Source organism: Trichomycterus rosablanca, chromosome 5 (assembly GCF_030014385.1).
Source record: "Trichomycterus rosablanca isolate fTriRos1 chromosome 5, fTriRos1.hap1, whole genome shotgun sequence".
Lineage (NCBI taxonomy): Eukaryota > Metazoa > Chordata > Actinopteri > Siluriformes > Trichomycteridae > Trichomycterus > Trichomycterus rosablanca.
This window is the reverse complement of record NC_085992.1, coordinates 37,831,615-37,951,703: the sequence shown is the minus strand read 5'-3', so window position 1 is coordinate 37,951,703 and position 120,089 is coordinate 37,831,615. Positions and strand designations below refer to the sequence as shown.

Sequence of the window (120,089 nt, the reverse complement as noted above, 5' to 3'; positions counted from 1 at the left end):
TAAACTTGAAATCTGGTGCAGCCCTTTAAACCATGCACTGTACATATGCAAATTCAGGCTAAAATCAGCTATGAAATCAAATAAAATACTTTTATACAAAGTAGTACAATATACAATTTACAAAAAAAACCAACACAAAATAAACAGGCTAATCTACACACCAGGACCTTATGATGTTTTTATAAACCCCATTTCCAAAAAAATTGTTAATCATCTTGAATCTTTATTTAACTGACAAAAGTGTTTTCACTGATCAACCCCACTGTATTTTGCAAATATAAACACATTTACAGTTTACAATTTACAATACAGGCAACATACTCCAAAAAATTGGGACAAAGGCAAAAAAAAAGTTACATTGTGTAAAAAGTTACATTGTTTTGAAACATTCCATAATCAGCAGGTGAACTGGTAACAAGTGAAGGAATCATGTTTGACTCTTAGACAACATGGCATGAGAAACCATTATATTATGCTACTGTGCTATATATATATATATATATATATATATATATATATATATATATATATACACACATGGGCTTGGGAGTATTTCTGAAAACCTTTGTCACTTAACACAATCCACCGCTGCATCAATGAATGCAACCTGAAACTCTGTTCACGAAAAGAAAGCAATACATCAGTTCTATGTAGAAACACTGCCAAGTTTGAAAGACAGTGGAAACATGCTGTAGTATGATGAGTCCACACTTTAGCTTGTTTTCTGAAACAACAGACGTCTCAGTGCCAAAGACAAAAAGGACTATCCAGTCAAAATTATCAGCAAAAGATCCAACTATCTGTTGGGCCCATGGCATGAGTGACTTGCAGTTTCTGAACCATTAAAAAATTAAAAATGTTTATATTCACAAAATACAATGAAGTTGATCAGCGAAAACATTGGAAATCTTTTCTTTGTACTATTGTCAGTTAAATAAAGATTCATATATATATATATATATATATATATATATATATATATATATATATATATATATATATATATATATATACAGTATATACACACACACACACACACACACAACTGGTTCATTTTGCAGTTTGTGAATACAAGATTACACGTTACATAAAGAGTACACTACACTACAAGGACAAGCTCAAGACACAAGTTGTCTACTTAGGGAAATTTAAGGTTAAAAAATAAATGAAACAGTACAGACTTGTACAGTTCAATCTATAACACACCCCTTTGAATGTGCAAAATAAACAGACAAAAATAGTTCAATAAACTGCAGGCATAAAATAGAAAAAAAACATTTTTGCATGCTTAAGTGAATTTAGACTGTTTATTAAACCTGTTTAATATAAATAGTATATAATATTTTCATAATGATGACAATCCATTTGTTGCATAAAATGGTTAAACCAGGACAAACATACACAAATATATGTGGATTTTTCAGTTCCGCAAATCTATTTAGGTCATAAGGTATTTTAGAAGCAGTGTTGTAGCCTAGTGGTTAGGATACTGGACTAGTAATCAGAAGATCGCTGGTTCAAGCCCCACCACTGCCAGGTTGCTGCTGTTGGGCCCTTGAGCAAGGCCCTTAACCCTCAATTGCTCAGATTGTATACTGTAACTGTACTGTAAGTCGCTTTGGATAAAGGCGTCTGCTAAATGCTGAAAATGTAAATGTGTTGTAATGTAGAGTGCTATTTATATGCTTAATTTGCAAAATATATTTTTTAGATTTAGATATTTACATTGCATTTGTTTAATGACCTGGCTTTAATATTGTGTATTAGGAAACCATTCAAAGACTTATTTTGTCTCACAAATCAAAATGTGTCTTTAACAAATTGGATTGTGCTTTTGTATTATAAACAGCATATAATAAAATAAATGGAGCATTTAGAATATGCTAAAAACTAATGTTTAAAAACAAATGCTTAATAAAGTATTGCGTTGACTGAAAACGGCCATTGAACTACAGTATATCAGGAATGCTTATCTGCATTAATCTATCCACATAAACAGAAGTGTTAATAAAACACATCATCAGCTTCAAGCAATTAAGCATGAAACCAGATCACAGTGTTAGGTAAAAAAAAACACACCCTTCTTTATGACCAGTGGGCTAAAATAGACTCTTTAAAATTATTATTTAGAAGACAATCAACAATATTTAGCTGCCCATCAAATTCCACTCCATTTAGAACAGCTTTTAATAATGGCATGATTTACATTTAATGCCCATTTTAACTTTAGTCATCATTTAAAGTATTTGGAAATTAAACATTTGTAATAAATTTTACTTGCAACAAGTGTTATTAAGCAGACATATATGTACAAATGTTAATAGTAAATGCTTGATAGTGAAATAAATACTTATAAATACTTAAAACACATAAGTTAGATGAATAAAGCTGTCTATCTGGGAGTGAATTATGGCTCTGTACACTTCCTGCAACTCTCAGACTGACAAAAGGCAGTGAAAGATTAAAATCAGGAATCATTAAAGGATTTTTGCTTGTTAATCTGGAATCACATGAACAGCAAGATGACATGTTCAGTGAGCTGCGCTGAGTTCTAAAATCACAGTTACTAGTGTTCAATAATTACAAGAAAAACTAGTTACAATACTATGAAATACCTTTTCACATAGTGAACAAGATAAAAGAAAGAAAAGTGTATGAAATCTAGAGATATAATACACTGTTTTTGTTACACTGTTTGCTGTTTTCCTGCGAAACCCTCTGCAGAAAAATGGCAATGAAGATTCCTCATGTAGTCCTATCAAAGTGATGGGCGCTTACACATGCCACAGTGTGGAGCCTCCAAGTAACACCATCATCAGGACCATTCCGTGAAACAGCCAGCACAGCACAGCACAGCACTAAACTTAAAGATCTTTCTTCTCTTCAAGTTTCTTTGCATAGTTCAGATTCAAACCACCATGTAAAGGTGCGCCTCTATGAGATTTTACTTCTTAGCCAGCTGGAAAGGATTCTGACCCTTTTAATAAAATAAAGAAAAGTCATTCCAGTGCTGCTGACTTCAGAAGTGTTATGAAAATAGTACAACAGCATGCCAACTGTGCAAAGTTAAAACACTTCACTCACCAGGTAGCAGTTAGAATGACACAAACACAACAACAGTGAGTTCAAGAACACAAGGCACTCAAGGATCAGACTGTCTGGTAAAATCAATGTCTCACATCTAAGCAGTGCAATGTAGTTTAACTAGCTAACTAAATATTACAGTTGAAAAAAACTGGACGTGCTTAGATGTATTTATTTTTTATTTATTTTAATTCCATTATTATGTTGCTATTAATATTAAATATGTGAATTTGCCACTGTCCCAATCCAGCCTGGAAAACATATTTAACTACTGTGTTTAATTACAGTTCAGCAATTAAAGTTTTAAAGAAGCACACATGCTGGAATGTGAATGACTTCACATTGTGTTTAACATACCTACAATTGTAAAGTACATTTGTTTTGTATGTTATTAGTCTAGCAAAAGAATTGGTGGGATATTTTAGGCACCAAGTGAACATTTTATCCTCAAAGTTGATGTGTTAAAAGCATAAAAAATGGGCAATTGAGCATTTGAGCGAGTTTGACAAGGACCAAATTGTGATGGCTAGATGACTGGGTCAGAGCATCTCCAAAACTGAAGCTCTTGTGGCATGTTCCCAGTCTGCAGTGGTCAGTATCTATTAAAAGTTGTCCAAGGAAGGAACAGTGGTAAACCGGCAACAGGGTCATTGGCGGCCAAGGTTCATTGATGCACATGGGGATCGAAGGCTGACCTGTGTGGTCCGATCTAACAAACGAGCTACTGTAGCTCAAATTGCTGAAGAAGTTGCTGGTTCTGATAGAAAGGTGTCAGAATACACAGTGCATCGCAGTTTGTTGTGTATGGGGCTGCATAACCCCAGACCAGTCAGTTAGGAAGGTGGTCATAATGTTATGCCTCATCAGTGTATATACAGTAATTGTGACATTGACAGTTTATCAATACAGTTCTAATTAAGTAATTCCAATCCTGCAACTAGAAGTAACTGCTGGGTTGTTTAAATAATACTTGCATAAGACTGTAAGGTTTTACTACAATTTATTAGCATTTGTTGTTCACCAATAACATTTTTACATTATTCTTGATGATCATCATGTTGCTCCCACTATAAGAGCGTGACAGCACAGTATGAGGTATTAAGGCCTGAAGAGTTAGTTTACTGAAGCTGATGTTATCAAAGCTGTAATTAATCTCAATTACAATAACAAGCAAAATAAAAACCTAGACAGTTTTCATGGCAAGCAGCAGCATTCATAAACAATACACTCATTTATTCAAAAAATATTCCTTCAACACACAAATGGAACTACAAAAATAAAATAATAAAAAAAAACATTAGCTTGGACCCCTCAAATGACTGAATACTACTAAATGGCTAATTCAATTGTAATAGTTGTATATTGCTAGGTACATAATTTCTGAGGTACTATAGGGCATCAAAATGTAATAGCAATTGCAGCAATATACATGTTTTTACAAAAAAGTATTAATCAGGTGTAAAACATGGCTTTGGCACTATCCTAACACATGGGAAGAGCATATGACAAATATTAGCACATGATCTGAATAGTTATTGCTATATTGTGCATTATTACCATGTGGCATATTAAAGCCACACAATAAGAATGTTGCATAGTAAAGGTAAAAATCTCTTATAAAGCTATGAAACAGCTGCCCCATTTCATTATTTACATAACTTCTTTGGACTTGTTGCAGAAAACCCTTTTAAAGAGATTAACAATTTATACACTGATAGCTACAAATAAATTGTAATACCAATCTGGTGAAAATAGCTTTCATTTTCAGTAAACATTAGCAACTGCAAAGTTGGTCCGTGCTATAGCTTTTGGTATTAGTTTCGAGTTATCTCAGAAACGAGGGGTTTCTCATGAAAGGCACTTCATAATTCTAGCTTCACTGATTTGTGCAGCATGGTCTGTAACAGCTCATTAAAACAGCATTATACAATAAGTTAATAGGCACATATCAGTTAACATAATGCACAAATATCATGCATATGCTGCCACAGTATACTTCCTCTTATCAAAACATTCTGACACGATGCATAAGGCACAGTATAAAATCCATTACAAAAAATATTACCATTATATAAAAAATAATAAAATAATAATAAAAATAAATCTGTACAGAAGTCCTTCCAGTATTTTTATGATTTTCTATATTTTTCCCAACATATTAAAGAGCAAAACAGTACAAAAATAAATATTCTATGTACAATCACACAAGACATTCCGGGATTAATGTCACTGCAACACAAGAAGCACAAAAGGCTGTTATTTCATGCATGAAGTAAAAAAGTTTTATGTTTTATTTATATAAAATTGCTTAACATATAATGTAAGCTACACCAATATAAAATTTAGTATATAAAAAGTAATGAATTATAAACATTGTGTCTCATTAATTTAACTTTTACGCATATTTTCTGGATAGGTCATTAGAAAATACTGCCAGTTAAGCCAAATACTGCACAACAAAACATTAAGATTTTACATCCAAATGTACTTACTTTATTCCAGCACCCTGGTACTGGTAGACCATCATCACCCTGAGAAACAGAGGGACAATTATAAGAAAAATAAACCTTCTAAAAATCTAAAAACAAAGCAAAATATGATTTACTACATGCAGCAGCAATAATCCACAACATACAGTGGTGTGAAAAAGTATTTGCCCCTCCTCAATTGCTTTTATTTGTGCATATGTTTCAGATAGTAAACTAAACACACATTTTTTCAAATGATGATTTTATTTATTAAAGGAAAAATGTCATAAAAGTAATTGCCCCCATAGCTACTAAATCAACAATTGACAATTTGGTTCAATTTCACTAGTCACACCCTGACATGATTACTGCTAGACCTGTTAAGGTCATTAAAAATCTGTCTGTCTGAAAAGAGGTACAAAGTTATTGCTAAGGCTCTGGGACTTCAGCAAACAACAGTAAGAGCCATTCTCCACAAATGGAAGGTTGAAAACCAGTGGTGGAAAAAAAAACAGTGGTGAACCTTTCCAGGACTTACCAGTCTACTAAAATTTCATCAAAAAAGGCATTAACGGCTCATCCAGGGAGTCACAAAAAACCCTGGCTAAATCTAAAGAACTGCATACCACATTTGCCTTAGTTACAGTAAATTTACACAATTCCACAATAAGAACAACACTGGGCATGAGTGTTTTTAGGTGCAAATAAGCAAAAAGGCTTATTTCATATTAGCTTAAACTCTAGAAGACCCCCAAGACTCTTTGGATAAATATTCTTTGAACTGTTATGTCAAAAGTGGACCTTTTTGAAAAATCATAGGACCCATTATATCTGACATGAAGGTAACACCATTCCACCATGAGACCATCATATGAAGAGAAGCTATGGCAAGTTCATGGTTAAACACCTCCAATGTAGTCAAGTTAACAATAATGCAAAGAAGAGTGGGCCAAAATTCCACTCCACCATTGCAAGCTATCACAAGCATTTTAATTAGGTGGCACAACCAGTTATAACTTAAGTTTTAGAGGGGCAATTGCATTTTCTCAGTGATACCTTGGCTTTGAATAAATCTTTATTTATTTAAATCAATAAATGGAATGATCATTTAAAAGCTGCATTTTGTTCACTTGTGTTGTCTTTATCTTGTATTAAAATTAGTTTAAAAACATTTAAATGTAATAAATGAGTAAATATAAAAGAAATTGGGTGTGGCAAATACTTTTCACAGCACTTTAAGCACAGAAATATTCAACTTGCAGTATTTATTAAAACATTTCATGTACTATGGTTGCTAGCAATCACTGGGTGTCAATGTTTAAACTATTGTGACTGTTGACAGGGTTCATTTAAAAACCAATTTTATCAACAAAGCATGCCATATAATATTCCTGTTATATGTTTAGACTTGGTGCCAGGATTGTTTTTTGCCCCATGTGGTTGTTGTAAGACTGAATGTTACTGAATCTATATCGTGTAAGAAATTGGTGGTTTATGTATGTTTTCATAATTCCCCCTGTTTAAAGGTGATCACATTTATCAGTTACCAGATCAGGAGTGTAAATGCGTCTATGAAACAGTATTGTTCTAATCATAGAATATAACTGCCAAAGGATGTGAGTAGTTTACAAAAACAACATCCAGAATTGATAACCGGATGTCAAAATATGACAGGCTGCTTTTGTCATTCACAAAAAGCCCATCTCTCGAGAAAAAGGAAAGACAGGGAACTGTGCGAACCTGCCCATCCCAACAACAAAAGGGACGTCAATGCAAATACTTTGTCAAAAGGCTTTTTTCCCCTTAACAGATAATGTTTCTAAGTTATCTGTAGATTAGTCAATTCTCAACACTATGTGTGTGTGTGATCACTAATCACTATAGCATAACAAAATAAAATTTTATTTTTAATATTTTTATTTATATGCATATGTTTACCATTGAAAATACTTATTTTTAAATAAAACTGTGTACATGGGCAAAAATAATGGTAATAATAATTTTGGGTTTTGATTACCATTGAATTTGATTACCTGGTGAAAAGTGAGCCAACATCAGCTGTTTAGCTTGTCTTTATCAACCAACCTTAAAGCCATGCAAAGCCTAAGTAATGTCTAGTGCATACTATGTGCTTTTAACCCTTTGATGCACAAGCTAAGCAAACCCCTTCTAATGCACAACATGGGTAAAAAATGACCCATATTCATCCATTCAAGAATATTTTCATATGCACATTTGTCAGTTTTTCATGTATTTGCTGTCTTAGCTAATAAAAGCTATCTATACTAGAATATGTAAACAGCTAGCAAGCAAATAGTATTGGACATATTCAAGATTCAAGAGCCTAATCTTTGGTTGTCTTTCAAAAGATCAGTAAATATGTTTTTGACTACAAACACTTACAAATGTCAGTAGTTTCTGTCAAATTCCATAGTAAATACATAAGGGTCATTTTTGACCCATGTTGTGCATTAGAAGGGTAGTGATACAAAAATATAAAACTGAAATAAGGATTTGTGATGATCAAAAACAAGTTAATTGAAAAATTCATGGAAGCTTGAATGACGAAATTAATTTATTGCAAAGATATAGAAAATAAAAACTCAGTTGGGTCACTTTTGACAAAGATTGTGCATCAAAGGGTTAAATCTGATTTCCAGTTGCTGACTAATTTTGAGGAGGTACCTGAGCAGTTTTCTGAACAGCAACTATCCTTGCATATGTGTGCCCCATATGTACCCCACAAGCTCAATCAATTGATCAGTCACTCTACATTCTGCACTTATTTTAGGTTTTTTAAAGCTGTTTTATTTATTTAATTCTAGTAAGTTATAGTGTGTTTAAACTTAAGGCTCTCTGTGTTCTAATCTGGGCCCTAACAGCCAGGGAGCAGTTTTGCATTGCACAGACTGACCATGTCAAGCTCACATACATGCAAAAGCACAAGATATCAGAGTAGTAACCCAAGTTACATTAATATGCACTTTTAAGTTTTGTTATTACTTCTGTAACACAGATAACTGGACCACCTGCCAAACCACTGACTTACTAACATGATTACATACTACTTTTCTTCTCATCAAAACTCTGAAGTAAAAAATCAATAGCTGTTTAAAGATTTATAAAGTATTATTTGTATGTCAGTGGATGATAACAGACAAACTATTTTTGGTGATTTATCCAGTAAAATCTGCACATTTTTAGCTGTCATTGGTGTTCTTGGTGAGTTAGCTAAACAAGTGTGCATGCAAGAACAAATAGGAACAGACAGAGTGAGCACCATACCACAGCACAAGGGGCATCCAGACCGTCCAGGCCTGGCAAGCCTGGTTCACCTTTCTCCCCTTTAAAGCCTCGGAAACCCTGTTCACGAAATCAACCACATCAAAATCCTTGTGTACCACTGTGGCCACTCCAGGCCACTCTGAAACATGCAGACCAATCCTGATACTTTCAGGAATGGACCCTAAAGGATTTTGGCCCTGAGCTATTGGGTTCTGCTTTGTGAAGTAAGGAGCACCTTTTCTTTTCTGTCAATGAAAACCCTGAAATTGAAAAAGTCCCAAAGATGTTCTGGTCATTATTTAAGGGTTTCATTTACTGAGCCAACACTGATGCACATTGATGCCAGTCACAAGGTTACCCATATTAAATATGCTTTCAATATGGAGATCAAACACTTGGACCAGAACCACTTTGGGCAAACGTTAATAATTTTACACCAAGACATAAGGTGATGTTAGTGGCTACTGAAATGCTGTTTAGCCTAAATGCCACTGCCACCTTTAGCCTTGATGTTACACACTAAACAAAGGACATACCAAAGGACAAGGGGCATCTAATCCTGGGGCTCCTTGGTCTCCCTTATCCCCTTTGGCCCCCCTGTTGCCTCTCTTGCCCCTCTCCCCCTGCAAACAACAGTGCATTTAAAAAGACAGATTTTAGTCCTGCCTTTGAATTAAAGCAGTTTTGTAAGATGTTTCCAAGAATACAGTCACTAAGAATAGCTTTAGACATGTCTAAACATAATAGACTTTTGTACTATTATCTATGATATAAGATAATAATGAAGGGATTTGGGAATAAGTAAAAGGTTAAGGAGGAGGAATGTCAGCCAAAGCCAGAGGTGTGCAAACTTGTGCCAACAGAAAGGTCTGAGACCTTCTTTGGTACATCTAATTAAATGCTTAATGACCAATAAATTACTTATTTATTTATTTTATCTGTTTTTGCTAACATTGTCATAAAAATCTGGGTTTGAATATCAGTGGTGCTCTCAGTCGATCGGGCGTCTATTTAGAATGGCTAAATTGGGCCTGCCAAATTCCTGACCAGAATAAGGCAGAATAAAGACTTGTTTAGGGGACCTTGGATTCCCCTTAAATCATAACTAACATAAAATCTGGCTTAAAATAATTAATTAGTGCTTTTTTTGCTTCTTCAGTGGTTTGGGTAAAGCCTTAAAATGTGAGTGCAATTTAAATGTATGTACAATTCTTTCCTTTACTTTCAGCAACTTGGCAGAGCTGGAATTCCAACTCTTAAACTACTTGCAGCTAGCACAGCTCTTTAACCAAGAAGGAATAACTTGCCCTCTTAGTCAATGATGACTATTTATTTATCATGCTAGCATTCACCCATGCATGACTCTCGGCATGAAATAAGACTAACTGAATGTGTGGTCCAGAATGGTACAAGTGCTATGACCCATCCCAAAATTCAAAAATTTTTAAGGTTTTACACTTTGGATTGTCATTCTTATCAACATTCATCTTGGCTCTGTTTGTACAAGATTACTTTTTTCTGCTAAAGGAAGAGTAAGCACACTTTATTTAGACGTGTCAGTACAAAGTTTGCACACCAGTGTTTGTCAATGATTTTCATAGTGTCTAGGAATTTGGGATTCAAGAGTCTAGAGTGCACAGTTCTCTTGGAAATAAAAACACTATTATACGATAAAAGCATGTGAAATGGAAGTCCAGCTAGTTGCCGCTAGTGGCCCCCTGAGCAAGACCCTTAACATTCAGTTGCTCAAATTGTTCTCATTGTAAGTCAGTTGGGGAAAGAATGTCACAAATGTACAAGCTATTTGAAGCAAAAAAAAGTTGCATTGTAATATCCAAATTGTTTTAAAATACTAGCAGTTTCATTTATTTATTTATGTATTAACTTTTTAGCATCTTTTATTAAAGTATTACTTTTTAGCAAAACTTTGCATTTGCATTTTTACAAGCAGATGTTACAGTTAGTCTGGTGGTATAACATCTGCTAAAAAAAAAAGGTAGATTACTATTTTTATAACAGAGTTTATCTGGAGGTAAATGAAAAGCAGTCATGGACTGGTGAAGGCATAACTAGCAGATGCACAAGGACCATCTACAGGCCATCATTCCAGTTTTTTTTTTAAACAATACTTATAATTAATGTTGTATTCTGTGTGATATTTAAAATTGACTGTTTGTGTTTAGCGATTTAACATTTTCCATCTGCTTACCGTTGAAGTGCCTCACGTTTACTGATTAATTTGCACTATAAGGCAGTCCTAGCAATCCTACGGCGATTCATTTAGCTATCGGTTAGTTAAAATGTCCAAGATGTCGAAGTCTAAAGCAGCTAAAACACGACTCGGTTAACTGAGTTTGGAAAACTCCCAAGCAATTCTGTGGACGCAGAGAAAGGGGGGAGTGTCAAAACACGGACGAGTATTTTCGTCTTTGAGACCATAGCTGGATGTTCTAGGTTTACATTCAACTGTTAGGGTAGCTGTGCTGTGCTTCTACCATTCAGTTTATGAGTGTTATTTAATGACTGTGTGAAATGTGGCACTTTTCTTGTGAAGATCCGTGAAATCTGTGATTTTTTAAATTTGAAATTAAACAAATTCTCCCATGGATTTTGTAGGGCCCTACTTATAATGTATTTAAATTTTTTGTTCACTCTTTTATTTTTGCTTGCTCTATTATCATACACTCCCTCAATCTTTAATGAAACCTCAGCATCAAAACCATAATTTTTACTCTAAACCCCTTTGTTGTGGTTTTAAGGTCTTCTGATGCTTAAGTAAAGACCTCTCTCTTCAGAGGTAACCGCTCTCTTGTTAAGGTAACAGTAGATTATTGAGAACTGTGCACACTAGCTGAGGCAGGAGACATGAAAGGCTAGTTGGCAGGGAAGTAAGTTAAGGAGGAAAGGAGTAAGAAGGAGTAGTAACCCAGGCTAAAATATTAGAGGAGCAGGAGGAGGAGGCCAGGAGGAGAGATAAGGAAAGAGAGGACAACCAGGCCCGACTCAGCAAAAAGTGCCACGGGTCACAGGCCAAGGTGCAGGGGAGAAAAAGGGGAGAGGAAGACCTGTGGAAAAAAGAGAGGAGGACAGAGTAGGAAAACAATAGCAACAGTACAGAGTCCTGTGGATTCTACTCAGCACCTTCAAATACATTGCCAATCAATACATAGATATAGTTTTATTTACTTTTATAAATCAAATAAATGTTCATTATAGAATTTTGCAAGTTTTGAGTAGAGGAGGGTGCTGAGATGAACAATGACATGGGTTTTTAAGGTGGGAGGTAGTCAGGGAATAACATGGGAAAATTAGTGTTAATAGGAAGGTGATATTCGGATGAAAAAAGCACATGTAAAGAGATAAATGCATTAATATACATATGTGTATATACTTACCAAGCACTTTATTAGGTACACCTATCTGATTATTTAGTTATCTACACCTAACATACATATCAACTCTGAGGGAACACAGTTACAGACTGTAGACCATATGTTGCTTTGTACAAGTTTGGTTCTTTTCCATTGAATGGTACCCTTTGGTACTGTACATTTTTTATCTAATGATTCGACATATAGTGGTTGCTTCTTTTACCAAGTAACCTACACTGTAACTTGGTTACAATGTTTGGCTGTGTGGGTGGATCGAGAAACTGTGCAGACCAATGACTGGTCAAATGCAAGCATCACAAAATACTTACAATATTTAAAACCCAACTGCAATGTAAAAAAAAAAAGAAGTAAAAAAAAAAAAAAAAACAGGGCAAAAGAATATTAAAGACAACAACAAAAGAAAATGCCTTATATTTTTGATAAGAGCATTATGTTTCTTTCAGTACAGTGAAGTCTTTAAAAATGCCAAAAAAAGGCTGCACTTGTACAACACACTACCATGTCATTACTGTGTTAATGCCAATACAGTACTAAGAATGGTCCAGCACCCAAATGTCATTTGGTGAGTAGGAGTCCCTTAGGGGTGCCTTTTGATTGACAAATTGGATACAGGGGGTGACAAAGTGTACAGAGCAACAGATGAACTACAGTTGATAACTGTATACCCATAAAGTTAATCCGTATGGTAGGTGTAAATTACAAAATAACTAATAAATGTACATACCAGATAGGCATATACCTATAATGTGCTTGGTGAGTGTGTGAATATATATAGTTATAGCCATGACAACAAGTTTATTTTGCAGGGTCTTCTGACATGTTAAAAATGTCTGTGTGATTTATTTAGATAATTCCTTCAATTTTATGAATTTATAAAATCTATCGAAAGGTTATACACACTCGAACATTAATTTACACCTGAGGTTGAGGTGAATTCATCTGAACCACAGGCTCAAGTCATCACAGACAGTGACCTCCTCATGACACAATGTGTTACTGTTCAGCACATGTTCTACCAGCTGTCCCATCATGCTTGCTAATAATATGTCTATAATTATCAAAAGCTATGATTATCAAAAACTGTGATAATCTAGATATCAAAATAATCAAAAGCTAGCCATTACCATTTTCTGCATATAAAGTGCAGTAAAGAATACTAATTAATTGGCTGACCAGTGAAAACAGTAATTATATCATATTATATATTTATTATATGTGAATTATAAAACGCATGTGCTTTGATTTGTGCTTTGAGTTGTTTTGTGTACTGTTTATTTTTGGTCATCAAGTCCTTGAATTTTAAAGGTGCATATATCAGCATATATTTGCGTGTATGTAAAGAAAACCCTGCAAAATAAATTTACTAACAAAAAAACATGTAATTTTAACTTTTAAAAAAATCTAACTGAGAAACATGTCTAATCTAGTCAATGGCTTGATTTTTAAACATTACTGTCACAAGAACAGACCAGACATTCTAATATCAGCATGTTCCTATGCTTTTAATAATAACTACAATATAAATTATGAATTCCATAAACAAACAAGCAAAATAAATTGAATTCAAATACTAATCAAATGTTATTCAAAACTTACCCGATTTCCTTTTATTCCTGGTGGTCCTACTAACCCCTTTAAAGTGAGAGATAAAATGTAAATGGAAAATGTGACTTTTGTTTAATTACAGTTTTTTAAATATATTTTATTTATGCATTTTCTTCCAATTTCTCCCAATTTAGTGTAGTCAATTTGTCTTCCGCTGCTGGGGGATCCCTGATTGCGTGCAGCCCTTTGCGGAACCCTTTTTCACCCATGCATTCTGCACAGGCACCTTTCTATCTGCCAGTCAGGGTCCTTACACAGCGTTTGAAGACCCCACCCACATAGTCCGGTCATCCCGCCCTAGCAGAAACCTGTCTGCTGCAGGCACTGCCAATTATGCCCGCTAGATGGTGCCCAACCAACCGGTGGCAACAGCGAGTTTCGAACCAAGGAGTTCAGAATATCGGCGCTGGTGTGCTAGTGGAATATCCTGCTGCGCCACCTGAGCTAATTACAGTTTTTAAAAACATTAGCAATCCCTGTAAAATTACTAGAAATTCTGTATTAATTCATTTCAAGCCATAATATTAAACAAACTAATTCCACTCAATTGTACTTAACCAGATACATTGCTTACAAGCCAATCTCTGTGTTAAACATCTTTAATATCTTTAATATAGAAATATCTAAAGCCAAGGATACATGTGTTTTTTTTAATCATTCTGTAAATTTCACAAATGAGACATCAATTTATCACAACTGGGAAGAATGGTAAGGGAAGCATTGTGTATTTGCAACTGCTTTACTTCAGCATTAATTAAATGCTTCATTTTAAAAATGATGCAACAATGACCCAAAACACACAATCTGGTGGTTTGGAATTGTCGAGTTAGAGACCAAAGCTTGCTGCAGTTTAGACACTGCTGCATGTATCTGATGCATTTGCAATAATTCAAATAAATACCTTTCTCTAGCTACATTAGATTTGGTGGCTTGGTGCTAAAAGATGATTTATACAATAGTAGATTTGAGACAGACTCGTAAATGTACTTACAGGGTTGCCATGAGGCCCTGTTGGTCCTGCTATGCCCATATCTCCTTTCTCCCCCTACAAGTTTAAAATATCACAAACATTTTAGGAATCGATTTCCTATACAGTGGTATCTTGTAACTCAACGTCCCCTAAACTCAAAATCTTTTAAACTTAACGCACTTTGTGGAGAAATTTGTACCCTTAAACTCAACGTTTCCCTTAAACTCAACGTGTTCAGTTTGTTTTTTATTAATTAAAAAGCTCGGCTTGAGCTGTAAACCGTCATCAGAGTGCGCATATGAGATGAAACTGCATTTGTGTGGAATAACCGTCAAATTCACTCTGAAAGTGTCCACGTGTATCTGTGTTTAGCTGGATTTTTCTCACTGTTTCACTTTTAAACTTGTGTTACAACTCGGGGTTCTGAGGAATTGTAAGAATCAGCTTTTTATTTCAGTGTTTTTTTATATTATGTTTGTGTTATTTTTAGTGTATAAGTGTCAAAAACAACCCCATTATTTTACAATAGCCTAAAATATATGTAAGTCCACGGGACCATGGAACGCATTAACAGGATTCCCATACATCCTTATGGGAAAAAAGACCTTAAAACTCAACGCCAGTCCCAGAATCAATTGACGGTGAGTATCAAGGTACCACTGCATTTTGATCTAAATTGATGTATATATTTTCTATGATGTACAGTATATCTATGATAATACAGTATAGACATAGCATTTTTCAGAAGAAGTTTAACAAATAATTATTAACATGTCAAACATAAGATGACAAACTCTTCTTACCCTTTCTCCTTTTGGTCCTGCTGGTCCAGGTATACCAGGTGGCCCTATGAGACCCTTTAAAGGTAAAGACAAACTATTACATGCTTCCGACTTTAAGAAAGGTCAAGACTCAAGGTGTTATGGGCATAAAGAAGAAAAAGTTCCAGCAGATCAACAAGCTTTTCAGACTTTGAGTTTCTTTTTAATTCTGGTTTCATGAATTTTAAAAACAAAACAAGATGTACTAATTGTTAAACAGGGTGTTGGAATTGTACAGCTAAAAAACTGTAAAGATTATTGATCTACTGGAAAATAGCGATGAATCCGTCTTCATCTCTGATTCCTTGGTGGAGTTTAACAAAGTCATTTTAGCTTCTTTGAAGTCGTCTCAGCCATACGCTAGATATGCCATACTGTACTACATGCAACCACATTCAGTCATGCTTTCCTGGTATGAATATGACATTACAAGGTCAAAGTTTGTACATTTAAAAGAATACAGGTCTTTGAAATGTGGTTATCAGAGGTCAGGCATGTTGAAAGACTGGATAGCAGACTGGAAGGGCATTTAAATTCAGTGAGGTCCCCATTTACCTTGCAGCAAAGCTGTCCATGTGTTCTGCCCATGCACCCAATCAGTCAGCTGCATGCTGACAAGTAATAAACTGTGTGGCCAGCAAAAGCCTCCAAAGCCACCCTAATGCCAATCCAGCCTTACTGAGAGTCTAAACAAGGGCCTTAACCAAGGAACAATACAGGAAATATAGAAACAAGCAAAGTAGGACAGGCAAGCAGACTGATATGTCCGCAACGAGACAGCCAGTGGCAGGCAGGCTGTGGAGGCAGAAAGACAGGGGAAAAGATGAAAGGAAGATGAGAGGAGAGATGAGGTGAGGAAAACGGGTCTTCGGCCACTCACCACTTGACCAGGCTTTCCGTCTAAACCATGTGCCCCCTGGACAGTGTGTCAACAGTTAGAGAGTGGAGAGGAAAGATGGAGATGGTGAGGGTATGGGAATATGTGTGGGGAGGGAAGTAAGGGGTGAGTGAAGCAGTGACTCTTGTGGCATAAAAACAGTTTAATAAAGGGGTGACAGTGTTGGTAAATTGAAAGGTACACCGTAACTCCCTTTAACTTTTTACTTTAGTGTTTATCCTTTATCTCGACAGCTGTATCATCACCATGTGTTCAGGTGCATTATTTTTCTGAGAACACTGGTGTTCAAAGTAATCGTTTGGAATATATCTTAGCTGCCCACAATAAAGTAGGGCATATTTTGTATGTCAACACTTTAACTAACTAAAGAATAAATTATTACAATTCAGGTCAAAATTATTGTTACACATGATTTTTTTTGTTTTGTTTATGCATTTTCTCCACTTTTTCTCCCGACGTTTTAACACGTGCAGTTGCCCGATTGCGTCATGCTTCCTCTTCACTAATGTGACCCCCGCTCTGATTTGAGGAGAACAAAGCTAACCCACGCCCCTTCCGACACGTGGGCAGCAGCCATATGCATTTTGTCACCCACACAAATGCGAGTGCGTATATGTGAATCAGCCTTGTGTACGGAGAGACACACCCTAATCAACAAACTCTTTCCCCGCCTCTGTGCAGGCGGCATCAATCAGCCAGCAAGGGTTGTAGTTGCATCAGCCACTAGAGAAGTCCCTATCCGGTTTAATACCCCACCCCTATATGAACAACAGGCCATCGTTGTTCATGTGGCCGCTCAGCCCAGCCGGATGGCATAGCTGAGATTCGATACGATGTATCCGAGATCCCAATTTTGGTGTGCTAGCGTGTGTTTTTTTTACAGCTTGGTCACCTGAGCAGCCATAAATCAAGGGATGTGTAAAACATTTGTTTAATGCTAATGCAAACACAACACTTTTTGAACTTAATGCGGAATCATATGGTTTCAACTTAAGAGTCAACTGGACTGCATTAACATGTCAAAGCTAGCTTAGACTGGCAAGTAAAAGCTAAATTCCATTGACAGAATGAACCAACATTCATAGCTAACTGACATAGGTTTGTATTTTTTAAGTAATTTATTTTTAACAATCATTAAGTTTCTCCTACTTTTTTGTTGGGGGTCAGATATAAGGTTTAAGTGTAAAAGGAGTTACTGTGCCACTGATTGTAACTGCAAGATTTGAATGACTTATATCATACAGATACACCAGAAGTTAGCAAAAGACCCCTAAGACTCACAAATGACATTTTACATCTCGGAGAACAATGACAACAAGAACACTTAAACAATATTAATTGTTATCATTAATGCAAAATAAAATAAAGGGCTTTTACATGCCCACTATTTCAGTAACATAACATAACAGAGCATGTCTGTCTGTCTAATCTGTCTAATTTCATCTAATCTATCTAATCTTGTTCCTACACCACATATTTAATCATTCCATTAGATAACCATTCTTAAAAAAAAAGTTACATTTATGGTATTACCTGAACATTATCCAAAGAATTAGTCAGTAGTTTGGTTGTGTGCTAGTACTACTTAAATCATAATAACTGTATTACTTAAGTACTTAGTTAGCATATTAAAGACTACAATTGCTAAACACATTGTAAAAGCACAGCACTATACTTACAGGGAGTCCAAGATGACCCCTATCTCCTTTATCTCCTTTCTGTCCAAATGATCCCTTTTCTCCTCTTACACCCACACCTGGCTCCCCCTGAGAGAGAACAGCAATATATATGTATTACTATACAGACATATTTATGTGAGTGTGTTTGTACTAAGGTGCACTAAGTATATACTACAGAGATGTAGTGATATACTTACCTTTGGCCCTAACAATCCTGGAGGTCCCTGAAAAGTAAAGAAAATGAATCTTGAACTTACTGTTAACCAATTTATTAATTGCAAAATGTTCTTTAATATTTAAGTCTTTCTTTTTGAATGACAACAATGACATGAAGTTAGACACCCACTGTTGTTTTTTTGCATTTTCTCACCGTTTTCCTCCCGATTTAGTGCACACAATTTTTGTCTTCCGCTGCTGAGGGATACCTGATTGCATCCGAGGAGAGCACGTCGCTGTACACGCCTTTGGCGACACGTGTACAGCCCTTCACTTCTCGCCCCTGCATTCTGCACAGGCGTCTCTTCCGCCAATCAGGGTCCTTACACAGCGTATGAAGAACCACCCACCCACACATAGTCCGGCCCCCACCCTGCAGATACGGTGGCCAATTAGTATCTGCTGCAGGCACTGCCAATTATGCCCGCTAGATGGTGCCCAGCCGACCGGTGGCAACACAGAGTTTCGAACCAAGGAGTTCAGGAACTCGGTGCTGGTGTGCAAGCGGAATATCCCGCTGTGCCACCTGGGCGCCCTAACACCCACTATTTTTAGGTGCATATTATGAAATGTCATTAGTCAAATCAACAGACCAGAAGGGTGCAAACTACATCCTTCTGTACACCTGAGATCCCCAAGCTTGTCTAGTGTGACCCAACTAGTAAGCAGGGCCATTTATGCTCTAATGGACAATAATAAAGCCTTTTTGGATTACATTGTGAAACTGCAAAATGGCAAAAGAATAACTAGTAAGTATATACTGTTCTCACCGCTGGCCCAACTGGCCCTGCTGGCCCTGGAGGTCCTGAAGGCCCATTTACCTGTAATACATGAAATGAAACATTTGTAAGATACTGTATTTTATACAATCACCAGAAGTTTACACTAATCAGATACAGGACATGAATTATTTATAAACTTCTAAATGTTTCATCAATTCAAAGAGGAAAACTTACCAGCTCTGCTTTTTCACCATTTTCTCCAGGTTCACCTTTCTGACCCTGAGAAATGAAGCAGAACTTGTTTAACTGTATTATTAATATTTATTATGGCATAATGGCCAAACACAACAAAAAATGCCAAACATTTCACTTTGGGGATATTTGATGCCTTTGTCATCAAATATGTCATCAGTGACATGTATCCATTGGGGCACCATTGCGTACCATAGCACCTGGTAATCCAATCGGGCCAGGAGGCCCTGCAACCCCTTTTTCACCAGTAGGGCCATCTAAACCCTACAGAATGGAAAGGAATTAGAAATAAAAGTTAAGGTCTGCCAGAAGAGACATTTTTGAATAAATAGTTGACAGTTAACATGAACATTGCAGTTATGGCAGCTTAAACAGAGAACCATCTCAAATTAAACAGTTCAGACATAGCTTTGACAGTCTGCTATTGGTTTACTGGACGCAATGTTGCCCACATGCTACAACTTTAATAACTCTGTATGTGATAGTAGGACGAATGTAATTAGTTATAAAACAGGGTCATCATGTGCTAAGTTGTAATGTATGTTTTAACTAGTGTATGTTTCATGATGGATTTCATGATAGATGTTTAATACTTATAAATAATATCATTTGCACATAATTTCTGATACAATTTATCAACTATGCCAGGGCATGTTATGACATCACATGCTATAAATGCAATATAATTCATTGCTGAGTGTGCTTTATTAATGCTAGATATCTTTTAAGGGCGGCATGGTGGCACCTCACAGCAAGAAGGTCCTGGATTCGATCCCCAGGTGGGGTGGTCTGGGTCTTTTCTGTGTGGAGTTTGCATGTTCTTCCCGTGTCTGTGTGGGTTTACTCTGGGTGCTCTGGTTTCCTCCCACAGTCCAAAGACATGCCAGTGAGGTAAACTAGACATACTAAATTGTTCATGACTGTGTTTGATATAACCTTGTGAACTGATGAACCTTGTGTAATGAGTAACTACCTGTTCCTGTCATGAATGTAACCAAAGTGTAAAACATGACATTAAAATCCTAATAAACAAACAAACAAGCTATCTTTTAAACACTTACAGGTGATCCTGAGGGACCCATGGCTCCTCTATCTCCTTTAGGACCAGGGTGGCCCATTACTCCTCCCTCTCCTCGTGGCCCTTCAGGTCCAGGAAGGCCCACAGCTCCAGGTTCTCCTGCTTTTCCTCTAGGGCCCTGAACATGTAATTTACCAATATCAATTATCTACTAAAAGTATAACCATAACAAAAGAGGCCTGAAATCCTTGCCTACTTTTCTTATGTATTGTAAAAAAAGGGTATAGAATGTATTTTTACCTTTTCACCATCAAGACTAGGAGGGCCAGGCAGTCCAACCCCTCCCTAAAAATAAAATAGTTTTATTTAGTATTAATAATAATATAATAGTAATAATAATACTAATGATTTAAACAGTTTACCACCTTAGTGCCAGGTATTCCAGCAGGCCCTGGTGGACCAGGTAGACCAGGTGGACCCTGCAGTCAAACATGAAGAATTGATTAAATTCCTGAACTCCATATAAAGCAATTTTCTTTTAACATAGTATGGACTTACCATTAGATGCACATTACGAATATCCTAAAAAATAAAACATTTCATTAAAATATATGATTAGATACTCATACATGTCAGAGCAAAAACTCTAAATCACTTTTATTCTGCAGTTTGTGGTGGTATAAAATGCTGATAAAAATTTAACTTGGCATTAATTTACAGCAATGTAAAATACTGATTTACACTTCCGAGAAATGTTTAATTACAGTTGTTGTCACAAAAGTTAGCACAACCAGTTATGTTTAGAGATCAGTTCTTTTTTTGACATGTGATATAATTTGTTTTCCTAAACTAAATTAAAAGATCATGTAAAAAAGCCTTTCTATCTCCGTACCTTATATTGCATTTGAAAAAATACAAATGCTCTGTTTAACTAATCAATCCAGTACTATTAATATGTATACATGTTAAGATTTAACATAAATAAGAGATCTAAAAAGATAACATACATTTTCATTGTCGCTGGTTAACATTTTTCCTGGTTCTCCTGTTGGACCTGGAGGACCCTGATGGGCAGAAATAGCAGCCATACATAAAAAGGCACATAATAAACCCAAATTACCAGACTTTGTCAGTAGTTCTCAGTTTTTACTCACTCTTGGTCCAAGGGTGCCCTCAGGTCCTGCTTCACCCTACATAGACACAAAAGTGTTTTAGCAAATTTGCCTAGAAAATGAACACAGTATAAAAATTTTGTCCAACACAAAAGTTTTTCTGTGTAAGAAGCTGCCTACCTTAATGCCTTGGTCACCTTTTTCACCCTGTAAATTTTAATTTAAATGTATTAAAATTAAAATTTCAATGTAATTTAAAATTACACTGGTTAACAAGCTGAGAAAAATGGTAATACAAAAGACTGCCTGTACATGCTTTATGTGCGATACCTTGGATCCCGGCAGTCCTGGTGTTCCTGGTTCTCCTTTCATGGATAATCCTAAGGAGCTTGGTTCACCCTGTTAAAAGAAAAGAGAAACTAAAGTTGATCACTCTAGTAACAATCAGACTTGATATAGTTTGTGAAATTGCTAGACGTAATCACTAACATTTAAAGCATTACAAAGTATAATGCTTAGAAAAACATCATTTTGTTATTTTTACTGCTTAGCAAATGCTTTGCTTTGCAAATCTTAGCATTTAGGTTGTATAGCTGTTTAAATATTATGTCCAGTTATAGTTCCAATTTGCAGCTGCATAGATCTATTTTCTGGTCTGTACATTCAGACTATGGAAAGTAGCTGCATGCATGCAGTTTGCATGTTTTTTATGCCATGCCTTTGTACTTACCTTTAAGTCCAAAATAAATCGGGTGATAAAATAATATGAACTGATTTAGCAGGTCGTATTTAATGGGTGAAACACACTGGACCTTCAGTTTTAGTGTGCACTATTATACTATAAAATACTCTCACTTTTTATTTGCAGCAATGAAGTTTAATGGTTATGGATCTCTACATGCAATGTGGTAGATGTTTCACAAGCAAAAATGCTGGTTTAAGTAGATGAAACATGATTTTAAAAATTGCATTACAGAACATTATATCAGACACGTCTAAGATAAAAAAACACCCCACAGCACAACTGAATTAAGTTCACATAGACAGTATTTGGTTAATTAAGCTCTGTTTCAAACCAGCTTTGCCAGTATAAGCTTTTCTTTTTAATATAAGCAGATGGTTTATTGGGATCATCACTTGATAATGGGTAAACATTAGACATCAAGGGAATCCTATTAGCTAAAAGTACAGATTGATAAAGAAAAACAACAAATTACTAAAAATAATACTGTCCTAGGGCTAGACGGTATAACCAAAATATGTATCACAGTATTTTTTTAAGATTCTGATGGTTTCACAGTATATCACGGTCAATGTTCCCTCAAATTTTTCATGTGTCTGAGCAAACACACAAACTCCCTGAGCGGTCCCTTGGACCACTGTGAGCAACATCAGATGTGTGCACTGTGGTCACGCCAGCATTGCATCTATCCAAGTTACATGGTTTATTAAAAGAATCAAATTTCATCATTTACATTTCTGTTAGAATACTTTTCATTAAGTGCTTTAGCCCACTTACAATAAAAATTACAAAAATCTTGTTCATGACCTGTGTAGTATGTTAACGCTGTTGGAAGTATAAATATTTAATTTTAAATATGGCAAAACATGAACTGCCGACCAAACCAAGCCAACTATAAACTCCAATTTTGAAAACACACTGAATATTTTTATTATAAGGCACTGACTTCCAGTATGTGAAGCTGAAACATAAAACCATCACACGTTCCATACATTAACACATGTTGTTAGGGGAAACAGTTGAATATGGTGTGTTCATTTGTTACACACAGGAGGGAGACTGCATATTACATCAAGGCTCCAAAACAATCTACGGCAAACAACATGTGTTAATGTATGGAACGTGTGATGGTTTTATGTTTCAGTACGGAACTGTGAGCGACGCACACACAGATGTATGCGGGTTGTCATAGTAATGTTTAACACACACGTTAATGTTCGCTACTGTTGTAGATGTAATAAATATAAAGTAAGCAAGTACAATGCTTTAATCGTCCATTCTGTTTATTGACACGATAGTCAAGAAAGTAAACAGAGTAAACAATATTCAACTGTTTCAAACTTTTTAAGTCGTGGCCACGATCTCATTCCATTCCCGCTCTAAGTTGTGGCCACGCGTTATTAAGGCGTGGGAACGCGTTAATAAGTCGTGGCCACGCGTTATTTTTTTTTAGGGGATGTCACCTTAGGGGCTCCGTACAGAACGAATTGTTATGTGTTTATTTTATTTTCAATTCAGGTTGGATTTTTTTTATGCGCGGTTGGATTTTTTTGTGCGCGGAGACAGCAGACAATTGTGTCAGCAGTGAGCAATTGCGCACGCGCGCAGCTTAGAGGGAACATTGATCACGGTTTTTTTGTACGACTGGAACTTTTTATATGTCTGTGGCTTATTCTACTGTCATAAGTATATAGAATATAAAACGTTTTCATTTCACCATGTATACAATGAAGGTTTTGAGTGCTATGAGGTTTGCTTGGCCCACAAAATGACACAATATATGATGGAATCAGTATGCGTGCCGTGAGGAATCGAAGACAGTATACCGAATGTAGAGTCATACCGCTCAGCACTATACTGTCCCAATCTGACAAGCTATATTTCTTTTTACAGAATAAAAGAATAAAATGACTAACAGAATTGTCTCTTCTTCTTCCTCGGCCTTTGTCCCGTTCGGTTACGGGGTCGGCTCTCGGTGGATCATGATCCGCATTGATTTGGCAAAATGTTTACGCCAGATACCCTTCCTGACACAACCCTCCCTATTTTATCCGGGCTTGGGACCGGCACTACAATGCACTGGTTTATGCATCTAGCAGCTAGGTACCTATAGGACAATTCATTGTTTCCAATTAGCCTGGAGGCATGTTTTTGGACTGTGGGAGGAAACCGGAACACCCGGAGGAAACCCACGCGGACACAGGGAGAACATGCAAACTCCGCACAGAAAGGACCCGAACCGCCCCACCTGGGGCTCAAACCCAGGACCTTCTTGCGCTAACAGAATTGTCTCTATATTCTACATATCCTGTATAAAATGATACCCTTAGACCTTACTCATGTCAGTACACTGTTTATATTTATTAGCAGTAAAACACAAGGACCAAAAATGTGCAAATCTCAAAATTAAACAAAGAATTAAAATAAAGATTCATGAACAATGTGATGAACTGTGCAAATTCTGGTTGCTGTTTTTACCCAGTGCATGCTCATGCACAGGCATATCAAACACGGAGCAAGAACCACAGTTAGAAAATAGCACAGAAATTAAAAATAAATAATAATTAAAAATAAACCTCATGCTAGCTTCATGCTTACTTTATGCCTACCTTATACCCTCTCTTCCCAGAAATACCAGGAAGACCAATCTGGCCCTTCATAGTGATAAAAAAAATTGTTGAAAAGCATAAAATTTAGGGTAATTTTTTACTGTCACTACCTAAACTTGGCAGACATTTACCTTTCCTCCAGGAGCTCCTGGAAAACCAGCATCTCCCTGAAGTGAAAGATCAGTAGCATCAAAGGCAGAAAAGAAGAAGACAGTAAAGTTAAGAAAGAGAAGAAAAGACCTGAGTGGTTGTGATTTATTTCTGACCTCTAAACTGTTCATGTAACATTGTGGTTTAGCCAGAATGCAGTCCTTGCCACATCATAAACAGACACTGGAAATGACTATACATACAATGTCAACACAAATCAGTGTGGACAGACTTCAACATCATACACATTAACTGTAAACTCCTGCCGTCTGTGAGACGCCCTTATTTTTATCGAAGCAATTAGACACCCAGATCTCAGGCCAATATTTAGATCAGCTTGTCACGCTTTTCATCTTTCAGGCGTGCAAAGCAGATCACTGGCAGTGCCACAATGAGCTGCCCAACATTGCTTTGTTATACATAGTAAAGAACACATGACAGCTATTTATTTTTAGGTCTGACTCACACTAATAAGTAAAAACCCAGGGAGTGATGTACAGACACAGATGGTTCTACAAACAAGACTCGCAGCTAGGTGACGCTATTGCCCATAATCTATCAATCCTCAAGCCTACAACGATAGACACGGGGTAAAGGCCTAATATACAGTAGCTATAAAACACCTTGGGATTTCTGTTTTATTTCTTTAATTACTAAATTACAGTGTAAATGATCTTCATGATAATAAAAAAAAGTCATAGCAATAGAAAATCTATTCCGCCTTATAACTATAAGGACACTTTATAAAACACATTGATAATTAATTTGCAGTTAAGTCTATATACATATACACTGATCAGCCATAACGTTAAAACCACCTTCTTGTTTCTACACTCACTGTCCATTTTATCAGCTCCACTTACCATATAGAAGCACTTTGTAGTTCTACAATTACTGACTGTAGTCCATCTGTTTCTCTACATACTTTTTTAGCATGCTTTCACCCTGTTCTTCAATGGTCAGGAGCCCCACAGGACCACCACAGAGCAGGTATTATTTAGATGGTGGATCATTCTCAGCACTGCAGTGACACTGACATGGTGGTGGTGTGTTAGTGTGTGTTGTGCTGGTATGAGTGGATCAGACACAGCAGTGCTGCTAGAGTTTTTAAATACCGAGTCCACTCACTGTCCACTCTATTAGACACTCCTACCTAGTTGGTCCACCTTGTAGATGTAAAGTCAGAGATGATCGTTTATCTATTGCTGCTGTTTGAGTTGGTAATCTAGACCTTCATCCGTGGTCACAGGACGCTGCCCACGGAGCGCTGTTGGCTGGATGTTTTTTTCTCAGTCCAACAGTGACAGTGAGGTGTTCAAAAACTCCATCAGCATTTCTGTGTCTTATCCACTTATACCAGCACAACACACACTAACACACAACCACCATGTCAGTGTCACTGCAGTGATGAGAATAATCCACCACCCAAATAATACCTGCTCTGTGGTGGTCCTGGGAGAGTTCTGACCATTGAAGAATAGCATGAAAGGGGGCTAACAAAGCATGCAGAGTAACAGATGGACTACAGTCAGACATTGTAGAACTACAAAGTGCTTCTACAGTGCCTTGCAAAAGTATTCAGCCCCCTTGAACTTTTCAACCTTTTGCCACATTTCAGGCTTTAAACATAACGATATGAAATTGTAATTTTTTGTGAAGAATCAACAACAAGCGGGACACAATCGTGAAGTGGAACGAAATTTATTGGATATTTTAACCTTTTTTTAGAAAAAAAAAACTGAAAAGTGGGGCGTGCAATATTATTCAGCCCCCTTGCGTTAATACTTTCTAGCGCCACCTTTTGCTGCGATTACAGCTGCAAGTCGCTTGGGGTATGTCTCTATTAGTTTTGCACATCGAGAGACAGAAATTTTTGCCCATTTTTCCTTGCAAAACAGTTCGAGCTCAGTGAGTTTGGATGGAGAGCGTTTGTGAACAGCAGTTTTCAGCTCTTTCCACAGATTCTCGATGGGATTCAGGTCTGGACTTTGACTTGGCCATTTTAACACCTGGATAAGTTTATTTGTGAACCATTCCATTGTAGATTTTGCTTTATGTTTTGGATCATTGTCTTGTTGGAAGATAAATCTCCGTCCCAGTCTCAGGTCTTTTGCAGACTGCAACAGGTTTTCTTCCAGAATGGTCCTGTATTTGGCTCCATCCATCTTCCCATCAATTTTAACCATCTTCCCTGTCCCTGCTGAAGAAAAGCAGGCCCAAACCATGATGCTGCCACCACCATGTTTGACAGTGGGGATGGTGTGTTCAGGGTGATGAGCTGTGTTGCTTTTATGCCAAACATAACGTTTTGCGTTGTGGCCAAAAAGTTCGATTTTGGTTTCATCTGACCAGAGCACCTTCTTCCACATGCTTGGTGTGTCTCCCAGGTGACTTTTTATAGATATCTTTGAGAAATGGCTTTCTTCTTGCCACTCTTCCATAAAGGCCAGATTTGTGCAGTGTACGACTGATTGTTGTCCTATGGACAGAGTCTCCCACCTCAGCTGTAGATCTCTGCAGTTCATTCAGAGTGATCATGGGCCTCTTGGCTGCATCTCTGATCAGTCTTCTCCTTGTTTGAGCTGAAAGTTTAGAGGGACGGCCGGGTCTTGGTAGATTTGCAGTGGTCTGATACTCCCTTCATTTCAATATGATCGCTTGCACAGTGCTCCTTGAGATGTTTAAAGCTTGGGAAATCTTTTTGTATCCAAATCCGGCTTTAAACTTCTCCACAACGGTATCTCGGACCTGCCTGGTGTGTTTCTTGGTCTTCATGATGCTCTCTGCGCTTTAAACAGAACTCTGAGACTATCACAGAGCAGGTGCATTTATACGGAGACTTGATTACACACAGGTGGATTCTATTTATCACCATCAGTCATTTAGGTCAACATTGGATCATTCAGAGATCCTCACTGAACTTCTGGAGTGAGTTTGCTGCACTGAAAGTAAAGGGGCTGAATAATATTGCACGCCCCACTTTTCAGGTTTTTATTTCTAAAAAAAGTTTAAAATATCCAATAAATTTCGTTCCACTTCACAACTGTGTCACACTTGTTATTGATTCTTCACAAAAAATTAAAATTTCATATCTTTATGTTTAAAGCCTGAAATGTGGCAAAAGGTTGAAAAGTTCAAGGGGGCTGAATACTTTTGCAAGGCACTGTATATGGTAAATAGAGCTGATAAAATGGACAGTGAGTGTAGAAACAAGGAGGTGGTTTAATTGTTATGGCTGATCAGTGTACATATTTAATAATATTTATACATATTTAACGGACCTCCATTTAACAGATTTCAGATTTACCGTACAAAATCTGGAAAACCAAAAGTATGGTCCGATTGTTTAAAATTCCTGCGAGAAGCATACCAAGACCAGTAGTTTAGACATCTCTCTGTTTACATGAGTGATAGGCTTTATTTTGTCGGGAGGCTTGCTTTGTTCTCACCTTTTTTCTGTGTTTTATGCTTAATGTTCCAGGTGTAGTGCTTAGTTATGCACCATCACTGCTCCAATAGCCACCACTATACGATCATGGCAAAAAAAAACATCTCCTCCACCACACAAGGTAAATGAAATTTCTCCCCAGTAGTACAGTCCACCAATTTTAATATTAATTAACAGGTTTAACATGACATATTTACATATCTTTGTAAGCTGTTCATTTTACTGTTTATCATGTGCATGTTTAGCACTTATGTGGACCTTGGTGCTGTGTTTATGTATATTTTTTATTTTTGCACTCCCTGGAAAAAAACCTTGCTGTTTCGGACAATCGCATTTTACATACTGGTGTTCCCCCCTTTTAGTCCGTTTATATATATTACAGATATATACAGACTTTAACGCAAAATTAATTATCAATGTGTTATCAATATTTACCTATGACGAGTGGAGCTAGGAATATACACGTAATACAAAAAAGTTAAGACTTCGTTCTAGACACACTACCTTCGCTCCTTGTTTTCCAGGCATTCCAGGCATCCCTAGCTCACCCTGAAAAACCAGCATCAATTGTCCATGTATTTAAATTTCTGCTCTAAAACATTCAACATACCATGCTACTAGGCCATTTCACAGATTTGTAGATGGCATGCTAAACACACTATTCAGAACACACACCAAAATACCAGCCCTATTACTTGATCATCGTCTGTCACAAGCATGCGCTAGGAATTAAAACGCCTCCACAGCAAGCATATCAAAGGCATGCAGACAGCAGGCACCCTATGCACAGTTAACAGGACAGAGATGGCATAAAGACTCCAGCAGGTCTGAGTAGAGGGCAGGTGGTAGAGCCCAGCTTGGCACAGTCCTCTCCTCTTTCTGCACAAACTCAAATTATGTGAGACCCCAACAGGTGCCGTGGTCAGACCCTTCGGAGGGTCATGCATTGTCAAGTGATATGTGGCTAGAGAGTGCGGTAATTATCCCAGGCACTTCAGATGAGCTTTGAATGGGAGACATGACAGCACCATGTTTAGCTGGCTTAATAACTACCAACCTGTTATGGGTACGAGTAAGCTGGTAAGGGGGTTGGAATGAGAAAAGCGGTGGAGATGAACAGCTTTGAGCGGTTGGTATAAGGGTTCCAAACATTTCCTAGAAGATGAAAGGCAAGGATACAGTAGGAAGTGGCGAAGGCTTCAGCCTTTAATAGTTCCAGTGAGACCAGCTTATAATCTTAGCATCCCCAGAATGTTTGGCAGGGAAAAGAAAGTCTCTTTGATCTTATCCTTTTTCAATCAACTAACACCATTCTTGTTCAACTTCATCCCGAGTCATCATTCCTTGTACCCTTGTGTGCTGCTATTTTAGTGCTGGATCAGTTGAGCTTGCAGTGTTAACAGTGGGGCTGCACATGATTTATTACACTGTCATTCTTTGAATTTATGTGTGGAGGACGGTGATTACATCACACATACACCCTTATATTCTCATCTCTTTGCATACTGCATTGAAGCTACAGTTTAAATATGATTGCAATTTGTCAGGAGACATTTAATGAGTTAAATGCAGAGATCTTTATCAATTTGTATTAAGTAACCAAACAATGACTTTTTAGGAAATGGAACTGTCCCCTACTTGCTTTTTATAGAGCTCTGGGGTGGGAGTGTGGTAGTGTGTGGGGCTTATGAAGTCCTAAACAAATGCTAAGAGACAATGATGGCCTAGAGGAAAATAATACTGTCTCGGTTGCTGCTTTTTTAAAATGTATGCTTTTTCTGCTTACTATTTTTCAACTTGCAGCGATAGCACTTTATGATATTTGTTTTTAATTCACGACTATCAGCAGACAACTCAAACAGCTTTTCTGCATTTAGAGCATTTAGAAGATGCTGTTATTAAAAGCAGCTTATAATTCTGATAGATACAATGCAAGCAATTGAGGTTTAATTGTCCCAACTGTGCCAACTTGCCAGTGATGGGGCTTGAACCAGTAATCTTACCATCAATTGACCAATATGCCAAACCAAGGTTTGTTTTAACTTTTTTTCAAGCAACCCACATTTTGTTGTCCATGATTCTTACCACAACACAGGCAACTCAAACAATGCATCAAAGTGAAACACAAAACAAAATATATTCAATTAATACAAATCTGGTACCACTGTGGTTTACAAGATGTAACGTAAAGCCTCCACATGAGGACGTACATGGAACAAATTTTTTTTTCTTTTCTCCGGCCCATTTTTTTGGCTCGCAACACCCAGGGTTTGAAAAACCCTGTGCTAAACTACCACTAAACTACCACTGCTACCACAGCAGTGTTTTTTTGGGGGGGGGGCTGCGATGTGTCCAATGGCACTCAGAAACACAAGCAGTCTCACACACCATTACACACAATTTACTCATTCATGTACACATGCTGCAATTTTACACAATTTTGTTAAATGCCTGTTCACTCTATTTAGGACCAGTGCAACAAAGCCCACATCATGCAATACTAATCACACAAGCTTCTTAGACATTGTACCTTCTCTCCTTTCTCTCCTGAAAGCCCCATCCTCCCTTCCTCTCCCTACACAATCAAGCAAATTATGAAATTTTTAAGCAAAATAGTGAACACACACACAGGCACACACACACACACACACGTTCATATCCATGCAGAAATTTTATCAGCTGAGGAAGTGCAGAACAAATGGAGACTTGTGACCTAAGAGCACAATGTCTCATGGTATGTTCCGTAAAAAGAACCCATGTGCTATAAATCAAAGACCAAACATGTCAACGAGAACACTTGGTCTTGATCTAAGCATCAGGTCCTTAGGGGGGTGGTCCTGAAGGTCTTGGACAAGGCGGAAAGCAGTGCATGTAAGACAGGAAGAGTCTGAGAAGAAAGGATCTCTGGAGGCACTACCATCTGCACTAATGTTTGCTGTTTCATATTAGTCCATGTGTCCCCCCACGCAGCGATACAGGTGATATAAGCCAGTCAGTTGCTGGCAACCTACCCATTTTTTTAAGATATACTAGCACTAAAGGCTAAAGAAGACAATACTTAGCACAATGATAAACAGGCAGGAGAGTGTTTGACACATGAAGGCTATTTGTGTGCAGCAGGTGTAAACCTGATATGCCATGCTTACATATTTACAGACTAAAAGTATTTATTTATGACTGCAGGTGTACTAGCCTACCTACTCTATAAAATACTGTATATACAAGTCATGGAATACTCAGGATAACTAAAATGGTTCCAACTGTGCACACTTATCCACCCTTTATGCTTGGCTTACAGGATCAATACTGAAGATCCATCCTGATAATCCATAAATATTCCCAAAATAAAATACGTGCAGCAATCAAATATAGAAATACACACTGGTCCTTACCTGATGTCCTTGTTCACCTTTAGATCCCTAAAAATAGAGATAATCAAAAGTAGAAATGTGTTAGCCATACGCCATGACAAATTATTATTTTTTATAAAATAATTTACAACCTACGAAGGTTGAAGGATCGTAACCCAATAACACAACTGATTGAAAAAACGAGTGCATACACATTTAAAATCAACAATTAAAATGATTAACTGCTTAATGGTGGTCAGAGGGATGGTGTCACCCAGAAGCACTATGCTCAAGGCTTAATTAAAGTAAATAAATGAATTAGATGCTATAGCATGATGTATTATTGTTATGATCTGTTTGGATACATGGTAAACATATATAAAAACAATTTAGACTGCTTTTCAGACATGAAGGTAAACATTTTGTGTACCTTTAGTTAATAAATCAGAAGGTAATGCTAGTTATTTGCTTCTATAATGTGCTGGGTACTTCTAAAATAAGTGAATACATTTATTAGTAGTTCATATTCAGATTCATATTAATTATTCAATTAAATAAATTGCAGGTGTTTTTGTTTACAGGTCTCAGTTTATTTTTTAAAAAGGTGTCATATATTATAATTTGATGACCCGCTTTAATGAAACTTAAATTTGAATACAAACGTACTTTAGTGTTCAGTTTTTTTAAAGGCTAAATATTTTCCTGAACTCTCGGTGCCACACATGAGCTAATTATTTATAATCTGGCTTGAGATGTTATCTGGATGGGTGCATGGGAAAATATCCCTTCTGCCTGTGGATTAAATCTGATGTTTACAGGGCCAGATAGTGAGGGAATGGAGAAACAGGTTGTTCCAGAGTTCAAACACATAAAAACGTGATGCAGACTCAAGGTTATATTGTAGAAAGCATGCCATGATAACGTTCACTAAAATATGAATCGAAGAAACATGCAGGTTGAGCTATGGAAAGCGTTCCTCACAAAAGTGTCAATCACGCTTAGGCAGGTTGAGCATGTATGTGAGTGTGTAAAGAAAATAACTAGAGGGGTGAAGTAAATGTAAGGAGAAATATTATGGAATCCCCATGGCTTTATACCGTACAGACAATATAAATGTGGTCGTTTGGAAAAATGTCTGATGCTGGGTCTTTTTATGACCTGTTTCTTATAAAGAAAACATTGCTATTACAGATGAACAAAAGTTGTCACAATAAACTGTGATCAGTTGTTTTTATTCAATAATTTAATATGAATAATTTTGGATGGCTATATGTTATACAACTCAAGCAAGTAAAGATGAAAGATGCTTACCTTGGGCCCTCCAGGTCCTGTTAGGCCTGTTTCACCCTGAATGAGAAGAATGAATACATATTAGAGTCATATTTAGTCAAAATAAGAGAGTAAGAGGACAGAATGGAAAAAGAGAATGGCTATTTAACAGTTTTTATTACGATTTCTCACTACATATGTTTATTTCATCAAAGCACCAATAAAACTATAAGTGACCTGGAACTAACGGGTTGCTTAAGAAATATAGAACCAAATATGGTTCTTCCAAAACATTGTTGGCATCTTTTTTTAAGCGTGTATAAAATTTAACATTTGCTCAGATTGCAACCATTAACATCTCTCCTATTAACACAACAGTTGATTTTTGTTTAGTTTAGTATTAAAACATAGGGGAGGTAGCTCAGTGGTTAAGGGAATGGACCAGTAATCAAAAGTTCTCTGATTCAAGTCCTACTACTGCCAGGTTGTCTCTGTTGGACTCTTGAGCAAGGCTGCTAAATGCCATAAATGTAAATGTATGATTTAAACTGATAATTACTGGTTTTATTACTAAATGTATAAAATGTGTCAAATGTGTCATTTATATATTTTAATTAACTAAGTAAAAATAGATGTTCTATTTTAAGTAGAAAACTACATTCAACTATTGCATTTATATATGCAATGGAAAGGAATTTATATGCATTATATCTATATATTTATATAAACATACTGTATGTAAATATGTTTAGCCATGTATGTATCATATATAAATAATAATAATAATAAATGTAAATATATAAAATAAATAAGTACAGTATATTATCACCAGTTATATTTTTGCTGCATCAAAATCTTCCCTAATATTAACTTACTTTGTAGTTTGACCAGTATGCTGGAATACAGGACATGTAACATGAGTTCTAATGATCAATTTATATTAATATCTACAGTATGTAACTCTTCGGATGAAAAGAAAAAAACTGACGATTTAGGAAATCATTACTACTCTTTCTTTTAAATCAAGCTTCAGAACATGTCACTTTTGCACTCTTCAGCTTGATTTGTGTCTGAAACTTAGAACTGATTGAAAGAAACTAATAATACAGATCCATGAAAACTAAAAACAGCAGTATAGTTTTAGAAAACACTTTAATAAATGCCTTGTTTTTGACAAACCCACCTTTTGTCCAGGTACACCTGGTTCCCCCTGTAATAATAATAAAAAGGTATAATTTAATGCAGTAATAACAATTCAGTATCACATATCTTTTTGCCTGAGTGAACAAAAAAATAAACAATTACATATAATTACACAATACATGCTTTTGTAGAGAAGTGGTTTTGGTTGGATTGGAGAGTTTGCAGGCTATGGACAATTTTCTGGGAAGTATTTTTAATAGTCATCTCGATATCAGCTCCTGTGTTGTCTTTAAAGTGAACCAGGGTGCTGTTTTATGGCCGCTGCATGTATAAATGTGCAACAGTTCAAATTCCCCAGTATAAATAATTCATAGCAATTAATACATTAGGGAAAATAAAGAATTATCCAAGAGTAACAAAAACCGGTAAAATCCAGCATTTCAAGCCCCCTATACTGGCAGTAGGAGCCCAAAGTCAGTCTCTAAGTGGCTAAACCTTTGCTGAACTTTATGCCTGTTTACAACATGTCTGTAGGAAATGCTGTTGATACAGCTGGACTGTAACTCAAAAGACTAAAGCCAGACTCTGCAATAATGACAGTGCAACAAGTTGAAACACACAATTAAACGCTTGGACAAATGACAGGATTGTGAAGTGATTATTGTGTGCCGTGAGCAGCTAAACCAGATCTTCTCATGTAGGGTTCTGTGTGAAGTCTGACAAATCCAAACAAATGTTTATATACTAAGTAAAGACTTTACACTTTTATCTTCAACTACATCAAGGTGTTTATTATGTAGCAGTAAATATTACCTACAATGCTCAACATTTACTGTATTTGCATTTAATGTATCTTTGCTAGCCTAACTTTTCAGTGCAGGAAGTATAGAGTTGAGAGTTATACTTTAATGATAAATGATCCAAAATGTTTTAAACAAAATTAAAAATAGAGATAGAAATGTAGTTTGTAAATTAAGAGATTTAGTATGATAGGTGTCACTGATGTTGTTATGTTCTGTTTGATCACAGTGATCAAATAGTTAATTGGTTAAAATTTAGCAGGTCACATTTAATGTTTTCTTAACATTTAAATTTTTATAAATGTTTTGTATTTTTTTTTTTACATTAAAACCAGTTGTACTTAACAAAGTGCCCTTTTAAAGCAGTTTTTAAAACAAAGGTTTCTTTTATTTCTTTGTTAATCAAAATGTGTGCATGATTTTAGATCATTTATTAACAAAGCCACTACCAAGGAACTTCAAAGCTCAGTCTTTAAAATATTATGTCTTGTATAATTTGCACTTGGGACAAAGATAATACTTATCTAATGAAAACATATGGTCATTTGGCACCAACATGTGGATAAAAACCAGTGGGTGAAGTGACCAAACATCACAGAGGTGCAGCTGGAACGCGTGTGCCGCAAATGGTTACTGACTGAGAAGTTTGCATATTATTTCAATGTCCTATTAAATGAACTATGTCTCTAGATCTTAGGCACTCTTACCTTAATTCCTGGCAACATCTGCAAATGCAAAAACAATAGAAGTTACAAATAAAGGCAAGCATGTAGATCAACAAATAGTTTCATTAATATTGCCAACATTATTAAAATAAGATTGATAAGTTAATATTTGTTTATACTGCTTTTACACACTTACCCTTATATCTTTACCAGGTTTCCCAGGTTCTCCAGGTTTTCCCTTAATCACAGAACAAAAGTTATTATGTACCAGTTACTGACTACTTTATCAGGAACATCTGTAAACCTGTGTACTCACGTAATCAAACTAACTAGTTATGTGGCAGCAGCACAATACAAACACAGGTCAAGGGCCTTCGTGAATATTCACACTAAACATTAGAATGGGGACAAAATGTGATCTGAGTGACTATGATCTTGGCATGGTTGTTGGTGCCAGACATGCTGGTTTAAGTCTGTCATAACATAAATTATTGATTTATCTAGAGTTTACACAGAAAGGTGCACAAGAAGAAAAAAACCCTTTTGGGCAACAACTCTGCAGGCAGAAATGCCTTCTTGATGAGGGTGGTCAGAGAAGAACAGCCAAACTGTTTTAAGCCGACAGAAAGACTGTGGTAACTCAAATAACCATCCATCCTCTGACCCAGCCTGCCTCGTGTTAACAGTTCAAGCTAGTGGTGGTATAATGATTTATAGAATGTTTAGAATGATTCTTGCACACAGTATTAATCATGTGCCATTTAAATGCCACCGTTTATTTGAGAACATTCTACTTATCCGTTTATGGACAAAAATGACCTATTTAATAATAAATAGTATAAAAAGTACTTTTAGCATGGTAGTAGGACATGTCACAAAGCATCTCAAACTATGACAGTGAGTTTAGTTTACTTCACTTGCATCCCTAGTCAGCAGATTTGAATAGATCCTTTTAAACACCTTTATTTTTTGCAGCATTTAATGTAAAAGACCAGTCAGCATGGACCAAAATCCTTAAGAATTTAACTTAATTAATACATTTTAAAATACGTTCTAATTTATTTAGATTTTTCCAACTGAAGGTAGTAACAGCCTGGAAGGGGCATCAATCCATTGCAGGGGCTTGTACATCCCCCAATACGAAGCCATCCACTATTAGTAATTAATGTCTCTTGATTTGCTAATAGAAACATAAAACTGGCTGACTGATGTAAACAACAGATGCCTTTCAAAAACATTTTTAAAAAGGTGTATTATCAAAATTACCAATGCCTTGATCAAAAACACACCACTGACTCACTTAATGCTTGTTAGACTAACTTACCGGTGGCCCACTAGCACCGGTCAGGCCAGGAGACCCTGGGGGGCCAGGCGGGCCCGGTGGTCCTTGTGCTCCAGCCTCACCCTGCTGAAAGACAGTAAATGAACATCTGAATCAGGGAGTCCATTACATATAAACAGTACATAACATTCAGCCTCAGAAATAGGGTCTAATTTCTTTCAGTTTCCACCAATCACTATAATATTATAAAACTTTAAACAGTTAAAACGGGGGGTATCCAGAGATGTCAGAAACTTGAGTGGAAAAAAGAATAGATAGACTAATAGTTATGCAAATGTCCAGCTACATCAGTGCATTTTGGATAGTGCATGTAGATTATTGTAATCATGTTTATTACTTTTTCCTGTGTAAAGTGCTTTATTAAAAAACATACTGATGATACCAAATTATAAAGCAAAAAGTAATATATACAAATATAATATACATTATATATTTTTGTAATGCCATATTTCCAAGAATACTTTGTTTTCAAAAATGGTAAATACCTTTTACCAAACTAATCCTTTTTGGGTGACTACACAGTCCAGGGGTGTCAAACTCATTTTTACCGAGAGCCACATCTGCATTATGGTGACGCTCAAAGGGTCGATTGTAACGTATCCTGCTGTGATTGCAGTCTGCCTTTTAGGTCATGGACAATTTGTTGTTTTTCTTGGAGGCTAAATTCTGTGTTTGGTGTCAAAATGCCAAATTTATACTGTATATTTATAATGTATATCTACAGTTATATTGTACTCCTTTACCACAGACACGGCCTCATAACACAAGAGACTTCCTGGTTTTTCTTCTTGAAGCACAAACTTGTATTCACTTTCCTATCTTTCATTAAATTACATTCCTTCTGCTTCAATTTTCTCTTCTTGTACATTTTGGGATTATTTGTAAATATTTCTCAACATCACTTGTTGGAAAACCGCCTCAGCTAAACGCTGATGTGGTAACACTGCCGTCTAGTGTCGGTATGCGGTCACTTTGCGGGTCACAAAACTGGAATGCATTGTGGGAGATGCAGTTTATGTACTATTTTACAGTGTATTTTAGGACAATCATACGTCTTTTAAGCTCTCGCAGGCCACATAAAATGACGTGGCGGGCCTTGAGTTTGACACATGTGGTCTTATCTTTTTTGTGTGTTATGCAATATCCAACCTGTCTTTATGTTTGTTTTGTTTATTGCATTTAATGTCTTCTTAAATTCTATCATTCTAATGGATGCTTAGACAAAGACTAGCATCTCTGCTGTAAATGACAATATACTTAATTTCTGTATTAATTCCTTACTACTGGTGTTAAATTACACTCTGGATACCACCCATGATTAATCACTGAGACTGAATAGAAAAAGTAAACCCGTATATCTGAGTTGAAAATGAAGATAAAACATTTTAGTTAGATTTCAACACAGGAAATGAGGGTAATATAAATTGTTATTTTACCCATGGTTATTGAACTTTACTGAGTGAGAACCATGTTTGGAAAACAAACTTAGCCCTTGTATTTTGCCTAAATATGTCCTAAAATCTGACCAGCTTTTGGATACCTAAAACTTTGGTGTTCTGACCACTGACCACCAAATCTTTTACTAGACAAAGCCTACACTATAACCACACTTTGTCCCTCTCCACAAGAGAAACTTAATATGGATAGTGTTCTCTGTTACAACCTTAGCTGATAGTTTCAACAGTCAGAGTAAAAACAAAACATAAGACTAAACAAAATCATAAGGAACCAGAAACCACGACTTGGCTAAAAGAACAGATTATTATTTGAAATAATGTAGATGTTTTTCCTGTTTTCCTTGTTAAATAATTAAATGTGAGCTGTGTTTCCTGGCCAAGACTTCAGCAAGAGATCAAAACATGATAAAAAGCTGATCATTTCATTGGTATTTTCTTTGTGCAGTAGCAAAATCTGAAGTTTGGTTAGCTCTGGAACGCATCCATGAGCCCAGGAGCCATCTTTTCTCTATTAGATTCATGACAGGACTTGTCTAGACATGATTTATTATCCCAGAACAAGGTCCATTAAACTAATTCATTCCACTATACATATCCAGAACAGATACAGGAACTAGCTTGGAAAGACCTTCCAGTTGATCAGATTTTTCCCCTTAGTCAGTGGTCCATATGGGAACTGTTGTCTCCAAACATGGTACCCTGATCTGGCACACACACATAACTCTAGGAAGAAGAAGGAAAGAGATGCCAGTCGAAGTCTACCTATGCCAGGGCCATCTATAAGTAGATCAGTTTGACTACACAGAGAGGCTTTCAGAGTGAGTGAAGAAAGCCTGCTGTGACTTTGACAGTCTTAGTTTTGCTGCCAAGTAGCCTCTTTATCCCATTCTTTTATCAATAGACATAATGTGGATTGCAGAATAGGACTGTTACTACAGTTTGCACTATAAAGATACATAAAGTTTAAATAAAAAGTCAGAGGTGGATAGTAACATACTACTTTTTACTAAATTGTACTTGTAACCATTGTACTAATTCAGAATAACAGGAATGAGTATTATATTTTTATACATACATGAAAAATGAAGCCATTTGGAATTTTTCATGTGTGCTTAAAAATGATCAAAGCTAATCATTACATTAAAACAATACATTTATTTAAAAACATGCTACAATTGCCATTGTACACTGATCAGCCATAACATTAAAACCACCTTCTTGTTTCTACACTCACTGTCCATTTTATCAGCTCCACTTACCATATAGAAGCACTTTGAAGTTCTACAACTACTGATTGTAGTCCACCTATTTCTCCACATAATTTTTTTAACCTACTTTCACCCATTCAATGGTCAGGACCACCACAGAGCAGGTATTATTTAGGTAGTGGATGATCTCAGCACTGCAGTGACAGTGACATGGTGGTGGTGTGTTAGTGTGTGTTGGGCTGGTATGAGTGGATCAGACACAGCAGCGCTGCTGGAGTTTTTAAATATCGTATCCACTCACTGTCCACTCTATTAGACACTCCTACCTAGTTGGTCCACCTTGTAGATGTAAAGTCAGAGACGATCGCTCATCTATTGCTGCTGTCTGAGTTGGTCATATTCTAGACTTTCATCAGTGGTCACAGGATGCTGCCTACAGGGCGCTGTTGGCTGGATATTTTTGGTTGGTGCACTATTCTCAGTCCAGCAGGGACAGTGAGCTGTTTAAAAACTCCATCAGCGTTGCTGTGCCTGATACCAGCACGACACACACTAACACACCACCACCATGTCAGTGTCACTGCAGTGCTGAGAATGACCCACCACCCTAATAATACCTACTCTGTAGTGGTCCTGGGAGAGTCCTGACCATTAAAGAACAGCATGAAAGGGGGCTAACAAAGCATGCAGAGAAACAGATGGACTACAGTCAGTAATTGTAGAATTACCAAGTGCTCCTATATGGTAAGTGGAGCTGATAAAATGCGCGTAGAAACAAGGAGGTGGTTTTAATGTTATGGCTGATCGGTGTATATGGTTTGAATTTAGGTCAATACAAATAACTGTACAGTTAAATGCTGTTAACACAATAAATAATTTATTTAATTACATTAAATATTGTAATAATTTGATTCAGTACAATGAGTAACATTACTGGAGTATTTTTTTTTTTACTAGATATTACTACCAGACTAGTTATATGGGGTACAATGTATTTCTCAGGGTTGTTACAGTTTTTGCTACCCACCTCTATCTAATTTAAAGTATTTATAAGAAACAGATCCTAAGATAAAATTATTTGCCTAAATCAGCAGTGTCAAACCATCCTTGGCCACTGTGTTTTAGCCTTCCAGCAATTAGGTTTTGCAAGATTTCTCTTTACTTGTATAATACCATGGAGATATTTGTAGAAGAATAGATCAGTCGTAATGTCTTTTTTAGACGTGGGTTAAGCATTTAGTTGTAAATCAATATGGCTTTAGGAAATGGCTTTTTAGCATTTAACATTTCCCATTTGAGCCTACAAACCTCAAACTGAAACCCTGTAAATCTTCTATAAATCAGATATATCTGACTGCATTCAGATAAAGTGTCTTAACAGTTCCGATGCTATTCTCTAACTGAAAAGGTTAGCAAACACAGTTGTGCCAAGGAGGGTTTTTACTGGTGTGCTGGCAGTCAGTTGATGGCGATTGGCATCCTTGATAGTAGTAAGGAAGTTGGCAGAGAGAGATGTACCTTTAGGCGCTTTAGAATTAGAGGGCTTATTGAGGGCATGTTGCGTACGGTGATGGGTAACATCTGCTCAGGTCACAAAGCACAGGTGGGCCGCAGTGCAAAAAGTCATGAGGGCAACAGATGGCCAAAGGGAGGAAACGGTGTCAACGAGATGAAGAGGGAAAGAAAAAGAAACAAGTGATAATAAAATTAAACTGCAGGGAAACAGCAAGGCAGGGAGAGAGATAGAAAAATAAAGAACCAGAGAAGAATGAAAAAGAGCATGAGAACGGAATCAGGGCCCAGCAGTCCATCATACAGTGAAGAACATTTTTTACTCTATTTTTTAAAATTTGTTTCAAATTAAGTCATTGCCAGTTTAATCCTTTGACAGATTTATATATGGCACAAGAGCTCTCAGTTTGATGAGTGAGTGCTAACACATGCTTCCTTCAAGACATGTGAACCCAGCCAGAAACTTTTTCAGAAACTCTTAGCTTGAAGACACTTCTCTGCATATATTTATAAAGAATTTGATTATTATACCTAGTTTAGGTGTAATAGAAGCATTAAAACCTTAAAACTATGCAGAAAAGTGACCCTCTAGGACTAGAGCTGAGACTGAGAAGCCTTGGTTGGAAGATGGTGCTAACTAGCCCATTTCATACATATAAGCTTATAGAGACACATTAGATAGAGGGGAGATAAATGCCATCCCTCCCATTTCCAGCCACAAATGGCTATAACATTACTAGGAATTGAACAGTAAACAATTTTGTACTGCATCACTCAGGAGCTCAATCTTTAAATATAAAGCCAAACATTAAACAACATCCATGTCTCTGGAGCAGTTGTTTCCAGTTTTAATGATCTTCACTGTAACTGGGTTGCTGTGTCCTGTATCAGAGTTGTGTAGATCGGGCTGACTTCAGTCTTGCCACAAAGAGAGTTTAGCAACAGACTTACTGTGGCCTGTCCTCCAGCACATGGGTGGACAATACGCCGCTTCTGTTGAGATCACCAGCATTATGAAATACAGATTCAGTAATTCACCCGCTTCCCACTGATTTATACCCCACTGATCTATCTAAGTTTGATCAAGGCTGAAAACATACAGCTTGCCTTCTTTCTCTGAATCATGTTTCTAATTTAGGTCTTAACACGTGAACTTTAATAATTACATTTAAAAAAAAACATTACATAACATTGTTTTCTTAAAATGTTTTAGTCAAGTTTTTAGACAGGACAGACTTGTTTTGAGCAACTGATCTCAGATTGACCCTCACTAATTTCTTTATAATCAAATACTTCAAAGCATTTTGTGATGGGACTGCCCTAATAGCTTAAAGCAGATATTAAGAGTAATTATTATTTAGCACAGAATTATGTGCATATTATATTTATAAAAGTCCCACCAAATTGGACAGACCAAAAATAAAACTAAATAAAATGTGTACACCCTCTAAGTAGTGCATATACAGCTTGTGCAAAATATTGGCGAACTGTTTAGAAATACCAGAATCTTTGTATTAATTTATTATAAAATGTGGTCTGATATTCATCCAAGCCATAATAATAGACACTTTCTGCACCTTCTGAACTAATAACACAAACACATACAAACCTCTGTATTTACTGTACAGGGACAGTGGTAGAGCTTTGGACTATCAATTGAAAGGTTGAGGGTTCGAATACCAGCTCTGCCATGCAGCCACTGTTGGGTCCTTGAGCAAGGCCCTTAACCCTTTTTTTTCCCAGGGGCGCCGTACAATGGCTAAACCTGCACTCTGACCCCAGCTTCCAAACAAGCTGGGACATGCGAAGAAAGAATTTCGTTGTACTGTACACGTGTATATGTATATACGACTAATAAAGGCATTCTATTTACTGTATTGTTAGAACTCTATAACTATTGTTATAGCAACAATAAAGTCATGTGGCTGATGATGATAATGAAATTTTAGACCATTATAGAATTCCTTGCATGATCAAAATTGTTCAAATCATACCACAGTAAGATCTGGACCCTGTAAAATGTCTCAATTTTAAAACCGTTGTTTTGTTAACTATTATAGACTGTAGAAGGGCATGAGGCAGCAAAGCAGTTACAAGCCATGGTGCTTCCTTCATCATGTATCACAGCTGATATAAGATCCTTTTTCTTAACAGAGGCAGAAAGTGCTTATGATAAGGATGAAGATCAGACAACATTTTAATTCCTGCTAAAATCCAGGTTATTCCAAAGGGTTTGAAACATTATTCTGACAGACTTTGCTTTCCCCAGTAGCTCTTTTAGTTAACAGGCCTGATCTGATTGAGTCTCTCTTTGCAGCACGGCTGAAACACACACACACACACCTTTGGGGATAAGGGACAGGGAGGACCCCACAAACCTTCATCATAAGTGTCTGACTGGAGCGTATCGCTGCCAGAGTTTTCACTGGACGTCCCTGCTTAAAATGGTCCAACATACACACACATACCGGTACACACACATGCACACACAACCACCCAATGATTCTTATCTATGTTCTTAAAAGTAGCTCATCCAATCTTGAGTGACCTATTGGCTACCCCAATATAACTGTAACCACCCACGAGCACAGACCTCCCATACAGAGGCTCTTTGAGTACACTGAAGGGGAGCCTCTACATGGTATGCTGTCCATGCGACCTGCCCCACAAAAGCCATTTGTGTTCTCTAGAATTAATTATTCCTTTAAGAACTTTACCTTGTCATTTATGTATAATATTTTCCAATTTTATTTAACAAAATTGCTTTAAATCGCTTTAAAATTAGCTTTAATTGTATAATAATAAATAAGGCTTAGTTTTTTCCCCTAAGAGATAAACCCTATTGAGCCAGGAAGGAGGCCATACTCAACCAGCTATAATTAATAACTCATAGCAGGGAGTAAAATGCTATGGAGTATGGCCATCTCGCAAATTATCTTAAGTTAGACAGTTTATGCTAATTTGTATTCTATGTTCTATTTACATTTGATTTGTAATGTAGCTTACATTATCAGCTATGTTTAGTCAACAGTTTAGGGACATTTTTCGCATACCTTTAGAAACAGTGGTTGCTGTTGATTTCTATTTGTTAACAAACCATATGTACTGATTAATAGTGATGCTTAAAGTGGCATTTTCTCCATTTGGTTATCAGTTTTGCCACTGTAGGTCTCTTTCCATTTAAATATAAGGAAGTCTGGAATGGGTATGCACTGAACTATTTATTGTTATTTAAATAGAAAGTTTTAAACAATTACTATTGAACAGTGGCTTAAAAATTATGTTAAAATTATTTAAAATGACCACTACAAAGTGAACTTTTCAGAGTTCATATTGTAAAGGGTGTAGCCTTCAGAGGTTTTAATGCCTATTCAGGATCACTTCAGAATGGACTCTAAGCCTAAGTCTTTTTCTTGGCACATATTAAGAGCAGGCCTTATCAGATCTGTTTTAGTAGGTTGCTTGGATAATCGTCTTGTTTTCAGCAGAATGAAAAGCATTTCTGGTCAGCTGCTCCACGCATCACATGTACGACCTATTATGAATTACAGCAACTTATATTTGACTTTAGCATTTTAAGTCCAATTTACTAAGGCAAAACAACATACCTGTAACAAACATTCTAAATGGTTTAACGTACAGCAAAGCATACAGTTTAATACTTTACTGTAATACTCACCCGATGTGTATAATCACCACACACTCCCTGGAGAAAAAAAGAAAAAAGAAAAAAAAAAAGTTATTGAGTAGACTAAGAAATAACTACTCTGACACATATTTAGGTCAATAAACAAGTAATAAGCTTTCAAAAATGTTTGTACCTTTTCGCCTTTTGGACCAGGTTCACCCTGCGATAAACAATGTGCAATGATATATATTAAAATAAATATAAAAATTTGTTACAATCATAATTAGTTAAAAATGGGAAACACTTACAGGAGGTCCCTTGGGGCCAGGAGTGCCCTAGAAAATTAATACAACAACAATTTTTTAATGTTTTTTAATATTTACTTATGTTTTTACACAGTTAACTAAAATGTCCCAAACAAAAACTGGTTTTCTATATTGTGTTCCAGTACTGGAATGTATGTAATGCAATGCCTGTAAGCTTGACTGATAATGCCAAGTATATCCCATGGGAACAAAAAGGTGACAATGTAAACAAAACAATAAATGGTAAGTATCAGAGGGTCTACATACAATTATTTATTAGATTTCAATCTAATTACGTAGTATTACTAATACTAATTACTAGTTAAACAGAACTTAAATGATCTCAGAGTCCCAGTCTCAGAACTGTGTTTTAGATTTAAAGGGTCATAGTGGCCAAAAGACCTGGACCACTTTACCTGGAAATTGAACCCAGGACCTTGCTACTGTAAGGTGACAGTGCTACCCACCAAGCAATTGTGCCATTCCTTTATTTGCAGTTAGGGTCAACAAGGGTTATTTAAATATAAATTTTACAAATTTTTCAAGAATTATTATATATGCTTGGATTATGATTAAACATTGGCTGTAGCACTACAGGTGAGCATCATCTAAACCCCTAAGAAATAAGAACATCATAATGTTACATCATGATTTTCTTATGAAGTATGTTCAACATATTAACTTGCATAAATATTTGTAAACACACCTTAAATACCAAATTACCTCAGTTGTGCTTTATGTATGATTTAATGGCATCCAAACCCCAAAGTGTACCACTGGACTAGGGGTCAAAAGTTTAAAAAATACAACACTGAGGAAATCATACTCAAGTGTAAGTGTGAAAAAGACTCTTACAACTTCAATTTATTAAATAATTCAGTGTAAGGGAGTAAATGTAGCATGCTTCTTCTCATATTAAACAAAAGCCATGAAATCCTCATTTTGTGTGGTTTGTATAAAATATTTTCTGGCAGAATTTGGAATTCATGTTTGTTAAAATGCATATATGCCTTTCAGCACCTTGGGTGCAGAATCTGGAAACCGTTTGTATCATTAAGATTCATAGGACAAACGAGAATATAATGTATACATAGCTAAAGTACAGCTGCTGCCGATCTACAGCTGCTGCCAAAAAAAAAAGACATAATCTGTTAAAATCACTTCTGAAAAATGTCTATTTAACTACAGGCAGCGGTTTCTCTTGTCAGAAAAAAACAACATCATAAATCTGTCAAGTCACTCAGCTCGTAAATCAAAGTACACTAACTAATCACTGCAGGGTTTAACATTTTACTTCATTTACTACACTGCATATAACTCAGCAGATAAGTCTTCATGTGTGTTTGTGTGTCATTGGAGAAAAAATACATGAATCTCCTGAGAACCTGAGTTTACTTTACTGTGGAGGGAAAACTATGAAGTCACACTTAACAAGCTAAATAAACAAAGGTGATATGAACCATCTTTAAAACAAATGGCTGAATTGTATGAACAATTATATAAAAAAAAAAAACTTTGTATATTTTCTCTTCTGTGGTTGAAAGTGTGGAACATAGATGGTTAGATGTGCAGCATTTTATCATTGTAGTCATATGGACCAGGTAGCACTTTAATAACATTAGCCTTTAGGATTTCAAACCTCTAAAAAACAAAAATTGTGCACAGCAGTAATGGTTATTTACCATGTCTCCTTTCTGACCATTCAGCCCCTGAAAAAAAAGAAGAAAGACACAGAAATAAGTTCCATATGTGTTATTTCCTAATTACAGATGGTGGGTGGCTTCCTAAACACACATCGCTGCCAATTTCATTCAATTATTCTATTCTACTATATAATTTTTTTCTTCATGGTTAATTTATTTTAGAAATTACGCCATTATTATTATTACATTTATTACAACCATTATTAAAACTGTGAGTGTTATCAATTAGCCTATCCTAACCCTAACCCTTAACCCATACATATAAAGTATGGATAAATGACAAACTTTGTTAGGAAAGAAAGATGAAACTTACAGATTTGCCGTCCAAGCCGATAGGACCCTGAAACAGAAAAAAGAAAGATATACAAAGTGAAACTCATGCCAAACTGCTAATACAAGAATGTTTATGGCCAAAAATGTACTTTTTCAAAATTCCAGGCCAAGGCCCAAGTTAAGTGCAAAAGAGTAGCAACCTAAAGGACGAGTGAGACTACTGTAGAGCAATGGCTCTTAACTTATCTTACCCAAGAACCAAAATTGTAACATGTCATTTTAACACAAAAACAGATTCACTTTGTTGGACTTTTATGTGTTTATTATTTCTTATTATTCATATTTTTTGTTTGTTTATGCATTTTCTCCCCTTTTTCTCCCAACTTTTTTTAGTGCATCTAATCAACCAATTATGTCATGCTTCCTTTCCACTAATGCCGACCCCCGCTCTGATTTGAGAAGAACAAAGCTAACCCACGCCCCCTCCGACACGTGGGCAGCAGTGGTATGCATTTAGCAGGCGAGTGCATATATGCGAATCAGCCTTGTGTACGGAGAGACACACCCTGATCCGCACTTTTTCCCTGCCTCTGTGCAGGCGTAGAGCAGCCAGCAGAGGTCGTAGTGCATCAGTTAACAAGGAGTCCCTATCCGGCTTAATACCCCACCCTGTATGAACAACAGCCAATTGTTGTTCATGAAGGCGCCCTCATTAACATTAAAATTAATTAACATTGTTTGACTACTACTAGTCATACCATATCGACTACTACTAATCATACCAGTAAAAGACTACAGATGTATATTGTTTTTCTACATTTCAGATACATTTTTAAGACTGGTCATTACAATTCAATGAATAGTGACATACCGGAAAGCCAGGAAATCCTCTAGTGCCAGGCTGACCCTGAATGGAGACACATAAGAAGAAAATGAGCTGTTTGATTAGTACACAAACACACACACACACACACACACACACACAAACTGAGAGCAAAACTTGATTTTGCCTCCTGGGAGCACTTTTGTGGGATGGAGAAAGAAAATGAACAAGGTCAAAAACACAAAAAAGAGAACTTAGAGTGAACCAAGCAAAACAACATTCAGTAATCACATCAATGAAAGCCAACACAAAAGTCACTAAATTAAATAAGTTAATGCCAATAATCATTAGTGTTATGTTTCCCTAAACACGATATCCAGTTTGCTTTGCTACTAAATCTTTTAGCTCCCTTAAGAGAGGAAAAAGTCATCCAATATCCTCAAAAGAAAGAAGGAATGAGTAGTGAAGGAAAACGAGGAGAAATTACAAGGAAGCTGTAAGTACCACTAATGACAAAGATTATATGTCTGACTCTCAGGTAGTTATTGGGAACATAGGAGGTTTTCTCTCACAGTAAAAACCAGCTCTCGGGTATTGATGGTGGGAATTAGGCTTCTAGCTCTGAGATTGAGGGATGTCTCCTTTTGTGGGATTTTTTCCAATTTTCTCCTGTAATCTTGTCGTATCCAAGTACCCTGACTGTGTTACACTTCACTTCTACCGATACAACCCTCCACTGCTGACTGAGGAGCTTCGCAACTGTCACACGCCCCCTCTGACACATGTGCAGTACTGACTGCATCTTTTCAGCCACACCCTGATCAGCATTATTCTCCATCAACCAGCCAGCAGAGATCGTAATTGCACCAGTTATGAGGAACCCTGGTCCAGCTTGTCCCACCCTCTGAACAACAGCCAATTGTTGTTTATGTAGCCGTCCAGCCCAGTCATATGGCAGAGCTGAGATTCCATAAGATGTATTCAAAATCCCAGCTCTGGTGTGCTAGGGTGTTTTACCAATGCGCCACCTGAGCGGCCTCCTTCTTTATATTTTAACGAATTAAAAATGAGTAAATATGTGAGATTGCTATATATATTATAAAAAACATACAATATTGGTAGTTTAGTGGTTAATGTACTGGACTGATAATTAGAAGACTGCTGGTTCAATCCCCACACAGCCAAGATGCCGCTGTTGGGCCCCTAAGCAAGGCCTTTAACTCTAAATTGCCTGAATTGTATTCGGTCACAATTTTAAGTTTCTTTGGATAAAAGAATTTGCTTAATGCTCAATACAGTAAAATAATATTTTAATTACTTTTACTCCATTTTGTTAATAATGTATCAGATATGATGAGATTTTAAAATTAAGTTTAATACATTTAGTTAATTATATGAATAATTATAATAATACATTTAGTTAAAATTGTTATTTTAATCCTTCCAGATATGATTACATTAATGCTAATTAAGCACTTCACATGTTGTATATGTCTCACTTCATCAAAAGGCTCAAATGGCACTCTTCTTATAAATTATACTTTGATCTATACTTATATTTTACTTTTAGTACCATGCAGATGTAGGGAGGTTATCTAACTGAGGGGTCTCTTTCTTTATTTACATGTAAGAAATGCACTGGAACTGTCAGTCGGTCATGTCCTTAAATCAACCTTTGTGACCCCGTCTCGGGACTGCACAAAGCCCACTGTTAGATCACCTGCTGCGAGAGCTTCCCCTTCTGCAGCCCTGACACTTCCCTCTGCCCCAACCCTGCCTTTCACAGCCTACTGTCTTAATGCTGATTGTCAGAAGTGCCTCATTACTAGTAAAGGGTCATGGGTACTGAGATGGATGCAGTCAGCAAGCTGAAAACCAGATGTCCATTTCTGCCCAAGCAGTCTACTGCCCTGCAATAAGGAATCCATGGCCTGGGAACTAGGAGTGTAGGGGGATGAACTGGAAAACCGCTAAACAAAGCATGGCCAAAGCCCTTCACAGTATAATCAGAAAGGAAATTGCACTTCTGAGGGGGAAACCTTAACCTTTTGGTTCTACTTGGAATGTGGAGAGAAGATAGGAAGTGGGACAGGCCCCATTTCATCTGGAGTCCAAACTCCTTGTTCATACACAGTACAATAGGAGGCAATCTAAGACTCCAGTGTCTGGATCATTATCTCGCAGGTCGGGATGTTTTCGTTTCTCTCCGTAATGAAGATGGAATTCCAAATGACCATCATTATAGGCAAATCAAAGCTCTTCAGTGTTCAAAAGAGGCTTAAGTATTTCCATACAACCTGCAATGGGAATTCTGTCTAATTCATCTCCATTAGAGGGGTGAAATGGGTACTTGTACTTCTGAATGAGGAATTTGCAGATGGAAAACTGATCGTTTATGTGAAACAAACACATACTTATTATTTTATATGGCAGACATGGAGCTACACATTTGCAGTTTACTGGGAAAAATGAGAGCTTTTCACTGTTTTATGTAACACACACACCACACACACACAAAATAATGGGGTTGTTTTTGACAATTATACACTAAAAATAACACAAATATAATATAAAAACACTGAAATTAAAAGCCAATTTCTACAATTCCTCAACATCCTGAGCTGTAATACAAGTTTAAAAGCAAAACAGTGAGGAATATCTAGCTAAACACAGATACATGTGGACGCTTTCAGAGTGAATCTGAATTTCTCATTTTTCCACACAAATGCAGTTTCATCTCATATGCGCACTTTGATAATGTATTACTGCACTGCTCAAGCCGAGCGCTGAACAAAACAACTGTTCATTGTTAATTTGAAATTAAATAAATACATTTTAAAAAAACAAACTGAACACGTTGAGTTTGAGGGAAACGTTGAGTTTAAGGGTACAAATTTCTCAAAAGATTTTGAGTTTAGGGAACATTGAGTTACAAAGTACCACTGTATTACTTTGGTAGAAGTAAAGACACTTACAGGAGGTCCTCGTGGGCCAATGATAGACAGACCTGGCTCCCCTGGTGCTCCCTACAGACAGACAGAAAGACAGATTAGATTTTTTAGATTTTTATCTAAAAGCACTTCTAAGGACACTGTGCTTTGTTTGTGATTCATTGTCATACTTTATGTCTTAATAGTGCTACCGGGAAGGTAAGATAATACTACAGAGTAAACAGTGCAGGACCCAGCGTACTGGTTCTTTGCCACAACTTGGGTAATTTACACAGTGTCAGCCAGACCACAGTGGTGCACCCAGCCTACCAACAAAAATCCCACAAAACTTTGTGGTCAGAGGGAAATGTTATTAAATTTCCAGCACTTTCCCTAATTAGCTCTCTGTAGCGAAACCCTATCAGGAAGACAGCTTTGATGAACCAGGCACCCTTCAAATAAAAGGTGATTTTACTGTTTCTGAGAAAATGCCTGTATATTCAGCGGGAATATTTGTTTTCACACTTTGATGTAGCTTTACTGGCTAGTAAGAAAAACACATGTGTAAATCTATCTGTCTTGTAGTCCATTCAAAACTCCCAAGATTTGCTTCCAGGGTTTCTGAGTACCCATGGAATCGTGAATCATTTAAAACATGAGAAAATTCTGTGCATAAAACAGGCACATAAAGCTACATTAGGCATCAGCCACACTAATGACAGAAATGGACTTAGCAGATTTCAACTTAAAAAAAAAATATATATTCTGCTTACAGGAAAAAGTATTGTCAGGAAATTTTGGACTCCCACTCATTTTTTTCTGCTTTTAGTCTGTACTCCGGCCAGGTAGTACATCCTTAAAATCTGTTTTAACTTTCTTTCTTTCTAACTTTCTTTAGCCAAGCTGTGTGATGTGAAGCTGAAGCCTAGCCACACTTAAGGAAAATAGATGAAATGGACTTTGGCACCCAGAACCAAAGATAATCAGTCCTGGGCTGGTCACATTTTTGTCTTTTCACAACCACACACCTACGCTATTTATTCATCCTGATTGATTCTTTTACTTCTAATGGAAGCTGGAAGACATTAAAACTGGGTTGGGAAACAATGTGCTAAATGTGATTTGTAGAATTTGCCTATTGTAGATTTATGTTCAACCTCAGACGTCACAAATCATTCTAGCCTGACTAAATAAAACTAATTAATTTGGTCTGTAATCACAAAGGGATTAGTTTTGCAACTGCTGCATAAAAACTTAGCCACTACATAAATTGTAGACACAAAAAAAATCAAAGCTCCTCCAGAATATGCTCACCTACAGAAATCCAGATAATTTTAAGCATTACCTTATACACTTTCATGTAAATAAACAAATGGATTTGTATAGGGTAATTGTTGGAACTATCTGGATTTATGTAGGTAAGCATATTCTGGATAATGTAATAAAGCAATTGTACTTTTCTTTTCTATTAGTTTATTTGTTTGTTTATTGGGATTTTAACGTCATGTTTTACACTTTGGTTACATTCATGACAGGAACAGTAGTTACTCATTACACAAGGTTCATCAGTTCACAAGGTTATATCGAACACATGCAAACTCCACACAGAAAGGACCTGGACCTCCCCACCTGGGGATCATACCCAGGACCTTCTTGCTGTGAGGTGACAGTGCCACCCACCGCCCTCTTATCTATTAGTAATACTGTAACCATTCACAATCTAGCTGGGAAATGTGTCTACCCGTGTACATAGTAACTGTTAGAACCTTTTTAGCATGTTATAGAGCTGCTTGCTTTTGTGTATCAGACTTCACAACAGTATGAAGGAATTTTAAATGATTTTAAGATTTTTTTCTGCATGAACAGTCCCCTTTAAATTATGCCACATCATCTTAGCAGTATTAAGGGCCTGACCATGTTCAAAACATTGTTATTTTACTTATGTGATTTGGATAACTGTTCTATAAGGCTATCATCTATTGTCCATCTATTGTCCATCTATTGTAAACTGTCCAGGTTTTAAGCTGTCCAGACTGTGAGGCAGAAACTATTATGCATCCTCCACCGTGCTGCAGTATTGTGAAAATTACTTTTATATATTCCTTTTAGGTTTTTTGTAATTTGTTTCAAGGCACGGTTTACATATTTTTTTAAAAGAAGAGTAAAATCACACTTTAATTTGTGTTAATTTATTTGTGTTTAGGCCAGGGCTGCACGGTGGCTCAGTGGGTAACACTGTCGCCTCACAGCAAGAGGGTCCTGGGTTCGATCCCCGGGCGGGGCGGTCCAGGTCCTTTCTGTGTGGAGTTTGCATGTTCTCCTTGTGTCTGCGTGGGTTTCCTCCAGGGGCTCCGGTTTCCTCCCACAGTCCAAAAACATGCAGTCAGGTTAATTGGAGACACTGAATTGCCCTATTGGTGAATGGGTGTGTGCATGTGTGTGTGTGTCTGCCCTGCAATGGACTGGGGCTCGGTCCAGGGTGTCACTGTGTGCCTTGCGCCCATTGAATAGCTGCAACCCTAATTGGATAAGCGGTTAAGACAGTGAGTGAGTGTTTAGGCCAGGGTGCCTCTACAGCCTACACCCCAAATTCATTTCACTTGACGTTCCTTTTGTCACTATTCACTAAAGACACAAATATACAAGTACTGTATATTGATTGTATGTTATCGGTATAGACAAAATAAGTTCATCTATTGCTATGACTAAAATGAAGATAAGTCCACATTTTATATTTAATTGTCCATAGGGTTCATAAGCATTTCCCTGCAACTGTTTATTTATTTCAATTTTTCTATTATACAGGACTTTTTGGACATCTTTACAGCACACATTTTAGAAAGCTGTTTCACAGAGCATAAATAAATGTAACCCAAGCATTGTGGGAAATCCTTTCTCAGAAAGTGAGGCCCCCAAGGCTGTTGAAAATAAAGCCCGAAGACTTCCTTATATAAATCATGTAACCTGCATTTGCAGTACTTTGCATCCAGCCCCCTTTTCAGATAAATTTAAACACCCATAGTAAGAAAATTGTAAGTAGCGCACAGGCAGCCTGCCGTCCTGCACTTACCTTGTCCCCTGTGTTTCCCTTTATGCCCTGATCAGTCACAGCAGACACAGTCACATGCACAGTGTGAAGAAGAGAAACAGAGAGAGGAACCAGGGTTAGAAAGGCATGGAGAGGGTATAAACATGCAGTAGAAGCTTGAAGGGGGTGCTAGGAGGGTAAAAAATGACAGAATAGGGATCTAGAGGAATCGCAGCACTTGGGGTCAGGGTTCAAGGATACTGGGATGGGAAATTTAAATGTGATTGGCACTATGAAGCTACTCAGCAGAATGTTGTGGTAAACATTGCTAGTCTATGCAGACTTTTGAAGAGTAGACAGAGGCGCCATTAACTTTTCACACAGACAGAATGGTTTGTGGAGGAGGTCTGGAAAAGGGATGCGGCAAGAAAACTTTGAAATAAATCTGCAGGAACACATGGAAGCTAAACACAACAGTCAGATTTAAGGTGCTCAGTTTGAAGAGTATTCCAAAGCTGCTAAAACCTGCCAGAGAAAAGGTGTTTTTGGAAGAAAATGACCACACATATGGTCCACATACTTGATAATCACAAAGGAGTATAAGTGGTCCATTATAAATCCGTATAACTTGAGGCAACCACTGTAGCTTTACTTTTTACATAAAGCATCCATTTCCTTTCAATTACAAATATCTAAAATGTCAAATGTTTCATAACAACAAGATAACATTATGACACAGGGGCTGGATTACAAACCAATATTTGTTTGTTTAAGATTATTTAAATATTATATCAGGTCTGTAAAGGAGATCTGGAACACAAGCCATGATTTATTAAGATTTTAAATATGTACTACAAGTTTGTATGTGCAGTTTCAGTCTAAAACACTGTATGTGCTATCAGTGAGCATACTTAAGACTGACTACATATGCAATTATAGTATGCTAGAGATATCTGAATTAGGTTCTCTGAGCACAAATTATAACAGGATTAACACTGGATGGGAGGCATCAATACTGTTAAGAATTCTAAAAAAAACAACAACATAATAATACGGTATAATAATAATAAAAATAAATAAAAAAAATTCATATTTTTCATATTTTATGTACATTTACTCTTTATCTGTGCAAAATAAATTGTTAAATAACACATTGTTATGTTATTTTAGTTTAAGAAATAAAACTATACTGGGATGACACTGGTCCCAATTTTAATTTTAAAAATGTTGACATATGCAGAAGTTCCCAGGTGTACAGATTACAGAATGTGAAAGTGTGTAAAAGCAACATTACACATGATCTGCACACACACACACACACACACACACACACTAACTTCATTTACTACTTTATGGTAGTTATATCATGTCCTATCTGGCTGTATTGGGCAGCCTCCCATTTACTGTCTATAGGAGTACCATGTTAATTTACTTATTTTCTTGAAATAAAAAAGTACTTTTAGATACCATGGTCTGCTTCTTGCCACAATAACTTTAAGGTGCAAATTACAGATCAGAATTTAACCTAATCTTCTCTTGAATTATTATTTTACACTAATAGGTAAAACACATCAAGCAAACTATGTATTATTTATAGATGTATTATTTTGGTCATTTAAAATTATAGAGCTTTTAATACAGGGAGTTTGCATCTGTTTTTGTACCTGTAAAAGCTTGGTAAATCAGAGCCAAAATGAGAGTTGTCTGTGGTTAAGCTATTGCCAAGTTCCAAATATGTGTTCTTATTTTGAAATAGGTGCTTATGCATATTGTTTTTTTAGGATTGGCACATGTACAGCCTGCATCACATCACTATCTCTATCTACTGTTGTGATTAAAGGTAGATAAATGTGTTCAAATCATAGAAAATGATTGACAATTATATTAATAAAAACATTATATTCTACAGCAAAATCAAGATCCTGTGGGGCTTTTTAAAAATGCTACAAAGTATTAAGAATTTAAATGCGTGAGCATACAATGGCACATTTCCTGATCATTAAACTTCCAAGGGGTTGTTTTGAACTGTGGTGACTAGTTATTAAAAGACCATATTCAATCTGTAAATATTAACTGGGCTTAAAACACATTTTCAATTCACTCACCATTCTTCCAGGAATGCCCATTGATCCTTTGTTTCCCTAATGATCAATGCAAAGTCAAGATAAGAGTAAGTAACATTCAATCAAACAAACTAAATTATTAAACTATTGTCACTGACATCAACCTTATTTCTTAAATTACATTTAGTATTTTTATTCTACAAACCCCATTTTTCAAAAAAGTTGGCACATTTTTTTAAATGCAATGAAAAGAAAAATCTGTCATTTGTTAGTTCTATTGAATCTTTATTTAACTGATCAAAGTAGAAAGAAATTTTTTAGGTTTTCACTGAATTACATTCTATTTTGTAAATATAAATACATTTAAAATCTGATGCCTGCAACACATTTCAAAAAGGTTGGGACGGGTGTTTACCCCATGTTCTAATACCTTTCCATTAATGAGACTTTTTAATGGTTTGGGATATGTTGACACTAATTGTTGCAGTTTTACAAGTGTAATATTTCTTTATTGTTGCTTGATACGAGACTTCAGCTGCTCATCTGATCATGGATGCAGTCGTCTGATTCTCCTCTTAATGCTGCACCATACTGTACATTTTCAATAAGACACTGATCTGGACTGCAGGCAGGCCAATCAAGCATACAGATTCTGGGCTGAACGAATCATGAACTTCCTTGGGAAATTATGATGTTGCCTTGATGGCAGCCTGTGTCTCTCAAAAATCCCAATATATGCTTCTGCTTCAATGGTACCTTCACACATGCCGGGGCACTAATTCACTCCCATACCATGATTAATGTTGGCTTTTGTCATTTTTACTGATAACACTCTGGATGGTATTTTTCATCTTTGGCAAACAAAACTCAATGTCCTTTTTTTTGAAGATGAGCTGAACCATGGTCTCATCTGACCACAGCAAATGTTTTCACTGTCTTTCAGACCATCTCAGATAAGCTAGACCATGAAACTTAAAGGTGTTTTTGCATTTAATTGATGTACAGCTTTCTCTTTGTGTAACTGAATTTTAGCTTGCATTTCTTGATGCGTGGATGGCTGCGTGGATGGCTGTGTTAACTGACAATGGTAGCATGACAGTTTCTCATGCAAATAACATATCACAGATTCTTCTTTTTACTGCATTTTATAAAACATCCCAACCACACTTTTATCAGAAATGGGGATTGTCTTAAGAAGTAAAACAATGTTTAGATTATTTCCAATATATTACTTATGTTGATAATTATGTTAAGATTTCTAATAATCAAGTTAATTAAGCATTTTTTTTTGTTGCTTGAATATACGACTGGTGCAGGCATGCCACATACAGTCTAAATCACAAGGCCCACTGTCCAGCTGTGCAAGATCAGGTTAATGCGTATTGAAAAGGTCAGAAAATGCACTTTATTAGTGATTATTTCAATGTAAAAAGAAGCACAATGAGGTTATGTTAAATCAGAGCAGCCCATAAATATTATATTCATTTAACTTAGTTAATGATCATTGCTAGTGAACTATACTGCAGAAATTGGTGTATAAATTTAGAGAAATGTAAACGCATGAGTGTGTAATCCTGAGTATATACAGACTATAAATCCATTTAAATAAATTAGGACACCCATTAAATATTTATTTCTTTATTAAGAAATATGGACATCTAAATATTTGGTCTTTTTTAAGACATTATCTAGAGATAAAAGTATTTTAAAAAGCAATAAATATTTAATTTTGTTAACATTTATTTAACAGAAAATTTTAAAAGATGCCAATCTCTACTGAAATAAATGACACCATATGCCCTAACAGCTGGTATTTCCTTAAAAACTAAAATAACATAAATTAGACACTTCCTACTACAGTCAACTAGTCTCTGACATAGACTGGAGAAAAATGTTTCCCCCTTCTCCATTCACAATTCTTCTAGCTGTGTGATGTTTGAGGAATTTCTTGCATATAGAGCCAGTTTCAAATCACCTTAGAGAATTATAATAAGATAAGGAAGGAAACTTCCTTTTAACATCTTGCAGTCTGCTCTTGCTGGGACAGCTTGACCTGACAATGTTCACAGTTGCTTTATGTTCTCCACTTGTAAATTATTTTCCTGGCAGTGAAAGGGCTGATTTGAATTGTTTTGAGATCTTTTTAAATCCCTACCCAGACTCATATGCATCTACAACTTTCTCTTTGAATGCCTCAGAGAGTTCTTTGGTTCTCACCATGGGGATACCACTCTCTTTAATCAAGAGTAAACCAGACTCAGTGTCTGAGGTTTAAATAAGTTAGGCTCCTCTGAAATCCTTAAAATCTAACTGTAATGAGTACACCTTCCCTGGAGATCATGCATGGCTCCGTTACAAAAAAGCATTAAACAAATATTGCATTTCTTTGTAAAGTACATTTTATTTGTTATCATATTACCTACAACTTTCATTATTGCTTGAATCCAATTTGTTCAATGTCCATAGTTAAATAAGACAAACGTTAATATGTAGTGTACCATTTTTAGGGGATTGTACTAGTAGCAACTAAGCCAGGAACTTTTCACTAAAAAAGGAGGGACAGTGGTAGCCTAGTGGGTAGAGCTTTGGGCTATCAACTGGAAGACTGGCGGTTCAAATCCAGGCTCTGCCATGCAGCCACTGTTGGGTCCTTAAGCAAGACCCTTAACCCTGTCTGCTCCAGGGGCGCCGTACGATGGCTGACCCTGCACTCTGACCACAGATATGTGATATCTGTGGGATATGTGACAAAATAATTTCATTGTACTGTACACCTGTATATGTATATATGACAAATAAAGTATATCTTCTTCTTCTAAATGTATTCTAAAGCTTGAAGTTTCAAAATTGTTTATAATATATAATAAACAATAAAATCATCTTAAATATTGTAACTGATATACAGTGTATCACAAAAGTGAGTACACCCCTCACATTTCTGCAAATATTTCATTATATCTTTTCATGGGACAACACTATAGACATGAAACTTGGATATAACTTAGAGTAGTCAGTGTACAGCTTGTATAGCAGTGTAGATTTACTGTCTTCTGAAAATAACTCAAAACACAGCCATTCATGTCTAAATAGCTGGCAACATAAGTGAGTACACCCCACAGTGAACATGTCCAAATTGTGCCCAAATGTGTCGTTGTCCCTCCCTGGTGTCATGTGTCAAGGTCCCAGGTGTAAATGGGGAGCAGGGCTGTTAAATTTGGTGTTTTGGGTACAATTCTCTCATACTGGCCACTGGATATTCAACATGGCACCTCATGGCAAAGAACTCTCTGAGGATGTGAGAAATAGAATTGTTGCTCTCCACAAAGATGGCCTGGGCTATAAGAAGATTGCTAACACCCTGAAACTGAGCTACAGCATGGTGGCCAAGGTCATACAGCGGTTTTCCAGGACAGGTTCCACTCGGAACAGGCTTCGCCAGGGTCGACCAAAGAAGTTGAGTCCACGTGTTCGGCGTCATATCCAGAGGTTGGCTTTAAAAAATAGACACATGAGTGCTGCCAGCATTGCTGCAGAGGTTGAAGACGTGGGAGGTCAGCCTGTCAGTGCTCAGACCATACGCCGCACACTGCATCAACTCGGTCTGCATGGTCGTCATCCCAGAAGGAAGCTGACGCACAAGAAAGCCCGCAAACAGTTTGCTGAGGACAATCAGTCCAAGAACATGGATTACTGGAATGCCCTGTGGTCTGACGAGACCAAGATAAACTTGTTTGGCTCAGATGGTGTCCAGCATGTGTGGCGGCGCCCTGGTGAGAAGTACCAAGACAACTGTATCTTGCCTACAGTCAAGCATGGTGGTGGTAGCATCATGGTCTTGGGCTGCATGAGTGTTGCTGGCACTGGGGAGCTGCAGTTCATTGAGGGAAACATGAATTCCAACATGTACTGTGACATTCTGAAACAGAGCATGATCCCCTCCCTTCGAAAACTGAACTGAACACAACCTCCAAGATGACAACTGCCTTGCTGAGGAAGCTGAAGGTAAAAGTGATGGACTAAACCCAATTGAGCACCTGTGGCACATCCTCAAGTGGAAGGTGGAGGAGTTCAAGGTGTCTAACATCCACCAGCTCCGTGATGTCATCATGGAGGAGTGGAAGAAGATTCCAGTAGCAACCTGTGCAGCTCTGGTGAATTCCATGCCCAGGAGGGTTAAGGCAGTGCTGGATAATAATGGTGGTCACACAAAATATTGACACTTTGGGCACAATTTGGACATGTTTACTGTGGGGTGTACTCACTTATGTTGCCAGCCATTTAGACATTAATGGCTGTGTGTTGAGTTATTTTCAGAAGACAGTAAATCTACACTGCTATACAAGTTGTACACTGACTACTCTAAGTTATATCCAAGTTTTATTTCTATAGTGTTGTCCCATGAAAATATATAATAAAATATCTGCAGAAATGTGAGGGGTGTACTCACTTTTGTGATACACTGTACATGCTGCTGACCAAAAAAGCAACTACCTATTTTGTAATTTACAACCTATTTGTCCATAACAGTTTTCTCCCTAAATCTGTTCATAAAGTTACTCAGGTTTGCGTGTCACTGGGTTTAAAAACTTTATGATAATTTACTGTACATCTAAAGAGAAGCAGACCAAGGGAGCATGCTCCACAAGTTTACCCAAGTTAACAGAAAACAGAATGATCACTTCATCACGTTTCTTGTTTTTTTTTTTTTTTTTATCTAGTTTAGTCTGTACCTAGACCTTAGTTAGTGTTTAAAGTCTTTAGAAAAATGTTCCATGAGGAATGTAGTACAACTGGATCTGTCCAGGGTGCTGATTTCAAGAAACACTTTTAAATTTTATTGTGCTTATAGTTCTTTTTTTAAATTTTTTTTTTATCTATCAAATCAGTGTAGCAACTAAATTCTATTGTGATTCCAGCTATTTTAGAATCATGGTGACTTTGCTTCAATTTGTTATAGGGACTGTGGCAAGTTATTTTAAGCACCATAGGGGCAGTTGTAGCCTAGCGGTTAGGGTGCTGGACTAGTAATCGAAAGGTCACTGGTTCAAGCCCCAGCACTTACAGGTTGCCACTGTTGGGCCCTTGAGCAAGGCTCTAAATCCTCAATTGCTTGAATAATATATTCTGTCACACCACTGTAAGTCGCTTTGGATAAAAGCATCTGCTAATTGCTGAAAATGTAAAACAAATTTAATAGTTTAAATGAGAACAATAGCACATGAGTTTGAAGGCAGCAGCATTGCATGGTTGGTAAAGTGGGTGCTGCACATCAATAATCAATATAGGTAAAATATACAAAACTCCTTTCTAAGGAGAGATTTACTGGTAGCAGAAATGGAACCCAGGTCCTCAAAACCAGTGTTTGCATGGATTTTCTCCAGGTAGTTTTTCTTCCACCTTTCAAAACATGTGTATGTAGAAGCTGGGTTGGATGCAATCCAGATTGTGTACCAGTTTTTAAAATGTTAATTTTAAATCAGCCTTGTCATTCTAGTTTGTTGCTCTGCTGACCAATCATTTTTTCTAAAGCATTCAGCTAGAGAAGACAACAAAAAGATGTGCATTAGCACATACAATATAGCAATGGCTTTTCACTGCCTGTATTATTGTTTGATGTCTGAAAGCATTGTACTGTTCTGACAAGCCATGAACATTTTAACCTTACGTTCTAAAGAATCTCTAAACACTTCTATTGAAGTATAAACCAGGGCTTATATCAAACTGGAACCTAAACAACTTCATCACGTCAGCAACAAAAGTCAACTAATTTGATGAACTGGATTAGCATCTAACAGTAACTTTGGCATGGCTTGGACTGAAATATGAACTAAAATCCTCTAGAAATAGATACATAATATAATAGATAGATTCTAAATATAATATGCTACGTCTAATAACAGTTTTAAAAATTGTGCTATTGTTTTATTGTTTCATAAATTCTTTTCTTCTACAAAGAATCAAAAAATGCTACTAAAATTGGCTTAAAATAGGCAATGAAAAGCAATCAGAATTGGAATCAACAACAAAAAAAAATTTATTGCACCTTTACTAATCTGGAGCCATTAATTCCTAAAAATGCCACTATAACATACAACTAAATGTATGTATCATTATCCATGCTAGTTTTTGTATTGCTATATGTAAAAATTTTGGTACATATTTATTCCCATACATCCTGTAAAATGACATTTCCAGATCCTGCAATCAATCAATAGTCTAAGCAGGAGTCAAATTCAAACTCTGACAAAACCTGTCAACATATTACAGAAACCGTCAGGATGAATGAGCTGTTTCTTCTATCTTACACTCTTTTTGGAAAAATTCGTGGTTTCTTTTGGGTTTCATAAGCAGAAGTGCAATGAATTGGGGGAAGGGGGTTGTTATAACTGGCAGCTGAAAGCCTGTTTAAAACATGCTGTAATAAAGACCATATGCCTTTAGCTTGCTCTTTGTTAGTAATAACAGCAGTTCAACATAAGCAGAAGGCAGAACGGCCAAGATGCCAACCAATGTGCAAAAGTTGACCATGATAGTAGTTGGACTGCCTGAGTTTACCAACTGAGATCAAAGTACAGTAGGTAAAATAATTAATCCTGAATATCGTAACACTGTTTCCATAGCATTGGTTGGATATTCTCAGCCTTGCTGATTAAAAGAAGTCTTATTGTGTCCTACTGGAGAAGCTGAATGTAGATATAAATTAATTCTGAATCTACATATTGATAATATGACAATCAGCTTCTCAATATGGCACAAGAGACTGGAAATGGGCCAGACAGGGACAAAGACAATGACACAAACAGGACAGTTACCGGAAAGCCAGCTCGTCCAGGAGGACCCTGAAAAAGGGCAAGAGAGATGGATACAAAACAGAGAAATAACCCGTCAGAATTACCAAGCAAACATCCCAAACCCATCCAAACCATAATCAAATCCTGCATTCTTAATCTATATTATTTTAAGATTGTAAAAATGAGTCGTAATTTAAAAGCTTTTAATCAAATTGTATTGAAATTATGGATTATATTACAGCAAAGTGCATACACTGACAGCATTCCACAAACATTGCATTCACACACTGAAAAAGTAAGACTTAACCTGGAATAAATCTGGATACAAATTTAAAGCCTAGATGGCACCAGATACGACAGTTTCACTGTGATTACTGTGTTTTATGTGTCATAATGGAAAAAAAAATCAAACAAAATTTCACATGCATACACATGCAAGAGGCATATCAGACTTCTGGGTCATGCAGGTGTTTTTTTATTATTGCTCTGGATCACAACAGTATTCTTTTTTTTCTATTTATTTATGCATTTTCTCCCTTTTTCTCCCGATTTAGCGTAGTCGATCTGTATTCCGCTGCTGGGGATCCCTGATTGCATTTGAGGAGGGTATATCGCTGCTTATGTGCCCTCCAACACATGCGCAGTCCTAGCGGACCCCTTTTTTCACCCATGCTTTCTGCACAGGCACCTCTATCTGCTACCCAGGGTCCTTACACAGCATTTGAAGACCCCATTCACTTAGTCCGGTCATCCCACCCAGCAGACATGGTGGCCAATTATTGTCTGCTGCAGGCACTGCCAATTGTGCCCGCTAGATAGCGCCCAGCTGACTGGTGGCAGAGCCAAGGCTTGAACCGAGGTGTTCAGAATCTCGGCGCTGGTGTGCTAGCGGAATATCCCCCTGCACCACCTGGGCGCCAACAGCATTCATTTTTATTCTTTTCTAGCATAAATATAATTAAAGTCATTAAAAATAAAAAAGGAAAAAACAGGACTATATATGTTTAATTCTCCTTATAAACTCAGCTACTCCTCAGTTACTCTGTTACATGACAAAGGCTTTTATCATTATATTCATAACAGCCAAAACCTGTCAGCTGTTCAATCGTTTAAATGTAAATATTCCTACCACATTTGATTGTCATTTTGACAGGCTTTTTATCATGGAAAAAAGTAGTCATAGACAGTTTGATCCCGTCCCGATCTTGAGTGTTTGAGTCATGTTCTTGGCGTCTTGTAGGGGAAGTCATATATCATAACCTCTAGCAATAGCCTGAGAGAAAGTGGTTGAAAAACTCCTTGTACTATCTTCAGGATGTGCTCTTTAATCTTTTAGTGCTTTTTTTAAGCACGGGTTGTCTGATGTTGCATTTTTTATTATCTTAAACACACATTTTCACAAGACTTACTGCTACTAGCTTGTACACTAACAGACATCTGATTTAAGTGAATTTAATTAAACTGATTGTGTAAATGAAAAGCAGCAACAAGTGTTCATCAAATAAAAAATCTATTTTTTATGACTTTTGGAAAAGCATTCCAGGTGGTTACTTTATGGAGCTGTTTCAGAGCTGTTTTAGGTAGTGCAAAACAGTCATCATGACAGTAGATAGCTGTTTTTGCTATTTATAATAAAACTCTATCTTTGACTTGAAGTGGGACTAAACTTCTGAGTGTACACCAACAAGGCATAACATTATGACCACTGACAGGTGAAGTGAATAACACTGATTATCTCTTCATCACGGCACCTGTTAGTGGGTGGGATATTTTAGGCAAGCAAATGAACGTTTTATCCTCAAAGTTGATGTGTTAGAAGCAGAAGAAATGGGCAAGTGTAAGGATTTGAGTGAGTTTGACAAGGGCCAAATTGTAATGGCTAGACAACTGGGTCAGAGCATCTCCAAAACTGCAGCTCTTGTGGGGTGTTCCCAGTCTGCAGTGGTCAATATCTAACGGAAGTGGTCCAAGGAAAGAACAGTGGTAAACCGGCAACATGGTCATGGGCGGCCAAGGCTCATTGATGCACGTTGGGAGCGAAGCCCCACCTCTCAACTAACAGGAATTAAAGGATCTGCTGCTAACATCTTGGTGCCAGATACCACAGCACAACCTCAGGGGTCTAGTGGAGTCCATGCCTCAACGGGTCATGGCTGTTTTGGCAGCAAAAGGGGGACCAACACAATATTAGGTCATAATGTTATGCCTCATCGGTGTATTTTTTTCAGTAAGAATACCACATTTATAAACAAACTTCTAATGTTAATTTTACGTTATGAAATAAATTATCATCTAAATTGTCCACGTATTTGCTTTATGCTTTCTGCTGCTGTCAGTACTGTATAGATGCTGACTGCATGTTTACACTGAAGACACAGTATATACACCGGGTCATATTTCTCTTGATTAACCTATTTGAGATATTTTTTAACATTTTAGTCATTCAAAACATTCATTTTTAGTACTTAAAAACAGTAGATAAGACTTGTCACAATTATGCTTTTTAAATAGAGTTGGAGCTCTCCTATACAGTGTTATTAAGTGTTAATCATGGAACTTGGGTATGTAAAAAGATTATTAGAAAGGAATGCAAGGATTATCACAGCTTGTGGACGTGTGTATGTAAGTGTATATTTACATTTATATATATATATATATATATATATACAGTATATATATATATATATATATATATATATATATATATATATATATATATATATATATATATATACAGTATATATATATATATATATATATATATATATATATATATATATATATATATATATATATACACAGTAGATATACAGTGTATATATACAGTATATATAGATATATACATATACATAATATATATATATATATATACAGTATATATATATATACTGAATATACTGTATATACACATATATATACACATTTATTTCTTTTAATGTTGATGATTATAACTGACAACTAATGAAAACCCCAAATTCAGTATCTCAGAAAATTAGAATATTACTTAAGACCAATACAAAAAAAGGATTTTTAGAAATGTTGGCCAACTGAAAAGTATGAAGATGAAAAGTATGAGCATGTACAGCACTCAATACTTAGTTGGGGCTCCTTTTGCCTGGATTACTGCAGCAATGCGGCGTGGCATGGAGTCCATCAGTCTGTGGCACTGCTCAGGTGTTATGAGAGCCCAGGTTGCTCTGATAGTGGCCTTCAGCTCTTCTGAATTGTTGGGTCTGGCGTATCGCATCTTCCTCTTCACAATATCCCATAGATTTTCTATGGGGTTAAGGTCAGGCGAGTTTGCTGGCCAATTAAGAACAGGAATACCATGGTCCTTAAACCAGGTACTGGTAGCTTTGGCACTGTGTGCAGGTGCCAAGTCCTGTTGGAAAATGAAATCTGCATCTCCATAAAGTTGGTCAGCAGCAGGAAGCATGAAGTGCTCTAAAACTTCCTGGTAGATGGCTGCGTTGACCTTGGACCTCAGAAAACACAGTGGACCAAACCATCACTGACTGTGGAAACTTTACACTGGACCTCAAGCAACGTGGATTCTGTGCCTCTCTTCCTCCAGACTCTGGGACCTTGATTTCCAAAGGTAATGCAAAATGTACTTTCATCAGAGAACATAACTTTGGACCACTCAGCAGTCCTTTTTGTCTTTAGCCCAAGCGAGATGCTTCTGACGCTGTCTCTTGTTCAAGAGTGGCTTGACACAAGGAATGCGACAGCTGAAACCCATGTCTTGCATACGTGTGTGCGTGGTGGTTCTTGAAGCACTGACTCCAGCTGCAGTCCACTCTTTGTGAATCTCCCCCACATTTTTGAATATGTTTTGTTTCACAATCCTCTCCAGGGTGTGGTTATCCCTATTGCTTGTACACTTTTTTCTACCACATCTTTTCCTTCCCTTCGCCTCTCTATTAATGTGCTTGGACACAGAGCTCTGTGAACAGCCAGCCTCTTTAGCAATGACCTTTTGTGTCTTGCCCTCCTTGTGCAAGGTGTCAATGGTCGTCTTTTGGACAACTGTCAAGTCAGCAGTCTTCCCCATTATTGTGTAGCCTACAGAACTAGACTGAGAGACCATTTAAAGGCCTTTGCAGGTGTTTTGAGTTAATTAGCTGATTAGAGTGTGGCACCAGGTGTCTTCAATATTGTACCTTGTCACAATATTCTAATTTTCTGAGATACTGAATTTGGGGTTTTCATTAGTTGTCAGTTATAATCATCAACATTAAAAGAAATAAACATTTGAAATATATCAGTCTGTGTGTAATGAATGAATATAATATACAAGTTTCACTTTTTGAATGGAATTACTGAAATAAATCAACTTTTTCATGATATTCTAATTTTATGACCAGCACCAGTATATACGTGTATATATAAGCAGTTAAAGTGTGTGATAGTTATGCTTATTGCACACTACACAACTCTGAAAAACTGAATAAGTATCGTTGTACACTGCACACTATGTGACTCAAGTTGCTTGTAATTGTTATTTTGGGATCACAGGAAATTGCACACCAAGTGATCACATCAGTCACTGATCTCACAGATCCGGGCTTTCCACTCTACAGGTAGCAGCTGAAATATTACAGAATAAAAAGTATTGAGACAGAAAAATTGTGGTTCTGGGTTTAAGAGAAACAGGGAGCTAATCTTTGGGCTTGGAACTGAACATTTGGAAGTGCACACTACATGACTGATCACCGAAAATTTTAAATATGCTGTAAAATATCCAAGACTCAATGGCTGATCTTGCCAAGGCATGCTGAAAACTGAGTACAGTATTATGCATTAAACTTTAGAATACTGCTGTATAAAGTATTTATATGTATCACCCATGTCAAAGAAATAAAATACCTTGGCTGTGCCGGTATGTTTGTGTCTGATAAATCTGTGTGTATATGTGGGAATGAATAAAAAGTTAGAGATGAAGACAGATCAGTAGTGTGTGAGTAGAAGTGATGTATACGTACTGTAGTTAAGATAAAGTGTGCATGAGTGTGTAGTCAGATGCTCAGTAGAAACAGACTGTTGATGGCTTCTGGGCACAGACTGGTCATAAGGGGTGTCTGGCAAGGCTAAAGGTCAATGAAAAAAGGCCCCTTTTTTCAGCTACACAGTAGCATGTTACATGTGGTTTTCATTATGGCTGCAGTGCTGCCGGGGGAATGATTAGGTCCCCCACAGGGGTGGAAGGGTTACAGTACCACAACACTCTGTGAGAGAAGCTGTAACACTGAGACCCGAAACAGACAGACAACCACCCCTGGTGAAATATGCCAGATTGGAATACATGCACCCATTTTCATTAAGCAAAGAATTATGGGATCAGTCTTTTCTTTACAGATTTATGCCATGCAAACATTCTGTGCAGCTGCAATAACTAAAGTGGAATGTGACTTATGTAATGACAAAAGTTGCTATGTTGATCCTTTAAGGAGGAAAGAAGTTCTGGATAAGCTCCCTTAAACTGTGAAAAGCATGATATTTTAAACAATCAACCTTAAGCATTTTCCTTTCTGCTCCTTTTTATGGTTTTGTACAAACCCCATTTACAGAAAAGTTGGGACATTTAATAAAATGTATCTGTGGGGTGTTAATTATCTTAAATTTTATACTGTCAAAGTATGGAAAAAGATTTCCAATTATTTCACTGACCAAATAATTGTGTTTTCTGAATTTAAACAAATTTAGAATTTGATGCCTGAAACACACTTGAAAATGTGAGACCGAGGCATGTTTACCTCACATTTCCAATTACTTATGCTTTTTAATCATTTGGGAACTGAGGATATATAAATACTAAAAAAATGCTGTGGGCACTGATGCTGCCCAATACCATACTTTATGCAAGCTTTGGCAACTTTTGCTGAAAACAGTCTGGATAGTCATTTTCATCTTTTGCAAAAAGAACATCCATTTTTCCCATTTTTCCTATTTGACCACAGCACACTTGTCATATCTTTCACTCCATCTGAGATCAACTTGGACCCAGAGAACATATCTACACAGAATTAAAGCCTTTCTTTTTGCGTAATAGAGTTTCAAGTTGCATTTCTTGATGGAGCTGCGGGCTGTGTTAAGTGACAATGGATTTTTGAAGCACTTCTTGACTATATTTATTACATTAGCATGACAGCTTCTCATGCAGTGCTGTTGGAGGTCACACACATGTAACAGGGCAAGTTTCAAGCCTTGTCTTACTAGGACTAGGATTTCTCCCAAGCCAATGAATCCTTTCATAATACTATGCATAGAAGATGCCAGTCTAGTATTTAGAATTTCTTTTAATGCTTGACAATTATCTTACAAGGTTTAGATCAAGTGGTGAGCTACAACCATCTTTGCTTGCAAAAAATGAAGCAAGCCAAAACATTAAAAGTCATTTTAATTCTTTGTACTTTTGTCAGTTAAACAAAGGTTTAGGAGAATTAAACTATTGTACTGTCCCAACTTTCCAAAAAATTTAAGTAAGAGAATTGAGATAGCATGAAAAATCAAGAAAATGAAGATTTAATTTATACAGAATAGAATGTAAACTAAATGCAAGTAATACTTTTGGACCCTTTCCAATAGACTCAGTAGACTGGTTGTCAGCTTTTGACTGTAAAATACTGAACTAGTCCTACTTCATGCACAACTAAATACCATGCCCTTTCAGCTGACCTTTGAAAAATAAAAGACAATTATGTATTTAAATCATCAAAGTGTTTCCTCCCAGGGAGCAGGAAATGGTTGATTTCTTGAAGTTGTAGGAATAGAAACACACCTGTAAGTATGTTATTTTTAACTTAGCTGTGTAAATGTTGATCTAGAATAATTCACCCCAACGCTGCGTGCTCAGTGGTATCATTTGTGTGTCATTGTAGTAAATCAACATAAAGCCCACAAGCTAGGAGCTATGAGCGTTTATCACTCAACAGGAGCGTTGGACTGCTTCCGACCACTACTGAAAACAAGCGCTGCAATTGTCACATCCCCACTGATTGCAAATGCATCATTCCTGACAGTAAAAGGCCTCCCTAAGAACCATTACAAGTGGCTGAGCATGATTCTCCAGCGATATTTGTCAAGGGTAAATTATTAAACGCAGGAATAGTTGATGCTTTCCAGTGACTGGTGGGGAGGATCAAACCCAAGTCACCAGGTCCTATGTGTTAAGGAAAAGAAATGTGTTTTATTTCAATCTCTAGCAGTATACAGAATTGACTGCTAATCAAAACAGCCAATGGTGTGACAATTGTTTTTATTTCTTAGTACTGTATATTTAATCCTGTTTTTTACACCCAAACCCAAACCCAACACCCAAACCCAGACTCAATTCAAGTCAATGGGTGTGTTCGAAAACCTAGTGAGCTGCCTTGCTGCCTAAGTAGAGCGGATTCTAATAAGTCATTGACTTATAAGGCAGGTTATTTGAACGCACTACTTAGACAGCGATTGCATCAGTTTTCACTAACTAAGCTAACACAGTTAGCCTCATGCCATTCAAACCAATGGGATAAGGTGGCACAACGCGCTCCATGTCAAGTAACATCTCCCTCCGTGTACTGAAAACGGTTAAATTCACTGACAAGCCCGAATTTACAAATAAAAACAGTTGTGCCGCACTGAATGCTGGGATTGCCTCCACCACTAAGGCAGCATCAGATGCTCCCTCGTTCTTAAGTCTAAACAGCGTTGAATTTTTAAGATACCTTAGTAGTGAGCATATTAAGACATCTAGGATTTCGAACAGCTTACTTCTCTAGAGCGCGCATAGGATGACGTAAAATGCTGTCTATGTAGAGAGCTCTCTAGGTTTTCGAACACACCCAATATCAGCCTGCCACCAAATGTGCTTTACACCACTCCAGAAGATACTTGGGATTGCCTACAGTGTTGTCTGTGTGCAGCTGATCAACCATGCAACCTATTCAGTCAATCTTCAGACTAACTGTCTGTTTCTATAAGCTTGTATAGCATAAAGGGCTTTAGAACTCTTAGCTGCACTGGGACAATTCAATTGAATTCCTTAATTAATATCACTAAAATAACCAAATCTACTAGTTTCAAGAGAGTCTACATACTTTTACAGTGTATTTCCGACTACGCTTCAACTCTTTTAGTGGCCTAAGCTGTCTTTTTATTATCCTGAGCCCTAAGTTAGGTCATCGATCACTGTTAGGGCTCAAAGAAAAAACTTGACCTTCACTCTCTCACCATAGGGATGCAGCTGTCCTCACCACATCTATTTTAGTCTACTTATAACTGCCTCTTCTGTTCTCTTTCTCCTCTCCTCCTTTCATTATCTACTGTATCTAACACCAATTCTCAAAAGAATCAAAATAACTCACTGAAGGCTTTATCAGTTAGGATTGATGTGCATATTTTGACCTGCTGTTTTACTACTTGAGTAAACTTCACACTGTTTTTTCATTTATGCTGCTAAGCCATTTCTACCCCTCTTAGAACCGCATATTACATGAGTAAAAAATCATTGTAAAATAATAAACTATTTGGAACATTTCAAAACGCTTAAAAATGCTGAAATTGAACATTTTTACAAGATCTGTTCATATTCATGCATTCTTTTTTCCACTAATTGTTTTCTCCATAAATGAGTCATTAAAGACAACCATATGTCAGCCATCCATGACTCCATTTGCAGCATTATGTTTTCAGTCCTTTTAAGTAGTCAACCCTGTCAAATTTGCTTATTTAAACAAAGTTTCTTGATATTAAAAATAAATCCTATTTGCATGCGGTCCAAACTGCACTAAATACAACAGTATGTAAAATTGAAATGCTATCAATAGTGTTAGAGATACTATCAACAGTATTTAGACAAAATATCAAGTTTGCAATACGGGATTTGGGATGCAGCAAACTGAGCAGGACAATTAACTGCTAATACAGTAACTTATATTGATAAAGGTTAAAAATAAGTGGAACTGACAACAATTACTGACTGTTGTCCATCTGTTTCTGTACATACTTTTTTAGCCTGCTTTCACCCTGTTCTTCAATGGTCAGGACCCCCACAGGACCACCACAGAGCAGGTATTATTTGGGTGGTGGATCATTCTCTGTGTTGTGCTGGAATGAGTGATTCAGACACAGCAGCACTGCTAGAGTTTTTAAACACCTTACGGTCACTGCTGGACTGAGAATAGTCCACCAACCAAAAATATCCAGCCAACAGCGCCCTGTGGGCAGCGTCCTGTGACCACTGATGAAGGTCTCGAAGATGACCAACTCAAACAGCAGCAATAGATGAGCGATCATCTCTGACTTTACATCTACAAGGTGGACCAACTAGGTAGGAGTGTCTAATAGAGTGGTCAGTGAGTGGACACGGTATTTAAAAACTCCAGCAGTGCTGCTGTGTCTGATCCACTCATACCAGCACAACACACATTAACACACCACCACCATGTCAGTGTCACTGCAGTGCTGAGAATGATCCACCACCTAAATAATACCTGCTCTGTGGTGGTCCTTTGGGGCTCCTGACCATTGAAGAACAGGGTGACAGCAGACTAAAAAGGTATGTAGAGATATAAATGGACTACAGTCAGTAATTGTGGAACTACAAAGTGCTTCTACATGGTAAGTGGAGCTGATTAAATGGACAGTCAGTGTAGAAACCAGAAGGTGGTTTTAATGTTATGGCTGTAGAACGGTAGAACCATTCATTTAGGTTTAAAGTTACATTTTAGGTTTTAATTTAGGTTTAAAGTTTTCCAAATGAAGTGTTTTTGTTAGATGTGATGATGGTGTTTCGATTGAATTGAACAACTATGGATGTCAAAATGTATGTGAAAATAACCTATAACAAACATGCACACTGTGCCAGGCAACTCAGACTCCAACACAAAACACACAATCACACAAAATCCACAAAGTATGGGTTACTTTACCACAATCCACTCAACAAAGGAACAGGTCTATTGTACTTACAGGAGGTCCTGCAACAGAAAAAAGAAAGAGAAAAACAATTAGGAACACTGCAAATTATAGCTACTTTGCTTACAAAGACTGAGCCACATGAAGACTGTTTACTGTTTTTAAATTTTTTTTTTATTTGGCCCCTTTTACTAAATATGAGCTCAGATTACTTCATTAACAACAATAGATAGTTTTAAGGGTTTTAAGAGGAAATGCTCACTTTTCAATTCAACTGTTCAACTTAAATACAAAGGTTAATCTTTAGAATTAGTGCAATGGCTGAATTTACTACCTTAGGTTAGAATTTGACATGTATACACTAATAAGGCATAAGTCTGAGATAAGTATGAATTATCACACACATCAACCACACCCTCGCTCTCTGTTTTTTTCTTACTGAACAGCTGAAATGTATGCATCCCTGATGACTTATTTCATTCCTAAGTAAAGCTGAAGCACACACACAGGTAAACGATTCCTGTAGTGAGTCACACTGGCAACTCTACACATAAATAAAGCAGTTTAATTTCAGAGTTGTGTTTACAAAGTAGTAGATCACAGAGCTGATGTCAGTGCTCATCAAGAGATCCAGCTGTTCTTTCTGGCAATGTGTTAGTGAGCATTACGCACTGCCTTCAGCAGAGAGGGTGGCCGAGGCCAGAGCAGACTACTGGGATATAGTTATCATATGCTGCATCTCCAGACGTATTAAAATGAAAAGCCTACCTTATTCATCATCATAATGGCAGTTTAACAGTTTCAGGACCTTTTCATTAAAAGCAATCATTCATTTTCTATGCTGATGCTTTATTCTGTAAAACACTGTTACTAGGAGCCCAAATAAAGAAGTCCAATGCAAAAACCAAGCAACACTATTTTCATTGGCGGTTTAGGTGTGTAAATTTCTTCTAAATATCCCTAGTAAAGCTGAAATTGTAATAAACACTGTCCAAAATGCTTATAAAATTATGTACGGTGGCAGTGGTAGTAATACTACTACTAATAATAACAATTATTATTATTATTGTTATTATTATTACAGTAGAAACCAGTCAGGGTGCAGGCAGGGCTACATTCACTGTGCTTGTTTTAATCAACAGTGCTATAAATACTACTACATATATAACTGTGGTATGTACAATGATCAGCCATAACATTAAAACCACCTCCGTGTTTCTACACTCACTGTCCATTTTATCAGCTCCACTTACCATATAGAAGCACTTTGCAGTTCTACAATTACTGACTGTAGTCCATCTGTTTCTCTACATACTTTTTTAGCCTGCTTTTACTTCTATGGCAGGACCCCCACAGGACCACTACAGAGTAGGTATAATTTGGTTGGTGGATCATTCTCATCACTGCAGTGACAATGACATGGTGGTGATGTGTTAGTGTGTGTTGTGCTGGTATGAGTGGATCAGACACAGCAGCGCTGATGGAGTTTTTAAATACCGTGTCCACTCACTGTCCACCTTGTAGATGTAAAGTCAGAGATGATTGCTCATCTATTGCTGCTGTTTGAGTTGGTCATCTTCTAGACCTTCATCAGTGGTCACAGGACGCTGCCCACAGGGCGCTGTTGGCTGGATATATTTTTGGTTGGTGGATTATTCCCAGTCCAGCTGTGACAGTGAGGTGTTTAAAAACTCAATCAGCACTGCTGTTTCTCATCCACTCATACCAGCACAACACACACTAACACACCACCACCATGACAGTGTCACTGCTGTGCTGAGAATAGAATGATCCACCTCCCAAATAATACCTGCCCTGTAGTGGTCTGTGGGGGTCCTGACCATTGAAGAACAGTGTGAAAGCAGGCTAAAAAGGTATGTAGAGAAACAGATGGACTACAGTCAGTAATTGTAGAACTACAAGGTGCTTCTATATGGTAAGTGTAGCTGATAAAATGGACAGTGAGTGTAGAAACAAGGAGGTGGTTTTAATGTTATGGCTGATGAGTGTATATACTTAAATACTTTCTCTTTTCATGCATTAACATTAATTAAATAAACTGTGGCCAGGACAGAGGATAAATAATATAGTTTTATTACTTTTACCATCCAAACTCTCAAAAATCTAAAAACTCTACAAAAGTACCTTTTTGATGTCTATGCCTCAAAGATACTTCAGTTTCTGTTGTCTCAACATATCGCTTTGCAAATTGCTCATTAGATAATACTGTACCTGTTTTTTATTAAGCCAGACACATTCTACTCTACACACTACTAATTCTTCGTAGTATTTCTATGTAGTTCTATTGATCTTGTGTTTAATTTTTCAATAAACACCAGCTAGCCACAGTTACATTCAGCATCATGTCAAAGACAGCAGGAAAAATCATTATTGATAAAAAAAAATGTACTTATGTCTTATATAATTATTTGGATCAGAAGTAGGATATTTTTCTAAAAGGAAAATATTAAATCAAGCGGATTGCCCCTGGGCAATTTACTTATGGACAGAATAAAACATCCGCTTCTGGACAGCTAACCTTTTAATGAAGAATCCTTGAGGCCAAAAATCCACAGTAAGAATGAAGAGAACCCATAATTCAGACATGTGCATGAACTAGAGTAGGCTTAAGTAATAGCGCAGTCACACTGGTGACAAACTTTTCCAAAGGGCCTTGAATTATTCTTTCCTGTTTTGAGAGCTCTGTGTTTTTCTAGTAATTATAGGGCAAATTTATCAAAACTGCAGCTAAGGTGGCAAGTGGCATTTCTGACCTGTGGAATATGTCAAAGTAAAGATTATGTATACAACACTGAAAAAAAATATTTGGTTAAACAAAAACTGGCGTCATTGTGTACAAGAGCACTCACAGGCACTTTATCAGGATTGACATGACCCACACCCACGGTGCAACAAGGACACTTTAGGCATAATGAGGAAACAATCCAGCCTGACATGCTGAATTGGTTTACAGATTTACAGACTTTCTTAAAAAGATATCAAACTTGGCAATCTCTCAACCTATAAACAACCGTAACCAGCCAATCTGTAAATAACCACTAACTGTATAATAATAGTTCTTTAAAAAATCTAACAAATCACTGCTTTAGACTTTAATGATAAAAAACACACAACACAACAGCAAATGTGGCAGTAAGATAAGATAAGCCTCTGATTATCCCACAGGGGGAAATTTGCAATGCTACAGCAACTTAAAGAGAAAAAAGATATAAAAAGTGTTTATACATATATTAAAAAAATAAAAATATAAAAATGTATAAAAATTACAAAAAATAACTGTCTTTAACAGATAACAGGTATTGCACTGACAGGTCATGATACATTTGCCACTATCATTATTCAATCATTGAGTTACACTAGGTCCATAGCCTGCATAGTTTACATTCTGGCATATTTTTATAAGGTGCAAAGAAAACTGGGGTACCATGCGCATGGATAACATTTTCTTAACTATTCTTATCAAACAGTATGGAAGCTCTGGTGGCACAGTGGTAAAACATGCTAGCCCTCCAGTACTAAGATTTCAAGCTTGCAAAACCGAACCTCAGCTCAGCTATTGGTTGACCGTAGACATGTAGACATGATTGGCTAACATTTGCTAGGAGGGAAGACTAAAGGGATTCCTAATTACAGCTGCAATTACAGTCTCTGCTAGCTGGTTAATAATGCTTGCATAGAGACAGGGGATAATAGAGAGCAGTGCGGCAAGAATTTAATCCAGGTCTCCAGTATGCTGTAACTCTGTGGCAACTATGAAATAGTTTTGTATTCTGAATTCACATTTTAAACAACAAAACAGTTAATAGCTTCTAGCTCCTTTTTAACAGGGGGAACTAAATAACTTTAACGGTGGCAACTCAAGTAAAAATAGCCTACATCTTAACGTCACTAGACTAGTAATACTAGCTCAACATTATAAGTGGAGCACAAATCAGAGCAGCAACTAAAACATGCTCTGTACGTTCTTATGTTTCAATTATGCAGAAGCAATAATTGGACAAATTTGCTGGCCTTAAAAATTATGCACCTTTTATGGCTAAAGAGGATTTATGTCCTGTCCTGGTGTAAAACTAATAAAATGTATTTATTTATGCATTTTTAGTAAGTTCTTCATCCTGGTTAGTTCAGGCCACCAAGAAACTTGAAGCACAAGTGAAATACACACTGAACACAATGTCGATCGATCGCAGGGCAACACACACACACTGACTCATTCATCTAGAGGCAATTTAGAGCAGCCAATCCCCTTCTGCTTGTGGGAGGTGGGGAGAAACCAGAGTACTTCACCCAATCTCCATGATGCCCAGTGAGAGTCCTTGTTTTAATAAACTTGGACATGTTTAAAAACATTGTGGCTATCAGCAGGCAGAGATTATGTTTGGACCCATAAACATTTAAAATGTACCAGATTTATTTTAAAGGTACACACAGATGTCAGTGGGTATCAGTTAAAAGGATCTACTAGTGAAAGTAGGCTGCAAGTAGAATATGCTTTATTAATAGGACAAGTAAATACAGTTTTAAAGTTAAAAGCTTCACAGTTTGAACTGAAAAATGCATTATCCCAATTTCAGCACAGATTTGTGTGTAAGAACCATTGATACGTGAGAACTTGTCTGGGAATGCTGGGTTAGGGACTCTAAAATCAGAACATACATAAAAGTTATTTACTTTTTGAATGAAATCATATCTCCACACCCAGTCAGAGTCTGGCCATGTTACTGCGCAATATCAAATGAGCAATAAAAATAAGTGTCTGTACTAAAATACAGACACTCAAAGTCCAGAATTAAGCAAAAACAGACAAGATGGCAACATAAAAGACAAAGTCAAAAAGCATAGAAGCCTTTAAAAAATGCTTGGCTGCTATTCTGGAAAAAGCGCTGGGTATGGGATTCCATTTTGATGTAGAGTCAGTGCACTGAGGTCAGAGGAGCGGTGGGCTGAAAGGTGAAACCCTATTTACAGGCATGTGGAAGTGTGTACTCAGATTCCTGACGCATTCTGGGCTCGCTCCCACTTCCTGTTCTGCTGGCACACACTGGGACATCTATAGACAACCTTCGTCTAAAGGCACATCAAGCACTGGCTTCAAATATACCGCACATGAGAGTGGCCAAGGGACTTCATTACTAATGGTGTATTTTAAGGTGGTTAGTAAAAGTTATACTCTGTTTATGAGTTTCAAATCTTACATTTTAACATGAATTGATCAGAAACTTACAATATTTATCTCTTTATAGTGCAAACAAAAAAAACTGCTATGCTGTATGATAATTTTTCGTCTCATTTTGTGTGTGGATACTGCTGACTGTATTACAAATTGTCATTTGGGGATAATAAAGATATTCTTGATCCTTCTTCTTTACTAGTAGCTACACATTTCTGTAACTGTTTCCAACAGTTTAATCTAATGTTATCTAATTTAATTTTCTAGAAAATTTAAGGAATGTGTTTAGATTTCTCATAAAGGATGATGACATGACCCGACACAATTATAAAAGCTTATCTGATCAATCACTTTTTAACTGTTGACTTATGGTAGAGTAACATAGCATAAAAAAAACATGTACTGATTTACTGTAAGGAAATTTTTAAAAAATATTTTGTCAAGCTGCTCAGGTGGTGCATTGGTAAAACATGCTAGCACACCAGAGCTGACTCCTCAGTTCGAAACTCAGCTCTGCCATTCGGCTGGGTGGCTATATGAACAATGATTGGTTTGTTGTTCATACAGGGAGGAAGCCGGATAGGGACCTTATAACTGATGCAATTACGATCTCTGCGGGCTGATTGATGGCATCTGCACAGAACTGAGGAATAATGCGATCATGGTGTGGCTCTCTGTACACAAAACTGATTCGCATATGAACGTGCAGGTGAAAAGATGCAGTCGGCTACTGCACACGTGTCGGAGGGGGCGTGTGTTAGTTCGCTCTCGTCAGTCGGGGCGGGCGTCAGCTCCAGTGGAGAGGAAGCATAAAATAACACAATTGGGTAAAAATTGGACATTCTAAAGATCAGGAGAAAAGTGGAGAAATGCATTAAAATATATATATATATATACAGTATATGTATACTGTATATATATATACAGTGTATCACAAAAGTGAGTACACCCCTCACATTTCTGCAAATATTTCATTATATCTTTTCATGGGACAACACTATAGACATGAAACTTGGATATAACTTAGAGTAGTCAGTGTACAGCTTGTATAGCAGTGTAGATTTACTGTCTTCTGAAAATAACTCAACACACAGCCATTAATGTCTAAATGGCTGGCAACATAAGTGAGTACACCCCACAGTGAACATGTCCAAATTGTGCCCAAATGTGTCGTTGTCCCTCCCTGGTGTCATGTGTCAAGGTCCCAGGTGTAAATGGGGAGCAGGGCTGTTAAATTTGGTGTTTTGGGTACAATTCTCTCATACTGGCCACTGGATATTCAACATGGCACCTCATGGCAAAGAACTCTCTGAGGATGTGAGAAATAGAATTGTTGCTCTCCACAAAGATGGCCTGGGCTATAAGAAGATTGCTAACACCCTGAAACTGAGCTACAGCATGGTGGCCAAGGTCATACAGCGGTTTTCCAGGACAGGTTCCACTCGGAACAGGCTTCGCCAGGGTCGACCAAAGAAGTTGAGTCCACGTGTTCGGCGTCATATCCAGAGGTTGGTTTTAAAAAATAGACACATGAGTGCTGCCAGCATTGCTGCAGAGGCTGAAGACGTGGGAGGTCAGCCTGTCAGTGCTCAGACCATACGCTGCACACTGCATCAACTCGGTCTGCATGGTCGTCATCCCAGAAGGAAGCTGACGCACAAGAAAGCCAGCAAACAGTTTGCTGAAAACAAGCAGTCCAAGAACATGGATTACTGGAATGCCCTGTGGTCTGACGAGACCAAGATAAACTTGTTTGGCTCAGATGGTGTCCAGCATGTGTGGCGGCGCCCTGGTGAGAAGTACCAAGACAACTGTATCTTGCCTACAGTCAAGCATGGTGGTGGTAGCATCATGGTCTTGGGCTGCATGAGTGTTGCTGGCACTGGGGAGCTGCAGTTCATTGAGGGAAACATGAATTCCAACATGTACTGTGACATTCTGAAACAGAGCATGATCCCCTGCCTTCGAAAACTGGGCCTCATGGCAGTTTTCCAACAGGATAACGACCCCAAACACAACCTCCAAGATGACAACTGCCTTGCTGAGGAAGCTGAAGGTAAAGGTGATGGACTAAACCCAATTGAGCACCTGTGGCGCATCCTCAAGTGGAAGGTGGAGGAGTTCAAGGTGTCTAACATCCACCAGCTCCGTGATGTCATCATGGAGGAGTGGAAGAGGATTCCAGTAGCAACCTGTGCAGCTCTGGTGAATTCCATGCCCAGGAGGGTTAAGGCAGTGCTGGATAATAATGGTGGTCACACAAAATATTGACACTTTGGGCACAATTTGGACATGTTCACTGTGGGGTGTACTTACTTATGTTGCCAGCTATTTAGACATTAATGGCTGTGTGTTGAGTTATTTTCAGAAGACAGTAAATCTACACTGCTATACAAGCTGTACACTGACTACTCTAAGTTATATCCAAGTTTCATGTCTATAGTGTTGTACCATGAAAAGATATAATGAAATATTTGCAGAAATGTGAGGGGTGTACTCACTTTTGTGATACACTGTATATATATATATATTGTGAAGAATTGACACCTTTCCTTGCCACAGTCGCCCTCGGCTTGCTCAACAGGGGCAGGGTTTTTTTTGTATCTGTTGGTCCTGGATTTTGTAAAGTTGCTTTGAGACAATGTCTATTGTAAAAAGCGCTATATAAATAAAGTTGACTTGACTTGACTTGACACCTAATGGACTGCACAGAAGGGCAGCTGGCAGAGTGGACGCTACAAAGCAATATGGGTCATGGGGAATTGGGTTTAATTCTAGCCTTTAGTTATTGTCTTTTCTCATGTTCTAGGAAAACTACAGTGCCTTGCAAAAGTATTCAGCCCCCTTGAACTTTTCAACCTTTTGCCACATTTCAGGCTTTAAACATAAAGATATGAAATTGTAATTTTTTGTGAAGAATCAATAACAAGTGCGACACAATTGTGAAGTGGAACGAAATTTATTGGATATTTTAAACTTTTTTTAGAAATAAAAACCTGAAAAGTGGGGCGTGCAATATTATTCAGCCCCTTTACTTTCAGTGCAGCAAACTCACTCCAGAAGTTCAGTGAGGATCTCTGAATGATCCAATGTTGACCTAAATGACTGATGGTGATAAATAGAATCCACCTGTGTGTAATCAAGTCTCCGTATAAATGCACCTGCTCTGTGATAGTCTCAGAGTTCTGTTTAAAGCGCAGAGAGCATCATGAAGACCAAGAAACACACCAGGCAGGTCCGAGATACTGTTGTGGAGAAGTTTAAAGCTGAATTTGGATACAAAAAGATTTCCCAAGCTTTAAACATCTCAAGGAGCACTGTGCAAGCGATCATATTGAAATGGAAGGAGTATCAGACCACTGCAAATCTACCAAGACCCGGCCGTCCCTCTAAACTTTCAGCTCAAACAAGGAGAAGACTGATCAGAGATGCAGCCAAGAGGCCCATGATCACTCTGAATGAACTGCAGAGATCTACAGCTGAGGTGGGAGACTCTGTCCATAGGACAACAATCAGTCGTACACTGCACAAATCTGGCCTTTATGGAAGAGTGGCAAGAAGAAAGCCATTTCTCAAAGATATCTATAAAAAGTCACCTGGGAGACACACCAAGCATGTGGAAGAAGGTGCTCTGGTCAGATGAAACCAAAATCGAACTTTTTGGCCACAACGCAAAACGTTATGTTTGGCATAAAAGCAACACAGCTCATCACCCTGAACACACCATCCCCACTGTCAAACATGGTGGTGGCAGCATCATGGTTTGGGCCTGCTTTTCTTCAGCAGGGACAGGGAAGATGGTTAAAATTGATGGGAAGATGGATGGAGCCAAATACAGGACCATTCTGGAAGAAAACCTGTTGCAGTCTGCAAAAGACCTGAGACTGGGACGGTGATTTACCTTCCAACAAGACAATGATCCAAAACATAAAGCAAAATCTACAATGGAATGGTTCACAAATAAACGTATCCAGGTGTTAAAATGGCCAAGTCAAAGTCCAGACCTGAATCCCATCGAGAATCTGTGGAAAGAGCTGAAAACTGCTGTTCACAAACGCTCTCCATCCAACCTCACTGAGCTCGAACTGTTTTGCAAGGAAGAATGGGCAAAAATTTCTGTCTCTCGATGTGCAAAACTAATAGAGACATACCCCAAGCGACTTGCAGCTGTAATCGCAGCAAAAGGTGGCGCTAGAAAGTATTAACGCAAGGGGGCTGAATAATATTGCACGCCCCACTTTTCAGTTTTTTATTTCTAAAAAAAGTTTAAAATATCCAATAAATTTCGTTCCACTTCACGATTGTGTCCCGCTTGTTGTTGATTCTTCACAAAAAATTACAATTTCATATCTTTATGTTTAAAGCCTGAAATGTGGCAAAAGGTTGAAAAGTTCAAGGGGGCTGAATACTTTTGCAAGGCACTGTAACTAAGATGAAGAATTTAGGCAAAATGACTGCGAATGGTTTTAGCAAATAAAATGTAAAGAATACTTTTTTACACAACAAAACAATTTCTGCTTATTCTTCATCTTTCAGCTGCTAAATAATTAGCAGCATAATTCATATTTCATACCTATTCAATAAGATTTAATAATGTTCACATAGTCATTATTAATAAACCTGATATTTGTTTACAAAATGTGTTTTACACATTTTTAGCTATATAAAAACAATATCATGAAGACCAAGGCATGACCTTTTACCCTTATCACTGTACAATGTGATGGCTACCTCAGGTCAGGTGAAACCATCTATAAAGAGTAGTAAATACAGCATAGTGACGAGATTCTGGAATAAGTCCTGCAATATTAGATCTAAAATGCTCAAGGCCCTGATTCCCAGCACTCATCTTATCCCTAGCCAATCTCTCAGGTTTCCATCTCTTCTGAAAGACACTGCAGCAGCCAAGACAACGTGTCATCTTTCCGGCCTTCTGCATTGCAAGCACGTTACAGGAATGCAACAGCACAGGAGGTGGCAGACACATTGGTAAAACAGCTACCACTTGACTTGGTTGTGATTAATGCAGAGAGAAACCATGTGCTGCTGCTTTTATAACTAAATAGTTTGAGAAAATACAAAGTACAATGCTTATACGATAGTGTATTTCCAATTATATGCTTTCAGTCTCCATTACTTTTCTCATTAAAATGTTTTATCTAGATTTAAGTACTATTAAATAATGAAACTGTATTAAATCTGGAAAAATCATTAAGCACATTTCATGTCATGTTGCAGCTTTATATATAACTTCAGATTTATGTCAAACATAAATCTGCTCAATCTCCAAATAAAAACTCAATTTTGCGTCCCTGGCAGCCTTAGGAGATTAGTTGGTTTATTTAAAAAAGGAATGCCCTTCTTTGCTCACTGGGCCAATAAACTCTAAACAAAAGCCATATCAGGTTTAGACAGTCTAGTCTAGAAAACCCAATAATCCATCATGGACACTCATCTCGTAGTCACACTAGGACACACTAGTCTGGCTCTAAGGAGTCTCAAAAATAACCACAAACTTTCAAACCCAAAGAAGCCTGGACATCTGAATATCCACTTCTACTATTTTTCTACATTGTTAAATAAAGTCAGAATTGAAATAAATAGCTCACCCCACTGACGTTTTGACATACTTTTGTTTGTAGTCTTGACTCGCTGACATAAAATATGAGTGTAAAGTCTTGTAATGGTCAAATAGGGAATTAGCTGCTACAAATTGAATTTATAAATGATTTATTATTACAAGACATAATAATAGATAAAAATTCCCAATTTTCCTTAGCAAGTATTTCAGGCCATGAGACAGCAAAGCAGCCTGACATGACGGTGCTTACTCAAACGTTTTAGATTTGTATCAGGTGTTGATGTGCAACTTTTAGCTTAGCAGTAGCCTTTTCCAGCTTCATGGACCTCTGTCATATTTCTTCTGATATTTACATTTACAGTTAGAGTATTATCAGATATATTTCTCATATTAATTGTTAATACAGAATATTTATTAATACATATAAGCAACTAGTAAATCTAGTTCTCTTTTGACAGATGTCTTTCAAATGATCTCTTTTGCTCCTCTTCACGCATTCCATTAATGTGGTCATAAGATGGTCATGTCTTTCAAGCTTTAACTGCTTTCTTTAAAAAAAGACTTTCTATAGGATTTAAATCTGGAGACTGAGACAGCCACGCCAGGATATTCCAAGACTGATTCCTCAACCAAGTTTTTGTTGATTTGGAAGTGAGCTTGGGATCATTATGTTACTGGAATGTGTAATTATTACCAAGCTTCAATTTCATCTCAAAAGGCATGACATTGCTCTTCAAAATTCTTTGGTAATTTTGTGAATCCATGATGCCAGTCAGTCAAGATTGACAGAAAAAGCATTCTCACATCATCCCTGACTCAACCTTTATGCTTGACCGTGGGGAAATTATTCTTCTGGAAATGGATCGATATAGCCAAACAATTCTAGTTTTCATTTGTCACTTAATAGAACTGTGTCCCATAACTTTGCAGGCCTTTCCAAAATCCTTTTCCAGTTTACCCCTCCTGTGCTTCTTGGTGAAGAGTGACATGCAATGTGGAGTCTGGGCATGAAGTCCTTGGTTGTTAGGTGATCTTCTAATGGCTGCCACTGACACCTTTGTGCCATTCTTCATTAGGTCATTTTGTAAGTCTTTTGCAGTAGTACTAGGGTTTTTCTTTGTTGTCCTGATTGCTAGGGCCCCTGGATAAAATTTTGGCCAGGCAGTTTGCTACTGAACCACAGCCCAGACAAAACTCTCAGCAATGAAAATTATCTCTCCCTCTCAGCTCCTTATTTTTCACCAGGGTTGCAACACATCTTTAACACATCTCTGGGTGGTGTTCAAATATTACAGCTGAAGCAAATTAAGGATCGTTATTGAGTTCACAATAGTTCAATCATGCTGTGACCCAACTTTAGGTCAATAAAACTAGCAGCAGGGTTTAAAATCAGCAATATTATGTATGGATTAAATAATTGACTTGACAATATTAATAAATACCCTGCTGCTCTAAAATAATGAATGATTTATTTTCTTTGTTCATTTGCTGAATCATTCAACTTTCATTCAAGCAAAATTTAGCTCTGCAGATACGGTTATAAATCCCTTTTGTGGGGCTGAATATTTTTTCTTCTTATGATTATTATTATTTGGGCAGTGCTTTTCATTTAAAGCAGCCCAAAACTAGGTACAGGGGCAGCTCAACAGGTTGAGGACAAATATAGTTTTTTAGCTTGGACAGTGTACAATTAATATAGTGTGATAATTACATAAAAGGAAAAACAAATTACACAATTTACATTTTTTTTCATGCAACTGTACCTTAACCAACAGTGTGGTATAAATAACTTAAAAACTGCAATTTTCAATTGTTAAATGATCTTTCCTAAGTTACTGGTTCAAGTGAGCTTCTTATCGCTAGCTTTTCTCAAAAAACTTAAAGATGTTTGAAATAATAAGAACATATTTTAGACAAGATTGTAGGTAGATATAAATAAGAATAATCCCAAATAATCTTTTGAGCTGAAAAATTGAGCCACTAAGCCCTGAAATTAAATAATTACTACAGGCCTCTTACAGAGGATAACCACAAAGACATCATTGTACTGGTGCCAGAAAAGCCACTATTAACCTTGCTTTACCATTATTTTTCCAAATTGCTTTCAGGAGGAAAGCATACATTAAATATGTAACCAGCTTTTCCAGTCTGGCTGGAAGAAACGTTTCCTACTTCAATCTACTGAAATGATTCGTGAGCTAGAACCGCACACAAATATTAATTACACAGGTTTTTTTTAACCAATTGCAATGTGGCCCCCATAATATTCATTCATAATTGCAGGCCACTGACACATCCTGAAACCAGCTCTGGAGCCTGCACTCACGCACATATCTAATTTTCACTGCAGCACACATGGTAACACCTCATCACACAGACTTCATGCCCACTGAATTGATATTGATTATCAAAACACGGATAGTATGTTCCATTTCCTTGAGTAATGATGTACTATAAAAGTGTGTTCAGAATTATACTGCAGAATTACACTGGATTTAATCTCCTGCATACTACATGACTTTCTAATTTGGCGTTATTGCAAACTCCACATGGCTTAATTATTTGTAACCAGTCAGCTTGTGATCACAGGAAAGTGCAGACTATATTTATCAATGATAAATGCAAGAACCTTTTAAATGGCTGCAGTAATAGTGCAAAATAAGTAAAACTGGCTGTAAAGATGGTTCTAATGACCAAGGCATACATTTAAGGCAATAGTAAGATATAAACTGTGTAAAAATTGTCTTTCATTCTCCTTCACAGGTTTTAATAAGAGTTCTAATATTTTGGTAATCAATGTATGGATTTGCTCGTGGTTTGTTTTACACTTTTGTTGGATTCTCAGTAAATCGGCGGCACAGTGGTTAAGTGGGCAGCACTGTCGCCTCGGGACTTGCCTTATTTTTACAAACTAACATTATATTTATTTATTTTCTTAACTTAATAATTATATTAAAACAGACATAATTACAAATATTAAACAGTTTTCTTACTTTTCTTACTTCTTGGTTTATCCACACAAAAAGAAATGTGAACACTAGCTGTAAACCTGAGTCTGGGATGCTCGATTTGGCCAAAGAAAAGTGAAAAATTGGTGTGAACATAGGGTAAACCTGGTAATTAATTTAACAAGTTGAAGTGGGTGTCTTTAAGCAAAAAACTGACCAGATTGCACCTGACAATTAACAAGTTTTGAGGTAGACATATGATTCTTATTCACAGCCAAGACCTGGCTAATGTAGAAGTAGTCTGGGACATGAAAGAGTCATTCTGTTCCCCCTAAAGTGCACCCCCCCCAACACACACACACACACACAAGAAACAAGGGAAACACCACCATGTCTTGAATAACAACACTGCTTGCTTACTGATGACAAATGGCTGCTCAGATGAGGTTAAAACAACATCTTAACTACTGCAGGACAGAAAAACTTACACTTACAAATGAGAGTTGGAGTGTTTTACGGCTCTGCTAAAGAAATTCTAATTGCACTGTCTGTATTTCCTTCACCCTAAAGAACTTAAATCATAAAAGATTTGTTGGAAAGGTGATGAAAGACAAGATTAGGGCTTTTGTTTTGAAACAGATCCTCCTTTGTACCGGAGAAAAAAAACATATCCTCTTAAAAGTCAAGCCAGCACACAATACTACTCATCAGCAGGGGAAAAATCAAAGCCGTAAAAACTGCTGACAAATGTTCTAATTTACAGGCAGAAAAATGTTCTTGAAATACAGATTCTACTCCCTCCTGATCCACTCTTGTTATTGTCAAAATGTTCTCAAAGAAAAAAATCAAACAAGGTCTGGAAAGGTCTCAGGTGTTTTTTTATAAACTTGCATCAGGCTCTGCTTAAGCACAGTCTGTTACTGTTAAGAATCTGTTACTGTGAGTTGTCACATCAGTTAAATAAAAGATTATAATCCCAAAAGACCAACATGTTGAGAGCTTATCCACCTCAAATTTGCATTCAAACACTGAGGCTCAGAGGATAAATAAAGCAATATGGGGCTCCGGGAGTTTATTTCTATTGCTATTGGATTACTCAAAGAAAAAAGTGGCACCTTGCCATGCCAAGAGTTATTAAAACAGAAGCTTGATGAGCAGACTCCCGTGGCATTGCTGAAATGAACGTAGAGCACCTTGATGCCTTCACCATATGTGTTCCAGCACGGGAATTTGGCCAAGAGCACTTTACACACCATTGCTGGTGTTAAAAGTGCCTATCAAATGAATGCGGCCTGCTGGCTGATTGCAAAAACAGAGCAGTTGGAATAAACATTACCCAGTCACAAAGTGGTAAAAGAGCAGCTCAGTCATCCAGCAGTCATGTACAAATCAGAGTTACTAGGCAGAATTGCCTGTCTAATGGATTAATTTAAGTGAAGTGAACTCAATCCAAAAGCCATATTGTATTACTGTTAAGTATTGTATATTGAGCATGGTTTGCACTTGATTTAGATCACTTAGGGTGGGCAAACATTCTCTCCTGTGAGAAAAGACATACTACTTAATGTGTGATCCAAAACCTGGACCAGAGCATGAGCCAACTAGCTCCTTTAGATTTAAGAAACGTAAGATAAGACAGCATCTGGCTTTCTATAGAATGTTACCTGTGCTGTTGAAATAGTTAGGGTTGCAGGTTGCACCTGTAAACAATATAACGGGTCTTCCACCATCATAGGAACATTATCAAAATGTTTAATTTAAGCTGTTTAACATATATTATTTTCATTCTTAAATGATAAATCAGAACCATATTTTAGGTAAAACAACATGCATAAACAACATCATGTAAAATTTTTTCTCAATAGTGAAAACAACATTTTTACATAATCCATCTTAACACCGACATGCAGCCCCGGTTCTGGACTGCGTTGCTTAGGGGGGCAGTAAGAAAATTGGGGGAGGGTTGGGGCAATGCCCACCCCAGCGCCCCCATAGCGCCGGCCCTGCTTGTGTTACTTTAGTTTCGCCCTAAGCCGGATTCGAACCTAGGGCAGAAGAACGTGCGCGATGCGCGCTGCCCACTGCGCTACTCAAACAGTGAAGTATTTATAGTGGTGGTAAATTCGGTTAATTTTATGGACTCTGGTTAATCTGAGTCACTCAGTAATGTGATCCGGTTCACTTGGGTCACTTGAGTCAGTTGAGTCACTTGTCTTCGATGCACTCGTCTTCTGTAAATAAATCCTTCTCTCTTAATTCTCTTGGGGGGGGGGTTAGGGGGGTTAGAGAGGAGGGTGGACTCACCTACCAATCAGATGGGTATATTAATGGGTCAAGGGTTTAAAATTACCATGGGGGCTGTGATACTTCTTAAGCAGTACAGTACTAAAGTAGCCTGTAAGCATTTGCATTTTAATAATAATATAACTATATTATGTTCTTTTGCTTACAAGAAAATATGCTGCATTACTAATCTATACCACTACTACTGATTAATAATAATAATAATAATAATAATAATAATAATAATAGCATGTGCATAAAATCAGCCACATAACGAACACCAGTGTGTGTAATCGCTGTTTATTGGAATATTTAATTTATTACTTAGATTCATAGACTGGAGTGAAGTCGGTTCAGCCAAATCATCAGAGTCAGAGGTGTTTCCAGTGAGTCGGCTCACTCGCCTTGTATACTTAGCAGCAGCCAGTCAGAGGACTCGTAGGATTCGGGTTAATTAAAATTTCGGACTCGTGCTTCCTGATTCAGTACAAAGATTCGAATCATTAACCCGGGTGATTCAGGAACCGCCCAGCTCTAGTATTGAACAGTCTAATCTGCAGCGTTTCTCTCCCATTGATAAAAATACGGAACAAAGCGCGTCCCGTATCAGTTCAATACGGAACGCGACACTTAGTTTCCAAATACGGAACGATTCCGTATTTTACGGGACGGTTGGCAACCCTAGGCGAGACTCATACAAAACTAACTGCAGAACGTCCGAACGCACATCTGTAAACCTGGTGCTGCATTCTGATTGGCTGAGCTGAATGTCACTCACATACTAGCTCTAACGTTCACGTTGCTTAACTGAAACCACCAATCAGAATTACAGCAGCTCGTTTATCTGGCCAATCAACAGTCAGAAATATGAATAACGCGTAAATGATTTTGTAAGCTTCCCCATTCTTATTAACCAAAATAACTAACAAAATAAATAAAAAATAAAACAGCCAATCCGGGGCCCTCAATTATTCGGGGCCCCTGGGTTGAAGCCCAGGTATGCCCGTGCATTAAATCGCCCCTGTCCACCACCCAAATAATACCTACTCTGTGGTGGTCCTGTGGGGGTCCTGACCATTGAAGAACATCAAGAAAGGGGGCTAACAAAGCATGCAGAGAAACAGATGGACTACAGTCAGTAATTGTAGAACTACAAAGTGCTTCTATATGGTAAGTGGAGCTGATAAAATGGACAGTGTGTGTAGAAACAAGAAGGTGGTTTTAATGTTATGGCTGATCAGTAAATTTATGTATGTATTACCCACAAACCCACACACACAGAAGTGTCAAAATAGGCAGCCATGGTGAGCACTCACCTTGTTGTGGGGCTAATTTTAATTCTGGTGATGTGTGAATGTGCCACAATACACATTACATTGAACCCTTTTGTACATGGAGCTGATAAAATGATAAAAAGGGGTCTGCTTTGAATCAGACCTTTGAATCAGACCTTTTCTCGGACAGGATACCAAAATAAACCCAGACCTGATGAAGGATGACACATCCTCACAAAAAGCAAACAGGAGTAAAAGGGAAAACACATGAAAGTATCAGGTTTCCTTAAGATGAGAAAAACAGACTTGACCTCAAACACCAAGCTGCATCCAGAAACATTTAGGTATGACGGATACATTCCTATTCCTCCATTTCCTTGACGCAAAGTCATCAAATGTTTCCGCACAACCAACATTCATCGCAGCTTCAGCAACGAGATCTACAGTCTGAGAAACCTCAAGCTACAAGTAAAATATTCCAGTGCAGATCAAGCATAACCTGCTTGTAACTTATTTCTATGTGCACCAATTATTTATTACTCACTTTGAGACTATTACTGGATTATAATGAGAACATTTTCAATACCATCTCAGATTAATCCCCAGTGCTCTAGCCATGGAACATTAAACTAAAGTTGCCTTACAAATGCAGAATAAAAATCAATTATTTCCCCCTTAATGTACAATAAATGAATATCTAAGATGGATCAGGTCTTATTTAGATGCCTTGCGCCCTGTGTTAGGAATAAAGCAGTTACTCTAATTTTGTTTAAAATTAGAGCTTTCATTCCACTCATAAATTTAATATAACAGCTCAGTTCATATTTTTAGAACATCTGGTTTATAAATGACATAAAATCAAACATGACACAACATGTTTATGATGGTGTGTGTTGTGTTTGATTCACATTGCCATGGGGATGTCAGGCACAGGAAACACTTGAAATGTGTTCTAGGGAGACTTGGACCAGCTATGTTCATGTTGTGTGTTCAGGAAGCATCGCAACTGAACACAGAAACTTACTAGAATCAAAGACTACACTTTATCAACATGAACAGTTTTAGAATCTATTTATTTTGTACTTTTTGGAAGGGACAGGGGTATTTAATGTTGGCAGGCAAGTGATTCCTGTTTTGTTTCTGTAAATAAATGATTAGAAAATAAATAAATAAGCAGAAATGAATCTGAAGTGAAGGTATTGCAGATTTTTGTGTAAATGTTACATTATTAAGATGCAAGAGTCCTGTCAAATTATGCAAAGATACCCAGTAATAAGTAGTTTCTCACATACCTAATATAGAATATTTAATGTTAATACATGTTTAATTAGCTTGCTTTTGTACTGTGTTGTTTTTATATATATATATATATACAGTGTATCACAAAAGTGAGTACACCCCTCACATTTCTGCAAATATTTTATTATATCTTTTCATGGGACAACAGTATAGACATGAAACTTGGATATAACTTAGAGTAGTCAGTGTGCAGCTTGTATAGCAGTGTAGATTTACTGTCTTCTGAAAATAACTCAACACACAGCCATTAATGTCTAAATGGCTGGCAACATAAGTGAGTACACCCCACAGTGAACATGTCCAAATTGTGGCCAAAGTGTCAATATTTTGTGTGACCACCATTATTATCCAGCACTGCCTTAACCCTCCTGGACATGGAATTCACCAGAGCTGCACAGGTTGCTACTGGAATCCTCTTCCACTCCTCCATGATGACATCACGGAGCTGGTGGATGTTAGACACCTTGAACTCCTCCACCTTCCACTTGAGGATGCGCCACAGGTGCTCAATTGGGTTTAGTCCATCACCTTTACCTTCAGCTTCCTCAGCAAGGCAGTTGTCATCTTGGAGGTTGTGTTTGGGGTCGTTATCCTGTTGGAAAACAGTTTTCGAAGGGAGGGGATCATGCTCTGTTTCAGAATGTCACAGTACATGTTGGAATTCATGTTTCCCTCAATGAACCGCAGCTCCCCAGTGCCAGCAACACTCATGCAGCCCAAGACCATGATGCTACCACCACCATGCTTGACTGTAGGCAAGATACAGTTGTCTTGGTACTTCTCACCAGGGCGCCGCCACACATGCTGGACACCATCTGAGCCAAACAAGTTTATCTTGGTCTCGTCAGACCACAGGGCATTCCAGTAATCCATGTTCTTGGACTGCTTGTCTTCAGCAAACTGTTTGCGGGCTTTCTTGTGCGCCAGCTTCCTTCTGGGATGACGACCATGCAGACCGAGTTGATGCAGTGTGCGGCGTATGGTCTGAGCACTGACAGGCTGATCTCCCACGTCTTCAACCTCTGCAGCAATGCTGGCAGCACTCATGTGTCTATTTTTTAAAGCCAACCTCTGGATATGACGCCGAACACGTGGACTCAACTTCTTTGGTCGACCCTGGCGAAGCCTGTTCCGAGTGGAACCTGTCCTGGAAAACCGCTGTATGACCTTGGCCACCATGCTGTAGCTCAGTTTCAGGGTGTTAGCAATGTTCTTATAGCCCAGGCCATCTTTGTGGAGAGCAACAATTCTATTTCTCACATCCTCAGAGAGTTCTTTGCCATGAGGTGCCATGTTGAATATCCAGTGGCCAGTATGAGAGAATTGTACCCAAAACACCAAATTTAACAGCCCTGCTCCCCATTTACACCTTGGACCTTGACACATGACACCAGGGAGGGACAACGACACATTTGGGCACAATTTGGACATGTTCACTGTGGGGTGTACTCACTTATGTTGCCAGCTATTTAGACATTAATGGCTGTGTGTTGAGTTATTTTCAGAAGACAGTAAATCTACACTGCTATACAAGTTGTACACTGACTACTCTAAGTTATATCCAAGTTTCATGTCTATAGTGTTGTCCCATGAAAAGATATAATGAAATATTTGCAGAAATGTGAGGGGTGTACTCACTTTTGTGATACACTGTATATATATATATATATATATATATATATATATATATATATATATATATATATATATATATATACAGGTCCTTCTCAAAAAATTAGCATATTGTGATAAAGTTCATTATTTTCCATAATGTAATGATAAAAATTTAACTTTCATATATTTTAGATTCATTGCACACCAACTGAAATATTTCAGGTCTTTTATTGTTTTAATACTGATGATTTTGGCATACAGCTCAAAAAATTAGCATATTTCATCCGACCAATAAAAGAAAAGTGTTTTTAATACAAAAAAAGTCAACCTTCAAATAATTATGTTCAGTTATGCACTCAATACTTGGTCGGGAATCCTTTTGCAGAAATGACTGCTTCAATGCGGCGTGGCATGGAGGCAATCAGCCTGTGGCACTGCTGAGGTGTTATGGAGGCCCAGGATGCTTCGATAGCGGCCTTAAGCTCATCCAGAGTGTTGGGTCTTGTGTCTCTCAACTTTCTCTTCACAATATCCCACAGATTCTCTATGGGGTTCAGGTCAGGAGAGTTGGCAGGCCAATTGAGCACAGTAATACCATGGTCAGTAAACCATTCACCAGTGGTTTTGGCACTGTGAGCAGGTGCCAGGTCGTGCTGAAAAATGAAATCTTCATCTCCATAAAGCTTTTCAGCAGATGGAAGCATGAAGTGCTCCAAAATCTCCTGATAGCTAGCTGCATTGGCCCTGCCCTTGATAAAACACAGTGGACCAACACCAGCAGCTGACATGGCACCCCAGACCATCACTGACTGTGGGTACTTGACACTGGACTTCAGGCATTTTGGCATTTCCTTCTCCCCAGTCTTCCTCCAGACTCTGGCACCTTGATTTCCGAAAACAGTACTTTGGACCACTGAGCAACAGTCCAGTGCTGCTTCTCTGTAGCCCAGGTCAGGCGCTTCTGCCGCTGTTTGAAAAGATATAATGAAATATTTGCAGAAATGTGAGGGGTGTACTCACTTTTGTGATACACTGTATATATATATATATATATATATATATATATATATACAGTGTATCACAAAAGTGAGTACACCCCTCACATTTCTGCAAATATTTCATTATATCTTTTCATGGGACAACACTATAGACATGAAACTTGAATATAACTTAGAGTAGTCAGTGTACAACTTGTATAGCAGTGTAGATTTACTGTCTTCTGAAAATAACTCAACACACAGCCATTAATGTCTAAATAGCTGGCAACATAAGTGAGTACACCCCACAGTGAACATGTCCAAATTGTGCCCAAATGTGTCGTTGTCCCTCCCTGGTGTCATGTGTCAAGGTCCCAGGTGTAAATGGGGAGCAGGGCTGTTAAATTTGGTGTTTTGGGTACAATTCTCTCATACTGGCCACTGGATATTCAACATGGCACCTCATGGCAAAGAACTCTCTGAGGATGTGAGAAATAGAATTGTTGCTCTCCACAAAGATGGCCTGGGCTATAAGAACATTGCTAACACCCTGAAACTGAGCTACAGCATGGTGGCCAAGGTCATACAGCGGTTTTCCAGGACAGGTTCCACTCGGAACAGGTCGACCAAAGAAGTTGAGTCCACGTGTTCGGCGTCATATCCAGAGGTTGGCTTTAAAAAATAGACACATGAGTGCTGCCAGCATTGCTGCAGAGGTTGAAGACGTGGGAGGTCAGCCTGTCAGTGCTCAGACCATACGCCGCACACTGCATCAACTCGGTCTGCATGGTCGTCATCCCAGAAGGAAGCTGACGCACAAGAAAGCCCGCAAACAGTTTGCTGAAGACAAGCAGTCCAAGAACATGTATTACTGGAATGCCCTGTGGTCTGACGAGACCAAGATAAACTTGTTTGGCTCAGATGGTGTCCAGCATGTGTGGCGGCGCCCTGGTGAGAAGTACCAAGACAACTGTATCTTGCCTACAGTCAAGCATGGTGGTGGTAGCATCATGGTCTTGGGCTGCATGAGTGTTGCTGGCACTGGGGAGCTTCGGTTCATTGAGGGAAACATGAATTCCAACATGTACTGTGACATTCTGAAACAGAGCATGATCCCCTCCCTTCGAAAACTGGGCCTCATGGCAGTTTTCCAACAGGATAACGACCCCAAACACAACCTCCAAGATGACAACTGCCTTGCTGAGGAAGCTGAAGGTAAAGGTGATGGACTAAACCCAATTGAGCTCCTGTGGTGCATCCTCAAGTGGAAGGTGGAGGAGTTCAAGGTGTCTAACATCCACCAGCTCCGTGATGTCATCATGGAGGAGTGGAAGAGGATTCCAGTAGCAACCTGTGCAGCTCTGGTGAATTCCATGCCCAGGAGGGTTAAGGCAGTGCTGGATAATAATGGTGGTCACACAAAATATTGACACTTTGGGCACAATTTGGACATGTTCACTGTGGGGTGTACTCACTTATGTTGCCAGCTATTTAGACATTAATGGCTGTGTGTTGAGTTATTTTCAGAAGACAGTAAATCTACACTGCTATACAAGTTGTACACTGACTACTCTAAGTTATATCCAAGTTTTATTTCTATAGTGTTGTCCCATGAAAAGATATAATAAAATATTTGCAGAAATGTGAGGGGTGTACTCACTTTTGTGATACACTGTATATATATATATATATATATATAATATACGAGAGATCTTCAAAAAGCTTCCACACTTATATTTTGGTTGGAAACAGTGAGGGCGGGAGGAGCAGTAATTGGTCGTGTCTGAGAGACTGAGAGAGAGCTTATAGTCTGGATTTAGTGCCATATGATTTCCACCTTTTTGGACCAGTCAAAGAAGCTTTAAGAGGAAGAAGATTTTCATGTGATGATGATCTGAAAGCAGCAGTGCATCAGTGGCTTTGCGTCCAATTAAAAACAAGTTGGTACGACGCTGGGAGAAATGCATCGGAAGGTGACTAAAGAAAAATGATGTCATTTGTTTTTGAAATTCTTAATAAATAGAGTTTAAAAAGTGCAAAAACTTTTGAAGAACCCTCATATTTGTTCCTCTGGATGCTTTGCATTTCCTATGGTCCTTGTCTACTCAGGGCATGAAATAAACCACAATTTCCCCCTTTACCACACTCCTGGTTACATTTAATGGAATTACAAGCTAAAACAAATAGAGCATAATAGCTTCGTCATATGTGCACAGTGTATTTACACATTCAAACCATTACACAAAATCAATAAACAAGAGACAGGCCTATTGTTTTGTTTGCGTCATACAGCATATGGCCTATCTCACGTTCAGTTCTAGAAACTGAGCACACTGTGGTCAGGAACTGAAAACTTTTCCCAAGGCATTTCAGCAATGGAGGAAGTTAGCAAACTTGTTGTTGAAAACAAATGACCCACTTCAACACTCATCCAAACGTGTAACGAGGGGGGCTGTGAGAACTTCAGAGGAGGGCTCACCACTAAACTGATTCTGGTACCAAGTGCAGTAAACCGAACAGAATTCAGCAAAAATGGAGACTATTAAAAGAGGAATATTCACAAAAGGGAAGAAGCAGAAATTGATGTGGCCGTAGAGCCTTATAAACAAACGCTCTACTGTGTCGGCCAAACGGTGGACACACCTAATGTTCACTAAAGCAGATGACGTAGTCTATAAGTCAAGTCTTCCTCCACAGCTGAAATTGTAAGGTACTCTCTCTAAAAAATACCTAACAAAACTAACAAAAAAGGTGGGCGCTCAGGTGGTGCAGCGGTAAAACACGCTAGCACACACGCTAGCACACTTGTCGGTTTGAAACTCAGCTCTGCCATCCGGCTGGGCTGGGCGCCTACATGAACAACGATTGACTGTTATGAGGGACTCCTCATAGCTGAGGCAATTATGACCTGATTGATGGCACCTGCACAGAGTCGGGGATAATGCGTTGATCAGGGTGTGGCTCTCCGTAAACAAAGCTGATCCGCATATAAACTCGCATCATGCAGGTGAAAAGGTGCAGTAGGTTACTGCACACATCTCAGAGGGGATGTGGGTGTGTTATTTGCTCTGCAGCTCCTAGCTTTTGTAGTCCGTACAAGATTGAATGTACGAAGATAATGAACCCTTACAAAACGTCTAAACATTGTCTATGTCCTTAAATCTTTAATGGCAGAGAAAGTTTCAATGCACAAAATCACAATTGCTAAATTGCACAATGTGCTTAATCTGTTTAAAATATTTAGGATTGTACATCTAATTAGAATATTAATTTGATGCTAAAAGCTAAATATTAGACTTAATCTTAGTTATGCATCCATTAAAAATACCAGGATTGCTAATCTCATGCCAGAGTCAGACGTCAGGCTGATAAAAAATTTATCTAAATGGTGAAATATAGTCAACACACCACCAAAAAACAGGTCTGCCATGAATTAGAAGCTGTCCACAGTCAAGCAAGCTTTACATTATCATGTGCTTAGAGGCCATGAAGTAAAAGAAGGCCAGTGTTTAAAACGTTAGCTTAGTCCCACATGGACTAAAACAATCCAGAGCAGGGGCTGGGGCACAGGGGCATCCTCGTTCATAGTCATACTAAGTTAACTTGTCAATGTGACAGATGTTCCAGCAGCTTCTTATAGCAGGTCTAAATTACATGGGCTTAGAGAAGTCACTAGCTACAGTCAATCATAAGCACCAACAAAAAATTAGGAGGTCATATCATTAGAGTTTTAAGACTTTCATGACATGCATGTCTCCTGCAATTGGATGCAAACTTCTGACCTCAACTGTATTTGAAATTTAATTCATCATAACGATCTAAGTGTTTGTTAATTGCAAGAAGTGTCTATATATCCCGAACCACACTGGCTTAGCGACCATCTGCTGCTAGCTTGTTATGCTCAAAACTATGTGGGTTCCACTGCTACATGTCCTCTATTCATAAACTCAAACCCTGTGATCAACCAAGCAGAACGACCAACCAAATACCAGCACTGCTCTCCTAGAGCTCTTACCACACATGCACACAATGCATGCTCCACGTAGGATGCCAACGTAATCTATCAAATCCTCACTTAATGGCGTCCTTTCCAATCTATCCCCAAGGCCTCATGTGTCAAGAAATCTGTTAACACACGTCACTAATCACACAAAAAGGGGCCACTCAAAGAGAATATCAGTGAAGACAAATATCCCTTGATCCAATAAAGAGGGCAATGTATAGGGTTCTGTACTATAACTTTATGTGGATGTCTTAATCTGAGGAGGTCGATACAGAAATCACAAAATAGGTTTTAAATGAAGTTCTACAAGCATCATGTAGTAAAAAGTGGCTGTGTTTATTTAATGCATCTTTAGTTTATTCCACTTTGGTGCCACATTCAATACATTTTTCATCAGATTACAAATAGCCAGAGTTTCTTTCAGGTTCTCTTTTATATAACTCAAAGCAAAATAAATATTTAATATTTATATTAAAGTATATAGCCTTCTATTTTAGCCACTTTTGTTTCTAAAAGGGAAATTTAAGCTCCATAAACTAACACACAGGGCTTATCACTTTATCACTCACACTTAGAAGTTAATTAGCCAGTCAATCCAAAGTCTGCATATTCTGTGAGATAGGTGGAAAACCACAGTACCCAGAACAAATGGGGCAGACACAGAGAGAACATATCTTTGTGAAAAGTGCAATTCAAACATGCAATGACTGTAGGAGAGGACCAAAACCCACATACACCGATCACCCATAACATTAAAACCACCTCCTTGTTTCTACACTCACTGTCCATTTTATCAGCTCCACTTACCATATAGGAGCACTTTGTAGTTCTACAATTACTGACTGTAGTCAATTTGTTTCTCTACATGCTTTGTTAGCCCCCTTTCATGCTGTCCTTCAATAGTCAGGACTCTCCCAGGACCACTACAGAGCAGGTATTATTTGGGTGGTGGCTCATTATCAGCACTGCAGTGACACTGACATGGTGGTGGTGTGTTAGTGTGTGCTGTGCTGGTATGAGTGGATAAGACACAGCAGCGCTGATGAAGTTTTTAAACACCTCACTGTCAGTGCTGGACTGAGAATAGTCCACCAACCAAAAATATCCAGCCAACAGCACCCTGTGAGCAGCGTCCTGTGACCATTGATGAAGGTCTAGAAGATGACCAACTCAAACAACAGCAATAGATGAGCGATCGTCTCTCACTTAACATCTACAAGGTGTACCAACCAGGTAGGAGTGTCTAATAGAGTGGACAGTGAGTGGGCACAGTATTTAAAAACTCCATCAGCGCTGCTGTGTCTGATCCACTCATACCAGCACAACACACACTAACACATCACCACCATGTCAGTGTCACTGCAGGGCTGACAATGACCCAACACCCAAAAAATACCTACTCTGTGGTGGTCCTGACCATTGAAGAACAGGGTGAAAGCAGGCTAAAAAGGTATATAGAGAAACAGATGGACTACAGTCAATAATTGTAGAACTACAAAGTGCTTCTATATGGTAAGTGGAGCTGATAAAATGGACAGTGTGTGTAGAAACCATGAGGTGGTTTTAGTGGTGTATAAGGGTGAAGGTAAATATACCCCACATTTGGTGTTATACCAAATTACTACACTAGCAGGCCTGTCTGACTAGTGTAAAAGTAAAGGCCAACCAAATCTGCAGCCTAATTTTTACAGTTCCTGTCCTATACAGTTTCTGTAATGTTTTATTTAAAATGTGGTCCACACTCTTAAATGTAAAATTTTAACTGTCCTATCTAACATTTTGCTTGCCAGGCAACAACAAACCCCTCACGTTTTGCTGATTAACAGCTAACAACTGTTTCATCAAGCTTCAGGCTCCTACTAGATGATTTGAACATCTCTCAGACACACTTCTAATAAAGTAGACTTCTAATAAACCAGAGTTAATTGTCTTCTGGACATGAGTTCACAATCAGGTCATCCTATCACCATGGTGTTCCATGTGTATTTGACAAGTTCAATCAAAATTCTTCCTGTACAATCTGTGCAATGCAGAGAACAGCCTTTGATTCTCTCCCACGCTTGAACACATACGTGCTGACACAACGTGAACGTACCTCAACCTGCCATCCCACAAAGGGGCCTCTCAGTGAGGGGCAAAGCATCCTATCAGCACTGTAAATAACCTTGTTTATCTAGAAGACATCAAACGAATGCTTCACAACAAGATGAACAAACCAACTGGGCCTGGGTTAATGATGGGAGACGGAGGGGAAAGCAAACCGTGTTTACATCTCCGGGGCCAATAGCCTTTCTCTGTTTGGCAATTGCTGTCACCTCCTTGTCCACTACAATTAAAATCATTGCAAACACACAAACACATACACACAACTTTTGCAGATGCGAGAGTAAGTTATCCAAAATTTTTAGCACCACTTCTGCTCACTAAAAACGCTACATATACATCCAGATTGTGACACAGCTGTATCTGACCTCTGTTCTTACAACAACTACATTACAGTTCATAAGTGCCATATTTAGAGTTCAATTATATGTGTTTAGTGTACAGTTCATACCAAGATTGCCCACATCAAAATTTGTTCCCACTCCACACTTTCCTAGTAATTAAACTTTTTAATTTATTTGAAACTGAGGATACTATTTTTTTCCGTTTTGCCAGTGGGGTTTTTGCCAATTCTTAGTTTATACAAGACTTCAGCTGCTCAAAAGTTGTCGTATTCTTGGTATGCTTAAATGCGTATACATTTTCAAAAGGAGACATATCTGGACTGTACATGGCACATGTACTTTGTGTCTACAAAGCCAAGCAGTAGTAGCATGTGCAGAATGTCTTGCTAAAATAAGAATGGTCTTTCCAAGAAAAACGTCTACTTGATGGCAGCATATGTCTCTTTGAAATCCCATATACGCTCAACATCATGAAAGTCATTTTTTCTACTTTTGTCATTTCATTAAAAGTTTTTAATAAGAGAATTAATAAGAGATGACATTTTTTTTTGTTTTATTGAGGTTGACAAAATGTCCCAACTAATATACAGACCCCAACCAGAAATGGAGTCAGTCATTTTTTATAAGGATCCTGTTTCTTATATCAAATAAATAATACAAAGAAACAGTTTAAGTACATGAAAAACTCTGAAAGTTTAAAGCAATTTGTCTTTCTTTGTTTTTATTATTTGTCATTCTGGTATTTTCCTTCTAGCTCTCCTCCCTTCCTTACCAAGAAGTCAACCTCAGGTCCCCAGCTTTTTGGCGTCAATAAGATTGGAGGATTGGTCTTTCTCTAGTGTCTCTGTTAAATCCATAGACCTTATTGCCACTGAGATTTCCATCTCTAACTGCTTTACAAGACAAAAGCAGAAACTCCGTCCCCATTGTGGGAGTTTTTGGATTATTCAAGGAATAAGGAATTTAAAGCACTTTGAAACACCCAAGTTAAGAATGAGAACAATGAATGGAGTAGCAATAAAAGTTATAACCATTTATTTACCTCTGAAATAATATAAAAATTCTGGAGATGATTACAGAGAAACAGTCTGGTTTCTGGAGCTTAGTGGGTTGATGGAAGCAATTAATTAATTAAAGCTATAATAATATTTACATTACTTGCAAGTAGAGAATGAGGATGGAAACAATGATCATGCTGCAGAGCATGACAACCTAAAAGAACTACAAGTTGCCACAAGAGTGTGTTATATAAATTTATACAGTCTGCAAAAAGCTAAATCTAATCTGTAAATCTAAAAATCTGGCCATGTTACAAAAACAAAAATTATTACTGTAATATTATTCTAATTGTATTGCTTACTGCTTCTTATAAAACTGAAATGCTCTCGGGCATGCTGACGACATGAAAGACTTCTAATAAAAAAGCAGATTTGTATCAAATAGCATGTACAGCAGTCATGATGACCTTTATCTATCCGTATTTCCTCATTTAAGGTCGGGGCCCTCCTCCATATAAAACAGACCATGGAGTACTAACTCAGGCAGAGAAAGAGGGGATGATAAAAAACAGTAAAAAGTTTCAAAAGTACAAAGTCTACTCAAGTAGCAATAATTAAATAGCAGGTTGAGGGAGGAAGGTCATGAAACTCAAACGTGACGAGACAAAGGGGAGGAAATGCTGTATATAGCTTATCAACATCATCTTAGTGTTTTAAATTAAAGGAAGAGGAAGAGGTTGATTTCTTTAAGAGTATTAGGGCAGTGGGAACAATGTGGTGTCGACTAGATAGCCAACCATTACATGACTGACCTCTACAAATGCAAACATACATATATGTAGCTCCAAAATAACAGCGTAACTTTATTGGGTCTGTGATTGCATTTTTAAACTGTGGCCTGAATTACCTTGACTAAATGATTGTGGGTTATTCATGAGTTGTGTGAGGGGTGAGAGGTTAAGAGCCAGAGTAAGCCCTGAGGATATTCTTTGCCCTGTAATCTAACACCTACCATCACCGCTACCACCAGAACTTTACAAATAACAGACCACGGTGATTAAGTACTGAAGTTGTGAAGTTTTGTTTATTTAAAAGTGATAAATAACAAAGATAGCCAATCGGTTCGATCCCCAGGTGCGGCGGTCCGGATCCTTTCTGTGAGGAGTTTAAATGTACTCCCCATGTCTACGTGGGTTTCCTCCGGGTGCTCCGGTTTCCTCCCACTGTCCAAAGACATGCAAGTGAGGTGAATTGGAGAGTTGATATGACCTTGTGTGAACTGATGAATTTTGTGTAATGAGTAACTACCGTTCCTGTCATGAATGTAACCAAAGTGTAAAACATGACGTTAAAATCCTAATAAACAAACAAAATGATATTTAAAGCTTTGCAGATAGTAGGAAAATATTTTAAATTAAGTTATTGAGAAACTTTGGACTTCCTTTACTAAATTTCATTGTACTCAAGTATACTAACCAACAGGGCTGTTGTAGCCTAGCGGTAAAGGTACTGAATTAGTAATCATAAGGTTGCTGCCAGGTTGCCACTTTTGGGCCCTTGAGCACTGTACGGCCCTCTTCTTCTTTTTAGTTCATAGAAATAAACACAACAATGCAATAAGGAAGATGATTTTGTATTACTGACTAAATTTTGTTATAGCAAATGCTTATAAAGAAAACATACTAACCTAACATACTTAAGCAGTCATTTGTTGGTACTGTAAGATGCAAAATGCTAATGTTTACAGTTTTACACATGACTACTGTTAGTTTTGATCAATTTCTGTAGCACCTGATCCAGATATTTTACTTGAACACTGAACTCAAATACACTTATTCCAAAAACGTATATGTGCGCACACAATATTATATAGGCTATATAAACAGAAAATGAGTTTTGCTTCAGTACTGACATGGCATTATTATGTGTAAATACAAAATATCTATTAAAACTTCACTAAAGTTTAATGAAAGTGAAAAATAATTGCAGGTAACACCTAATTGACCTTAAGTACTCCTTAAAGAATATATTGTGGTGATGCATTGATTGCATGCATCATTACCAACATGGCTACACATACACCATTAAACCGGAGCATTTATGTTTCATAAGAAAAGGAAATGAAAGCATGGAGGAAATGGCAGAAACTGATTCACAAAACCAATGCCTGATGTGGACATAAAAGATGAAGGTAAGTCATCTAGGTAAGGAATTCTCATGCAGACACATCTGGTTTAGTCTTTATTGGTATAAAGACGGCATTGATGCCAAGGCTTTTAGCCAGAAGAAGTCTGATTCCTTCATTACTCCGACCCTGCCTACAGTAGTGTTATTTCAACCAGAACGGCTCTCCTTTAATGTGTCTGTTCAATTACTTTTTACCGAGTCATTTTGCCCTTTTCCTGTAGGTCTTATGCTCAAAATATGCTTCGAAGTCTTAAAAATAGTTTTTATTTTAAAGCCTTTCTACATTGCTGTCTTTAATATTTACATTAAGGACATTTTGTTAAGCTTCAGCACTGTTTAAACACATATATAGGAAATTCTGTCTATCATAGTGGAATAAGTGGTTAATTTGGATTTGTGTAATGGCTCGTTGCTTGGAAAGACTCTATCACTTCCCTCCAATATAACATTTCATCAGAGGCTGTTCTTTTACCAGAAATTAGTGGCTGATGCAAAGCAGATGGACTTCTGCTCCTGAACTGTTTCTCAGAGAGACGAATTAATTCATACATTTAATGGTCCTTAATAGCATACAGACTTTTTAACAGACCTCTTTAACACTGCATATATGCCCCGAAAATTGCTGGGGCAAGTTCCCAGAACTCTAACAGATTTGGTTCACCTATTGATGGGAACCTGGTCCCCTTGTAAAGGACCGGCAGCATCCTCTGCTGCCGGACTCTTTCAGCCCATAATTAGACTTGGACTCAAATGTGACTGCATGACCTTTTAAAATGAGCTACTACAACCCCAACTACTGCTCCTGACACGCCAAATGACAAAACTACTCCAGGAGGAAAGTTTTTTTCTACTTTCTGTTTCAATAAAAAGTGTTTTGGCTGTCAGCCCAGACCTGTTAACATAAGAAGCAAGCTCTCTATGAGGAGAGAAGAGCAGTATGCATGCTGATGCTCACAGGAAGTCTGCTACGGGCAAGATGGCCCATTCAGACTGTGTCAACACACTGTGCTTTTGGAGACTTTTGTGGGAGCTGAAGTTTTGTATCTAGCAACTATGGGCAAAAATGGACAAAAGTATCCTGTGTTCCCAACACAGTGATTTGACTTCTTTTTTATTCATTTTCTCCCCATTTTCCTCCCGATTTACAACCGTGGCAACACCGAGTTTCGAACCGAGGAGTTCAGAATCTCAGCGCTGGTACGCTAGTGGAATATCCAATTGTGCCACCTGGGCACCTGTGATTTGCCTTCTTAATTCTTAATTTATTTATATTTGTTTTAATTTACAAAAATATAGTTTGTCAGTGAAAACATATTTTCTTTATTACACCGTTTTACAAAATTTTGCAACTTTTCTGGAAATAGGTTAAATATTTGAAAACAAAACATTTTATTCCTATTTAGCCACATTTGCATGACCTAAATTCTAGTTTAGTGTGGAAACTAACTGCTATTAAAATACAGCACATATTTCCTTCCCAAATGTTACACAGTAGGTTTTCATACATTCCTTTTAAAAGGTCAGACAATTAAATCACACTTAACATTTAGTTAGTTTGAGTCAAAATCTGTAAAACTATAAAGTTAATATGAGCGTAACTCCACATGGTGGCCTTTTCTTAAAGGATCATTAAAAAACAACACAGTAATGAATTAGCTTCACACTAATTTACCATTTAGGGCGGCACGGTGACTCGGTGGGTAGCACTGTCGCCTCACAGCAAGAAGGTTCTGGGTTCGGGGCGGGGCGGTCTGGGTCCTTTCTGTGTGGAGTTTGCATGTTCTCCCCGTGTCTGCGTGGGTTTCCTCCATGAGCTCCGGTTTCCTCCCACAGTCCAAAAACATGAAGTCAGGTTAATTGGAGACACTGAATTGCCCTATAGGTGAATGGGTGTGTGTATGTGTGCGTGTCTGCCCTGCGATGGACTGGCGCCCCGTCCAGGGTGTTACTGTGTGCCTTGCGCCCATTGAAAAGCTGGGATAGGCTCCAGTACCCCCCCCCCCCCCCCTAATTGGATGAGCGGTTAGGAAAATGAATGAATGAATTAACCATTTATTTAGAATGTTATGTCAGAAGAACATTTTTAACATTCAGTTTACACAAAGAATGTACTTTACACAACTACATGAAAGTTCCATTACTGGTAAGCTGAAAATACTTTTCTTCCAGCACAACCCTGTATTTGTGTATTCATAAAATAAAACTGCACTCCTCCAGAGAGCCAGACTTTATTTCAGTTTTACAGCTTTTCTTGCGTAACTTTCAGTAAGCTTAGTGGTGCTTGGCTTACGTTTAACCTAAATTCACCTTTACAGATTCACAATCATGCTTGTATTTGTAGAAGCAGAAATAGGCACGTGTTTGGTCACCCACAGAGGAACGTCCATGCATTTCCTCTTATTACTTATTCAAGAAACATGACTGGAATGAAATAAGATGAAACCACACTGCCATATTCAGCACCTGATTTAGCGCTTAATGCACGTGATGATGTGATTTAGATTTTAAGCAGAATATAAGGTGTTTCAGGTGAAGCACTAAAAGCACAGAAAACCACCTAAAAACCACTTATGTATAAACTGGATCACTGATAGGCCATGTAACTACTGTTAAAATAAACATTGTGAGTTGTAATTGGTCAAGAAATTATACAGTAAGCTGGCTCACATAACCTCATCCTTCTAACATGCACTTTATTTCTGGAAATAAGTCTAAAGCAAATACTCTGAAACCTTAATGGACGTTGAAAGAACTAAATGTCATTTTTCTATCAATAATAGTTTTTAAAAAACATTGGGAGGAGGGAGGGGATTTTCTTTTGTCAATACAAGAATCAATGTGAAAAGCAGATGGCTGACCACATAGTGTTTTCCTTCATCTCCAACTCACATTTTCAGTCCCTCTAGCTTCCGTTCTCTTCCTCTCACATTATCAGGGCTTTCTGTCAAACCCCTTTTTTTTGTTATACCCCATTTTCAATTTCAAACCAGATGTTTTAGTCAGATTTTAGGAGGTCCTAGAGATTCTGCTTAATCAGCAACTAAACTTGGTCAGATTTGAGGAGGTCCTAGAGCTTCTGCTTGGTCAGCAACTAAACTTGGTTTGTGCCCAACATGACCATTTCTGTCAGTCTAGCTATTCTGGTAGTAATTTTAGGCGCAAAAGTTTTCAGAATGATCAAAGTTAATGTTGATTGGCCAGATAGTGTGTAGGCTAATGATTAGAAACTGCTAATAAGAGTGCAAAAGAAACGAAGGAACGAGAAGATGAAAACCAGGTACTCAAAATACACTGATCAGCCATAACATTAAAACCACCTCCTTGTTTCTACACTCACTGTCTATTTTATCAGCTCCACTTACCACAGGACCACTACAGAGTAGGTATTATTTGGGTGGTGGCTCATTCTCAGCAATGCAGTGACACTGACATGGTGGTGGTGTGTTAGTGTGTGTTGTGCTGGTATGAGTGGATCAGACCCAGCAGCACTGATGAAGTTCTTAAACACCTCACTGTCACTGCTGGACTGAGAATAGTCCCCCAACTAAAAATATCCAGCCAACAGTGCCCCGTTGGAAGCATCCTGTGACCACTGATGAAGGTCTACAAGATGACCAAACAGCAGCAATAGATGGGCGATCGTCTCTGACTCTACATCCAACTAGGTAGGAGTGTCTAATAGAGTGGAAAGTGAATGGACACGGTATTAAAAAAAACTCCAGCAGTGCTGCTGTGTCTGATTCACTTATACCAAAATAACACACCAACACCATTACATTGTAACTGCAGGGCTGAGAATGATCCACCACCCAAATAATACCTGCTCTGTAGGGGTCCTGACCATTGAAGAACAGGGTAAAAACAGGCTAAAAAGTTACGTAGAAAAACAGATGGGCTACAGTCAGTAATTGTAGAGCTTCAACGTGCTTTTATATGGTAAGTGGAGCTGATAAAATGGACAGTGAGTGTAGAAACAAGGAGGTGGTTTTAATGTTATGGCTGATCAGTGTATATATGAAAGGCTTTAAAGCAGTGCATCACATTTACTTCATAATACTGAAATACATAATATTTTAGCATGAAACAATTGGGTATAATGTTCAAAACTCACTGTAGCAAGCTAAATCAAATGTGTCCCAAATTTCACACTACTGAATAGACTGTTACATCATAGCTCCTGCACTCCAGTCACCAGTTTCCTCCAGGTACGCTGGTTTCTTCCCACCTCACAAAAACATGCAAATAGAGGATTAGCTACTCCAAACTGATGTGATTGAGTGAGTTACTGGGTAAACACACCATTTTATTGTGTATTTCTGCATCGTGCCCAGTTTTTCAGGATGATGCCTGACTAATATAAAGCAATTAGTAAAAATAAATGAATGAACCCATGGGACAGTGGTAGCCTAGTGGGTAAAGCTCTGGCCTAGCAATAAGAAGATTGTGGGTTCAAATTCTGGCACTGCCATGCAGCCACTGTCGGGTCCTTGAGTAAGGCCCCTAACCCTGCCTGCTCCAGGGGTGCCATACAATGGCTGTCCCTGTGCTTTGACCCCAGCTTCTAAGCAAGCTGGGATAGGTGGAAAAAGAATTCATTGTACTATATATGTATATATGACAAGTAAAGGTATTCTATTCTATTCTATAGTTAATATGTAGTGGGTGGTTTGAGACACAGGCCTTCAACTTGCAGGCTGCTCATTTCTCAGTTTTGTATGTATGTTTTCAATATTATACCCAAATGATTAATGTTAAAAATATTAGATTAAATTCATGTGAGATATGCAGTGATTGATCTCAAAGTGTACACTATCCTATAAAGACTAAAAGCATTAAATTGTGTAAGGTACAATGCGTCTGCGTATACAGACATTGAGGACCCAAAGCCATCTATTCTCATTTCTCACACAGATCGTCTCATGAGACTTCACGACTGCTGAATACAGCTGGCAGATGACACCTCTCCTCTAAGTAAAAGTGTCTTCTAGCAGCTGAGCTGTAAACTAATAACTGGCCGAGAAAGAAGATCTGCCACTACCTCTTCCTGTCAGCAGGCATGTCAAGTTGAACTTGGAAGCCCTTAAATGACCACAACCAGTGACCTCCGCACCCGACCCCAACCAGAAGATTAAAGCTTCCTCTCCTCTTATTTACAAGGTTTAAACGGCCTTGTGTCTGCAGGGTATCTGAGGGTATTTTAGGTTTGGATTAAGTGGCTTTACTGAACTGGCTTCATTTGAACACACGTAATATGTGCTCATGCATGTTCTCTCACCAGTGCTCTCTCTTTCTCTCTTTCTCTCACACCCACCCTTCTATTTTTTTATTTCTCTTTCAAATGATTTTGAATGACTTCGAATTTATAAATTATTGTCTGTCTGAGCCTTAGCTTTTTGTAAGTCCTTAATTTTCCGGCTTCTGACGTTTCATCGTTTCATTAAGGAAAAGACTTACAAAGCAATAAGACAGTATAAGTGGGAATGTATTTATGTTTAAATTGATCAAATGTTTGTTTAATTGATCAACAGGTAATTTTTAGAAAAGCTGTGAAAAACAAGCCCGATGCAGAGCACCAGACACTCTCCTTCACAGTCTAATGTGCAATAGTGTTCAAATTCCTACCTCATCAGTATAATCATATATCGTACTTTTTCCTTAATATTTTACAGTTTATTTTTATACGCCTGGGTTAATTTTCTGTATATTCTGTTTCCCCTCTTGCTACTTTAACAACACAAATTTCCCCTGGTGGGATAATAAAAGGCTATGTTGTTGTTGTAAGCAGGGTTTTGCACTGTAAGCTATAAAGCACAGACCTCTGATAGATCAAAACACATTTAAGACATACACCAATTAGGCATAACATTATGACCACCTCCTTGTTTCTACACTCACTGTCCATTTTATCAGCTTCACTTACCATACAGAAGCACTTTGTAGTTCTACAATTACTGACTGTAGTCCATCTGTTTCTCTACAAACTTTTTTTTTGCCTGCTTTCACCCTGTTCTTCAATGGTCAGGACCCCAACGGGACCACTACAGAGTAGGTATTATTTGGGTGGTGGGTCATTCTCAGCACTGCAGTGACACTGACATGGTGGTGGTGTGTTAGTGGACCAACTAGGTAGGAGTGTCTAATAGAGTGGACAGTGGGTGGACACGGTATTTAAAAACTACAGCAGCGCTGCTGTGTCTGATCTACTCATACCAGCACAACACACACTAACACACCACCACCATGTCAGTGTCACTGCAGGGCTGAAAATGATCCACCACCTAAATAATACCTATTCTGTAGTGGTCCTGTGGGGGTCCTGATCAATGAAGAACGCAGGCTAAAAAGATATGTAGAGAAACAGACTACATTCAGTAATTGTAAAACTATAAAGTGCTTCTATATGGTAAGTGGAGATGATAAAATAGACAGTGAGTGTAGAAACCAGGAGGTGGTTTTAATATTATGGCTGATCGGTGTATTAGTCCCAAAAACTTGCCAAATCTGACACATTACCTTGCACTAAATTAAACAAATCGAGATACAATAAAATACTGTCTACTGACACTAATGCTCATTAATTATATATAATTAATTAAATATAAAAAATATAAAAATATATACAAATACAAAAAGTTATCAAAGTGATTCTGACTGGTTGGAGCTATGCTGTCTTGTGTGGTTTAGCTGTTGGTGGTGGGTAGGCTCTGGTACGACAAATATGCCATGCTTTAAGACCCTGCCGCCCATCTCTGGTTTCACACACACTAGATATGGCTTCCTCTCGGACTCAAGCCACATAAGCTGTCAAAGCCCACTTCCGGCAGTTGAGGGGCGCAGCTTTAAAGGCCTTTATCCACTGGCCCGTCCAGCCATGCTCATTCGTTTTTCCTACATGGTTAATCCCCCATAGAACACAAGAGACATGAGACTCTGCTTGAATCTTTCCAAGAGCAAACCAGCAATAACATCCTGCTAGTGAGGGTGACATTCGAATTTAAAGATAGATCCTTGTGCCTGCCTGTAGTATGTTTTAATCACAATACATCTAAGTCATTTGTGTTATGATTTTTCTATTAATTAATTAAAATAAGAATAAAAAGAAAGTACTAAACGCCATGATACAATTTACAAGGAAGTGCCAATCAGCATGTAATGTGTAGATTTAAGAGAACTCTGCAGGCCCAGGCCTGGACTCAGTCAAAGTGTCGAGGAAGTTTTCCTGTTCTTTGACAAGGCTGCTGACCTCTGTTCCCCCCGGGATATCTCATTCCTATCTCCACCGCTGAACAACCACTGCTGTACTGTTATCATCTGCACTATCTCATCTCTAGCAACCTCTCATCTAGGTAATCGATCTTTGCTTTGATCCCTTTGTTAACTTAAACATCTTCATAACATCAGGCAGCAAAAGCTGAGGAAAGCAACACAATGATTCATGTAAATAAATCTTTGCTTTAATGTATAGTACATGCATGTCTGTATGGGCTACAACCATAGACACAAAATGCGTGTGTTTGACTGGCTGGCCTGCAGTCCGAAACTGTCTCCTATTAAAAATTTATGGTGCAAAATGAAAAGGAGAATCAGATGTTGGAGATGACTAACTGCTAAGCAACTTAAGTATTGTGTCAAGCAAGAATGGACAAAAATTCCACTAGTGATTTAGTTCCCAAACCATTTAAATGTTCCATTAATAGGAAAGATGATAGAACACGAGTGAACATGCCTCTGTCTCAACTTTTTTGGAGTTGGTTGCAGATTTTATATGTGTTTCTATTTAAAAATACAATTAAGTTTATTACTTAAAACTTTGGAAATCGTTTCTTTTTACTTTTATCAGGTGAATAAAGAATAAATACATCACTGATTCTTCATTTTATTCCATCTTACAAAACGTCCCAACTATTTTAAAAATGGGGTTTTGTAATAAATCTGGGATGAAGCTGAATTATTTATAAAACAGAAACCCGTGTGTGTGTATGTGTGTAGGTGTTTCAGTGTGTGTGTTTGCGTGCTTGTACGTGTGTACATTTCATGAGTGGCTTCTAAGGGCCGCCGACTGAAGCCATTATTGCGTGCCCCTTGGCACTCAAAATAAACAAGGGTATGAAAGCAATCCGAACACGACCTAAAGGAATGATTGACAGGCAGCAGCTGGGGAAAAGAGAGATCTACATATACATGTACAGTATATACTGTACATATTGTATCCACACATGTACAGTAAACATACACATGAGTGGCTAGAGATACTAGAACTACCATTCTACCCAACATACCTCCTCCCTACTGTTAAAATAAATGCACAGATAACATTAATATCAGTGCCAATCTACATGCTTTATTAGCTAGACCTTTATGGTACAATGTTGCCACAGCATTAGAAAAAATGTGCAAAACAATAAAGCTTCATGATAAAAGTACAGTAGACCCTTGAGTTACAAACGGTTTACCATACGAACATTTTGGTTTACGAACGATCTTTTTCAACTTAACGTACAAACAAATTTCGGATTACGAACCAAAATTCGCGAAATACATGACGTCACGAACAAGTTGACTCTGACCGTCTCTCTCTCTCTCTCTCTCTCTCTCTCTCTCTCTATATATATATATATATATATATATATATATATATATATATATATACAGTGAGCGAACATTTGAACAGCAGACAGTGTTTTTCTATAAGTGTTTTTATATTTTGTAAAATTCTTCAGAGAAGGTGCAGAGAAAGCGCAGTTTTTTGTTGTTGTATAATTACTCCTGCCAGTAGCTGTTACTGTGTATCAGACAGAGGGGACATTGAGTAAGAGAGAAGAAGGAAGTTATTATTTCGTGAAATTACACCTACAAAATGCAACACTATTGAAATAAAGAAGGAAATAATAGAGAAATATGAGAGTTATTGTTGTTTCTGGTAGATACAATGTATTATGGGGTATGGTATAGCACACGTACTGTACTGAAATGTGATGTGTGTTTTTGTACAGTACAGTACTACTGTGTATTGTTGTTTATCATTGTTTATTACAGTAATGTCTATTCTATTATTTAAGATTAAGGGAAAATATACTTGTATTTATAACAAAAAAGACCATTTAAGACATTAGAGAGGTTAGGTAAGGGGGGGGTTTGGGAGGTCTGGCACGGATTAATTCTATTTACATGATTTCTTATGGGAAAAATAGGTTTAACTAACAAACATTTTGACTTAAGAACAGCCCTTCGGAACCAATTAAATTCGTAAGTCAAGGGTCCACTGTATTTCTAATTCTTTTAATGATGCATTGGGAACTAGAGCATTGAAATTGACAGATCCCACAAATCAGTAACTTTAACTGTGGTCAGAGAGAGACCAGGAAGTCTAGTTAGAGAAAAGTCATAAAATACAAACACACCCAAACACAGACACCATCTGGAACATCTGATGTGTTAACACACTGATGACTACTATTGATGGGCCAATTAGCACTCCAAGATGTATGTTTTCCCACCTTTCTCTCTTTCTCACACATAAGTGAATGTTTCACACCTGGATTCTGGGGTAAGGAAACAAGAAACAGTGCTGCTGAAATTAAAAGAGCTTGGGAATCGACATCCAGATCACAAAGCATCATGTGGTGATCCTGCCGTTTCTGCAGGTATAGTTGAATTGTTTGATTTGGACTTCAGGTTCTAAGTGAATTGGAACAGAGATATAGGAGGAGGGTTTTTTTTACAAAGCTTTTAGCAACTGGAAAATCTACCAAAGAAAATAAACATACCATCACACATGGCAAAGATCTAAAAGAACAGTTTTAAATATATAATTTATAAATTAAAATATAAAACTGAAAACACCATTAGGCTGGATCCTAGAAAAAACGGTTCCAGTCTAATCTCTTCTCCTACATTTCTGGATGTATTTACATTTCTGTGTTAACACAAATCCCTACAACTGTGATTTGATAATTAACCTTTTTCATTATTCTTAGTTTATTTCAATTTTGTTTATTTCACGGTGTATGTAATGAAAAATTATACATAAATAATTACACAGATCTGGAGCCTTTTCTTTAAGTATGGCTATCATCATTCATTCATTTATTTATTTGTTAGAACTTTAGCAACATGTTTTGCACTTTGGTTACAATCATTTACATTTTCGGCATTTAGCAGACCCTCTTATCCAGTGCAACTTACAGAAGTGCTTCCATAGTAGACATTACCTTACTCTAGTTTAAACAGACAACAGTCCAAGAGGGCGGCTAAGTAGGTAGCACTGTTGCCTCACAGCAAGAAGGTCCTGGGTTTGATCCCCAGGTGGGGTGGTCCGGGTCTTTTCTGTGTGGAGTTTGCATGTTTTCCCCGTATCTGGGTACTCCGGTTTCCTCCCACAGTCCAAAGACATGCAAGTGAGGTGAATTGGAGATACAAAATTGTCCATGACTGTGTTCGATATAACCTTGTGTGAACTAATGAACCTTGTGTAATGAGTAACTACCTTTCCTGTCATGAATGTAACCAAAGTGTAAAACATGACATTAAAATCCTAATAAACAAATAAACAAACAACAGTCCAAGAATATAAATCTACTGAAACCCTGTTAGAACCAAATTTATTTTTTGCAAGAAATGAATAAGAGCGTAAGTAAGTAGGTACATGTCAGCTTAAGTGCTTAGAAAGGAAGAGGGTTTTTAATCGTTTTTTGAAGACATTGAGAGACTCAGATGTTCGGACGGACAACGGAAGTTTGTTCCACCACTTGGGTGCAAGTACAGAGAAGAGCCTTGATGCTTGACTTCCTCGAGTTCTGGGTGGAGGATCAAGTCGAGCGAGACTAGTGGAACGGAGGTTGCGTGGTACACAATCATGACAAGACAGGTACACAAGATTCATCAGTTCGGGTTCAATGTCAGACATTATCTCAGAAAATTTTGTATCTCCAGTTCACCTAACTTCCATGTATTTGGACTGTGGGAGGAAACAGGAGCTCCCATGAAGACACAGGGCAAACATGTAAACTCCACATAGAATGAACCCAGATCGCTCCACCTGGGAATTGAACCTAGATCCTTCTGGTGTGTGTTTAGTGCGTGGATAAGTAGAGCTAAAGTTGTGTTGCAAGCAGCACACAATACAATGAATTGACTATGTTTTTGTGTAGCAGCAATAAGAGCCTTGCAGAGTGTAATTATTAAAGCTAAGACTGAATGTTGTGCATGACACCAAACTACAGCCCCACTGTTCTAAAAGTAATCTGGAACACAATGTAACAGGTATAAGGCTATAAATATTAGTAATACAATAGTACCTTAAAAGCAGTACCCTATTGTACAGTGTGTATCACTGTCATATCTCTAGATCATACAGTAGGTCCATGTGTAAATTCATCAATTCATGATTTAGTGGCTGTGACTTTATAAGCTTTAGGTCCAACCCTGGTGATTCGCTTTGCCCTGAAATTCAGAGATGAGTCCAGCCTGTCAGTCTTCTGTGCATCAAAACCCAAAATGACACAAGTGAAAGTCACTGACTGCCAAAGCCCAAAATACGACTGCACCTGTTACTACAGCAATGCCAAGCCTGGGGCACAAGTGCACTTCTGTGGGTTTGGACAAACTAGAAAGGACATTTTACACACACTGCTAAATTACAAATTACAAAACTAAATATAACTGCGAATGGATAGGTCTTATTCATACCACAACCACATCTGAAAAGCAGACGTTACATGTACCTGCAGGACCAGAAAATCAGAGGGATTTTGTGAATGGATGCCTAACCACAAAGCAAATGTAACTATATTAACTGTGGTGAGCACAGGCCTCTTTAAAACCCAGGCGTAGGTGTGCTACAGAAGCAGGAGTGGGTTGGGAAGAGGGTGGGTTTGACTTTAAACTCTGACCTACCTGGTGGACACAGACAGGCGTGGGAGACATCCCGAATCTCTCTTGTCTTCGGCAAACGTGAGGCTAATTTCTGCAAAAGAGCAAAATAAGACTTTAGTAATCAGTTGATATAAAAGTAAAATCCAAAGTTATATACAAGAATGCAAAAATATAAGCCAATAAAACTTTGAACAGTCAACACAAAAAAGATAAATAAGTAGATAAAAAATGCAGTTGAAGGTTCACCAGGCCCACACAGTACATTCTAATCGCATAGCAGAGGGTGCTATTCATGCCATTAACAGAGCAAACTGGCAGTGATGACCAGTTATTTTATTAACAATGCCTGTCAACGTAGAATGACAACAATAATTTACTTTCCCAGTAATAAAGCCCAATTTAGTAGTGCATACAGTGTATATAAAATATACACACCCCTCCTAAAATGACAGGTTTTTGAGATGTAAAACAATCCGACCATAATAAATAATCTCAAATTTATTTCCACCTTTAATGTGACCTATAATCTGTGCAATTTCTTCTAGTAACTTTGAAAAAAATACTCATTCAGTTTGTCTTCTAGCTGTGCAGTGTACAGTACATGTAAAGCACCTACAATATATGACCAAAAATATGTGGACATCCCTATGTTAAGACAACATATACCAATTTGGTAAGCAGGAATTCCAGTGTCTTGTACAGAACCCTGATCTCAATCTCATTGAACATTGTTATGCAACATCAGTGCCCGACTTTGCAAATTCTCACAGACACATTCTACAATCCTGTGAGAAGCCTTTAAAACAGTGAAGGCTGTAAAAAAGGTGGGCAAATGCCCATGGTTTTAAAATTGGATAAAATACAAGCTGATGGTGAGTTCTACATTTACTTTTGAACATACAGTATAGTGTAAGTAGTGAAGATAAAGTCATTTGGTATTCAGACTGTTTTTTTTTTTTTACTTTAATGTTATTAGGAGGCTAAGAAAATAGTGACTCTATAGCTTAAGTCGGAGTTTTGTAACATTTTGCTATAATGACATACCATATGTATTTAGAGAGCAATATTCAGTTACTATGTCTGTGACAGCACACAGACGACAAGCCCTAATCAACTAATAAGTCATTGTCAGAGTTATATCACACATAATTTTTTTCCCTGTTTAGGCTAACCACAAATTATTCCAAGGTTAATACTGGCAGACCCTTATTGGCAGACCCTTGTCTTTAAACAGACTAGCTCCAGACAGTACAAAGGCATCACATTTTTCCAAACCGCTAAACGCTGCCTGCTGTATAGTCAAGTACCTTACAACCATAGAGCTAATGAAGATTAATAAAGGAACTTTTCTTAAACTGAGGTTTGTTAAGTTTAAAATCATTAGTCATTTTACAGACACTATAAATTTCTATTTTATTTTCAGCACTGGTCTAGGCCTGAGGGAGTCACACTTCAGTTCATGGCCACTACAGCACTGAGACAGTCTGGCTGTCTCTCTAGCGGCCTGCTTTGCCTTACTGTGGCTGCTTGTCTTGACTTTCCTCTGAAGTCCCACAGCTTTGCTAATGAAGGTCTGAGATTCTGAAAGCAGGATTCTGATTTCCAGGAACACATCATCGCAGCATATACTTTACAGACTCCTGGGCGAGAGACCCTTAGAGGCTAGTGCAAGGAAAGCCAGGCTGAAGAAGGCTGTATATTAAACTTTTCTCCACTTTGCTGTCTTGGGCTGTGATCAGCTAGTGCTGATGGCAAGGAGAAGTTAATAAACGGTGAAAAGGGCTTCTGTGAGGAGAACCATTTGGCTCATACAACAATTATCGGGGGGTTAAAAGATATTTTAAGTACTGCTATATATTACATTTTGCTGACACTGATAATGTAAAGCTTTAATTTTGGATTTTTTCAATGCATTCTGATGGACCACTTAATTAAACTGTACAATAATTGGCTTTTAATGTGTAAAACTGCTGAAAAATACTTTTATTATTGGTCTGTTGTTAAAATATATTTTTTACAGTTGGGTGAATAGGTGCAAGATTACAGGTTAAGAATTCAAGAGTACATTATAGTAAAAAAAATTCTAAAAAAAAATAGAAGCAAGGCACCACATTACCAGGTGCTTTAATCACAATGAGTTTTACCAAAGACAGATCAATGTCCTAAGTTATTTGTGTTTAAAATGAGTAAAAACGTGGCATAGACTGTGAAATAAATGAAGCAGTAATTATAAGCTGGCAACCTGCTACCTTTTGGGTCAATTCATAATTAATACATACAGTTTATTAAACACAAACTGATAAGCCTATGATGTGATACTTGAGTGTGTGGCACAATTATTCACATGTATGAATGCTGTACATAACTTCCATGTTGCAATCTTCTGCATTAACAGTCTTGGCAAGACAGATTGGCAAACCATATAGAGCAGCACCCATGACTTTTGAAAGTGAATAGTGCGTAAACACACTTGAGAAAGGGAATGGGAAACTGGACAGACAGAGGAGCTGTTTAGTTGTTAGGGTTGTGTGCACATTAGAAATTCAAATGTGTGATTTTACAAGGAAAAGTAAATGCTTTTACAGGCCACCAACATGCCTTTGTGGTGTATAACATGCTTAGCATTTCCTCAGGAAAGGAAATGTTTAATTTCTGCATAGTTAAGGGATTTGTGGCTGGATTTTGCCTAAACTTTTTTTAGCCTAACAATGTGATAACTGATTTTATTCAGACGCTGTTCTACACCCAAACAGATTGAGCAAGAAACCTTAAAAAATCCTTGGTTTGTTACTTAGGAGAACCTCTACAGCCATTGCCAGCAGTAAGTAGACATATGTATGTTATATTCACATTTAATTATTTCTAACTTGTAGTTAGAAGGGAAAGTTAGTGAGTGGAGTCCGAGCCTTTAATGAATATGGTTGATATCTGTGCTGATAGACTTTTTTTGCCAGTGCATTCTCGTCATGAGGCACAACTTACTTAAATTAATTATTACTGTGATTTTAAGTATATTTGGCAAAGTAATTTGTCATGAACACCCAAGTGGTGCAGTGACAAGGTCAGCAGCATGGTCATTAGTAGTCAATTATTGGTAAAAAAAAAATAGTCAATAGTCATTTCTAATTCATGGTTAGCAGAATTGTTAAAGCAGCCTGATCAAAGCAGGTGTATCATAGAACCAAGTAATACTGCCTAAATAATAAGTCTGATAGATAGATACTTTAGTAATTCCGAAGGAAATTAGGGAAAGTGCACACAGTTGAGAGTTAAGGGTCTTGCTCAGTGGCCTAATAGTGGAAACTTTGTGGTGGTAGGCTTGAACCAGTGACACTCCAATTACTAGTCCAGTACCTAAACCGCTAAGCCATCTGCCCCTTCTGGTGGTGGCTAGTTAAAATCTCACCTGCCATTTACATTATATACATTCCCCAACAGCCTTAAACTACACCTCTACCTTTACTGCAAACACAAACATGGCAAACTCCTGTGCTAAATGGCAAGAATATCTAGATAATGTTGTTGGGGAAAGGGATCGTAATCTGTTGAAAGAAATATAAAATGTCAAAGGAAATAAGTCACTGTTTAGAGTTGTCTCAAGTCCATTCACATTAAGGATTTACTCCAGGTGTTTTCTAGATTAGCTACATTTTATATATATATATAAAAAAAAGCTAAATAGATGATTGTAGATCAATTTACTATTGTAAAACTCTCATGAAACCGATTTAAACTTCCAGCTAACACATTGCCAATGACCCAAAAACATAAAAACAAGATTAATGAGTGCATCATGTCATACACAAACTTTAGACAGTCAAGGTGGCATAACTCGAGTGTGTACCATATAGCAACACGGGACCTAGGAACCAAGGTTTGATCATTTCTTATGTTTTTCCCATATCTCGTGTGTTCTTTGGGGGTCCTCTGGTTGCCTTTCACCTCCCACAGACGGCGGATTTGTCTACTTTGGCTACACTGTCGCTATATGTACGATAGTGAATGTGTGAGCATGTATTGCCCAGTGATGGAGTGACACCCTGACCACACACAGTGTCCAGACACCGCGATTTTGACAAGGATTAAACTGCTTATCACAAATGAATTTATGATTTATGCAACGAACTGTTTGCTTCTCCTGCCACACTAGTGTCACCATCCTCATCATCATCTTGGTTAAACTTATAATGCACACTAAATCCACTCACCTCTTCCAGCATCTGATCCAGGCGCTTCAGGAGCACAGGTTCTAACTGCTCAAGAAAGACTGATTGATGAGGTTCTCTGTGCTTTTCCAGGCTGAACACCCTGTCCTGAAGCTCCGAGGTGCGCACATACACCATCACGCAGAATCCCAACGAGAGGCAACAGAGCGCAACACACAGCAGCGCCGCGCCGCACGCATCCGTCCACCTAACCCGGGCACTGCTTTTACACTGATGCTCTACACAAGTCCTTCCACCACCAGAAACTTTTCTGTCCACTTCCATTTCACACACACCTGACTTTTCAACTTCCTTTAGAACGAATCTTCTACAGTCTAATCATCAGAAGGAACAAACCGTGCGTAATGCGTAAAGACGAAAAATTAGTCCAGTTAATATGTAGATCCAGGAGTAACTATCTTCGGATGATCCTTTATTTACTTGTTTTTTTTCTTCAAATCTAAAAGAAAATGCGATTACACAGAGTTGAAGAGATGCATGCTGCTTGTTGATGTGCGCAGGTGGATCTGGAGCGCCAGTGTTGACT

General features: G+C 37.7%; 2 protein-coding genes across 2 annotated transcripts; both read right to left on the bottom strand.

Moving 5' to 3' along the window:
• Positions 1–4,067: 4,067 nt before the first annotated feature.
• Positions 4,068–62,847, bottom strand: LOC134314536 (collagen alpha-1(XIII) chain-like). Its single transcript, XM_062995166.1, has 36 exons — positions 62,783–62,847; positions 56,013–56,048; positions 53,950–53,976; positions 50,925–50,975; positions 47,998–48,033; positions 47,167–47,193; positions 46,833–46,859; positions 45,154–45,180; positions 45,039–45,065; positions 44,897–44,923; positions 41,224–41,286; positions 37,023–37,106; positions 35,895–35,936; positions 35,741–35,758; positions 34,274–34,300; positions 33,133–33,168; positions 31,864–31,890; positions 21,853–21,921; positions 21,703–21,729; positions 21,565–21,600; positions 21,418–21,474; positions 20,969–20,992; positions 20,836–20,889; positions 20,711–20,755; positions 20,454–20,588; positions 19,585–19,656; positions 19,375–19,419; positions 19,189–19,239; positions 18,400–18,426; positions 18,203–18,289; positions 15,608–15,661; positions 14,826–14,879; positions 13,826–13,861; positions 8,838–8,915; positions 5,577–5,615; positions 4,068–5,313 (listed from the first exon to the last, which is right to left on the bottom strand). The coding sequence occupies exons 2-36, from the start codon at positions 56,031–56,033 to the stop codon at positions 5,311–5,313; spliced, it is 1,560 nt and encodes a 519-aa protein (XP_062851236.1). The 5' UTR covers positions 56,034–56,048; positions 62,783–62,847; the 3' UTR covers positions 4,068–5,310.
• A 9,838-nt stretch (positions 62,848–72,685) lies between these two features.
• LOC134315281 (collagen alpha-1(XIII) chain-like) lies at positions 72,686–119,837 on the bottom strand. Its single transcript, XM_062996368.1, has 3 exons — positions 119,546–119,837; positions 115,359–115,428; positions 72,686–72,723 (listed from the first exon to the last, which is right to left on the bottom strand). Exons 1-3 carry the CDS (start codon positions 119,825–119,827, stop codon positions 72,686–72,688), a joined length of 390 nt encoding a protein of 129 aa, XP_062852438.1. The 5' UTR covers positions 119,828–119,837.
• Between the last annotated feature and the right edge of the window lie 252 nt (positions 119,838–120,089).

What these genes read in the sequence shown, in the direction of transcription:
- LOC134314536 (XM_062995166.1), bottom strand. Translation starts at nt 56,033, where the DNA reads ATGGGCATTCCTGGAAGAATG. An exon ending in CAGGTGTACCTGGACAAAAG is followed by an intron (nt 33,169 to 34,273) that starts GTGGGTTTGTCA and finishes CTTCTCATTCAG; the next exon opens with GGTGAAACAGGCCTAACAGG. An exon ending in TGGGTCCCTCAGGATCACCT is followed by an intron (nt 19,657 to 20,453) that starts GTAAGTGTTTAA and finishes TCCATTCTGTAG; the next exon opens with GGTTTAGATGGCCCTACTGG.
- LOC134315281 (XM_062996368.1), bottom strand. Translation starts at nt 119,827, where the DNA reads ATGGAAGTGGACAGAAAAGTTTCTGGTGGTGGAAGGACTTGTGTAGAG. An exon ending in TGGATCAGATGCTGGAAGAG is followed by an intron (nt 115,429 to 119,545) that starts GTGAGTGGATTT and finishes GCTCTTTTGCAG; the next exon opens with AAATTAGCCTCACGTTTGCC. An exon ending in CGCCTGTCTGTGTCCACCAG is followed by an intron (nt 72,724 to 115,358) that starts GTAGGTCAGAGT and finishes TTTCTGTTGCAG; the next exon opens with GACCTCCTGTAAGTACAATA.